General features: G+C 37.8%; 10 protein-coding genes and 1 long non-coding RNA gene across 24 annotated transcripts in view; 5 read left to right on the top strand and 6 right to left on the bottom strand.

The window, feature by feature from the left end:
* The window catches only part of LOC113060142 (protein FAM131B-like), a 35,400-nt gene extending 34,509 nt beyond the window's left edge, over positions 1-891 (top strand). For 5 of the 6 annotated variants that reach the window (XM_026229001.1, XM_026228998.1, XM_026229000.1 and 2 more), the window contains one exon: positions 1-891. This exon is cut by the window's left edge and continues 187 nt beyond it. In XM_026229001.1, the coding sequence (XP_026084786.1) occupies positions 1-35 (35 nt within the window). In that variant the 3' untranslated portion in view covers positions 36-891. The other variant, XM_026229002.1, reaches the window with a different exon arrangement.
* A 3,645-nt stretch (positions 892-4,536) lies between these two features.
* On the bottom strand, positions 4,537-33,194 carry LOC113060140 (chloride channel protein 1-like). The gene is made up of 23 exons (XM_026228996.1): positions 32,265-33,194; positions 24,590-24,809; positions 24,365-24,496; positions 21,526-21,654; positions 20,949-21,082; positions 20,643-20,720; positions 19,568-19,646; positions 18,363-18,488; positions 17,839-17,923; positions 17,434-17,535; positions 17,170-17,254; positions 16,128-16,283; positions 15,968-16,037; positions 13,114-13,224; positions 12,749-12,962; positions 12,415-12,548; positions 11,671-11,852; positions 11,382-11,463; positions 11,100-11,176; positions 9,165-9,209; positions 8,951-9,055; positions 7,738-7,824; positions 4,537-7,639 (listed from the first exon to the last, which is right to left on the bottom strand). Exons 1-23 carry the CDS (start codon positions 32,313-32,315, stop codon positions 7,286-7,288), a joined length of 2,838 nt encoding a protein of 945 aa, XP_026084781.1. The 5' UTR covers positions 32,316-33,194; the 3' UTR covers positions 4,537-7,285.
* Positions 33,195-36,242: 3,048 nt separating this feature from the next.
* Positions 36,243-43,555, bottom strand: LOC113060139 (caspase-2-like). Its single transcript, XM_026228995.1, is given in 12 exon segments — positions 36,243-38,179; positions 38,446-38,555; positions 38,664-38,852; positions 39,262-39,352; positions 39,997-40,125; positions 40,204-40,386; positions 40,505-40,536; positions 40,539-40,595; positions 41,408-41,483; positions 41,949-42,098; positions 42,302-42,463; positions 43,051-43,555. Coding segments are annotated over 11 exon segments (1,305 nt in total). The 5' UTR covers positions 42,455-42,463; positions 43,051-43,555; the 3' UTR covers positions 36,243-38,044.
* A 6,528-nt stretch (positions 43,556-50,083) lies between these two features.
* Positions 50,084-52,120, top strand: LOC113059641 (serine/threonine-protein kinase pim-1-like). The gene is made up of 7 exons (XM_026228181.1): positions 50,084-50,273; positions 50,589-50,683; positions 50,796-50,846; positions 50,976-51,354; positions 51,448-51,624; positions 51,754-51,842; positions 51,942-52,120. Exons 1-4 carry the CDS (start codon positions 50,246-50,248, stop codon positions 51,309-51,311), a joined length of 510 nt encoding a protein of 169 aa, XP_026083966.1. The 5' UTR covers positions 50,084-50,245; the 3' UTR covers positions 51,312-51,354; positions 51,448-51,624; positions 51,754-51,842; positions 51,942-52,120.
* A 5,099-nt stretch (positions 52,121-57,219) lies between these two features.
* On the bottom strand, positions 57,220-62,405 carry LOC113060138 (cation-dependent mannose-6-phosphate receptor-like). Its single transcript, XM_026228994.1, has 7 exons — positions 62,101-62,405; positions 61,218-61,378; positions 60,953-61,110; positions 60,546-60,652; positions 59,994-60,124; positions 59,350-59,476; positions 57,220-58,876 (listed from the first exon to the last, which is right to left on the bottom strand). Exons 2-7 carry the CDS (start codon positions 61,364-61,366, stop codon positions 58,751-58,753), a joined length of 798 nt encoding a protein of 265 aa, XP_026084779.1. The 5' UTR covers positions 61,367-61,378; positions 62,101-62,405; the 3' UTR covers positions 57,220-58,750.
* Positions 62,406-64,003: 1,598 nt separating this feature from the next.
* On the top strand, positions 64,004-78,958 carry LOC113060135 (rho guanine nucleotide exchange factor 5-like). Of its 4 annotated transcripts, none has more exons than XM_026228987.1 (16): positions 64,004-64,076; positions 64,489-64,579; positions 65,530-68,684; positions 69,956-70,004; positions 70,605-70,645; positions 71,668-72,002; positions 73,196-73,356; positions 73,557-73,709; positions 73,806-73,935; positions 74,176-74,250; positions 74,382-74,471; positions 74,548-74,696; positions 74,817-74,960; positions 75,322-75,392; positions 75,485-75,589; positions 78,006-78,958. In XM_026228987.1, exons 3-16 carry the CDS (start codon positions 67,877-67,879, stop codon positions 78,140-78,142), a joined length of 2,448 nt encoding a protein of 815 aa, XP_026084772.1. In that variant the 5' UTR covers positions 64,004-64,076; positions 64,489-64,579; positions 65,530-67,876; the 3' UTR covers positions 78,143-78,958. The 4 variants fall into 4 exon arrangements, with proteins under 4 accessions (XP_026084772.1, XP_026084771.1, XP_026084770.1 ...); XM_026228986.1 differs by lacking the exon at positions 64,004-64,076 and adding an exon at positions 64,083-64,345; XM_026228985.1 differs by lacking the exon at positions 64,004-64,076 and having other exon boundaries at positions 64,083-64,579.
* A 705-nt stretch (positions 78,959-79,663) lies between these two features.
* LOC113060137 (coiled-coil domain-containing protein 106-like) lies at positions 79,664-87,226 on the bottom strand. 5 transcript variants are annotated; one of them, XM_026228990.1, is made up of 9 exons: positions 87,080-87,226; positions 86,398-86,533; positions 86,208-86,309; positions 85,180-85,365; positions 84,567-84,617; positions 83,988-84,203; positions 82,656-82,865; positions 82,264-82,567; positions 79,664-80,629 (listed from the first exon to the last, which is right to left on the bottom strand). In XM_026228990.1, the coding sequence occupies exons 2-9, from the start codon at positions 86,450-86,452 to the stop codon at positions 80,605-80,607; spliced, it is 1,149 nt and encodes a 382-aa protein (XP_026084775.1). In that variant the 5' UTR covers positions 86,453-86,533; positions 87,080-87,226; the 3' UTR covers positions 79,664-80,604. The 5 variants fall into 5 exon arrangements, with proteins under 5 accessions (XP_026084775.1, XP_026084774.1, XP_026084777.1 ...); XM_026228989.1 differs by having other exon boundaries at positions 86,398-86,475; XM_026228992.1 differs by having other exon boundaries at positions 86,398-86,475; positions 87,084-87,226.
* Positions 87,227-91,716: 4,490 nt separating this feature from the next.
* LOC113059640 (tumor necrosis factor receptor superfamily member 4-like) lies at positions 91,717-93,638 on the top strand. The gene is made up of 5 exons (XM_026228180.1): positions 91,717-91,763; positions 92,021-92,132; positions 92,323-92,425; positions 92,524-92,652; positions 92,792-93,638. Exons 2-5 carry the CDS (start codon positions 92,073-92,075, stop codon positions 93,004-93,006), a joined length of 507 nt encoding a protein of 168 aa, XP_026083965.1. The 5' UTR covers positions 91,717-91,763; positions 92,021-92,072; the 3' UTR covers positions 93,007-93,638.
* An 8,311-nt stretch (positions 93,639-101,949) lies between these two features.
* LOC113060134 (uncharacterized) lies at positions 101,950-103,737 on the top strand. The gene is made up of 2 exons (XR_003278194.1): positions 101,950-102,042; positions 102,399-103,737. It is a non-coding gene; the product is annotated as an uncharacterized LOC113060134 (long non-coding RNA).
* On the bottom strand, positions 103,108-133,280 carry LOC113060133 (C-Jun-amino-terminal kinase-interacting protein 4-like). Of its 2 annotated transcripts, XM_026228984.1 has the most exons (28): positions 133,176-133,280; positions 132,400-132,457; positions 131,247-131,441; positions 128,965-129,085; positions 128,771-128,841; positions 128,613-128,680; positions 128,390-128,462; positions 128,075-128,247; positions 126,808-127,067; positions 124,611-124,668; positions 124,308-124,460; positions 123,553-123,595; positions 123,289-123,416; positions 122,965-123,018; positions 122,731-122,871; positions 120,313-120,439; positions 120,030-120,113; positions 117,460-117,507; positions 116,397-116,538; positions 114,862-114,904; positions 112,467-112,547; positions 112,310-112,377; positions 112,079-112,227; positions 111,818-111,989; positions 105,524-105,637; positions 105,325-105,423; positions 104,218-104,310; positions 103,108-104,096 (listed from the first exon to the last, which is right to left on the bottom strand). In XM_026228984.1, the coding sequence occupies exons 2-28, from the start codon at positions 132,454-132,456 to the stop codon at positions 103,987-103,989; spliced, it is 2,925 nt and encodes a 974-aa protein (XP_026084769.1). In that variant the 5' UTR covers position 132,457; positions 133,176-133,280; the 3' UTR covers positions 103,108-103,986. The 2 variants fall into 2 exon arrangements, with proteins under 2 accessions (XP_026084769.1, XP_026084768.1); XM_026228983.1 differs by lacking the exons at positions 132,400-132,457; positions 133,176-133,280 and adding an exon at positions 131,971-132,195.
* Positions 133,281-140,841: 7,561 nt separating this feature from the next.
* LOC113060132 (FK506-binding protein 3-like) lies at positions 140,842-143,399 on the bottom strand. Its single transcript, XM_026228981.1, has 4 exons — positions 142,814-143,399; positions 142,522-142,576; positions 141,936-142,050; positions 140,842-141,654 (listed from the first exon to the last, which is right to left on the bottom strand). The coding sequence occupies exons 1-4, from the start codon at positions 143,108-143,110 to the stop codon at positions 141,504-141,506; spliced, it is 618 nt and encodes a 205-aa protein (XP_026084766.1). The 5' UTR covers positions 143,111-143,399; the 3' UTR covers positions 140,842-141,503.
* Between the last annotated feature and the right edge of the window lie 780 nt (positions 143,400-144,179).

The raw sequence follows: 144,179 nt of genomic DNA, 5'->3' as shown, positions 1-144,179 counted from the left end.
AATCATCATCTGTAGACATCACGGCAACCAACTAAGTGGCCGGCATTAAACTTCAGCTGGTTATGACACACATTTCAATCAGCATTGTCAAACAATATCAACTCCTATTTCAGGAATCTAACACCATTGTGATGGAATTCAAGTGACAGCTTGAACCCAAAATGGAAAAGCAGAACTGAAAGTTACAGCACTGCTTACGTGAACACTTTGATATTTGAATTTAATTTTTAATTTCTTTTGTAAGCCTTATATTATGGATGTCTGAGAAAGGAAGGTACACAATGTGAATGGGAAATTATTCGGACTGGGAAAGGAGAGAAGGAGGAAAACTCCCCATGTTAGGAATGGAGTGATAGAGTTGGAGGTATGTAATACGAAGAACATTCGGTTAAATATGTGCATGCTTTTACAAGGAGTGTTGACTCTCGTTATTCAAAATAAAGAAACTATAGTTAATAAACCATAATGATTATAATAATACTATTCTTTTTTAAGAAAACAACAAACTATATATATATATAATAGACAGTAACACAAGCTTTTTCAACCCATGATACCACAAAGACCCTTACCATAAGAGATCACATAAACTCAATACAACACAAATTTCCTCTTATCCTCTTCGGTTTTCAGCCAGTATACTTACAAACACACTCCTTTCTATGTAAAAGACCGGATTTGGCAGTTTATGGCACTGTTGGGAGAAACACAGGTTCAATACAGAAGTTTCTGTGCTGTGAAACATAAAAATCAATTAACTGAAACCAACCACTGATCTACACAGTTCTGTCGGCTGTTTATTACGGAGCCCCTAAAGGGTCATTGTGATGGGAGAAAATTTTGGGTGGAAGGCAAAACATTTTTTTGTTGATTTATTTATTTATTTTTATTCTCTCGCAAAATTTTGCGTTCTCTCGCAAAGATATTTGCGTTCTCTGAACCACTACAAGCTAAACAGGAAGTGTTTGTCTGAACTCAGCTGGTTTTGCGAGAGAACACAAATAACTTTGCGAGAGAACGCCAAAGTTTTGCAAGAGAACGCAAATATCTTTGCGAGAGAACGCCAAAGTTTTGCAAGAGAACGCAAATATCTTTGCGAGAGAACGCCAAAGTTTTTCAAGAGAATGCAAAAAATAAATTTTCCTCCCACCCCAAATTTTTTCACTCCCTCTGCTTTTTTTCCCACCACAATGACCGTTTAGGGGCTCCATAGTTTATTAAATGTGTACAGTATTCAAACCTTCATAAACTAAAGTAAATAGTACGCATTCAAATGTTTGGGGTCAGTATGGTTTTTTTCAATATTTTTGGAAGAACCCTCTTTTCCCCAGGGATGCATTATCTGATCAAAAATGCAATATAAAAACAGTAATATTATAATATAATATAGCTGTTTCTATTTTAGTATTTTTCTATAATTTATTCCTGTGATGGCAAAGCTGAATTTTTAGCAGCCATTTCTCCAGTCTTCAGTGTCACATGCAGTGTCAATCTTGCAAACAGTTGGGCTACTTAATATTTTTGCGGAAGCCACGACAGATTTCTTTTCAGGATCATCTAATGAATAGAAAGTTCAAAACAACGGCATTTGTTGATTGAATTAAGCTAATTATACTGATTAAATCACCCAACCTATTACAAACATCTTTGAACATTTTTTGATTTTATTTGCCACATTATTAGAACCATTACCATTTGGTATTTATTTTTTGTAGTAGTAATATGAACTTTCTCATGCGCACACCACACATACTCACAGATATATTTCATACTGGACTGTAACACCCCGTGCTTCCCTCTCTCTGTGTCGTTTGACATGCATGATGTTTGTCAGTGTACTCTGGAGTCCTATACAAAATTGTATAGATATTTGCACTGGACCTCAGTACTCTGAGCTGAGCCTGAGACTGACTCTGTGAGATCTGTGTGTTTAGCCACTTGATTGGCTGCTTAAAAGAGAGAAATGTCTGAGGGGGAAAAACTTTTTTGCACTTGCATTGGTTGTCGGGAGAACATATGTATTTTAGATTAAGCATTATTTTATGAGACAAAAAGACACTTCCCATTGAAAACTCCTCCTTTTCTTTTAATCACATGAAAGTTTTAGTTTTTGCTCTGGTTTATTAGCTTGTTTTCATGATAAATGTCAACTGAGAGGAGAAAGATGGATAGGTAATGCTCCTCATAACCTCAAATTACAAAAAATAGAAAAATACTACAGTAAACATTTTTGTCAGAACAGTCCTGTTGGCGACTCATACGTATTGTTACACTTGCAGGAACGGGTCTTGATGAAAACTTTTATTTTTATAATAAAGCATGTCTCAATTTCTGTTCCAAAATATGTTTTCCATTGCCTAGTTATTTTCACTATCTATTAAAGGGAGAATAGAAAAGGACCTGGATTCACATGCTGTAAATATCCTTTACCGAGATAACAAGGAAAAAGGTTTCCGCAGAATGAGAATGGAAATGGACTTTGAAGTGACCTCATGAACAACTCAGGCCATCTGGAATTTCCAACTGCACAGGCGTCTTCCTGTTTGTCATGGTCACTGATTATACAGTAACTATGATGCTACAAATTTTGCATTTAATGTGTACGTGCTCGTACACGAACATGAAGCATATGTGTCCCAAAGCAGGAGCAGACGTCCGGTTCAGAAACAGAAGTAATTACATCGTCCTGCATTGTGATGTCATGCATGATTCACTAAGGATTTAAACGAACGAAACAAAAAAGAAAAATAGAGAAAAAAGAAAACCAAGTCTACCGGTTATTACGGTAGGACACACGGTTCAACTTTGATGCTCGTGTGTAATACAAACTTGAGAAGAAGAAATTGCATTAATAGCTATATGAAGTGTATCGACTTGAATGAATTTATTTCTTGACTGGTTATTTATGCAATGTTGGGACGATGTTTATTTTTCTACAGAATTGTGTGCAGTCCCTCCTCTATGTGTTGGGGTACATATTATTTCACTGCTGAGCTCCTCGAGAGGCTCTGACAGATTTCTGTGTACAGTATTCGTCATTGAAAAATCATAGACTCTTTCTTAAACATCTTGTTGTAGCTCATAAGGTTCATGTTTTAAAGGAACACTCCACCGTTTTTTGAAATAGGGCTTATTCACATTATTTCCTACATTTAGATAGGTGGGCAAATGCATTTTTGTGTCAGTGCATGCATTGTTTTAGTTTGACTGGGTCGGCGTTAGCTTAGCTTAGCACAATGAATGGAATCCTTTGTTGCCAGCTAGCATGGCCTGAGTAAAAGTGATCAAAAAAATAAAAAAAACGCACCTAATTACTTCTTGTGGACTGCGTATTCACAACGAGTACAAATAGCGATCCAGATTAACACTAGGCGATTTCCTAGGCAGATATTGACTTGGGACTATATTATGGGGAAGCACAGAAGAAAGCACTGCTACTTCGGCGCAGAGATATCACGCAACACATGAAAACATCAACTCTATGTGAATACAGGTATAATATGGGTCGATCTATACATGCGTCATGATTAAAATAATCACTTACTCTGTGGACAGCTGTCCATTTGGTCCATTCGGCGTGGGGCGTTTTTTCCAGTTCACTTTGTCACACCGGAAAAAAAATCGAGTACTGCAGAATGGATCAGCGCCGTGAAATCCTCTGTAGATGTGACACGACTTCGGGCACGCTCATCTTGATCTGACGTGTTGAGCCTGGTCATCAATGGCAAAAACATGTCCCACTCTCTACAGCAAAGACACTCTATTTCCGTCGGCATAGATTGGCATATTCCCCCACATTCACACCACCAGTTCATGTTGGCTCTCATCCTCACGTCCTCAGGGTGTTGAACGATCGCAACTAATACACGCGCATATAAATTTCACTCGTGGCTGGCTTGACGGTGTTTTTCTGAAGTGCGGCTGGCTTGACCGCAGTCTCCTACTGTCGTTCTATTTCCAAAGCACGCAGCTCATCTTCTGTAAACTCTGGTTCAAATAGGTATGGTTCTGGTTCTTGACTGTCTGAGAAGTCACCCTCTTCGTCTCTCCCAAAATCAGCCATGTTCATCGCCATTCGTGTACTGTAAGGAAAATAGCCAGGCAGCTACTATTCACGCCGGTATGTTGACGGAAGTCGTGGGATTTCATGTGTTGCGTGATATCTCTGCGCCGAAGTAGCAGTGCTTCGCCTAAGCAGCAGTGCTTCGCCTGTGCTTCCCCATAATATAGTCCCAAGCCAATATCTGCCTAGGAAATCGCCTAGTGTTAATCTGGATCGCTATTTGTACTCGTTGTGAATACGCAGGCCACAAGAAGTAATTAGGTGGGGTTTTATTATTTTTTTGATCACTTTTACTCAGGCCATGCTAGCTGGCAACAAAGGATTCCATTCATTGTGCTAAGCTAAGCTAACGCCGACCCAGTCAAACTAAAACAATGCATGCACTGACACAAAAATGCATTTGCCCACCTATCTAAATGTAGGAAATAATGTGAATAAGCCCTATTTAAAAAAACGGTGGAGTGTTCCTTTAATATAATGTTTTACATTAGCAATACATAACAACAGTTATCTACTACTGCATCATTGCATAAACCAACCGTTAAACCAACCAAACTGCTTTAAGTATATTCAGTGTTAAATTTCGTGAAGCATACAGAACTCACTGAAGTTGCTCACATGGAATAATATGTGCCCATTTATTTATTTAAGAATTATATAGGGGAGGGATTTAACTTTGCAGCCTGTATGATATCTATTTGTTATTTTCAGATAAATGCACCTTTGGTTGTAATGGCGACTGACACCACTGGATTGATGCTGGCAGGTCACGTGATAATGACAACTTGGTGAAAGTAGGACTAAGTTATACATCAGTGGCCATCACACACAGCCAGGTCACGCTACTGCAACCAAAGGAATGATGTCATGTTCTCTTTTATTGCTTTTTATGTAAGATAAGGATTATACGAATGAATAAATAACAAAAAGCCAAATGTATTTCCTTGGATGCAGTTGTTTATCACTTGTGTTTACAGATGAACTGGATTTTTTTTGTACGATTCTACTGCCATGTTTCACTACAAAACTGTCTGTTGGCATGATGCTGTAACTGGTCCGTCGTTCTACCTCTCTCCTTCTCCTCTTCCTCTCTCTTTCCCTTCGTATGTTATTATCGGTCTGTTACTCAAACCCTGTGTTGTCTCCTCTTGGTCTAAGAATCGTATTCAGAAGTAATGGATCACACTATTGTGATCAAATTTGTTTATGATATTGTTTAAATACATGGAGTCAATACAGGCACAAATCCAGTCGTTTGGGACTGACTGAGCTGTACGAGGTGTGATATAAGAAGTACGTATATCTATGCATGCTATACTGAAGGTTTTAAATGGTTCTTCCAATGTGCTCTTCCTCTTCCTCCACCGGACTCTCTTTCTTACCCAACTCTTTTTTGTCCTGCACGAACAAAACAACTCCCTGACCTTCAAGAATATTGCTATTCCTTTATTTTTCCCAAAATAATGACGAATAAATGAAGCAAACAAATCATTATTGCGCACTTTGTGTATTTTTAAGACGTGGCAAAAAGTCTGCATGCTCTTCAGACCATTAAAACAGATAAGAATTCAGCAGATATTCATCAATAGTTCAAATAATCAAACAAAGATTTAATGGTAATGACTTTGTATCTTAAATTATGAAGTAAACAAATCAGCTTCGTAATGAATGTCTAGTGATTAAATGAATATAGCTTACCAGATTCAGCACAAGATCATTCAACATTACTTGTGGCAACACAATCATTTCACTGCTTATATATAAAAAAGCAAAAATCTAGATTACAGTGAGGTACTTTCAGTGGAAGTGAACGGGGCCAATACTTTAATGTTAAAATACACAATGTTTCAACATTATAGCCTCAAGGCATAAAGAAAATGTTAATGTGAACATGGTTTTAGTGTGAATAAAATCACAGCTTTGTTACCATGACAATGTGATGCTACAAACACAAACCCTAAAATGAAAATAACGATTATGATTTTAAAAGCTTTTTTTTTTTTTTTTTTAAAGAATTAATGTTAGTGCTTTTATAAAATTGTAAGCTTCACATTTCTTCTTTAAATCTAAAATCTGGCCCATGTTTCACTGAACATCGATTTTTGCTTCTTTAAATAAAACAAAGGACACTTTTTTGTTGTTGTTCTAATCAATATTGTAACAAAAGTTTTATTTTTATTTTTTTTTATTTTAGTTTTAATTTACTAAGAAAATAAGGTTCATTGTTAGTCTACGTTAGCTCAGGTCCATGAAATAACATAAATAGATACAACTTTTGAATTTAACAATATATTAGCAAATGTTGCAATTAACATTAATTAAGATTAATTCATATTTTAGAGGCATTTTTCATTGTTAGTTTACGTTAACAAATGGAACCTAATTGTAAAATGTAATAAAAAATACTGAGTTCTGGAACTTTGACTTAAAGGGATAGTTCACCCAAAAAAATGTATTACCCCATGATTTACTCACCCTCAAGCCATCCTAGGTGTATATGAATTTGTTCTTTCAGATGAATAATTCGGAGCTATATTAAAAAATGTCCTGGCTCTTCCAAACTTTATAATGGCAGTAAATGGTGGACCAGATTTTAAAGCAAAACAAAGTCCATCCATCCATCATATATCCCTTTAAATTTATTTTACGTTTTTAATATTTTTTTCTGTATTATTTCAGCTTTATTTCAATTACCAAACTTATTATAGCTAGCATTAACACCGAATTAAATGTAACTTGTATACTGAACCTGAAATACTGCTTTAAATTTCATATCTATACAGTAAAAAAGTTTAATCAGGGAACCAAAAATGTCACAAAAATGAAGTGTGACTAAATTAACCTGACTACATTAGGTTACACTAAGACAAGGGTCAGATCAGATGCAAATAGCTTGTTAAGGAAACAAAATCATTTTTACATTGATATAATATCAGGTCCAGCAGACAAACACAGGGGTCGAGTAGCAAAGAGAGAGAAGACATTCAGTGAGATGTGTCAGACCGACTGTCTGTATGTACAAATGTATAGACAAAAAAAAAAAAAAAAAAACGCAAGTGAAAACACATCTAGAAAGAAAGAGTATAGAGTCCTGTTTCCGGAGAGTAGAGAATCAACCAACAAGTCTTGTGCAAGTGGCTCGTGCTGGGCTCAAAGGCACCACCGTAATATGGTTTGCCTCCCCCTGGAGGGCTGAATTTAAGAAAATTACAAACAATAGACCTATAAATGCTCCTCATCACTCTCTCTATCAGCATCCGTTTCTCCTTCGGGCACAGAATGAAGAGAGGAGAGAGGGACTGTGGAAGGGGAAGGGGAAGGCAGATGCTCCTGAGAGGTACTTCTGCTGCTGCTATCACACTCTTTGACGTCTGTCTGGATACAACTATCAGCAGACTCGTCTTGACTTTCTCTTTTCACTCCCTCACTCCACAGCTCTCTGTCCCTTGTGGGAGAGGACGGGACAGAAGGGGAATGAGAAGGCTTTTTGGCCTTGCGTCTGGCGTCTCTGAAACTGGCCAGAGGAGGACGAAGTCGCACTCCGCTACGAGTCGAACCCTCGATTGCTTTCTGGAGCTGGAAGAGAGAAGCACAATGATTTACTCTCACACACTCGCATATGACTGAAAGTGTGCAGGAATGCATGTAGACAAGAGATGCTAAATCATCTTTACCTCTTTTAGTGCGACCACCCCGACCAGTTTACCAATGCTAGTTACATACGCATGACTGAGACCCAGGAGAGAGAACAGGGTGTGAGTCTGAAACAAACAAGCAATGTTTCTTTTATGTATGTGTGTGTATATATTAGGGCTGTCAAAAAAAAAAAAAAAGGATATTTAATTAATTAGTTAAGGGGAAAAAAAATGATGCGTTAAAATTGTTAGTGCATTTAACATAAAAGCCCTGCCACAGACCCATGTAGGTTATCTTACATTTCATAGAGTTGATAAGTGATAAACGATGTATGATGTAGCGATGTTTTGAAGATATCGTGGCAATAATGACCCTCATATTTATATTATGGTGTTTCATTTCTGAGTGAATGTGCATTTTGAACTTATCGGGTGAACCGATGATTCTAGGTTCCTTCATAAAGAGAGTCATTCACCCCATTACTGAATAAATCACCTGTTTGAAGGAATCGAACAAATGAATGGCATTTACTGCCACCAACTGGCAGTTTTAGTGTCTTATTTCAAGCATCAAAATAAGATAAATAAAAAATAAATAATTTTAATAAACAGATTATAAAATGTTTTTTTTATTAAAGAATAATGTCATATTTACATATTAGTAAAATATCAATATCCATTTAAAACCCATTAATCTCTTGCCATTATTTATGCAATTGTAATTGCAGTCTAAATGCATTCATGCCACCTCTGATCTGCAAAACACAGTTTGTAAATATAAATGAAATGTGTGTGTGTGTGTGTGTGTGTGTGTGTGTGTGTGTGTGTGTGTGTGTGTGTGTGTGTGTGTGTGTGTGTGTGTGTGTGACCTTGCCTGGACCACAAAATCAGTCATAAGGGTCAGATTTACAAAAGTGAGATTTATACACTATCTAAAAGCTGAATAAATAAGCTCTCCACTGATGTATGGTTTGTAAGGATATGACAGTATTTGGCTGAGATGATTTTAACCCATTCAATGTATTTTTGGCTACTGCAAAAAATATACCCCCACGATTTAAGATTTTAAGTTTTGTGGTCAAGGGTTATATTAACATATAAACACCTGAATGCAGGATATGATGGTGCTGTTTTTATTGAAAAACACATTTCCCCGAGGGCAAAATCTAAATCATGATTCACTTGGAAAGTCATAAATCCTCAGTATAATACACAGTATCTTATATGTGATCTCAGTCGGATTGTGGATTACCTTATGCAAAGATGTTCTCTCCACCAGCTGAAAAGGTGAGGGGTCAACACGGATCTGATCAATGTCAATCGGCTTTTCCAGCTCTTCCTCTTCCCAGGCTTTGATCTGAACACCCCAATACGAGAGAATCAGCTCACAGACAGCTTTGGGTCTGACATGCTAACTGTAGCCATCTGTCTGAATGCAGTGGAAATAAATCAGTTCATCACCCTACCTCTTCAGGAGTCATGTTATCAACTACAGGAGGAGCTGCAGGGCTCTACAGAGACAGGAATGAGAGGGAGACAGAGGGTCAGAAGTAGTGCATGAATGTTTGGAGGATAACATCATATTGCGCTAAAAATAACCCTGTAACTTTTTTATCCTGTTTTGCGACTCCACCTGCCCTGCACAGCGTGTTTGACGCCACCTGCTGATGTGAGCTGATAACTGAAATTGTAATCTCATGGACTGGAAAGTGAAAAGACTAAATGTGTCACAACCAGCTTTTAAAACACTTTTCTCATTTCTCTCGATCTTAAGTTAAAATATGCCAGCTTCAACAATAAACTGTTAAATATATTAAATAGAAAAACAGAATCAAGAGTTAAAGGGTAGTTCACCCAAATAGCAAAATTATGTCATTAATAACTTACCCTCATGCTGTTCCAAATCCGTAAGACCTCTGTTTATCTTTGGAACACAGTTTAAGATATTTTAGATTTAGTCCGATAGCTCTCAGTCCCTCCATTGAAGCTGTGTGTACGGTATACTTTCCATGTCCAGAAAGGTAAGAAAAACATTATCAAATTAGTCCATGTGACATCAGAGGGTCAGTTAGAATTTTTTGAAGCATCGAAAATACATTTTGGTCCAAAAATAGAAAAAACTGCGACTTTATTCAGCATTGTCTTCTCTTCTGTGTCTGTTGTGAGAGAGTTCAAAACAAAGCAGTTTGTCATATCCGGTCCGGTTTGCGAACGAATCATTCGATGTAACCGGATCTTTTTGAAACAGTTCACCAAATCGAACTGAATCGTTTTAAACGGTTCGCGTCTCCAATACGCATTAATCCACAAATGACTTAAGCTGTTAACTTTTTTAATGTGGCTGACACTCCCTCTGAGTTAAAACAAACCAATATCCCGGAGTAATTCATTTACTCAAACAGTACACTGACTGAACTGCTGTGAAGAGAGAACTGAAGATGAACACCGAGCTGAGCCAGATAACGAACAATAGACTGACTCATTCACGAGTCAAGAACCGTTTCTGCCAGACGCGTCCGATTCATGAACCGAGGAGCTGATGATACTGCGCATGTGTAATTCAGTGTGAAGCAGACTGACACACAGAGCGTCTGAACTGAACTGATTCTTTTGGTGATTGATTCTGAACTGATTCTGTGCTAGTGTTATGAGCGCGGGTAAACCGAAGGCTTGAATGAAGGGCAATCATCGCAAATGACGCCATTATGTTGAGTGCAAAAGAACCAGTGAACCGTTTTCTTCAACCGGTTTATTGAATCGTACTGTCCGAAAAAAAACAGTTCACGTGAAAGAACCAAACTTCCCATTACTACAGGTGATCCGAAAACCGATGCAACCGGTTCTTGACTCGAGAACGAGTCAATCTTTTGTTCGTCATCTGGCTCGGCTCGGTGTTCATCTTCAGTTTTTGCTATTTTTGGACCAAAATGTTTTGATGCTTCAAAAAATTCTAACTGACCCTCTGATGTCACATGGACTACTTTGATTTTACCTTTCTGGACATGGCCAGTATACCGTACACGCAGCTTCAATGGAGGGACTGAGAGCTCTCAGACTAAATCTAAAATATCTTAAACTGTGTTCCAAAACACAGTTCAAAGTATGCTTCAGACACGGGTCACGACGAGGTGTTCCCCATAGTGTTCCCTTCAGAGGACGCAGTGTCTCGTTCCCTTTCAGGGAACCATGGTTACATTTTACTTTGTCTGGGCAAAGATATATCCAAACTCCTGCCATAACCATTTACCGTGTACCCAATAAACTTGCTGGTCCATTATGGTACACAAAAGTTCATTTGTTTTTACAAAATGAGGGATATGAGATAATTAAAAGCATGCCATAGATGATTTCCTAGTTTAAACTCATACATGTTAACTCCACTCATGGTTCAAAAAACACACCTCTGGTTCAGTCTGCCCTGATGAGGAAGACGAGGAGAAAAGACGATGAAGCTTCCTCCTCATGGACTGCAGGGCACCTGTTATGATTTGAAGAAAACCGGTTCAATTTAAACAAGCCAACTTTGATATCAGAAACTTCCACTGGTCAACATTTAGCTGGAATGAATGAGATTGAATTGGTTTTGTGAGTACATTCTAACACGAGCTCTATATGCTGAATTGGTGTAGAGGTGGATACTGATCAGCTAGAACCTTTAAGATCAACAATACATATAAACCTACCAGATGTGGTGTGATTAGTGGATATGTCTGTGGTTTTGGTGGATCCCAGTGGGCCGTTACACTCTTCAGAGACTCTGTTACCCTGTTAATCATTTTAGCAAAAGTATAAGATTAGTACACTCAAATAATTTGCTTGATTTTCAGAAAAGAACATATATTTGGCATATAGCTCTGCTTATTGATGTCAGATCAGAGAACTTAAAATCTGCCTCTGAGCAAAACAAAAAGAGAACAAAGATGTTCTCTTAGGGGGTTTTCTGTGTGATAAAACTAGCGGAGATCCTTGCACCTCGTCTCCATTCTCCTCTCCAACCTCCTCATCCACAAAGGCGAAGGACTCCCAGTTGACCTGTGACCCCGGGCTGGAAACGCCCTCACCTTGGTTATAAACCCGCCTCTCGGCTGAGAGACACCAGTCCAAGGCGGCCTGAAGTTCACATCTCTCAATGGAGCCCAACAGAATCATTGACTCTGAGCATGGGAAAATAATTGACTTTTTTGACATTTTTGCCAAAAGATTCATAACACATCTACATGTTAGACAATCCTAAAAAGCATATATTCAGTAGCTTTTAATATTTAACAAAATTTCGAACCATATTTAACCAGAAATACCATGCTGGTTGACCAGCTTAACCAGTTTTATTTTGCTTGTGAATTTATATCTCATAATTGCAATTTTGTGTCCCAAAATTGCAATTTTATTCCTCACAATGTGACTTTCTATCTAACAATTGCTTTTGATATTGTATTCTTTGATGAAAATGGGCTTCTGTATTTTCCAGTGTGACTTTATATCTCATTGTTGCATAATTGTGTCTTTATTTCTCTCAATTGTATATCTGTATAAAATGTGAGATGTATAAAATCTGTATAAAATGTGAGATGTCACTGTATATCTCACAATTTGACTTTACTAGAAACTAAGTCAAGCATCTTAAATAAGAAATTCACACCAGTTTAAACTAGTCTTTCCAACAGGAAATATAATCTGCAATATGACTACAAAGTGGTATTTTCACCTAACACAGACCTTTGGAGTCGACGAGTGGGATGGTTTTGAGAGACGTGGACTCCAGGAGATCGTTCAGCTCTCTGTAAGTGGACTGAGGTGACAGAAACCTGATTTTCTTCACCATGATGTCCTCCACAAAGATATTATATTTACTGACATGCAGAGAAAGAGAGAGACAGATATTTTTATGCTAATATAGTTTTTCCGAATTTTTTTCATTTCAAAACCATCAAATAAACCTCTAAAGAGATTATACTGTACGAAGAGGAAAAGAGGTCAAAGATACTATCAGCAATTCACATCCATATCGCATCTAAGAATACACCAGTCTCTAGAGATCTGGTAGTGGTACCTGATGTGGCCAATGCTGAGCTCTGGAAGATAGGGCAGCTTTTTGACCTGAATGATGGAGTCATAAAGAGAAGGCTGTAGACCCTGTGCCACCATGTTGGCGAGAATCACGGCCACCATCATGGGTAGGATGTGCGAGATTTGACCCGTCAGTTCAAAACAGATGACTGCTGTTGAAACTGTGTGTGTGACTGCTCCTGTCATAGCTGCTGCCCCTACACACACACACACAGAGAGAGAGAAGCAGGGGTCAGATGCAGAACATTTGAAAGGGGAAGCATACAAGAAGTATAAATCTGCTACTTTAAGAGTAAAACTGGATTTTATGGGTGTGAAGGGTTGGCTGGAAGGGGAATGTATGCAGACCTATCACTGCATAGCCTCCAGGCAGGATTTGGTACACGATCCCATCAAACAGAATTCCATTCGGAAACAGGGTGGCCATAATCTCACCCACCAAACGGCCAAATGCTGCTCCTGCTTGTTTCAGAAACATTATCATATTATCTCAATTAAAAATACAAACCCAATTCCAAAAAGGTTGGGACACTGTACAAATTGTGAGTAAAAAAAAGAATGGAATAATTTACAAACCTCATAAACTTATATTTTATTCATAACAGAATATAGATAACATATCAAATGTTGAAAGTGAGACATATTGTAATGTCATGGCAAATATTGTCTCATTTTGGATTTCATGAGATCTACACATTCCAAAAAAGTTGGGACAGGTAGCAATAAGAGGCCGGGAAAGTTAAATGTACATATAAGGAACAGCTGGAGGACCAATTTGCAACTTATCAGGTCAATTGGCAACATGATTGGGTATAAAAAGAGCCTCTCAGAGTGGCAGTGTCTCTCCGAAGTCAAGATGGGCAGAGGATCACCAATTCCCCTAATGCTGCGGCGAAAAATAGTGGAGCAATATCAGAAAGGAGTTTCTCAGAGAAAAATTGCAAAGATTTTGAAGTTATCATCATCTAAAGTGAATGATATCATCCAAAGAAACAGTGAATCTGGAACAATCTTTGTGCGTAAGGGTCAAGGCTGGAAAACCATACTGGATGCCCATGATCTTCAGGCCCTTAGACACAGGCACTGAATCACATACAGGAATGCTACTGTAATGGAAATCACAACATGGGCTCAGGAATACTTCCAGAAAACATTGTCGGTGAACACAATCCACCGTGCCATTCGCCGTTGCCGGCTAAAACTCTGTAGGTCAAAAAAGAAGCCATATCTAAACATGATCCAGAAGCGCAGGTGTTTTCTCTGGGCCAGGACTCATTTACAATGTACTGTTGCAAAGTGGAAAACTTGGTTCTGTGGTCAGACGAATCAAAATTTGAAGTTCTTTTTGTAAAACTGGGACACCATGTCATCTGGACTAAAGAGGACAAGGACAACCCAAGTTGTTATCAGCACTCAGTTCAGAAGCCTGCATCTCTGATGGTATGGGGTTTCATGAGTGTGTGTGGCACGGGCAGCTTACACATCTGGAAAGGTACCATCAATGCTGAAAGGTATATCCAGGTTCTAGAACAACATATGCTCCCATCCAGACGTCGTCTCTTTCAGAGAAGACCTTGCATTTTCCATCATGACAATGCCAGACCACATACTGCATCAATTACAACATCATAGCTGCGTAGAAGAAGGATCCGGGTACTGAAATGTCCAGCCTGCAGTCCAGATCTTTCACCCATAGAAAACATCTGGCGCATCATGAAGAAGAAGATGTGACAAAGACCTAAGACAGTTGAGCAACTAGAAGCCTGTATTAGACAAGAATGAGACAACATTCCTATTCCTAAACTTGTCTCCTCAGTCCTCAGACGTTTGCAGACTGTTATAAAGAGAAGAGAGGATGCCACACAGTGGTGAACATGGCATTGTCCCACTCTGTTTTGAGATGTGTTGATGCCATAAAAATAAAAAACTATATATATATATATACACACATATCTCATTATGCAATTTTTAGGCTTATTTGCTATGCAAATTCATAAGGCCTTTAAATGAACATGATCAAAACGTTGCTGAAAAACCTGTTGTACACAATCTTTCACATGCCTTTTGTTGTCTGATCGATCGTTTTTACTGTTTTAGCAATTGAAAGCTTTTAGTGTAGCTTTAAGTATCAATCTAAAAAGGGTCCACATCTTTTTTATGTGAAATCTTTAAATATTTTCATGAAATAAATGTAGAATATATTTTATATTGCTAGTGATATTTTAAGATAAAGACTTGTAACTTTTTTACTTGATTGAACCTTGGTTTACTTGATTATCCACACATCATTTTCTAGAAAAAAAAATCACAAAGTTACTATCAAATAACTTTTAATATAAGCTTTTATAAACATATAAGCTTTTGGGGAATCTCACTCATCATTGTATTGCTTTGAATTATGTTAAGCCCCCACAATAAAAAAATAAAAATAAAATTACATAGCTTTACTCATAAAACTAAGCATTTAAATATAATCTTACTAATTTACATATGCATGATATTTATATGCATATATGTAAGCAGTCTGCTATACTGTTATAAAGATATGATTTACATTACAAGCTATCAGAACTGCATCTTACTGTCAAGATTGGATCTGTTTTGTCATGTGTTTCAGTTCCTGTTTTGCCTTATTTGGTCTGTTTCCTGTCATTGTTTAGTCTGATTATTAGTTGATTCCATACACCTGTGTTTCCCCTATTATCCTGCCTTTATAACCCTAGTCCTTTCAGTTCAGTTTTGTCGGGTCTACCAGTAACAATTTCCATTTGTGTCTTCCTCCTGTTCTCCCTGTTGGGTTTACTCCTGTGTTGGATTAATAAAGACTGTTTAGATTCTCTTTGGCTCCGTGTTCTTCTGGCAGCATAGTGTGACACTTACCTTTGGCAAAATAAATATCAGCAACTGCACTAAATTGCAAATTTTTGCTCAGTTTTGATCTTCTGACTAAAAGATCAAGTTATGTGAGAATTGTTTTATTATTTCACATGTCAAGCTTCACAGGATTAATATTATACTAGCCATACCAACTAAATATTTGATAGCACATAAAAGCGTACAGTGATTTATTTAAGTTGCATCAGAACTTTGCATATATGGACACTGAGATATAAACAAAATTATTTGTCCAATTTAATATGCAAAATAAATAGCTAGGTCTCAGAAAGTTAAATGACATGCTAATCAAAAAGGAATGACTGACCCAATGTAAAAACCGGCATGAAAGCTCCAGAAGGGACTGGCATTGTAGTAGAGACCGCAGACATCCAGAACTGCGAACGGGAGACCAAAAGGAAATTACTCCGCATGGCGCATACATGATTCAATTTGGTTACAAAAGTCTTTCAACAACAAACCAGTACCTTCATGACGAAGAAGAGGAGAAGGATGACGAAGACGCTGACTTGTGGGTGGAGCCAGGCAGCAGAGCGACCCAATCCGGGAGGAGCCGGTGAATCCCAGATCTTTGTCCATGTGAAGTTATCAAACAGTGAATTAATGCACTCTCTTGGCATCAGCTGTGTGACAAAAGAAAAAACGATATCCCACATATTAAAAGACTTCCAAAGGACGCATTAATGACGTAGCAAAAAGTGAGAAAGTGAAAACCTATAATGTGTAAGAATTGGTGCGTAGGGATGTAATCTCACAAATTAAAGGTGCACTCAGTTTTTTTAAATGAAAAGAAATTTCAGGAAATATCAGTAATATGATAAATACTCACATGAGGTTAATAAAAATAAAAAGCTGCTTAATTTTACATCGAGCGGGTCACCCCCATTTGGGTGCCATCATGTTGAGGTCACATGACCAGACCTTTTAAAACAGGTCAAAAATTACTCATGATCACAGAGACCCACACATGACATACAGGCATAGATAATAATAATAATATTAATAATAATAATAATAATAATAAAGATAATAATAATACTATGTAGATAATAATACACAATAATAATGTTTAGTTTATAAAGCACTTATAAAGCCAGTTTATAAAGCACAACATAAAGATAAAAGCACATATAAACGAACAAGCCAAACAATATAACAAGCACAATGTACATACATAAACAGACACAACAACAACTAAATAAGTCAACTTCAAAGTGCCACCCCAAACACATCAATGGAAAAGTAAACAAAACAAAACAAACATGTTTTTTGTGAAGTTCAGCAAACACACTGTCAATGTAAAAACAGGAAAACCTGAGTGCACATTTAAAAGATTAGTTTCAAACCAAATAATTCAGTGTATGTTCAAAGGTTGTTTTTTTAAATTTGGCTCTTGCAAAAAAAAAAAAAAAAAAAAAAAAAAAACGCTTCTGAATTGGTTAAGTCTGAGTAACACTGCTCTGTGGAAGTCTACTTAAAACGCAATAATATATCCAAGCAAATACACACCTCTCCAGCCATGAACTGGCCGAAGCCCGGAGGAAATGTGAAGGAGGCTATAATTAGTGTCACAGCACCAGGGTAAATCAGCCGGCTACAACAAACAAACAAACAAACGGACAGGTGTAATGCTGTATTATCATGAAATTTTGATGTTAATAATATCACAGTCAATGTCATATGCAATACAAGTAAAACAATAGAATAATACATTAATTTAAAGCTAAAATTGTTTTATGAAAAGAGTTTATTCATATGTAAATTGTGACTTGCTGTTTTGTGAGGAAGCGTGTAAGAGCCGTCGGTCTCCTCATGATCAAAACAACTTGTCTGTTCAGATAGACAAAGAATGCCCCTAGAAACCCACATGAGATCCTACAAACACACAAACACAAATTTAGAAACATCAGCTAGATATCAAGAATTGTGAAATCTATTTGAAGATACAATATTTGATGGGGCAGTTGTGGTCTAATGGCTAGAGAGTTGGACTTGTAACCCAAATGTTGCGGGTTCGAGTCTCTGTACCTCTGTACACCATACTTGGCTACACGTCACATCACTTTCACTTTATATATACAGCTACATTTATGGTAAACAATCTTTTTTAGGTTCATATACACGTAATTAATCAATAACTGTACATGTACATACATAGACACACACTAACCCACACACCCAATTATTGCAAAAGCTGGCAGTTCCTGCAGGTCAAAGGGGAAGTCCATACGAAAGTTTGTACGAAACAGTGCTGTTATCGTAACTGTGGGAAAAAACAAACATGTTTTAGTCATATTTAAATGTTGTGTGTCAACAATGGTGTCTGTTTAGTGAAAGAAACATTATTATAAGGATTGAAGCAATGGAGTGAATGATTCAGTGACTCACTCATCTACTGCCGTAACAATTTAATCTACAAAATAAGTCACTGAAAAATACACACCACTAAACAGACTGAAAGCCTGTCTTAAACATGCAAACACACACAAGCAGACTGACAAAAAGAGTGAAAAGTCTCATTGTTGTTGAACTGAACATCAGCACTTCTGGAACATTGCTCAGCTGATTAAAACTGATGACATGAAATGTTGTATAATGTATTTCATTTATAGAGATCAGTGAGCAGTGGACAACTTAACATCTAGTATGAAATTAATTTATTATTCGTTTATCTTATCTGCTTGTGTGTGTGTGTCTCTCACCAGAATCTTTGTTCCACACTGACAGTACTCGGAATATGAAGGCACTGAACGTGGCAGCAAAATATCCTCTCCAGTAATTCCTCACTGCAAAGTATGTCGACGTGACCTCAATGCTGAACAACACACCTGAGAGATAGAGCAAGAATAGTAATAGATAAAAAAAAAAGTTAAATAAAAGCTGAGAAAGCAATTTAGAAACAGAACGTGGAATAGTACTAACAAAGACAAATTATAATAGATAAAAAAAGATTAATAATTAAAAATATATTAAAATAGATTATTAATAAATAATGTAAAAATAAAAATAAAAAATAGCAAAAATAATGACTTTTCAAACAGTCTTCCCCAAAGACTCTCCCCATCTGCTATTGGTCAGTCATACAGATAGCCCCGCCCCAAACTCACTCCATTGGTTGAGACAGCATTACTGTGTCGGGCTGGTTAAGAGGCACAAACAATCCACCACAGTCAAGGAAAGCAACACATTTGGCTTCCAGAAGTAAAAATCTCAATAATTTTCTTTCAGTTGTTTTATAATCTTAATTTATAAACCTCTAAATACAAACCTATTCTGCACTATGACCACCATCTTGAAATCAATTGATTTACCCTTTGTTTTAATAATGATATTGTCATTCACGATGCTTCATTTGATTGTAGTTAGTTAGTTTGGTTAATAACTTATAGCTTGTTAACAAAGTTTTTTTTTATACCTATGGCAAAAATACTTCTGGAACTAAGGCCACTGAAAAAGTGTACTCTAAAATAATGATAATTTAATAATAAGAGTAGCATTAATGCTAAAGTGTTTACACTTACACTCAAATCAACTGACCAATGGCTTATAGATATTTTCTGGATATTAAGCTTTTCAAAAGTATTTTATCACCAAAAAAAAAAATCATACTTCATTAAATAATTAAATTATTTTAAAAGAATTTACATTCAGACACAAAAACTTTGTGTAATAAACACGCACTCTCTTAAAGTACTTCTAATGTTCTGGCATGCTCTTTAACATGCTCTCCTCTGAGAGAACACACTGTTTAAAATACATAAAGCATGCACAGCATATGAATTTATAACACACGGGGTGCTTTTAACTATGAAGTGTTGACAAGGTTAATTATTCAGCAGGCACCAAGCTGAAAAAGAAGGATGAGGAACTGAAAACTACGGGGACAGAAAGAATGAGAGATTTTTACCTCCAAGGGGAGTCCCAAAACAGCAGCCCACCCCAACAGCACATCCTACTGTCAGTATGTCTGTGTAACCATAGGGGTTCTACTGACACCGAGACAGAAGAGAGAGAGAGAGAGAGAGAGAGGGAGTATGAGGTGAAGGCAGAAAGGAGAACAAGGGTGTTAGAGGGGAGGGAGATGAAGGGATGTATAGAGAAGAATAGATTAGGAATGTCAGCGGGTACAATGCATGGGAGGGACAGAGAAGAATAAAAAAAGAGTAAAGCCGAATGGAGGGAGAAATAAAGGGAATGATGGATAAAGAGAAGCAAAAGGAAAAACAAAAGGATTATGTGAATACACAATCGTGTGGCAAAGCAAAGATTTACACACATACCAACTAATCATAAACACACTAAAAAAGAGAAAGCAGATTTGAAGGACAACATCATGTTGTAAAGTACAGTGTAGAGTGCGTATACATGATACACTGCAATGCATGCTGGGTAAAAGTGGGCGTGACTTGCCTCCCACTGGGGCGGCGAAACAGGTGGCCACACCCACCGCACAGGCACACACCATCAGATCCTGAACATGGGCACTATTCTGGGTCATTTGGATGAGGTTAAAATAACTGCATCAGGACACACATTCAAGACACATGCCAAAAAATACCATCACTATTAATACAGACGGACGAAAATAATGAGGTGTTAGGGGAGAGACAATGAGACGGGGGTAAAAACAGTATACAGGGAATGAGAGGAGAGAAATATGCAATTAGTATGACAGGCATATATTTAAATTCATAAACATTAGACACTCACACAAATTGTAATATTAAACTGAGTATAACATTCAAAAGCTCATCATAAGTTCATCATAATCGTTAAATGCTGATCAGAGACAGGTTTTGGCATCAGTCTACTCATAAACTAACTTGTGATGGCTGTTGTGTGGAGTGGGAATTTATAAGCCAATGAGAGGAAACTTGATCCTAGATCAGCAGCTCCTGAAGAGTTATTCACACGCTCGTGCCACACACACACACACACACACACTAACACAGACGAACAAGCTCACAGGGACTGGTTTTTACCTCATACACACCGGTGAAGATGGACATGACCCTGCTCAGCACTGCTGCACATATGCTGGCAATATGCACAAAAGGACCCTGAGGATGTAATGGAGAATATTAATCAATAAACTGCAGCAGATGAATAATGTACTGTATCTATGAGGAGAGTTTATGTAAGAAAATGTATTCCTTTGAACCCAACAAAGACCCGCCACCAGTAAGCAAATACTGAACTGAACTAAATGTAAAATGATCTATATATTTCAATAAAATATTGTACATTCATACGTAAATATTTTCAATGATAAAGTAGCAGAGGTCTACCTCCTTCCCGATGGGCATACCACTGCCCAGCCCAGCCGTAAGACCGATGACTTTAGCCACAAATGCCTTGAGCGTCAGATACTCCTTTAACACCACTCCTCTGAGAATGGTCTTGAGCTCAGGGATCCCAGAGCCTGAGGGACAGAGAAAAGATTTTCAAGAGAGACGGAGCAATACGTATGAAATTAATCCATAAAAGAAGAAAGAAGACTGGTGTGTTTCCTCTAGTCTGACGTGAAGCACATGAGAAAGCTATCAAAACAACTGTGGCGTGCAGAGGTGAGAGAAAGGAAGAGAAAACAAGGCTGTGATGATCACATCTTGAAAAGAGGGCAGGAAGATTTGAAGTGTTGTGGGTGGTTAAGGTGGATTGAGGACAAAAACTAGACAAAAATTAAATATATGCAGCATAATAGTGGAGTACTGATGATAGAACAGAGGGACACAAAAATGATTTGTGACATTGTGCGCAGAGAACCAAAATAGAGGTGTAAATGCAAGGGTAAAGAACGGAAGACAAACAGAAATAATACAAGGTAATAAAAGCGGGAATTAGAGGATGATGAGATTAACAAACCAATAGCTTGTGGAGAGACCAGGTGGCAGAAGAAGGATGCAAACACGATGAGAATGATGGGATACGAGACCCAGGCCAGATACTGCAGAGTCACATTCCCCTTCAGCTCTCCATACATCCACTTATATGCTGAGAGAGAGAGAGAAAAAAGACAGGTTTAAGAGAAGTTCTGCTGTAGGACACTGTGTATTTGATCACACTAAGGCAGTTCCCATAATAATTACGAATGAGGAAGAAAAATATTGAAGTGTTAAAAATGTTTTTTTTTTTTTTTTTTACCAATATTTTGTATCTGTTAGACAAGATATTCATTACTATAAATTCTTTCATTTCATTTAAACATATTGTACGATTTGAAGCCTGTAATGGTATTCATTCATTTCAGACAGATTTATTTCAGAATACGTTAATTGATGGACTGGAGTCAAGTTGATTACTGTGGCATTTTTATCAACAGTTTTAACGCTCACTCTGGCGGCACCCATTCGCTGAAGAGGATCCATGAGCAAGTGATGGAATTCTACATTTTTAAAAATCTGATGACGAATCAAACATCCACATCTGAGATGACCTGAGGTTGGGTACATTTCCAGCAAATTTTCATTTTGGGTGAACTATTTCTTTTCATAATGCTATATAATACACATTTGCATTATAACAGTATAATGCATTAAAACATGAAAACCTATGAAACAACAAGATATTGGGTGTTGATTAAATTTAACACATTATATATAAATAATTGTTACATTTAGGGTACAAATTTACACCCTTTGTTTTATGTGTATTACAGTATAAGGGATTGTGAATGCATTAGCAATGCATTTATTATTTCATTTTGGCATGACAATTGCCAAAAGAATACTCCTTGGGAGATAACTATATCTCTGTTCCCAGTATGAGTAATTGGCTCTCTGAGGTGGTGTTCTCCCTTCAGCTTTTCTCAGAACTGGCAGACGCATTAATCAGAGACGCTCAAAGCAAGTTGGCCAGTGATGACCTTTAATTTGGGCCATCATGCCATATTACAAGTGAGGGCTTTTTTTTTTGAAAATCTAAGTAAATTTCATTAAAAGAAAACATTATTAAGGGATAATTCACCCTGAAATAAAAACTATATCATCATTTAGTCTTTTTCTTTCGTAAGTTGCACAAAAGAAATGTGTGAAGAATGTATGTAACCACCGGTAGCCACTGACTTCCATGTTAGAAAAGGTCACACTTTAGTTTGGGAACCAATTCTCACTATTACTATTTACTATGACTTTTGCCTCAATAAACTCTTAATTTGCTGCTTATTGATGGTTAGTAAAGGTAGTTTTTGTATTGAGTAGGATTAAGAATCTGGAATTGGTCACGCAGAATAATGTGTTTTATACAGTGGATATTGAAAATAATCACCCCCGTCTAAAATAATTACATTCAGTTTGTTTTTTGATCCTTTTTCCAACTTAATGAATCTGAATTATTATTATTAATATATATATATATATTTTTTTTGCTATATCTTTCACTTGAATGTTATAAGTTGCACTGAGTAAATGCAGCTGGATAAATCAAAAACTGTGTCCATCTTAATTTTAGGCTGCAAAATGTGATTATTTGAAAGGGGGTGATTCTATTCTATATACACTGTACTAATTAATAAACAACCAATATGCTCGTAATAATATGCATGCTAGTTAATAGTGAGAATTGATACCTAAACTAAAGTGTTACCATGGTACCATGGAAAAAAATACTATGGAAGACAATGGCTACCAGCAAATGTTTGGTTATACACATTCTTTAAAATATAGTTTTCAGCATTTAGCAGAAGAAAGAAACTCATACAGGTTTGAAACAACCTGAGGGTGAGTTAATTAAGCCAGAACTTTCATTTTTGGGTGAACTATACCTTTAATATTATATAGTTATATGTATGGTATATAACGACATTAATAGACAAGGTCTGTATTTGAATTCAGCTGTTTCATAAACAGAGGTAATTACTCTCCTTTTTATTTGTGATGCTATGTTTTTTGAAACATGACAAAATATCAGATTTACATTAAATTTGATAAAAAAAATTAAATACTATATTTGATAACTGTAATATTATGAAATTTTATTACAATTTGAAATAACTGTTTTACTGTATATTTTAAAATAATTTATTTTATTTTATTTATTTCTGTGTTGACAAAGCTGAAATGTAGAATCATTATTCCAGTCTCACATGATCCTTCTGAAATCCTTCTAATATTGTGATTTACTGCTGAAGAAACATTTCTAATTATTATCAGTGTTAAACATAAAATATTTTGAAACATTGTACATTTCGGTAACACTTTACAGTAAGGTTCATTTGTTGACATTAGTTCATTATTAGTACTTCTAGTAACACTTTACAGTAAGGTTTAGTAAGGTATTAGTTAACTACTAACAAAGTGTTATCATACTTCTAAAGCATTTATCTTAATGGTAATTTCAACATTAACTAACACATCATTAAAATCTAAAGTTAATATTATTGAATGGACCTGAGGTAACATGAACTAACAATGTTTTATTGAATTGTATATTGTATTAATTTATAACGTTAACAAAGGTTAATAAATACTATAACAAACAGACTGCTCAGTGTGAGTGCTACTCAATGCATTAACATTAACTAATGGGACCTTACTGTACTGTATGTTACCTATAGTTATAGTTATACCTAAATGTCACACAGTGCCCAGCAATAGACTTCAGCCACAATTACATCACAATACAGCAGAGCCTCTCAAACCTTTTTGCTTAAATATATATAGGCAATAGGTTTCCCCAAATAGGCACATACTGTACTGTTCTATACCTTGTAGGCTCTTGGCACTGGCATAATCCATGCTCCAGCTAACCAGAGCCATAGTGAGACCTAAAAGAACCAGAAAGATCCAGTCCTCGCCCAACTTTGTCACAATGTACCTCTGGATCCGGGCCAGGCAGTCTGCAATGCAAACATATTTTAATGGCTATTCACACTAGACATTGCATTTTATCCACACTTGGTAAACAAAATGGGTTTTCTTTAGTCAATCACCCTGGCATTTGGAATAGGGGCGTGGCTTCTTTATAGAGGTGGAGGGGCTTAAACCTGGAGTCATGGGCCCCACATCTAGGCTTGCATGATGTGCTCGACCGTGCCCTCTCCTGGTTGCCTCTGCATTGCCGGCATGTCTCTTCCATTGCCTTTCATTCAACACACTTGTGGCCTCCCGTCTGGCAATATTACCCAGCTGTTCCCGATATTCCCCATACAGCTGAAAAAAAAAAACAGAATGCAGGTTTCTGCATGGAACAGAAATGACCAAGACACCCACATTGATCAGCAGAGTGAAGGAAATCAATGGAAGGAAAATCTGTAGTGAACAAAGCAAATACAGTATGAGTAAAAAGCCATTCTCGATATGGATAACTGCAATTTAAAGGAGGAAAATACTTTTATTTCACAACTTTTGGAGTGCTCACTGGTTCAGTGTGATTGTGTGTACATACTTGTGGAGGTAGTAATGTGAAGTGAATCAATGTAACTGTGTGTGGTGGTGAGTTACAGTCATTTGTATATGTCAAAAAATTAAAAAAAATTAAATGTGCATGCAAAAATGTAAATGTTTTTGGTAGCTGTATACATGTTGAAAACAGAAAAAAATTACAGTACAGAACTCAATGAACCAAACCATTATCGTGTCATTCAGACATTATGTACGAGTCTTACCAATAAATTACATTTAATACATTGCATTATGAGCAGTGTTCTTCATTACTCAAAATGTAAATTTACTGTAGGTTTGTTTTCCAAATGCAGAGCCCAGAAACAATTTTTTTTTTTCTTTTGTGGAAGTCTATATTAAAGGTCGCATTCTTCGTGATCCCATGTTTCAAACTTTAGTTAGTGTGTAATGTTGTTGTTAGAGTATAAATAATATCTGTAAAATTCTAAAGCTCAAAGTTCAATGCCAAGTTAGATATTTTAACAGAATTCGCCTACAAAAAACGGACTACATCCCTCCCTAAAACAGTTTTTTGACTAACCTCCGCCCACATGAATACACAAAAAAAGGGGGCGTGGCCTTTGCGACGGAGAAGAGGAAGAGTTGTGTTTTCTTTGTCGCCTGTCGTCGAAACGCTGTTATTTTCATCTCGGAGTCCAATCACCTTTGTTTGTACTTGGAGATTAATGGTTACAATTTATGTTTAACTCGGTTCCCGAAAATTATAATCCATGTAAAACTATGTGCAGCACATTTTGCTGAGGACAGCGAGCTTACTCAATCTCAATCAGTTTAATGCTGGATTCACACAAAGATTATTCTTCTTGAAAGAAACATCTCATCAGTAAAAACGCTCCTGTGATTATAAGTACATCTCCAGCACGTGCGTTATTTTACTGTCTATGGTTCAGATTAGGATTGCCATGTTTTTAAAACAAATCCTGCCCACTTGCTTCTCAAAATTTGATTCCAGGAGGGCAGGGTGCGCGCAGCTGCTGTCGAATCACAACACAGGAACCGCTGGCACAATCAGAACTCATTACATATTTCTGAAGGAGGGATTTTATAAAACAAGGAAGTCATCAGCCCGTTTTTATGACAGTGATAACAACGGTATACAGAGAGGTTAATTGTGTGAAAAATACTGTGTTTGTTTACACACGAAACATGAACACGTTATATTGACACTGTAAACACAATTAAAGCTTTTAAAAAAGCCTGAAAAATGGGACCTTTAAATTACAGGCCAGAATTTATATCCGTTTTAATTTAACTAAGCTAAGTTATTCTCATTCACTTATAATTGACAATGTATTTATTTATTAATTCACGAACAATTAATATACAGTAGGCCAGTAGTCTGTAAAAAGGATTATTTACTAATGGTATGAAAAAAGGACAGTACATTAAATAAGCAGATACAAGTAACTGACTAAGTGAACACACACACACACATATATAATTTATACACACACATATGTATATATTTATGTATATGCTTTTGTGTACGCAAGTTATTGTCTGTAATTATGTGTAATATACATTGGCATATACAGTTACATATGATTATTAATGTTCATTACTGTTAATGACTTAATTATATTTAGAATTAATTTAGAATTTGAATGAAAGTGAACAAGAATGCTAAATTTTATGACACGCATTCAATATAGAGACGAATGCAAACCTACCTTGTGTAGCTGCAGTCTTGAACATACTGTATATTGGAGATTTTGCATTCTTCCACAGAGCATTTCACACTATGAGACATCCAGCTATACAACAACATTTATACACTACACTTTAATATTGGCTCATACACCCAAATACTCTTGATTGACCAATAATTTAACAAACACCCCGAGAGTGTCATGATACGCTACCATAAGGAACGAAGGACCCATGAATAAACAAAACTGTCATTTATTAAATCTAAAACACAGGGTAAATCCACAGAAAGGGAGGGAAGACACACATACACAACTAGAAGACCTGACAAAGGAGGAATGCACTGGAAATACATGACTTAACGAGACAATAACGAGGGACATTGGGAGGAACACAGTTAACTAATTAGACAAAACGAGACAGGAACACCATATATGGGCAGGAAACAAGGGAGAAACTGGGCACATGTGGAGGGAAAACACAACACAAAACAGTCTATAATCCTGTCTATAAGCACCCCCCTCCCTCCTGGAAAGCATGTCCCTCGCCGTGATAACTCCACTGAGAAAAGGGGCGGGTGCAGGACCGGGACATCAAAGGCCTCCAAGGTGGATCAGGGAGCTCAGGAAGCCATGGTGGAGCAGAGAGGAACAGGTGGAGGGAGACAACATGAACCAGATGGAGGAAGGAGCCAGGGAGTAGGGACTTGGAGCATATGGTGCCAGGTTGGACCCAGGCCACAGCCATGATGTTGGCCCACGGTAGAGCTGACGGATGGAGGAGCCATGGAGGTGAAAGGGCAGACGACTCCAGGGGGCCAATCCTGGCAGCGAAGAAGGTGGCGAAGAAGCCAGAGGCAGCAAGGGAGAGCCAATGAGCCAGGACGACGGGGATAATCCGGAGGACCGAAGCAGAGCAGATTATAGGGGCAAATGACACAGAGGCATGGATCTGAATGGCTGCGAAGGAGCTGGAGCCACAGAGGACTGAGGTGGAACCAAGGGGATGGAGAAGCCTGACAGAGCCAGAGGGATAAGGCAGAGCTGGAGGAGTGGAGTCCCGGGGCAACCGATGATCAATGACAGACCAATGCAGAGCCGAAGGGACAAGGGAGTCTGGTGGAACCAGTGGATTGATGGGCCACGGCGGAGAGGACGGAGCTAGGAGACATGGTGGAGCTGCTGGGTCAAATGGCCAAGGCAAAGTCTAGGTCTCAGAGGCTGGAGGCAGAGTCAATGGATCCTGCAGCCACTGTGATGATGGAGGATGGCAGACCGATGGAGCTCACATCGTGTTGATGTTGGGCTGAGGGCGAGCAGAGGGGCTGCCAGATGACAGTGGTGGAGGAGGCAGGAAAGGGTGGGTGGGCAGAGGCATTTGTGAGCCTCTGGGCTTAACTTAGGACCAGGAACCCTCCCTCTCAAGGCTGGACGTTTGAACAGGAGCCTTCTCTGGGCTAGAAATGGGAACAGGAACTTTCTCTTGGCAAGACATGGGAACAGGACATTTCTCTTGGCTAGACATGGGAACAGGCTAAACTCAGGAATGGGAGGGACAGAGTTCACCGACAGAGGAAGGAAATGGGGCAGGTCGGTAAACAAGTCAATTATGTTTTCCTCCGCTTTGCATTATCCCAAATCCATTTTCAGCTCACCCTCAGCCACGGCACAGGGGGCTGAGCTCCTCTCCACACTCTCTCTGGCCATGGTTTTCTCTCTCATGGCAAGCGCTATAGTCAGCTCTAACACCTGGTCTGATGATCCGTGAGGCTCTGGCTCCATGGTGGATCCTCAGCTCTGTCACATCCTTAGACGACAGCTCGGAGGTCGTGATGGGTTCTGGCCATGCGCCCACAATAGGGAGATGGTGGGCTGGGATCTGGGTCTGGCTGCGTTCCGGATCGGGGGCAGTCACTCTTCAGACACCGGATAATGGCTTCCCTCCAGCTCAGTCGAGTGCTATTAAAACAGCAAGCTGACTGACCTCAACCACATACTCCAAAAGGGAAAGGTCCTCTTGGGCAAGGGAGGTAAACTTCTAGGCAAGGGGATCCATAGGAACACAGGGAAAACAGAAAAAAAAACACTGTAAAATAACACGGAAAAACAAAAACAGGGGGAAACACGCAAATAACACTGTTTTGGTCAGGTCTTCTGTGAAAACATGCTGCCGGAAGGAATGAAGGAGCCATGGATAAATAAAACTGTTGTTTAATACATTCAATACACAGGGTAAATCCAAAGGAGGAGGAACGCACAGACTGGAACTAAATACATGACTTAATGAGGCAATAATGAGGAGCATTGGGGGGTACACAGGTAACCAATTAGACAAAACGAGACCAGGAACACCATATATGGGCAGGAAACAATGGAAAATCTGGGTAACGAGCACGTGGGGAACAAAAACACAACACAAAACAGTCTATAATCCTGACAGAGTAAGACAACTTTTAATTATTTTCTCATTTATTCAATTATCATAATAAGATACCAGAGCTTGTGTCAGACAGAGAACAGACTGAAGGTTGTTTCTGCTATTACCTCTTAATTTTTCTAAAGTCAGTACACTAATTCTGGTAATGTGTAAGTATACTAATTCAGTCTGACCCATTTACTGACAGACTGACCAGTAGAGCAAGAAAGACATAATATCATACATTTTTATATCATAAAAAATATAAACATACACATAAACTTAATATCAATGTAATTATATTAATATTAAACTATATTAAAATTATAAAATATTACATGAATAATTAAAATGCAATTATGTTGACATATTTATTTAGTTCGTATTAGTAGTCAACATAATGAGCAACTAAACTCACATAAGTGTTGCTCTTCTTTTTAGCAGTAACGTTAAACATAAATACTACTACAAAAATTAAAAAAAGAAAAGAAATTCTAATAATAAAATAAAAAATATTGACTGTCCTTCATCCCAAGGATCCCAAGTTATAAAATAGAACATTATCAACATCCATTAGTCCCAGTTAATAAAATTCTGTCTAGTATAGCAAGTTACCAAAATGTTTGTGTCGAGAAAAAATGCTAATATTATAATGTTATTATAAATATTATAATCTGGTCAAAATTCAGAACAGTCTCAAAAGTGTTCGATGGTTTCACTTATCATTGTGTTCTTTTTACCCTGTCAGTCTGTTTCCTATCTTCTTTTTTATCTGCTATGTACCCATGTTTCTTGTCTCATTCTCATTTTAACCTCCACAAGATATTCAGATATTAGTAACTGTATATGCCTTATGGGGGTGTCCTGTAGGTTAACACCCAAGTAAACCACATTATCCATAATGCAGTGCATTATAGACTGTGGTTGACAGTGGGCTGTCAGCAACTGTTAATTCACAGGACTGTGGCTTCCTAATCCTGTCTGGCGGTCAGCTGAAGTCCACTGCAGGTAACTGGATGTGAACTAGTTTTTTGCATCATTACATTCATCGTCGAATGTAATACAAAAAAAGAGTTGGTAAACAAACTTTTTTGACTTTTGATATTTCAGTAGTCTGTAGTCTGCAGTTTGAAAGACCTAAGGAATATGCTAATTCATCATCAAAACATTATTATTTCCATTTTTCCCCAATAATGAAGTGAAAGTTCAAATGCAACAACCCTTTTATCTCCTGCACACTTGCACCCCTCTCTCTAATTCCCTCTCAGTCTGTTCATTGCTATCTTTCAGCAGTCAGACTCCCAGAGGCCTCTGTGCTAAAGAAGAGGTCATCAGCAGCTGCCCGACCTGGAAGTGAAATCACTTAATTGTGACCATTAAAAACAACATGCAGTGCTGTTCAACATTAGTATAAGCAAACACTGCTGTAAACCAATACATCAGCCATCCAATACCATAAATGCTATCACTATCATTAGTTTTTCCATAGTGGTGGAAACTTTCCATTGACTTCTTTTGTTTCACACCAAGCACATTATAATTTCCATCACTCTAAACCTGACCCTCACGGGAACCATTCAGCATTTTTAGGGGTCGTTTGCACAAAAATGTACTCACCATTATTTATTCCACACCTATATGATGTACTTTCTTTTGTAAAACATGTATGTATTTTTTTATCCACATTATGAAAATCAAAGGTGTCCAATGTCTTGTTGACTCCACAGATGAAAGCTTTTCATTCTGGGTGTACTATGCCTTCGTTGCCTCATAAAATGGATAGTTCGCCCAAAATAAATAAACATTAATGTCATAATTTCCTGTACAACATGTATTTATTATAACAATTATAACTAGACACTAACTGAAAATCTACCACTACATCTAGAATGAATTTATCTGTCGTTACTTTATATTACCCAGAACTTTCTTAGGTAATTACACTGTAAGTACATGAACTGCAATAAAAAGTGCAACCAAAATGATAACCAAAATTGTGTGGTTAACAAAATTCTTCAAACTATCTTCTTTTGTGTCCTGCAGACACAATACTGCTTCCAATATTGTGCGGCAGGAGAGGAAAATCGATGTGGGAACTCACGAGCGAGAGATGAGAGGAAGACAGGTGGAGAAATGGACAGTTGAGGGGAGCTTGTGAGTGAGAACTTAATGACTTGTGACAGTGCAAAACTGACTGCTAAAGAAGTGACGCTCGTCTCAATTTCTCACACACCATAATTTACGACTGTTCTCTCGCGCTTTCTTTTGGCACTTGACCTTTTGTGTTCAATCCATTTCCTTTTAATTTATTACAATCCTCAGTCATTCCCATTAAGCTGTCTAAAAGAACCAAACTCAAACAAATAGCTCAATGCACCTGACCAGCTAACCATACGTTCCTCTCGGCCATCGAAGGAAGCCCGACGGAGAGAGCTAGGTGTATATTTAACCTGCATGCTCAGGTTTCTGCAAGCATATAGCAGCAGAGATGGAGTGCGTAGGTTAGCACGGATACGCACAAATCACAAGGTTTGGTCCACACATCTGCTTAGTTCAGCAAGTCTACGACATTGCAAACAATCCTCAAAGGCATTTGAGGTGTTTTACAGAACCTTCAGAAACCTGAGACACTTTCCACTCCAAATGAGGCCAGTAAACTGATTTTGGACAGAAAATTCTGCAACGGGAAGCTATAAGCATACCGAAGGTGGAAAGCAGAGCATGCAAACATGGTTTTCTCCCAATAAGCATCTGATAAGAATCACAAATCTACAGCATTGGCTCTTATGGAAGTTTACGAGACAAACTGTCTTTAATCAGCAGGGTGTTGACATAAGTTACGACAATTCTCATACCTATTCATGAGTTGTGCTAGAACAACCCAGTGAGCTCCATGTGTGTCGCCACTAAGAATAGAATGGAAAATCAATTAAAGCTTAGGCTAGTGAAGTGAAAGACTTTGAGACCCTTTATTTAAAGTCTCATAAATTGGTCAGACAAGCGTTTCTAGGTTAGAACAGACCAGACTGTCCTCGACAAACCTCAGCAAGCCAACCACCAAAAGCAAGCCAGCGAAACGCATCGGAGTAAGACAACAAAACAACGGGAGAGAGAAAGAGGCACAGAAAGACAGTGACTGACCAGGGTTTGCTGGTATCTCAGAGCTTTCCTTTGCGACGCATCGGCAGCCATCGACACGCTCGCACTGAGCCAAAAATAAACACACGCAGTCTCACTCCTGTGTTACAGCATATGAAACACATACACTCACCGACTCTTACCCGTTTATTCAGTTACACATACCACCCTGCTCAAAGCGCGACATACACACGCTGCCTCACTCTTATGTTACAGCACCCGCAACACACACTTGCGAGAAAAATGCTGAGACGAGGGATTCTTCAATTAGATACACTGGAACACGCCATCCACAAACTGTCAGTGTCGGCCTACCTGTAATACACTGCAACAACAACACTTATGAAGGCGCAGAGAATGCAAACACGTCACAAACATGCAGATATTCACTCTTACAAGACATTACCATTGTATCTTTACAATACTTGGTATTGGCTAGTTTGAAGCAAGCTGGTTACACAAAGGTCAGGGTTCTTAATCATTTTGAGATATGAGCTTCCAGAATTATTCCAATCCTAGAGTATGGGATCAATATTTTAAATTATTTTCTAAAGTTTGTACTCACAAAGAGCAATACTCTTTTTTTTATATCAATTAATCTCCAAGATATGTTAATGTTTTATTAATCTTATAAAAAATCCCAGGGCCTAAAATCACTATTTTAAAACTCTTTTTTTGTTTTGTTTTTGTTTTACATGACATGTTCAATGATCATAAAAACATTGAAAAATGTATACTGTAAACTAATTTTAATTCTATTCAGAATGACTGAAATATTCTGGAAAACTTCTAATATTCTGGGTTCCCACAATTTCTTAACAATTAATTTTTTTTATAAATTTTATTGTTTTTATTTCTTTTTAAACCTTTCCTGCTCAGAAATCACACCTTTGAAATTGCCTGATATTTCTATAAATCTCTTTGGGTAAAGTTTGAAAATTACTTGAATAACAGAAAAGTTATTAATATTAATATGTAATATTAAAAATATTGGTAACACTTCACAATTTGGTCCCTATTATGAACACTTTATCAATGAGCAACACATTTGGTACACTATTTATTAATCGTTGTTAATGTTAGTTATTAATAAAAATACAACTGCTCCCTGCTCTATTAAGTAATATTAACATATACAACTTTAAGTTTTAATAATGTATTAATAAATGTTGAAATTACCATTAACGAACATGAATAAGCTTCAGAAATATTTGACTTTTAACTCATATTTAAGCAATGTAAACTAAAGTTAAAAAGCAAAACCTTACCATAAAATGTATAAATATTTTTACATTTCAAATTCGAAGATTATTTCTACCTGATAAATGACTTTAGAGCTAAAAAAAATCTATATCTACACACACACACACACACACACACACAAACATATATATATATATATGTATATATATATATATATATATATATATATATATATATATATATATATATATATATATATATATATATATATATATATATACAGTACAGACCAAAGGTTTAGGGGTGAGCTGGAACACAGACAGAAGGCAAAATGACCAACAAGTGCTAAGCATCTCTCGGGGAACTCCTTCAAGACTGTTGGAAGACCATTTCAGGTGACTACGTCTTTAAGCTCATCAAGAGAATTACAAAAGTGTGCAAAGCAGTAATCAGAGCAAAAGCTGGCTACTTTGAAGAACCTAGAATATGACATATTTTCAGTTTTTTGTTATGTATATAATTCCATATATAATTCCACATGTGTTAATTCATAGTTTTGATGCCTTCAGTGTGACTCTACAATTTTCATAGTCATGAAAATAAAGAAAACTCTCTGAATGAGAAGGTGTGTCCAAACTTTCGGTCTGTACTGTATACATACACACACACACACACACACACACACACACACACCCACACACACACACACACATTTTTTTGCAATGTTAACAATAACCTGCATCTATGTTATTGTAGAGGAAACTATGGTTGTATGGTAAATTCTTGTTAGGGGACCACTCATTTTATCTACACACTCTTTAATACAAACATATAATCCAAACACTAGAACAAGCACTGTCAGGATATAGGAAATAAATAAGGATCAACTTTATGAATTGGGCAAGAAAACTGTTTTTAAAAAGTAACCATAAAGCGTAGTGTAGTTAGTAAAAACTCAGAATACTCAAACCGAGAGCTGGCGGAGAGAGATGAATCCAAACGAGCGTACATGTGTTTTGTGTTAAATAGATAATACAGGTCCAGATTTGCTTGTCTTTTCTTAATCGTCGCCTCACCTCACATTAAAGACATCCCCACTCTCAGCCGTTACTAGCAGCAACATGCCTCCCCATCTATCTGTGTCTGAGCCCCTCCCAGCTGGATTTCCGTTTACTTCCACCTCTTCTTGTTTTTGTTCCTTCTGGCGAGCACGGGTGTTTTTTTTTTTTGACAGGACACCACCCCCTCGGGGGCACCCGTGTAACATGATGAGTGAGCATGCGTTTTGGAAGGAGCTAGAGGGTGGGCAACATGACCCAATACAACAGTGTCAATGCAGCAGCGAGGAAACTCAGATGCCCCGCACAGTCTTAAAATACATCTCACTCATGCCGTGATTCAACCTCTTCTCTGATTAACGGGCTGATGAATATGTAAACTCTCCGCCAACTCATGGCTTCTAGAGTCCAAAATGTTTAGAGGAATTACCCTAGAGAGACGTCCTGGTGAAGCATCTGCTGATCTGACATGCTAAACCTCACAGAGCAAAACCTCATACACAATCCTTCGTGACTTCAAGTGGATCTGAAATTCATTGTGTAGGTCGTCGCCTTTTATATCACAACTTGGCCTGCCAATCGATTGGCCGGGATATACCTGGAAAAACGTCTCGGTGGACGACTAAATAAAGCTTAAAAATAAATAAAGTGATTAAAGTAATCCTCCACGCGTTTATATACATACCATCTGGGCCTTGCGGCCAAGGCTTCAGTGCTGGAGTCACGCTAATAGGTCAGATGGGTAAGTGTTACGGGATCGGTACAATGACGGCCGTTCCTGCAGCCACGGCAGGACAGAGAAACCCGAGCACACGGATAAAAATGCATCACCACGGAAGCCGAGGACAACTCTGAAAAACAGAGAGGGAGAGGGAGTGAGAGACACCGAATACTAAACAACTCAATACAGAATATAACATCCAACATGGTTATGACACTCGATTATAACCAACCACAACCAGACAATACACTCCAACACAAACACACTACAATAGATACATTTATCCTTGCAAACAACTACAGAAAGAAATCCACAGCACAAGTCAATGGTTTTTTGAACAGTATTTCTTTATTACATGGAAGCTTTTGCGTTACAAAAATACAAAATTGAAAATTTCCCTATAGTTTATTTAAAGCACCCTTCAGAGCTGGTTAGTACAGATGACAAGGGCAGTGAATTAACCATTTAATATCAAGCTTGCTAGGCACTCATCTGGCACAGTCAGGCTGGTAAGGACTAAACTGGATTCTATTATATGCATCTATGTCCATTTTGGGTTTTAATACTTTCACAGGGGAATTTTTAACCATTTGTTACCACGACTTGAACCTGTAGCGCTCAGTGTCACAACGCTTTCACCATTACAATTCTGAACACACATTCAAAACCAGGTGAACACAGCCTGAGAAACATTGATTAAAATGCATGAATACTGTTAGAGTAGTTGTTTAAAATGATCATCTTTCCTCTCATGTTAGAATGGTTCTGGAGAACATCAATGTGCTGGCATTCACTCAATGGAACGACTGCAGCATAAAAGAAATACTTACACAGTACAGTACAACTGTGAGTATGAAATTGACACAAGTGTATTTTTCATTTTGAAACAACATTTGACTAATGAAAATAACTTCTAGTATTTCATCAAAACAACCAGTCATATATATATATATATATATATATATATATATATATATATATATATATATATACATACATTTTTTTTTTCTAAATCATGGCACTGTTTACATTAGAAAAGACGTATATAAGTTTATATATTAGTTCTGCACAAGACCCTTATTTTTACACTTTTAATGTTCGGTTGAAATGAAACTACAGTATGCCCATATTATTCTACCAGTTCAAAAGAAGCTTTTTAGTAAAAATACCAAAATAAAACCAAAAAAGCAACAGTTGTTTGATTCCAATATCAGCATGAACGGTGTATATCTAGATAAACCATTCTAACCTCTTGAGTGATAACCTATGGTAAAGGTGACGAGTGTGGAATGAAGAAGAAAGTTTGAGGCATGCCATGGCAGTGTCAAAAGGTCAAAGGTTGCAACCATTAACCTAAAGGTCATGCCTAGTGGATCAAGAAGATGCATACACACATGGAAAACAGCTTAAATTTACAGTCTATATCCCCAGGAGGAATAACGTTGTGTGTGCAGAGCAGGAAGACTGTGTGTCTAAATCCTGGAAGCCCTAAATGACAAAAGGGAGCTGATAAAATGGGCAAAAGCTCTCTACCGCCACCTGCAGGCTTTTCTTTAAGACAGCATACTTTGAGTCTCCATAGTGTACATTCAATACGACACAGAATGTTTGTAGTGTAAAGAAATGTGCAAAAGTAAGAGAAACACGCATATGCACAGGAATAATTACAAAACTTGTTAGAAGGACATATAAACGAGTGGAAACACCATTTGGAATGCACCTGGAAATTCACAAATGTCTGGAGAACGATCAAGTGTTATGATATGCATCTTAGTAATGATTTAAAAAATAACTATTATATGCTAAGCAAAATGGATAAACAGTTTAACTTTTAACTTGAGTCAGGAAGCCCTATCAAAATGTAAAAAAAGCTTCCATGGTCCACACAGGCTAAACTAAAGAAAATGGACAGATGTCATGCCACAGTACTTAAAGAGAACGTTAAAAGATAAAGTAAGAGCAGATCTGCTCTGCTCCAATCTAATAAGTGAAATGGTACTATGGAGGAGTTTAGTATGGTACTGGCACAATGTTACTATGCATGTCTATGCATACAACCGTGTACTGTATGTGTGACAGATGATGAGGGGTGTATCATTAAGCTGCTCTGAACGTACCAACAAGATTTCAGGCTGGCTTTAAAAAGGCTCCACAATTGCAGAACATACAGAAAATGAATTACTGAGAAAAAAATTTACAAAAAAGAATGAAAACAAATAGATTAAAAAAAAAATCAAAAGACTGATAAAATGTTGGCTTTGGTTAAAAAAGGCTAATTCTGTGGCAAATTGTATACATCTGCTCAATAAACAAATAATAAAAAAGTAATACAAATTGCTTATTTTTAACCCCCATTTCCCGCTATAAATCAGGAAAACAAATGGATTTTTTTCACATATACTCACAAATGGCATCTTTACCCTTTCCTTAGCATATTTCAATGGTCAAAAAAATAGGAATAAATGGAGAATGCTTTTGATCATGCATTTTCTAAGTGCACCCAAGAAGATAAAAACACAGAATCTGATCCATCTTGGCAAATCCACTGTACATAACACACATCCTATGAGCCTGTCATTGTGCTGGGGAATGTGAAACAGATGACACATCTGAACGGGTGTAAGTAGATTTACATGACTCTGTGTGTTGTGTGCTGAGCTTGCAGCAGGTGATGGATGTACACACGCACACACACACACACGGGAGCGCTGAGCTACTGCTACTGCATCAATATCACTTCCTAGGGCAGTGTGTTCTGCATGTGCTTTATGCCTTGGGAATGTGTGTGTATGTGTGTGTGTCTAGTTGTTGGGGTAGTACTTAGGGAAGAGGTAGAGGTCTTTACAGAGGGAACTGGTGAACTCTGACATCTCTTTACAGCGATGATGGGCTGAACCAGGAGCGTATCCCTCTCTGCTTTTAATCTGATTGTTCACCTTTAGAGAACAACAGAAAGCAAAATACATTTTAACCCTATAAAGCATACTTTATCATATTTTACATGCAAAAAATATATGGATTTTATTTCATATGTATCAGGCATCCAAGTTGTTATTTATAAAACATTAAAATATGATTCTGAATGGCCATCAACTGAATTAAATATCAAATTGGCAGGTACAAAACATAAAATGCTAACATTGTTTGGAAACCATCAATGGCCATAAATCAGTGCATTCAAAATATGGACTAAAAAGTTTACCTGCACAAGTATGTCTGCCAGGTGTGTGTCGCTGGCTCTCTGTCTGATTGTGGTGTTCAGTTCCTGGATGAACCAGGACCCTTTCTTGGTGTTTCTCATCGCAGCAGTGCCTAAAAAACAAAACACAAAGCATCAGCAATCTGCACAGCCTGTGACATATGTCATGACGAAAGGTAATAAAATAAGATGTAGATACAACAAGGTGTACACACTGAAACCTTTGAGGGTAGCAAAGCCGCAGATCATGTCGGATCTCTGGGGCAGTTTGACTCTCAGTCTCTCTCTGTCTATCTCCTCTCTCTCTTCGTCGTCTCTCTCCCCCTCTCTGCCAGCATCCCTCTGTTCACAGCCTGGAGACTGAGTCTGTTCCTGCCCATCCAACTGGTCCACGCCGTTGTCCATTTCCTCTGAAATAGAAACAAATGTCTGTTTGCTTGTTTTTTTAGTGATTTAAAGCAATGCTAGCTTCCATGGCTATTTTATATTTCATTGCCAATTAAAAATACAATAAGTATATAAATGATAATAATAATAAAAGTTTAAAACCTATTTTTGAAAAAAAAAAATTACTTTATTAAAACCTATTTAAATGCTCTAGCTGAATAAAACCAATTCTTCAATTAATTAAAACAAGCACATTTCCATACAATATGCTTATATATATATATATATATATATATATATATATATATATATATATATATACACATACATATATACACATACATACATACATACATATATATATATATATATATATATATATATATATATATATATATATATATATATATATAAGGTAACTCATTAACTCACCTCCTCGACAAGCCTGAATGAAGAACATCTTTGGCTTATTCTGGAGTGGAGGGCAGTGGGCGTTATCAAAAATCTTGAACACCCAGTCCAACTGAGAGAAGGAGAGATATAATACGGAAAATATAAATAATACATATAATAAATATGTAATATAATGCATGTATTTAGGATAACGCTCTTGTCTACAGTTGTTTTTCTAGCCGATTATCCAGTTTATGGACATTTAATGATTTTCCTGAGATAAATGTAATGTGATATTTGTTCACAAGCTGTCAGATGTCTTTCCATGTTTAAAACACTGACTAATCAATTATGAGTATGATACATTTCAGTGAGTTGTACTGTTTCAACAGAGATTCTGATGGTTAATCAGGTTTATTTCGTGCCATGACTGACATTAAAACGCAAAAGATGATCAGTTACAGCAATCTGTTACGCCAAGTTAAAAAAGCATCATTTATTGTTTGCCTATGATGATAAAATTTAAATTTCTATAATAATGAACATTTTAAATGTGACAGTATTTCATATTAAGAGTAACAAAGTACAAAGCTTATTTGATTGCAGGTGAGCTACAAATAATGTTTAGTGAACTTCATGCATCAACAGAAAACAGCATCGACTAAAAGCTTTCTCTTACGATTTAAGAATCCGTATCAGTATTGATTAAAAAAAGAAAAACACGTGAAATGGATATCGTTCTTCAATAACTAGTGGTATTAAAATCAAGTGCACCTGCAGCAGCTGTCCATCAGTGCCGTAGACAGATCCCTCAACTCCATGTGACAGTAAACACACAACAGTGCAGTCATACTCTGCATGCTCCTTCTGCTGGGCAAACTCTTCTAGATACCTGCGCATTGCCTGAAAAACACCAATCAAAGACTTAATAATTGACTTTGCTTTGCAGGGCAGTCCGACTCCGCAGCACGTCTAGCTCACATCCGCCGTTAGGTCTTTGTGAAGGCTGACTGTGAAATCCAGCTCCATAAAGAGTCTCCTCAGCGTCTCCTCATCCACTTCTCCTCCCCTTCGGACGCCTAAATCAGTGTCAGTGTTTGAGTCAAACCTCACGTTACTCAGCACCAGAGCCAGTCCTCGCGGGCAGGAGCGCATCGAGTACGCCTGAAAGGAAAGACATTTGTTTAGAGGTTACACACCGTGCTAACATAGCATAAATATTTGCAAATAAAATGGGGTTTTGTCTGTGAGTATGCAAAGGAATAGAGTTGAGTCCTTATACCTGTGATCTATGGGACTGGTAAAATTCTGGGTGCAGGGAACAACAGCTGTGGTCACAGGAGAGTCAGCGTCCAAACACATCTCCATGGACTCTAAAACACACACACACACAGACAACCTTATTAGCTCAAAAATATTAGGCTCATATCACATAACAATTTTCCTTAATATATTACTCTTTCTTCCGTAACACATACAGTACAGACCAAAAGTTTGGACACACCGTCTCATTCAAAGAGTTTCTTTATTTTCATGACTATGAAAATTGTAGAGTCACACTGAAGGCATCAAGGGCTATTTGACCAAGAAGGAGAGTGATGGGGTGCTGCGCCAGATGACCTGGCTTGAACAGTCACCGGACCTGAACCCAATCCAGATGGTTTATAAAGAAAATAAAGAAAACTCTTTGAATGAGAAGGTGTGTCCAAACTTTTGGTCTGTACTGTATGTTTAAATATGTTTGATTGGCAATTGAGCTAAACCTGAAACAATAAATTATTAAATGAAAAACTTATACTAAACTTAGAAATGTTGCATAAAAATTACATACAAAATTCGCCTGTGTATTTTACGTAATAACTGTTCAGAGAAAAGCAGCTCCAGCTCTTGGTAGCATGAAGCTTGCTGTCACGTAGAAAAAAATGAACATGCAAACCTCCAGGGAATCGATCACTGGTCATAGATAGAATAATTTATTTGACAATCTACTTTGATAAGACGTCCTGTATTCATGTGTACAACAGTACCAAATATTTGGCATAGAGTGTGCATGACATAGATCTCATCATTAGCATAGTATGCACAGAGCCAGGTTTATCTCAGCTCAATAAATGTTCATTTTAAAACGGAAGTATACTTTGTGCTTTAAACACAAACATTAATACAAGCACACTAAAGGGTTTACCTTGAGTCCGGGCTCTTTTCACTGGTATAACATATTCCTGAGTTGGACAAGACCGTAAAGGCTCTGAAAAGCTTTTCTGTTGAAAAAAAAAAAAAAAAAAACCCACACACACACACACACACACAAAATCACTTTTATTCACTGACTAGAAACTTATAGTTAGGTCATAACCCACTATTCCAAAGGAAAGGAGAGTTTGAACTTGTCTGTTTGATTCTTTCAACAACGAAAAAATGTCAGTGTCGTTTGGGTGTGGTAAACTGATGCAAAATACTCCACTGACCCAGCTCTGACCTCTGTGCGTGGAGTGATTTCATATGGTCATAAGACTGATGACAATTTTGTAGTTTGGACAAGACAAAAACAATATCAAACTTTCAATACATCACATCTGTCAACACTGCCTCCTTGGTTCTCATCAGATGTGCTGTCATTGCTAAAGAAGGCTTTTCTGGTCCCTCACTGCAACCATTATTTTCTTATAGAAACCTGTCCAGTCAGTCTAACTGGGTGTGATTCTGAAGTGAAGGCACCAACTCACGCATTTCCCTGTGAAGTCCATGAGCAGTCTGCTGAGGTGCTGTTGCTCTGTCGCCATAAGAGCAGCACAGAAGCTGCTAAAAGCTTGAGGGCCACGTTTAGGCAAAAGAAGCAACAAATGACCACTCTTGCCCTGGGATGTCAGTTTAGCCTGAAAGGATTCAAATTATCTCATGGTTAAAAATAATCATTATTTATGAGGCTTTCCAAACCTATTAAGACTGTCAATTTTAAATAAATAATAAATAAATGCCACCACTCACTGGAAAATGGGTGACATTATCTACATAAAACATTCCATGTGGATCTATCCCACATAGCTAATAATAAGCTACTACTAATACTTGAACATGCCATAATGGCTTCTGCCATGTTTTCTGTAAGGATCCCATCTTGTTGTAGACACTGGATCAGCAGATCATCCACCACTAAGTCCTGCAGAATTGTGACGGAGTTCTTCATGAGCGCTCGTCTCTCCCATTCTTTCATGCCACATTCTCCCAGCATGATCAACCTCTGAGTTTAGAAAGGGGAAAAAAAAATGAAAAACAGTCACACAGCACATCCATTGTAAGAGTTTATAAAATACAATTTATGTATTTATTTTTGTAATCAAAAAACTGTTAATTTTAAATAACAGCTAACAATTATAAAAATTTACAATTACACACAAATAAAAGTGTTTATGCCATAACTTCAAAAAATGGAATTTGAATTCATGCATTTTTATTTCATATTATAGACTTCTCTCTCTCTCTCTCTCTCTCTCTCTCTCTCTCTCTCTATATATATATATATGTGTGTGTGTGTGTGTGTGTGTGTGTTTGTATATACACTGTATCATGATCATGATTATTGTAATGTAAAACAATATTATTTAATAATTTTATGAAGTATTAAGACATTTGTTGTGCTGACTTCATACTAACTCATAAATATAATTTATTACATTTTTCTTTTGAATTTGGGCTTAAAGTGGTCTGTTCATTGTGTCAGAACATTCAGTATAAACACACACACAGGTGAGGAGGGTAAGGTGATCTTCATGCCTCCAGTGATCTGCTACTCTCTAAAAGTCACAAAAGATACGAGGATCACTTCACCTGTTTTGGTACAGCCCTTGCCGTGTGAAGACGACAGTAAATGGCACTATAATGCCGATGTATGAAGGGTGATGTTTATTAGAGGTAAAGATGTAAATCCAAAATGATGAATGCCAGCTCGCGCTACAAACTAGCTTAGCATGCTAATCATAACAAAAATAAACACAACTGTCAGTTAAAATACTGATGACACTAACTTTATCACAATACCAGGTTAGCTGCTAAATTGCAGCTAAAATAGTTTTCTGATCCTTTCCTATGCTGTTTATCAAGTTGCCCGATAAAAAAGAAACTAAACTAACAACGAGCTACACAATACTATTAACGTTAGCTGTCAGTTGCTAGCGCTTCATGCGAGCTAGGTTGTTCTCGACGCAAAATTCACCCTTTAAAATTCGTTTTCTATTTCGTCATTCGTCTTCGTTTTCGAGGCGACATGCGGAACGATAAAAATCGTGCAGAAATTTTTTTTCTTTTTTTTTTTTTACAACAGTACCCTGTACAAACTTCCGCGGGTAATGATGGAGCTGGGCAGCCAATAGGCATTCTTTAAGAAGATGATTGACGTGATAAGACACCTATCGCAGCCCCGTCCGCACACGAAAGGGGCGGTAATCTGTTTAATCCACTCGTTTGAAATTTGAAACTTGATACATCGTTTTTAGTAATACAGTTCACTTAGTGATTCCATGATTTAAAATTATCAGCACAAGTGTCGTTTCTGTTCACATTTTATTTAAAGTTTGCATATTTCCCAGACTCGCTTGGATCATAGACTTCCTACTACTTGCATACTGGCCATCTAACTTAGAGCACCGATAGTTACCCTATTTGATGTTTTCCCGGTGGGACGCAGTACAGTATGTACAGTAGCCTACATAATTGCAGTAGTATATCCTTCCATCGGCACAGACGAATGGCCCTGCCACTTGATTCAAAAACACTTCTCAATGTCAAAATGTTTGAAACACCCAATCAAAGGCGGAATTTACTGTTCAGTGACTTGAATGCGCGCTCTATGTAAGCAGCTAAACAGCAGCGGACAACAAAAAAAATAATTCAGCAATTTTGCCATTTATTTATTTATTTGAAAGATTGAATTTATTTGATTAATAAAATACAGTAACAATAATATTATGAAATAATACACATAAAATAGTGGTTTTCTATTTAAGATATTTTAAAATGTATTTTTTTTTGCTGTGCTCTAAGCTGAATTTTCAGCATCATTACTCCAGTCTTTAGTGTCCCTTCAGAGATCATTTTAATGCTGCTTAATTTGCAGCCTTATTTTTATCACATATTATTTTTGATCAATTATTAATAATGGGTTTTATTATTGGCATAATGGTTCACAGTTAAAGAACAACATTTATTTGAAATATAAGTACTTCGTAATAAGTCTAAATATATCTACAGTCACTTAAATTTAATGCAACTTTGTTGAACTTTATTGTTTAATCTTACCCAAGACTGAATGGTATCACATTTTCAAAAAAATATGGAAGGAGCACAACAGTTTTTAACATTAATAATAATTAGAAATGTTTTTGAGCAACAAACCCATATATATCGCATGGATTGGATCTAACTGTTATAGATAAGTGATGATGTTGGTGACAATTTTCTTCTATCGTGCATGCTGCGTATCACTGATATTAACTATATGGTTCAGCGTTACCGTCTAGGCAGAACTATTGTTCCAGCCGGCAAAGACAGATTCGCAAATAACCTGCCTGATCTATCTCAACTGCTATTTGTACCCAAAAATACACATGAACTAGACGAAACATGGGCAACATGGGCACTATTTACTCTAATACATTAGAAGCTGTTGCCCCCACCAAATTGGAAAAGGTTAGAGAAAAAAACTTACTGTGCCATGGTATAACTGTAATACTCACTCTCTCAATAAAGTAACTCGTAGTCTTGAATGCAAATGGAGAAAAACTAACTTGGAAGTTTTTAGAATTGCATGGAAAAACGGTATGTCCAGCTATAGACAGGCTCTAAAAACTGCTAGGGCAGAACATATCAGAAAATAACTGAAACAATCCAAGGTTTTTATTTAGCACAGTGGCTAAATTAACAAATTACCAGACGCCACCTGATTCTAATATTCCATCAACATTTAATAGTAATGAATTTCTTCACTGATAAAATAGATACAGTAGCATTAGAAATACAATAGTGAATGTAGATTCTACAGCGTCTAACACTTCAGTTTCATCCATCGCACCCAAAGATAAACTGCAGTGCTTTACAACTATTGGACAGGAAGAACTAAATAAACTTTTCACTGTATCTAAACCAACAACATGTTTATTAGATCCTGAAAAATTACTGAAATTAAATTTCTGAAAGAGTTGTTACCTGTAGCTGAAGAACCACTTCTCAATATCATTAACTCGTCTTTACCTTAAGGTCACGTCCCAAAACCATTCAAGCTGGCGGTTATTAAGGCTCTTATTAAGAAACCACAACTAGATCCTTGTGAAATGGCAAATTATAGGCCAATTTCAAATCTTCCATTTATGTCTGAAATTTTTGAAAAAGTTGTGTCTGCTCAATTGAGCTCCTTCCTGCAAAAAAATGATCTGTATGAAGAATTTCAGTCAGGTTTCAGGCCCCACCATAGCACAGAAACTGCGTTTGCTGGAAACTGCACTTGTTAAAATGAGAAATCACTTGCTTCTTGCGTCAGATCAAGGCTGCATCTTATTGCTAGTTTTCGGGGTCTAGACACACTCTCTCTGTTTAAATCTAGATTAAAAACACATCTCTTTCTCCAAGCATTCTTATAATGCATCTCATAATTTGTGGCTGCAGTTGTATCTGATCAAATGCGAATTCTTATTCTTTAGCTTGGGTTAAACTAATTAATTTACTTTGTTGGAACAGCAGCTATGCTAATGGTGTCTCTATTTGTTTCTCTGTTTTACCACAGGATTTACACAAGCTCCAGTCTGGATCCAGAACACCTGAGAAGAGATGATGCTGACCCCTCAGAGGACCCCAGATGATGCTAACCCTGACACAAACATAACTAACAAATATTGCTACTTACTAGCAGTCACATAATAATTGCTGTTAATAGCGTCATCGTCTGGCTGACAATTTCTTGTATAAATTTTTCTGAAAATTCCTGTCATATGCACATTAACTGACAGTCACCACTTGTAAGCTACTACTAAATATTGTAGAAGCTTAATTTTCTGTAAAATGGCTTTGCAATGATTTGTATCGTAAAAAGCGATATACAAAAAAATTTGAATTTAATTGTTTTTCAAACTGCCGTTTACTGTATTTTTTATCCTAAAAATAATTTGTAGCCTAGTTCATGTTTTTAATAAATGGTGTTAATAAATAATTTAGTTGTACACAACAAAAAGTTGTCTTTTTCTTCTCAGATGGCCCTTTGAATTTTAGAAAAGGGTGAATTGTGTTTGTCTTTATAAAAAGCTTTGTAGGACACATCTGTTGTTGTTTTACAATCAGTTTTAAATAAATATTACATCGATGGTTCATATGATTACACTGTATGTCTGATGGGTTGTCTATGGTTAATACCTGAATATAACTTTATATATAAACATTTACAGGTGCTTCTCAAATTAGAATGTCGTGAAAATGTTGATTTATTTAAATAATTCAACTCAAATTGTGACACTTGTGTATTAAATAAATTCAGTGCACACAGACTGTGGTTTTAGTCTTTGGGTCTTTTAATTGTAATCATTTTGGCTCACATTTAACAAAAACCCACCAATTCATCATCTCAGCAAATTAGATTACGGTGACATCCCAATCAGCAAATCAACTCAAAACACCTGCAAAGGTTATGAGGTTCAAGAAGTTGAGTGCACTTCACAAGCAATGGACTGACACCAAGAGCCACCATACACAGACGTGTCAAGGAATTTGCTGAACCACAGACAACGTCAGAGGCATCACCTGGGCTAAGAAGAAGAAGAAGAACTGGACTGTTCCCAAGTGGTCCAAAGTCCTCTTTTCAGATGAGAGCAAGTTTTTATTTCATTTGGAAACCAAGGTCCTAGAGTCTGGAGGACGGGTGGAGAAGCTCAAAGCCCAAATTGCTTTAAGTCCAGTGTTAAGTTTCCACAGTCTGTGATGATTTGGGGTGAAATGTCATCTGCTGATGTTGGTCCATTGTGTTTTTTGAAAACCAAAGTCACTGCACCCGTTTACAAAGAAATTTTGGAGCACTTCATGCTTCCTTCTGCTGACCAGCTTTTTGAAGATGCAGGATTTGGCACCTGCCCACACTGCCAAAAGTACCAAAAGTTGGTAAATGACCATGGTGTTGGTGTGCTTGACTGGCAGCAAACTCACCAGACCTGAAACCCGCAGAGAATATATGGAGTAGGGCTGCACGATTCTGGATAAATTGAGAATCACGATTTTTTTATCTCCTATAGAGATCACGATTCTCCTACGATTCTTTATTATTATTACTATTAACATTATCATTATCACAAGTATATAAATTAATTATTTTATTTTGCAAGGATTCTTTAAATTGATCAAGTGTGACAAAGACATTTATAACAAAATATTTCTATTACACACAATTATTGTTCTTCTGAACTTTCTATCAAAGAAACCTGAAAAAAATCTACTCCTCTGTTTTCAACATAATAATAATAATAATAATAATAATGTTTTTTTTGAACGGCAAAACAGCATATTAGAATGATTTCTGAAGATCATGTGACACTGAAGACTGGAGTAATGATGCTGAAAATACAGCTGCACACCACAGAAATAAATTACATTTTAAAATACATTCAAGTGAAAGCAGTTATTTTAAATGGTAAAAATATTTCAAAACTTTACTGTTTTTGCTGTACTTTGGATCAGATAAATATAGTTTGGTGAGCAGAAGAGACTTTAAAAAAACATTACACATCTTATGGTTCAAAAACTTTTGACTGGTAGTGTATATATATAATATATTTAAAACCCCAGTTTTTTTAATATTAGAATGTTGAAAAAGTTGTTTAGATCACTGATTCAACGACTCACTCATACACTTGTTTCATTTCTGGATGAATCAGCGTCCAAGCGGAGAACACGTAAATGGAACAGGCTAGCAATGCACGTAATTGCGTCATTACGTCAGTGAAAAGGTCCGTTTGAATAACGCTGTGTGTGTGAATGGTTGGTATCATTAAATTACTTTGGACAACTTAACTAGTTATTTATAAAAGAAATGCCGATGACGCAACCAATTGTTAAATGACAGGTACGGTTCAGTTAACCATTTGTATTTGTATAATTTACAATATCAATACGGTACTAATTTGTACTGGCATTTAAACGTCAAACTTTACTTATATTTACTACAGTTATAACCGATGTTTGGTAACGTAAATAAAAACCGTTAACGCTCCGACTACGTTAACGTTCAACATTTATTTTTTATTTTTGAACTAACGTTAGATAGCAAAGCTGCGCGCATAGGACTGTGGGTGATTTGAGAGCGCGAAGGATACACATATGCATCCTTTCCTGTGTATGGGATATTCTTCGAACGAAGGACTCAGTCCTTGGTTGAAATTCCGAGGATCCTCGACATTGGAACAGTCCTTCGACGGATGTCGATGACGTAGCATCCTCGAAATACTGGCTTCCGAGGATCCTTCCTTGACTTTGAGAAACACCTCTTGAGTCTCCATTGTGGTTCATGTCACAAACCTCCTCAGCAGTGCCACAAACTGATCACCTCTATGCCATGCTGAATTCAGGAAGTAATTAAAGCAAAGGGAGCCCTTACCAAGTATTGAGTACATGTACAATAAATTAACATGGCCAGAAGGCCAAAAGATTCACTATAAATGTTTTTTATTTGTCTTAAGAAGTATTCTAATTTGTTGAGATAGTGAATTGGTGAGCCTAAATCATCACAATTAAAAGAACCAAAGACTAAAACCACTTCAGTCTGTGTGCATTGAATGTATTTAATACACGAGTTTCACATTTTGACTTAAATTACAAAAATAAATTAACTTTTTCACAACATTCTAATTTATTGAGAGGCACCTGAATATCACTCCATCTCCTGTTTATGAAAACCTACAGTGATTATAATTAGGCTGCATGTATCATTACATTATTAATTTGATCCAAATATATGTATTATACATTTAATTCACTAATTAAATTTGTAATGTTTTTCTTTTTTCGTTTCAAAAACAGTAATTCAGTTGTCTCCTGTAGCCTACTGTATTTAGACCAACAGTGAATATTTCAAGATATTTTAATCCGTGGTGCAGATCAAATATTAATGTAATGTTCATATGTAAATTCGCACAAAAAGAACAACAACCAAACACTCAATTAGTCAATGTCTATGGACGGGACAGTTATTAATGAAGTTTCGAGCGTCGGTTTAATAATTTTACGTATATCCTTCTCCCCCTACTGGACGCATCAGGAACAACAGGGGCGTAAAATTACGTAGCCTACAAATAAATATATATACATAGTTTATTTATATATTTTTTATTTATATAGTTACATATTTTTTTTACATTTGAATAATGTTATCGGTTTTTTTATTTATTTATTTTCTATAATGTTTTATGGTTCGGACTGAACGGGAATCTTTAGAAAGTTTTGAGACGCTCAAAGCCTTATGACGCCACAGAGCGCGTTCGAATAGAATTCGCGGAGTATATAAAGCGCGTGACATTCTTACATTCTTTGTGGGTTTGTTGTAGTGGTCAGCGATGGGACAGCGAGTGACAAAAGTGAGGCCGATGACGGTTGGAGAGGTGTATGATCAACATCTTAGTACACCCCCAAAACCCAGCACCAACACGAGCTTCAACATCCTCATCCCCGCGATGAGAGCCCTGTTGGTGCTGGAGGAGAGGAAGGAGTAGGAGGAAGAGAGGGAGGAGTAGGAGGAGAGGAAGGAGGAGTGGGAAGAGAGGGAGGAGGAGGAGGAGGAGAGGAAGGAGGAGGAGGAGGAAAGGAAGAAGGAGGAGGAGGAGGGGAGGAAGAGAAGAGGGAGGAGGAGAATGAGAGGAAGGAGGCAGAGAGAGTGAAGGTGAAAAGAAAGAGCAAAAAGTGGTGGCGGAGGTTGGGCTCTTTCTTCAGAGCTGCCAAAAAACACCCAGAGAGCAGCTCAGGTCAGCGAGAGCAGCAGGATGAGGGACAGAAGAGGAAGATGGCATGGGCAGGAAGAAGTAGTGATGGTACACATGACACAACCATGTTATGAAAATGAATACCAACATAATATCAAAAATACACATCAGCACATATTCCAAAATCTACCACAAGGCCATGATTAGATCTTTATTCCTTTCCATGTTAAATCATAGCCTCAAATGATTGTATGTATGTACTAAAATATGATAAATGGAGTTAATATAGTCTGTATTAGTTAAAATACAGTCTTTAAAAAAGTAATCATATGCAATAAGATTTAGGGGAAATAAGTTAAATATGTGTTAGGTTAAATACACTGCTGTGACTTTGAAAGTTCCTGTTGTTTTATCTTTTAACAGACTACATCTTCAGTCGCTACACCATTGGTGATCAGCTGGGGAAAGGTGGTTGTGGTGTTGTATATGAGGGCAGGCGTTTAAATGATGATCTTAAAGTAAGTTAATATAAATATCACATTATCAAGCTAGAAAATGTTTACCCTGTATTATCCTCATCCTTTACTCTTTTAGTGTACCTTAAGTTCATTGTTTTTGTTTGTTCTTCAGGTGGCTTTGAAATATGTGACGAAGACCCAGCACACGGAATGTATATTCATTGTGAGTACATTGCACTTTAAACAAAATAAAAGATCTCATATTAACAAATGAATTGAATTGAATTGAACAAAAATCCCTATTTGGGAAACCAACTCCATCTAACCATCATAAGGGCTGTCTGTCTTCTAGCCTGATCATCCAAAACCTCTCCCAAAAGAGATCGCCCTTACCATCCTCGCAAACAAAGGTCCCAGTGTGCCAGAGATAATCAGGCTGCTGGACTGGACGGACCACCCTGACCACTTCGTCATGGTCCTCGAATGCCCCTCTCCCTGTGAGAATCTCGTGGAGTTCATCAGGCGTCACGGTGGAAGCCTTGATGAAGAAATAACACGGCAGATCATGTGGCAGGCGGCTCAAGCAGCAAACATGTGCCACCTCCGCAGAGTTTTCCACCATGCCGTCAAACTAGAGAACATCCTAGTAAACAGGGAGACATCTGAAGTCAGGCTGATTGACTTCTGATGCGGGGATATTTTGAGGAGGACACCGTACAGGTCATACTGTGGTATGTATGATATTCATTTCTTCTAATAGATACAAAACAATCATGCTGCATTAAAGCAAACTTACACATCATACAATCTCCTCTCTCCTCCAGGCACAGCAGTGTACTCCCCTCCAGAGTACCACAGCAGGGGGAAGTACTACGGCGGGCCGGCGACAGTCTGGTCACTAGGGATTGTGATGTTCACAATGTTGTGTGGACGGTTCCCTAGTGACTATGACCTGTTCCTTCTACAGTGCAAGCACTGGTTCAAACCCGGCCTGTCAAAAGGTGAAAACTGCATCTCCAAAAATGAATAATTAAGAATCATACAAAACATCTCAGAGCTTAACATGATCAAATAGAGCAGATGTGAAGTGTGAGGTAGTAATCAGATGTCTTTCGCATCTTCCTGCACAGAATGCTGTCACCTCCTCAGGGCTCTTCTGCACGAGAAGCCAAGCCAGAGACTAGGTCTGGGGCGAATCATGTCCCACAACTGGTTTAAGGTAGTGAACCTAAGATCAGCTATAAAGAATTAATATCCTCATGAGTCATGAGAAAGAACCAAAAAGTCAAACCTCCTCTGTTTTTTTTCTGCATCCAAGACCATCTCAGTCCCAGAGATAGCCGTCTCAGCAACCCTGGTCTCCGAGCTCCATAGTGTGTCTGTCCAGACCCAGGGTTTCTTGTCAAAAGCTGCACAAGACGTTAAAAAGCCATTATAGCAGCCACAGGGAGTGCTGACATTGGTACCTGGTCTACAAGCTCCAAATAAAGGAAATAAATAAAGATCAAAAATTTTTAATTAAGGTTTTCGTTTAGTCATTCAGCAGATGCTTCAACCCAAAGCATTTCACAAATGGGGAACATCACAAACTATTAATAATAAAACAAAAACAAAATAAAAGTCTCAGTAATACTCACAGAGCCACAATGGCTAGGTAAGTAGAAGTAAGCAGAGGAAACACGGGTAAAGCTCAATAAAGCCATACTGGACGGTATGACAGCCAAAATCTCATCTGTATTGCTATGAAATAGCATTCTGTGTAGAATTCAAATGTATTGGATTCATTTTGTGTCATGTGCCAACTCGCGCATATGATCCATTCAATGCTATTGGGTCTCTGGACCAAAACAGACTGTGTGCGGTGCAGCGGTTAGACTTGCACTTGCACACTCAGAACATAGATATGTATAGATATGCCCTATTCGACCATTCCAGATACGTTGACATGTCCGCCATTTTGGAACGGTAAACTTGACTTCATTCACCATAATAATAAATTAATATTGAAAGAAATACAAGCATGTAACTTGCTGTGGTAGACGTACATTGTCAACGCGCTCAACAGTTCACAACCGTTCTAAAAAAGGCAGATGGCTTACGAATTGTGGCCGCTAAATGTAACTTGGACACTTTTCTAACTGGCATGCAGCTCACGGTGATCACTGGTGATCATCTTTGCATGGATTTTGCTCATCTCATACAAGCCTACCTAATGTCTCAGTTACCCGCACTTCCGCTAGTGATGTCACTTGTCATTTTAATTTTTAATTTTTAATTTTACAACGTTTTACAGTAGCTAGCTGAAGACAAGGAAAAAGAATCTAAATTACAATGTTACTTGCAATCACCACTTGCACTCTCCACTACCTAGAACATCACTTGCATGTCGCAACAGCGTTTGTTATTATCTGTCACAGTGTTGCCAAGTCTGCGGTTCCCTTTCGAACTTTCAATCTTATTATGTATGGGAAAACTCCTTTTTTTCTTTCTGCAGAAGCATGATTTGTTCACGTTTGCAATGTAAGCATCACTGCAGGCATCCGGAGCAAAAGAGTGAATTTCCTAGGACAAATTTCAGCACGTGTTGCTTCAAATGTCGTGATGGCTTGTGCTTTTTTTGTGAGAGCATGAGCCTCTTTGGTCTCTAAGAGGAGAAAACAGCTGGGCAGCGGATCTTTTTCAGCGGGCCCTGGCAGTGTCACGTCAGCTCAGTGCCTTCATGCCCCGGCCTCCCAACGTCCACTCACGCCAGTGTGCTTTGCAAATGAGTACCAGGGCCCCACTTCAGTATCAGCGCCCCTGTTCTTCAGATGACGTCACCACCAACAACTCTGTGTCCTTGGCGGCATCAGAAACAAAGGAATGGGGTGATTCCAGCATGGAGCCTGAAGCAGCCCCTCCCCCTCAGGTGCCAAGTCAAAAGCCAGGCGCCAAGCTAATCTACGTCCTCACAAAGGCTGTGGAGGATCTGGGCCTCGAGTGGTCAGCTCCAGACGAGCCCGCCCATAGCTTACAGGACAAATGGTTCCTGCCAGAGACCTGCCAGCGCCCAGTCCTGTTCTTGCCAGCTGTCCATGACGAGCTCACCAAGATGTGGTGAGTCCCCTCCTCGGCACAGGTGAACCCCTCTCCTGCAGAAGCTCTCACCACCATTGATGGTGCTGATGAAAGGAGATAGACCAAATATCCCCCCTGGAGGAAGTGATCACCACACTATCTGTCCACGGCTTAAAGGTCCATGCAGCACATCCATCCAAGCCCTGCAAGACCACCTCGGTCATCGCCAACAGGTCTTATGCAGCAGCAGGACAGGCCAGCTTGGCATTTCACACAATGGCTTTCCTTCAAGTGTTTCAAGCCAATCTTCTCCATAATATGGACAAGTCTGGCCAAGAACACCAGGAGGCCTTTAAGGAGCTGTGCACAGCAACAGATCTCGCTCTGTGCACTACAAAGGCCACAGCACAAGTGATCGGCAAGACTACGGCCAGCCTGGTGGTGCTGGAGTGCCACCTCTGGCTAACGCTGACAGAGATCAGGGAAGGTGAGAAAATGGCCTTCCTCGACTCGCCAGTCTCGTCAAGAAGGCTTTTCGGCTCCACTGTTCATGGGTTCACTGAATGGTTTTTGGAGGTTCAGAAGACGTTGCAGGTGCTGCATCACTTCCACCATTAATGCCCTGGCACCACGGCTGTGGGCCACCAGAAGAACCCCGCTGCTCAGCCTACAAAGCCAGCACAGCATCAGCCTCGGTAGAAGACGAAGCCTGGGCTGAAACAGCAATCCAGGCTGGCGAAATGCTTCCCCTTCCCGCCCACAAGTTGTGTTGGACTTTGAGCCATCGAAGCCAACCTGAGGTGCTAGAGTTTCGCTTTCAGTGGGTCATGTCCTGCAGGTGCAGCGTGTGCCCAACTATTTTACCACTGTGATAGGGTACCCACATACGTTAAAAAGCAAAATTCGTCATCCTCTCGCAATCACTTACACTAACGTAGACTCCCTGCTTTTTCAAGGTCAGCTCTCATTCAAGACAATAAAACTTCTTAACTCCCATTATATGGCCTGGGCAGCCATTCCGGGAATCTCGAGATGGGTTTTGGAAACAATTTGATGAGGTTACTCAATGCAGTTTGCTCGCAGACCACCCCGCTTTAGAGGCATTGTTCAAATTTCTCTCCTAGACAACAAAGCTTTTGTTCTCCGGCATGAGGTGCAAACACAGCTTGCAAAAGACAGTGTGGAAATAGTGCTCCCAGCGAACAGTGAGTCAGGCTTTTTTTTTTTTAGCTGCTATTTCCTCATCCCAAAGAGAGACGGCAGGCTCAGACCCATTCTAGATCACAGACATCTGAATAGCTCACTTATGCACTAGTTGTTCAAGATGATGATGGTCAAGAAAATTCTCGAGCATATTTGCCCTGAGAATTATTTTTTGACCATGGATTTGAAAGATGCTTACTTTCAAATCCACACAGCCCCCCGTCACAGACCGTTCTTGAGATTCGCATTCTAGGGAGTGGCCTATCAGTATGCAGTCTTTCCATTTGGACTGTCCCTGGCCCCACGCACTTTTACGAAGTGCATAGACGCGATTCTGTCCCCTCTCAGGCAGATGGGAATCCGCGTATTGAACTACCTCAACAATTGGCTGGTATTAGCCAGATCAGAATGGGAACTAAACACTCACAAAGAGCTGCTGCTCAGTCACTTAGAGCGCCTCGGGTTGGTCATCAACCCAGGCAAGAGCCAGTTGTTGCCATTGAGGAGGGACCTTCTCTCACAGGCGAAAGGCATGATTTGGCATCCCCAGCCAGAGTTATGGAGCCAATCTAGTGCCTCGACAGCAGTCTGCTAGGCTCCTAGCGAGAGTAAGAAACACCATTCTTGAGGCAAGGGCACCGTCCACGACACGGCTCTATGGCCAAAAATGTATGTCAGTAAATGTCAGTATTCCTCAGATGGTCCTCAAAAAGTGAAGAGTGATGTAATAAAAATCACTGATCCATTTTGGTGGAAGTGAGAGAATCTTTTTGAGAGATTTTGAATATTTGTTATATTCATATTTATTTTAAGATCCTGTAAATGTGAATTTTGTTATTGTTTTGGGGCACACTAGCTAATAGATAATGTTAAGGCTAACATATGCATACTAAAAGGCAAAAAAAAAAACTTAAAATTTGATTTCATGAGGACTTTACATACTTTACACTTTACACTTTACTCACGTATGTATTGGTGCACGCCTTTGATGTCTGGCTACCCTGTGTTCAGTGTAGTTGTCTATGTCTAGTTGTAACCATGAATGCTACTCTGGTTTCTTTCCCCTTCGGGGTGGTTTCAGTTGTGTTTTTGTTTATTTTTGGTGATTTTATGAATAAAGAATCCTCATCTGCCTGCACTTGAGTCTTCGCCTCTTATGATCCGTGACATTCTCTTCAAGAAAGAAAACCACCCAAGGAAATGTGCAATTATTATAAGGACTGGCATTGTAAAAAGTGACATTTTGAAATCAAATGACATTTAATACCCACTTCTAAACACTAAAAGCAAGGTAAACATTTAAACTTTCTTTTTAACCATGTGTGATATTTGCTTTTACAGTTTTCATGATTTTATATTTACAAATACCCTCCTCTTCTGGTGATCCATAAATCATCACCAGTATCCCAGAGGTTAGATTCTTTTAAAAGAAAGAAAACTATTGCCAAGCCAATGGCCAGTCATTAAGGATCTGCAATTTTTTGATGTACTGTATCTGTTAAAAAATGAATGCAATGTTAATTACTCGGCCTCACGAACAAAAAAACAAAGACACTATATTTTTAATCTGCAAAGAAAATGTAAATAAACCACATGTTCTCATACCTTGTTGTAACATTTCTATGACTATATTAAATATAAAACTATTATTGGTGTCATATGTCCCTGGGAAAATGGGCTTTCTTTAAATCTTACCCGCCTATACGGTAGAAAGCAAAAAAAGAAATTGGTGTACCTGACTACAGAAGTCAACTAGCACCTTACTTAAGTTTAAGGCCAATAGAAAAAAAATTAAATTAATTCAATCAGTTAAACAGAAAGTCAGATAAATGGGAAAAAAGTAATGGGGAGCACATTCTGCTTAACCCTGAATCTCATACCAGTAAGTTGCCAAAATTTTTCAATATTAAACATTAATGCTGTTTTAGGAGTAGACAAAGTATGGTAAAGTATTCAGCGATAAACCTACACTTACAATAATTTATGTATTCATAACTATTTGCCAGCTTAACTGTACATGGGCAGAGATACAAAAATACAATCTGTAGTAGTGGTCTCATTTAGGCACTGAAAATTATCTAACAGAGATTTTACGTGTAATAAAATAACATTTTTCACCCAACATGGCATATATGGCACTAGAATAAATTGCATAAGCTGCAACTTTATGTCGATAACAGAGGCCATGAAGAAATTATTGAGAATGTGTAATTAACCAGCTTGTGTGGAGACCTGTTAGTTCTAAAGCTTTAATGCAATCCAGAAGCCACCAGTTTTCTCTAGGACAGCAAAATATCCAGCAAATAGTTAACTCTGTGAAGAACTACACAAGTGCATACACACACCAGCAATCAAACACTTTATTCACACTCAATATCTCCTCAATAATTCCAAAGCAAACAAAATTCGTATTTTTTTTTCATACTAAAATTGTACACAATAAAGCAGTAGCAAGAACAGTGAAGTCACGTCTTTGCACGGGCTTGTATCTGATGAAGTACAGTACATCAGAATCAAGACAAATGCATCATACCTTTCTGCAATTAATATGGACTTTAGTTAATAAAGCAGAAGCTAAACCAGCTTTTTAAGGAGCCTCTAACTGACATTTATACACAGACCAAAACTTCGCTAAAACATAATAATAGAGCACCTTGTATGGCTTGGGTTTATAACCATCAGCTCTCTTCCTCCTGGTTCTTTAAATAGGTGAAAGGTTATGATCTACATACCTCAAAAAACGGGAGTGTTTAAGCTCATTCATAATCTTGGCTCCTCAAGAACATGGTTATGTTTAGGGAAAATTTATGACTCCACTAAAAAGAAAAAAGCTTCAGTGCATTCAAACAAAACACACAGTACAAAAGCGGTGAAAGAAAAACATAATGGTGCTTCTGTCATAGTCTGGAATTTGTCCTGTGGTTTCCAGTGAGGATTTACAGTAACCTATACTGTATGAAATAGATCCCACAGTCAAAGAATTAATAAACTTTTTGCGAAATCAAGTAGCCAAAGTGAAAAGAAAACCAACCAAATGAAAACACATTTCCTTTCATGTTGTTTCACTTCAACTGTTAATTATCAAGAGTAATGTGCCACAAATGGGTCTCTCCCAGAACACCTAGACAGCATCATTCTCTACAAATCTATCTTATTAATAACCTTTATGATTTATCATTAATAACATCATTCAGAAACATGACCTATAGCCTGTAACAGTGTTCGTTGTGTTCGTAATTTATACGAACACAACATTCCACAAGCAGCTCATTTGGAATGTAAAGCAGAGTATATTTGTGAGTTCGGTTTTTCAAATAATCTTTTTTAATTAATTTTTAGTTAACTCGGAAATAAAAAAAATAATTTTTAAACAATTCATCGACTGAGTTGGTGGAGCATAAGCTTATAAAATGAATTTCACTTTCATCAAACGAGGGTTCATACTGCACGTAAAACTGTATTCTAATCAAATTAAGTCCTTATAGCAAACTACATCTTTGTGGTGACCATATTACAGTCAAGCAGCGTTGATGTCTTTTACTTCCTATAAAGAGAGAAAACAGGGCCAGTGTTGCATGTTATCTTATTACTAATATCTAATCAGCAAATATAATTGAGGGTTTTTGGATTTTGGAAAACTAGCTAGCAAACTTTTACATTTAACAAACACCAAATCAGCAATTTAAAGGATTAATAAAGAATGAATGCCATTGGGAAGTAAAAAAAAATAATAGAAAAAACAAAAAACAAAAAAAAACAGCAGCACTTCTGAAATAGGAACATGCCTGCTGAACTGAATCTCTTTCTTTGGGATCCAAAACCGTATAATAACTGCTCAGCCTCTTCTCATTGGCTGATGTGATTTGGTCACATGGGAAGTAAGTGGTCATCCCTTTCCTCTGGCTCCTCCCCAAGTGGGTCAGTACCCACACCTCTGTATGTAGGTGGCTCCTCTCTGTTACCTCGAGAACGACAGACAAAATCGCATCCGTCCTGTTAGGATTAAAAAAGTTATATTAGTTTCATAAAAGAGACAGAAAAAAATACCAAAACAGATAAAGATAAACTGAGACAAATACCGTATTTTCCGGACTATAAGTCGCACTTTTTTTCATAGTTTGGCTGGTCCTGCGACTTATAGTCAGCTGCGACTTATTTATCAAAATTAATTTGACATGAACTGAGAGAAATGAACCAAGAGAAAACATTACCGTCTCCAGCCGCGAGAGGGCGCTCTATGCTGCTCAGTGCTCCTGTAGTCTACACTGAAAACACAGAGCGCCCTCTCGCGGCTGTAGATGGTAATGTTTTCTCTTGGTTCTTGGTTCTAAATAAATGCGATTTATAGTCCAGTGCGACTTATATATGTTTTTTTCCTCATCATGATGTATTTTAGGACTGATGCGACTTATACTCAGGTGCGACTTATAGTCCGAAAAATACGGTATATATGTAATTATACATACAGCAGTTAAGTTGCCGAACTCTGACCAAAAGGCATAGTTAGGGAACTGTTCGACTCCCTTGGCGCCAACTAGCAGTCGCTGATAGAGGAATCCACCAGTGATATACACAGCCAGGCAGCAGAGTACACTGTGGAGAGCAAACAGGGACATGATTACATATAAAATATGAGCAAAAGATCATCTTTCTCTTTAATAGTCTCTAATGGTTTGATGACCCATGTGAGAATTTTAAAACAGACATAACTCACAGTTTCTGCTAATCTCATGCTAATCCTGAGTAGCTACAGACTAGAGTAGAGCGCGGCTAAAGCGTCAACAAGCACTTGCAGCTTTTGCATAACGATCATCTGCAAGCTGTGACAAAAAAAATTGTATTGACTTAAATGTACTATATTGTTCATGAATTAATGAAAGAAGTGTGTTGATGGGGTGCTTTTGCACTCGTTCTGATTAATGATTGAAAAAATAAACTTTTCGGAACCTGTACAAACCCTCAAGGAGTGTATTTGGCACAGAAATATTTAATACATCCGACTAGTTTTTTGAGACTTTGGTCATGTTTAGTATGAGAATCCAACGCTGTTACAGTGTAAATAAGTCAGAAAGCATGAAACAGCATTAGAACTCTCCTTTAAAGCACTCACATAATAAGGAATATGGAGCCGGCACTGAGTTTGGATGGGATTAGAGGACAGACCGCACTGGAGTCCAGCTCAAACAGGTAATAACAGCCCTGTTGCTTCTGATTGTCCTCCAAAACCACTGTAAAATCATTCTAACAAAACACAAACACACACACAAACAGACACACACACAATTAATAATTAATAAGAGTTAAGAAATAATAGCGAGAAATGATGATGTCATTCTGGTTATTGTCAGGGTAAAAGCTACTATGCTATCTTGAATCCTGAGATAATTTAGTCCAAGCACTAATGCTACTCACTTGTTTATGGTATAGATTTAGCATTCTTTTCAGACAATTTTCATCAACAATATATCCAATGGATCACGTGTTGACAGAAATACCACTAATACTTTTGTTATGAAGATTAAATGATAACGTTAAACTTTTTCTTTTCTAGATCCAATTTTTTTAAAAGATACACACACATATACACACACACACAGATATATATAGATATATATATAGATATATATCTATATATATCTATATAGATATATATATGTCATACCTTTGTGCTTGTGCTGCATGAAATCATAATCATTGCTCTTCTTGGCTCTTTTGAACAGTGGGTGTCGTAATTCTCTCCCCCTTCATAGAAGAGCAGAACCCAGTCACCTGCAGAAAGGACAAAAGGAGAACCAAGGTCAAAAATGAGGCTTCCCATAACACCTGGAAAAAGTGAAATTTTATGTGTTTTAATGCAGGTTGCATTTACTATGTTCTCTTGCAATGCATCCCTGCCGCAAATCAGCAGTCGTTATTATAAATTAATGTTGATAACAATTAAAACTGAATTTACAGTTATTTTATTATTAATTCAAAGTGATATTTAAGAGTGCAATGGTTTCAGAAAAGTGTAGCAAAAAGAAACAAATGGTAACAGATCACTTCTAAAGGTCAAGCAATGTAACATACTTCCTCTGATAGCACGTGTTTTGGTGTAGTTCCCAATTCGGACCAGCTTTTCTCCTTTTTTTTCTTTCTGCACAAGACCTGCATCCTTTAGTCCACCAGCATCTCCACACACCTGGAAAATATATGAGTAATCCTGCTCCTTTCCTTCCGTGGTGAAGCTGTTTAGAGTGAATATGAGGACAGTTATTTACAATGACAGTACCAGCACAACCTGCAAACCGAATGAATGCTAGATTAACTTGGGGAAAAAAAAAACCTGGCTTACGTTTGATTGGTTAGAGGCTCCAGTAAATGGAGTGCATTTTTCTCAGACTCGCTATCTGAAATCAGCTTGCAGTTGTCCGTGATGAACGCAGCTTGCACTCCAGTAAGTAGTACGAAAAGAGGAGCGATTGTTCTCAGAGACAGCAACATGACTTTCAGGCACTACATTAAAAAATATATTATAATAATAATAATCAGTAAATTTATCCAATGATTGACCAGTGCATGCATGCAAAATGTGGGCAGTGTCACAACAGCCTGTCACAAGATATGCATATTATACACATTTCACTATACATTATGCACAGAGCATTATATGATTAGAGAAGATCACTTGGACACAAATTATACAAACTGTGTTCTTTTTCCACTTACTTTTGGTATCTCATAATAACTCACATTTTGTTTTGCTACTAATCAGTATATGTAGTTTTTGAATGGTGCATATATTTAACACACATGTAAGTTATATTTAGTAAGTAATTCCTGAGTCATGTAAAATATTTTTGGTCAAAATTGATAAGTCACCCCTGGTTCTTCAATATAATCATATTTGTAAAGTCTACGGACAAAACGGTTATGCAAATAGCATTCTCTAAAACTCGCTGGAAGTGCATCTGTATGTTTACAAATTGTTGGCAAAACTACAAAAGGCTGGTTGTAATGCAAATAACGATGTGATGTTTATTTATATAATTGAATACAGTATCGAAAAGACAACACACGTTTTACTGCATGGATCCAAGATGAAGCAAGCAATGAAACACACTGTAATGAAAACTTCAGTTAGAAGCAGAGATAAACATACTGTTTGGCATAAACTGTCATCTTTAAAATCCACGATATGAAAGAAATGCACAAATGCAAGATGATCTTAAACGCACCTTTCGGAATTCCTATGACCTTGTTTACTGTAGATAAATAAAAGTAAAGATCTTAATTCGCTGTCTAGTTGTGTCGAGCCAGCCTGGGATCTTCTCTTTTCCAAACTGTCGCGTTGATGATTTTAAACAACACTTAACGACATAACGTCAAAGTATCCGCTGGTATCGACGATCACACATTGAAAAACCAAACGTCTGACTATAATGGCATTAAAACTCTTGAATTATTGAAATGATTTAACGGTTTCTGTTCAAACGCGGAAGTGAAACTAAACAGGCGCCACACATGTGACTGTGCAGAAGGCGGAAGCTGACGTGCTGCACGTGAACATGGGATTTTGAGTGCTGTTTAAACAAGCGTGAGTTCTGCCTTTAGTTACAGTCTGTTGCTGTAGATCTAGTTCATCGTCAAACAAGACGTATTTTTCCTGATAAGCCTCAGTCAACTGTCCTGTTCGACGAAGAGTGTATCCTGAAAGTAAACTGCACATGTTTAGTTGCTGATCAGCAGTTTCTCACTGAGCTGTCTGAACATGCCTAGCTTAGTTGCTGACCACAGATCATTTGAAAACCACCAAGGCAATCATACTTTTTCCCACAGTTTTATTCATATTACTGTGTATATGTAAAGCATTAGATGCACTAATAATTTGTTTTTGTCATGATAACTATTAGATGTGTTAGGTCATCCATATAATTATGAAATAAAAAAAGATCCCACCTGTTTCAAATTATTGTTTGTTTATTGCTAGACACATGCAAAATTCCACAAATCAAGAGTTTTCTCTTCTGTTTGACTAAACAGTCTCTTAAGCACTTATTTTCACTGACAAATTGCTTGAAAAAGACAAAAGAAGAAACAGATTGTAAGAGTTTTAGGCCCTATTTTGTGCATATTTATTGGAAAATGACAACTGTATTTCATTCTCAAGCAGAGTTTGACTAGATTCTTATCATAGTTTACGTTATGCATTTGAATTTCAGGTTTTCACATGACGTGACAATTTAAATTCTTATATCCGATTTGTATTGATAACAAAATAATTTAAGTGCACTCGTTTTTGTAAGATGTGTTTTGGTATTGCATATACATAATTATCTTGCAATGGGGCTTTGGGAAAGACTATTAGTTAGCTAACTGATTAAAGCGATGAAGCTAGCACTTCTTTTAGGGTTTCAGAATATCCTTTGTCTTTTTAATTATATTAGAAATGTCTTATCAGTTTATTGCAGTCTTCCCAAATAAGTCCTTTCTCGCCTGTCCTACATCAGAACATGCTTGAGGGTGGTTGATCATTTCTCCTAACCTTTGTCCGGGGTATTTCATTGATTGTGTCAGTTTTGTTTAGATGATTATGTTATACTCGTTTGCATTCAGATAAAAGCACACTCTGAAGTTAAGTTTGTTCAGGTGATTCAATATGAGGACAGGAAACTATTTATAATAGCATATACAATCCAAAATGATCAATTAAACTCAAGCATTTTCGATTACAAAGAAAATGCTTCATATTTCGAAATATGCTTCCAATATTGCTTAATCATCACTTAAACTATTTTGATTTTAAATTAAAGAAAGGTTTATACCAAAAATATAAAAAACGAAACATACTTTGAAAGGCTTTGCACAAACAGAACAAAAAATATCTAAAAGGAGCATATTATTAAAGTTTAAAAACATGCATTGTTCAGGGTGTCCAATTTATCTTTCGTAATGTGCAAATGTGTCATCTGCGCTCCACTGTTTTTTTACAGCTTTTTCTGAGAACATTCTGTGTTACGTAAGCTGTTGATGACATTACTGTGTATGGACACACTCCTACTTGTTCGCCCCTCCCCCTTCGATCTCACCCTTTCTTGTGTCTTTACCTGAGAAAACAGTCACACCCAGCGTCTTCAACTCCACCAATCACAGCACAGATGTGTTCACTTCCTGTTTCTGTGAGAGAGAAGCATGCAGTGCCAGTGAGGGTGAGGTGAGTGAAAGGCTGAATTAACTGGAGCAAGCTATATCGCAATCACTGTGGGTCTATTGAGTTCCTGAGAAGTGAAGAAAAGCTGCATGTGAGCTTGAACAGACGGTAACTTTTGGACTCCTCTTAAAGAAAGTGCTGGAGGGGGAAAGTAAAAGGAAAACAGAAACAGAAGGAGGGGAGGAAGATAAGTGTCAATCTGTTCAAACTTGTTTGGGAATTTGAGAAGGGCGGGAGGAGGAGGGGACGAAAGAGAGAGAGAGAGGAACACTGTGAGAATCTTTTTTTCTTACATGAACACATTAAGTAGGACAGAGGCAAGCTGGATAATTAAGTCAGTGTTTTCAGTAGAGCATTTGTCTCACTAAACTTTGGTTCTCTTAATGGGCAAACACTGATATGTGGGATGTCTAAGAGTTGTGCAGTTCCTGCCAGCTTCACTTTGTCAATAAAGCAAAGAAAAACTTGGAAAAAGACAGAGAAGCGTCCCCCAAGACACTTTTCAGGTGAGTCCTCTGCATTATTCCCCAAACTTCTCATTCTTTCCTTTTTGATTTAACTTTAGTAAAAACCAAACAATTCTTGTAAACAAACATGTCCACGTAATAGGCAATATTGCCATTGTCATGCTTGAGAATATATTTCTGTTTAAGCTATTCACCGCAGTCGTTTTCTACTGAATTTGGTCATGTTAATTTGTTGTGCGTCATGATTCACTACATCTTGACACGAGTCAGCTACGTTGAAGACTTGCCCCTTAATAGTGCTTCCCTTAGTGCTTTGGCTATTCATTGGCATGAATTACTTGAAGTGCCTCTGAACACAAAACAAGAATAGCACAGGGCAGAGGTTGGTTGAACTGCATTCTTGAACTGAACTTTTTATTTTGCTGAACTGACAACTATCAACTGTATATGCATATCAACTGTATGCATGTATATATAAGTATGTTATAGTATGCCAGTTCTGTCATGAATTTTAAGAGTAGTAGATAAATAAAAAAAAAAATAATAATAATGGCAATGTGTATTATGCATACCAGAAAATTTGACTGAATATAAAGTGACATGTTTGACGAACAGTATATTTGTCTTGTGTTGCTATAATTTATCTGGTGGAGTATAGTGCAAGAAACACCAAGGTCATGACTTCAATTGTCTGAGAATAAAAATCTGATAAAATGTATACTTTGAATCCATCCAAGTCACTTCAGATAAGCTATTCTGCCAAATTAATTAATGGTAGACATTTGACTTTGACACATTGAGAGAGAGAGAGAGAGAGAGAGAGAGAGAGAGAACGTTAGTCACAATTGTCTAGGCTGCGAAGACATATACCTGACATGTTTCAACAAGATACTCCACAGTTTTAAAGATTTTCCAGAATATGTTTGACAGCTTTCCTCTTTGGAATATGAATTTTATATTGTTGCTTTATTTGTTGATTTCCTTTATAGGTTATCTATGTTGCCATGGAAACCAGTCAAATTAATCAGGCCATCCAATACACTGTGCAGGTACAGTCCTCTTAAGGCGCACCAGGTTGTCAATCAAGTGCAAACTGTTATCTTGAGGTAATTGGTCAAGGGGACCTAGGTGAAGAAGAGACTGGAAACACTAAAAGATGGACAGAACAAGAGAAAAAGAAGTGGAACCAGACTCATGTGATGGGATTAGGGAGAGGGTGAGATTTCTTGCAACCAGAAAAAGAGATGGAGAGATGGACTGGAAAGAAAGACAGAGGCGGAGAAATGGAGATCGACATGTAAATGGAAGCTCATCGATGTCAGAGCAGGCTGAATATGGAGGTCAAGACAATGAAAGGAGAAAAGGGGACACTTTTCCTAGGATGACAAAACCAACCAGAGTGAGAGACAGAAGGATACCTAATCCAGATTATGAAAGAGAATGTGACATGGGAAAACCGAAGGACAGGGTGTATAAAAATGAAAGAGATAAGGAAAGGAGGTGTTACGGAGACATGGACATGCAGGGGAAAGAGAAATTGCGAGATACAGGGAGGAGTTGAGGAAAAATGAAATGAAAAGGCTTATAAAGGAGGAGCCAGATAGACCAAGGGAACGAGTGAAGGAGTTTGATTCAGGAATGAGAGGAAGAAGGAGAGAAAGTTATCCAGGGGTCAGTGACCTTCCAGGCATGAGGGAAAGAGAGACAGACAGAGACAGACATCAACAAAGAGACAGAGAGGGCAGATATTATCCTCGACTCATGGAAAGAGGGACAGACAACTTTTCAGATAAGGAAAAGAGGACTGAAAGACAGAGAGAAGGAGAGAGAACTGAGAGACAGAGAGAGGGAGAAAGATCTAGGAAAAGAGATACAAAAAGCGAAGGAGACAGTGATGGAGACAGGGGTAAGGAAAGGAAGAGAGAAGAAGATGCTAAACATAGACACAAACACTACAAGAGTGAAGGAGACAGTGACGCAGAGCAAAGGCTAGACAGAGTTAGAGAGAGAGACAGATGTAGAGAGAGAGAGTCCGAGGGATGGCGAGACATGGCAATGCCCAGAGAAAGAGATTATCGGGAGAAAGGTTATCATGATCCAAAATGGGTCAATTTGGATCGACTCAGAGAGACAGATAAACCAAGAGACAGAACAAGAGACTCCAAAGAGAAAAGAACAGACAGAGATGCTTACTTATTCGCAACTGAAAGAGAAAGGTATAGAGATAGAGAAAGGATAAGAGAGAGGTATAGGTATACTGAAAGAGAGATTGACGAGAGGGAGAGGTGGAGGAAAGACAGAGTGACAAAGTGTGGACACAGTAGTGGAGAGCTGATTTCAGGAACTGATATTGAGACTGAAAAAAGGGGGCAATGAGAGATAAACGTGAGGACAGAGACAGAGAAAACACATATGAGACTGATATAGAAAGATTGAAGGGAAGAACTAAGGAAGAGCAGGAAGTAATGAATAAACTGACGGAAGGAGAGAAGAGTGAAATCTTTGCTGCCGAGGAAGCAGTTACAAAGAAACCTAAAAACTGGATAAGGCAAATGTGGCTGGAACCTCGTAGTGAGAAAAAAGAATCAGGGAACTCAGAGAGAGAGATAGCAAGAGAGAGATACATTCAAAGATACACAGAGAGCATGATAACTAGAAATGAAGAAGAGCCTAAGTTAAGCAAAGCAAGCAAGAGCAAAATTATTGAGGATAAGTATAGAGAACTTGAGAGGGCTGGGGAGTTTTTGTTGGAAGAGGACATGACTTCTGATAAAGAGGACATGGATCCAGAGTGGCAGGTGAACAGAGAGAATGTGGCCAATAACATGGAAGATAATGACAGAGATGAACCGATAAGCAACAATAGATATGACTACTTGGAGGATGTTAAAGGAAGTGAGGGAGAGTCAAAGGCAGAGAAGAAAAGAAAGATGGCAGTAGATGATGGATTTGTAACGGTCTCCAGAGGAGGGGATGGAGAGGAAGAGGATTCTGAAGACTGCAAAGAATTCTGGGAAGGTGGAGTTCCCGAAACGGTCTCTGGACACTCAGTAAATGTTCATGACAGAGAAATTGGGGCAGATGAAGAAATGGAAAACCAAACAGTGAATGAAAGCGCAGATTGTATGGCTCCAAAAGGACCCGTAAGAGTCTTTTGTGTGATTGGTCAGACCCTTCCCAATTCACAAACCAAAGAGAATTTATACATACATCCCACTGTTGAAGAGGCAGCCGATCAGCATTCAGGTCATAACATGGACAACCAAGGAGAAATATGCACTGTAAAATGAAGCATTTAAAAGGGTTGAACATTGTGAGCAGGACATTGAAAGAGTGATGGATGACCTCAGTCTTTCTTCTAATGAGGAAAAAGGGGAGGGTGCAGGAAGTAATGACCAGGCAACAGAGGGTGTAACATCACTGGAAGGCCAAATGATTCCTCCTAGTGAGCGATCAGAACAAGAAAACCAAATTTTTCTACCAGAGCCTTTTGAAACTTCAGGTCCATGCAAGGATAATGGTCATGGGGCTACAGAGACTCATAGTGAAGCCACGATGCAAAGAGGAGAAGAAGAACCTACCGGAGACACGGTGGAGTATTTAGGTTTAGATGACTCATGGGGCACACCTGGGGAACGAAAGCGATGCTCTACTGCCCCTCACCTTCAATGGGCCAAGAACGTGGTGAGTGAGATCCTGGGTCAAAAGTCAGCGGACACAGAAAATACAAAAGGTAGTGTGACACACATAGACATTCAAACCAACACACAAACAGGGGGTGCAAGAGAAATGGACAAATCAAGGAAAGAGGAAGAAATAATTGAGGGAGGAGAAGAACAGCAGAGAGGGATAGAGAGAGAGTTGAATGAGAAATGTGACTGGCTGGATCCTAGTTCTAACCAGCACAACCAGGCTTCCTCAGAAGGAGAGGCAGAGGAGATGGTAGTAGAAGTATCTAAGAATAAAGATAGTATTGAGAAGGTTGTTCTAAGCTCTAGTAGTTTTCATGATTTGGGGAATGAAGCTCGCATGAGGAGGCGAGGGTTCCGAAAGTCAGCGGAAAAAAACAAAGAAGAGGAAGAGGATGAGGAAGAGGGAGAAGGAGCTGGAAGGGATCGAAGGACAAGAATATTCAACAACTCAGGTGAGAGGAGGACTAATATAGGAAGGTTAAATCGGACTTTTTTTTTTTTTGCTCCCCTAAGTTCCACTCTCGTGATAAGAGAACTAAATGTGTCTTGAGAGATCTATTGAACCTGTCCAATCAAAGTTAAAATGCCAGTGGTGTAATGTCATGTAGAGAGTCTGAATGTGCTTATGCAAGAATGTAACACAGAATTCCATGAGTCATCTTCTCCTATATAAGTGTCAATATGGGTGTTAAAATGGTTTATTTTCTTGTTATGCAATTGAGATGCATCATTATCTCTAGGGTATCCAGGACTGTAATACATGTTTTTGAATAGTACATGGATGAAAAGTCCTACCCTACAATTTTTTCCTTGTTGAATATGCTTTATGTTCAAGTTGATTATGTTTAAATTCTCCATAGACACTAAAGAATGAAGAGAGCATGAAACATCCCAGCAATTTTTATTGTTTTGCTTAACAGTTGTCATTCATATCGACGGAGTTTAACATAATTAGTCAATGATAGATTTAACAACAAGAGATAAACATACTGTAAATGATATTATGGACAATCTTAAAATTATTTAATCAGTTTATTTACCCTTCTACAGTAATATATGATAGTAAATATTTTCATCCAAAAAATAATCATTTTTAAGAGACCATTCTCAGGACTTTAAAGAAATGTGAAACCACACACACACAAAAAAAAAAGAAAGAAAAAAAACAGAAGACTTTTAGGTTCTCATACCACAGTAGTAACTAAAAATGTATTCCCCCAGCTTTTTGGTAGTCTTATTTTAATAGCTCGGAAGCTCCAGAGGGCTCCTGAGGATTCTTGTGGGGGTTGGAGTCATGACCCGCCGAAGACTCCTTAAACAGCACAATTTCTTGGAAGAGAGAGAATTTTGAGCTGCCAGATTTCCTTTGTTTCACCACCCATTCTTACTCATTCATAACCAGTCCTCCCCCAGCACATTTCCAAGTTGTTTTTTCATCATATTTTTAATTGCGTTAGGGTTATTATTTATTGCCACATTTTCTTCAGAGCTATTGCTAATTGCTCCACTCCCAGATATCTTACAGTCTAGTCTATCTTCTTATTTATCCACTGGAAAGCTTAAGGCACTTCTCTTGTGTACGGCTTGTGTATGGCGGTGTAGAATCATCCCCAAATGGTTTGCTTGAGATGATGTGCTACTTATCTTGGTTAAAGGAAGCTTAAGTTGTAAAAACAAAAAACATTGTGATGTGTGCTGATTTTGCTGTGTTTTGTTTGTATAGATGATAAAGAGGATACATTGTGTTTAACCAGGAGTGAAACGGATATAAGGTATGAAAACCAATATTCCAAAAAACGGTTTATAAACTTTTACTACAATAAAACCATGGTTAATTTTTGCAAGGGGTTCCATATTCAAAAACACAACCAAACCTTGTCTCCTCATTATAAATGTTTTCCATGTAAAGACATACATTTTACTTTTGAAATTTTAAAATCATGTATACACATCACATGACGACTCCAGATGTATTAACCTTAAAAAGAGCTGTTATTATTTTACATAATATATGTATATAATATATTGCTTTATACTGCAGGCACACTGCAAGGTTTAAAGTGACTGACATTTTAGACAGCTCAATTTATGCGCTATGATTCCAGTTTATAACTGCTAATATCTGAATTAATGGGTTTTTAGGACATTAATATAATTCAATTTGAAAATTAAATTTGTTTTTAAGTTATATCTCCGATAAGGAGGTATATCTCAAAGAACAAAAAATGGGAAAGATAGCATGACGATAGCAAGCTTTTCAGTTTGACTTCATAATGTTTATATATTATATGCATTCAGTGACCACTGGCAGACTTACAAATGGCCATTATATCACAGATCTCATTCGCTCTCTCTCTCCTTATTTCTTTTAGGAACTGTGGGAGGACAAAAAAGAGGAATTCTAAATTCTTTAGTAAGTCTTTGTATTATCTTTATCTGGAACACATTGCTGATCTTTGTACATGGCTATAACAGACAAAAAAGTTCTGTTTTAAAATGTTTAAAATTCATGAAAACATTACTAAGACAAATAAAATTCCCAGTTATAAAAATCCCCATTACACACACATACTTCTGTACACATGGTAGTGTACACAATATGCCTGTAAATATATGAAATACATGGTTCTTAATACATGGGTAGTTACAGCCCTGATGTGAGCAGGTAAAGTTTTGTCATTCCTGACTGTGCTTCTTCTAGTCCTTCAGGCACAGAACAGGTTTGTGCTTGCACATCACTCCGAACTGCAGATAAACAGCTGCAAATGCTCACTTGAAAATGCTTTTGTGGATGTTCATGCTTGCACATCTGATTTTTGCCCTGTTGATTCACTGACCTGTACTTGTTTTTATTCCTTCTGACTTGATCTCTGTCTGACCTCTAGTAATTATCTCTAATTTAAAGATTTTCAACTGGCAGTAAGACTGGCTTAGCCTTTTTTCTGCCTTTTTCTGTTGTATGTAATGAGATATGATTTGATAGTTTAATTTTATTATTAACTATGGATTTTATGGTTAGTTTAATGTTATTTTAAAGTCATGCATAGTTAAAGGAAAACCATTTTTTATTGTCTTATTAAAGTTTTAAAGGAAAGTGATACACTATTTGTTGATCTTAATGCAAGGTCTACTTTTTTTTTTTTTTAATCTTGCCAAATTATCCAGATGCCAGCATAGACAAATTGCACTTATCCTTAAAAACCATGAACAAAACTACCCTAGGTTAAAATTAAATACGGAATCACTTGCAGTGAGAGTAAACATGGTTGTTTTCTGTTTTTTGATTTTTTTGTGTGTGTGTGCAAATGATTGGTTGCTTATGTAGTTTATGCTAATATTAATTAATGCCATTGCTTGATATCAAATACATTTGTTTACTTTTGAGTTTTTTTATCCATGGTAAAATCTGGATCTAACTGTCTCTTTCTCTTGTAGACTCTCAGTTGTATCAGGAATACAGCGAGGTGGTCCAGAACAGAGAGATCCAGCTGTCTCATTCCGATTCTCTATCAATGAGTGCATCTTCCTCTCCAAATCATTCCCCTAAACTATCACGCAGACCTCTCCCACCTCTCCCTCAGGTCTTTCTACACCCCACTCTGTCCAACTCCTTTAAAAGTCTTGATGTGCCTCCGCAATCCGTAAACAGACCCCCATCCCCTCGCCTGTCCATCTCTGCTTCCTCAACCTCACTATGGCAGGATCTCCTCGGAGTGAGGAACAGCCCAGACTTGGAGGAACTTACTGAGGATGAGAGGCGTCTGCAGGAGGTAGAATTATTATTCAGTTGTCCCCCACTTAACATTGCATACAACACCTACCTACCGCTTTTCTACTGGGGCTGGTGCCGGAGCTGGAGCTAGAGCTGGAGCCGATGAGCCGAGCTTGGCCAGGAGTGGTACTCATTCAGAACCAGCTCGTGTTTCCAGTGCCAGGTGGCCGGATTTTTTGAGTGGAAATGCGCAGACTGGTTCCCATTTGGGCTCTGGCTCTGGCACCAGCCCCGGTGGAAAAGGGGTAACAGTGAATGTCATTGTACTAAATAATAACATTTCAAACCAAGTGCCATTTATTTGAAATAAACCCGCTCAAGCTCACTTTTCAACCAAACATTTCACAATAATAAAACTTGAGAGGAACTATCATCTCCTACATCCACTAAAAAGTATGTTGATGGAAAAAAAAATGAAGAAAAAAAAATCAGTAACGGTAGGATGCTTTGTGAAGTATAAAGATAATGCCAATTGTGAGAAAAGTCACTGTAAAGTCAAAATTAAACAAATTAATTAATGCAAGATTTAAAGTGAGATTTTGAGATAATTGGAAGATGTAAACAACGTGAGAGATAAAACTGCAGCTGAGAAAATATATGATATAGTCTCAGTTGCAGGTAACAGTCTCCACTGCAGGATTTGAAGTCTCATTTTTAGCTCGAAAGGAACACTGCAACATATATACTGTATTTTCCGGACTATAAGTGAGACTTTTTTTCATAGTTTGGCTGGTCCTGCAACTTAAAGTCAGGTGCGACTTATTTATCAAAATTAATTTGACATGAACCAAGAGAAATAAACTAAGACAACTGAACCAATAGAAAACATTACCGTCTAGAGGGCGCTCTATGCTGCTCAGTGCTCCTGTAGTCTACATTGAAAACACAGAGCGCCCTCTTGCGGTTGTACACGGTAATGTTTTCTCTTGGTTCTTGGTACTAAATGAATGCGACTTACAGTCCAGTGCGACTTGTATATGTTTTTTTCCTCGTGATGACGTATATTTGGACTGATGCGACTTATACTCAGATGCGACTTATAGTCCGAAAAATACGGTAATTGCAATTTAGGTTGAGAACAGAAACCGGATTTGATGGTATGATTTGTCTTGCAATAAACAGATGTTGTGCTTCAAAAGATTTGCTTTTAGTAATAAGAACAGCTTCATGAAGAGTCTCTGTCTTTTTCAGGTGAGGTTTGAGGTCGTGACCTCTGAGGCATCATACTGCCGCAGTTTGGACATCGTAGTTGAGAACTTCGTCATGTCCAAACAGCTCAACTTTATCCTGTCTTCACAAGACAAAAACTGGCTGTTCTCCAGGCTAAATGACGTTAGAGCCATCAGTCACAGGTTAGAATCATCAAACATACAGAATTACGAAAGAAAAATGCTGCTAACGCCATAAGAAATAACTTTAAGTTAGATATATGTATGAAATCTTCACATCCAATCATGTTCTGGTTTAGATTTGACAACATCATGGAGTCTTTCCTAAAACGACTTCTCTTACATCTGAATTATGTCAATAACATATGCTTCTTTTCATTCAGTTTTCTGTCTAAGCTGGAGGAAGCAGTGGAGAAGGACATAATGCGCTTTACTGTCTGTGACATCATTATCAAACACTGTCCACGATTCCGAAATGTGTATGTGCCATACCTTACCAACCAATCATATCAGGACAAGACGTATCAAAGACTAATGTGAGTATTTGTCTGCACTCATCGGAAGCGGAAAAGTGCTTTTCCTATTTTATTTTTGTCCATATGATTTATTTTCCATTCTCCCATCTCTCATAGGGAGGAGAGTCAAGAATTCCGCAGAGTTGTGGAAAATTTAGAGCGCAACCCGGTTTGTCAACGACTGCCTCTACGGTCTTTCCTCATTCTGCCATTTCAAAGAATCACACGCCTGAAATTGCTTGTGCAGGTACCGTTGTCTTCTGTCATTTTCTGCCATGCATATTTGTTTAATGTCACATTCTCTAACTTTCCTTGAAGTTCTTCCCCTTGACTTCGACATCTGAAATTTGTGCCCTGCCTTCTTCAGCTATGCTGGAGTGTTGGCCAATAGTATATTAACATGATATTAGATGTCACTCTCTCCTATCACAATGAATATAGCATGCTGCATTTTAAATGCTCTCTGTTCTCTTGTCTTTGTTGGTAGAATATTGTAAAGAGAACTGCTCCAAAAACCAAGGATGAAGCACAGGCCATTAAGGCCATGAAACTACTTGAGAAGGTGAGACTTCTCTTTATGTATTTGGAGCAATGTAGTTATATCACCCAAATCTTGGAATGTCACCCACGCATTGGAATTTCTTATCAGTTTTCACTCTCACCGCTGTCCAATGTTTCCTTGCTTCTTAACAGATGATCCAGGACAGTAATGAAAGTATCTCTCAAATGAAGAACATTGAGTCACTTGTGACCCTCAATGCCAAAGTTGACTTTGAGTGCAGGGTGAGCATGACTAATTATACTGTATGCCATCTAAATAATAATCAAAATGTATAATGACTTATTTTGTGTCTCTTAGACTCTTCCATTGATCAGCCAGTCCCGCAGACTGGTACGAGAGGGACCTGTGACTGAACTGAGAGACTTTTCTATAAAAGACAGGGAAGAAGAGAGGAATGTTTATATGCACCTTTTCAATGACTATCTCCTGGTCTCTTTGCGGAAAGAGTATGTTTGGCTCTCTTTACGTCCATCGTTGAGAAAAACCTGATTGTATTTATTATTTATTTTAATGTAAATGATCCTATGTTTTATGGTGCGATTAAAGCATAACTTCCTGTTTTGCAGAGGGGGCAGGTTTACAGTTATCGACCATGCACCTGTGTCCGAGCTGCGGGTTGAGAACTGCAAGTTCAAACTGCATTCCTTAAAAAGAAACCTGTTCCATCTGCACATGCCACAAAAAGCCCTGCTCTTGCGGACAGATACACAGTAAGTATGTCATTGTGTATGTGTAAATATGAGTCAAAAGCTGTTCATCTTGTAAACATGCAATGGCTGTAGGGTGAGCCACCTTCCAACAGAGTTTAACTCTAGTCTTAATTAAACACACTTGGACTAGCTTTTGAGTATCATTGGACACTTCCAGGCAGGTGTGTTGGAGCTAAACTCTGCAGGACATTGGCTCTCCAGGAGCCGGATTGGACACCCCTGATGTAGTGTTTTCCCATTTACAAGATTTTAACAGCACAGATTGATTTCAGCCACTCAGTCTTATGTTTTGCAGTCTGGTTGTGCAGAATAGTGTGTTAAATGAATCTATACCCATCTCTCATTTTGCATCATCTCTCAGAGCCAATAAACTGCGCTGGATCTCAGCACTCTCTCGACCTTATCCTGAGATCGACTTCAGTGAAGTTCAGGGTAAGAGCACTTCCTGCTTTAAAAGGATCTGTAGAGTCAAAGTAAATATTCTAATGCTCATCATTTAAAATGTTCTCTTGTTCCATCTGCAGACTTTCCACAAATGCAGTGCATCAGAGCCTTTGTTGCACAGCAGCCAGATGAGCTAAGTTTAGAGAAAGCTGATGTTCTATTAGTTCACCAGCAGAGCACTGATGGTGAGTTAAGCCCAATCACATGAACACAAGGAAAGACACAATTTATTGATTTATATCGCAATACATGAGATCTCTTCAGTTTTGTTAATCTATTACTTTTCCTATTTAATTTTTAACAAAAAACATTGGTAAATTATCAATTTAGGAGTCTTAGACCTTTCCAACGATATATATAGTTTGTCAAGATTAGATTAGGATTGAATTGTAATATAGTGAAGTACACGTAGATGTCCCTTCAAGGGGACGGGTGATGGTTAACAGGTTTTAATCACTTACCCCCATGTCGTTCCAAACCCATAAAAGCTTTGTTCGTCTTCAGAAAACAATTTCAGAAATTTTGGATGAAAACTGGGAGGCTTATGGCTGTCCCATAGACTGCCAAGTAAATTACACTGTCGAAGTCCAGAAAAGTATGAAAAGTATGAAAAGCATAATCAGAATAGTCCATCTGCTATCAGTGGATCAACCGTAATGTTATGAAGCGACGAGAATACTTTTTATATGCAAAAAAAAACAAAAAGAACAACTTTATTCAACAATTCCTTTGTCAACAGTCTCCTCCGTGTCTCTCTCACATCACTCAAACAGCCTAAGCTCTTCTGTGTCAGCCGCGCCACAAGGATGCGCTGTTTTCTTTCAAATCAGAGCATAAATGCATATAGAAACAGCGCATCCTTGTGGCGCAGCTCACAGTTTGAGTGATGTGGAGAGACACAGAAGAGACTGCTGACAAAGGAATTGTTTAGTAAAGTCAATAAATCTTCTGTTTATTCAGCTGCAGCGATTAAGCATTTCCTGGATTTCTTCTTCGGGCATATTTGGATTTTCAGCGCGAGAGCATCCTCTGGTCTTTGAAAGGATATTTACTGCTGTTCACAAAACCGTGCTTCACTGGAAGATATGCATGACTATCTCTGCTTCTGTCGAATCACGATTTATTGCCTTTGCAATTAATTGTGCAGTCCTAGTGGTCGTTTTTCTTGATAAAGCGACATCAACTACTGGCCTAGCAGGCATTATACAGCGTTTTTAGTCCTGATTACAGATTCGTGTAAACGGGCAATAGTTTTGACAACATTCATGCCCTTATGTGAAACTTTTCCAGAATGCAAAGGAAAAACTTCTTTTTCGTTTTTAATACAGTCATTGTGTAAATGTACAATGTGTAAAAAGTCTGTGTTTATCAACCTTGGTCCTCAGTAACCCAAGAAGAACATAATATCAGGTGTTTGAGTATCTACTAGTGCACTAAAGAGTTGAATCAAGCATGTTTGATTAGGGAGACCTAAAAAATGTTCAGCGTTGGGAGTTTTCCAGGACCAGGATTGGGAATCCCTGTTCTAGGTCTGTAGAAAAGGGGTGGTCCAAACCTGCAACTGGAGGGCCACATTCTTGTTCCAACACACTTCCCTGGAAGTTGCTTGTGACCCTGAATGCCTAGATTAGCTAGTTGTGGTATTTGTAATTAGGGCTGGAGCTAAATTCTGGTGGAAGGTGACCCTCCAGTAGCAGGATTGGACAATACCAATTTAGGATGTATGCCAATAGTCTGAATCGGTTGGATTTGGCTCTGAATCAAGACTTTTTGTCACTTGCCTTGAGGGTTCTTCTGTCATCAGATGTCAAATTCATGTGACTCTTTCAAGGTTAAGAACAATTCGGTTATTAAGTGATGACGTAAGAAGCGCTGTTTCCGGGTCCAAGCCTCAACTCGCTTCACTTGAGAATACGACCTCAGCAGCCGTTTATGAGCTCTGTTTATTCATATTAATAATTTAAGCTAAACGCTTTCAAACGTACGTTATACACTACAGTTTCCGTGCTCACAGCATCCCAAACACGAATTATTTTTATATGTTTTTATTTATATTTATATCTGGGACTTCGGTATGGAGTTAAAGGTTAAGATTATAACTCTTTTCGCTAGTATTCTATCACATTGTGATTTTTATATTAGCACCTTTTGTTGTTTTCTCGTGGTAACTGATAGAGCGTTTGGACACGGAAGCGCTGCTATGTGACGTCAGACTTAACAAGCGAATATTCCGGCTGGATGTTCCAGCTACACCTGAATAGACTCTGTATTCATTATTTGAACCAGTATTATTAACGATGCACACATAGAGGTTTTTTAAGATTGATAACCATGCTACCATGACTAGGGCATTTCACTCCTAGTTGGCAAAGTTTATGTAAACAGACATATTTTCCCACATACTGTATAGAGTTGTATTACTAATTAAGTTTCCTTATAGTACTGATAAATGAACTCTACTAGTTAGCAAATGTCTCTAAGCAACAAGTTCCTAGTAGATACTAATGCTGTTATGTCACAAGCTGAATTCAAGAATTGCTAATGGATGTTTTGACAACTTTAGGGCAAAAACTCATTCAAGATTCTCTTCTTTTTATTCAGGTTGGGTGGAAGGGACTCGTCTGTCAGACAGACAACGTGGTTGGGCCCCAGTATCTCACCTGGAGACAATAGTCAGTGACAAAGCAAGAAAGCGCAACCTGCTGGACACCGTGAAAATTGCTACAGCGGCAATGTGAAGCGATCAATGTTCTCAAGTGGACTTTTTCAACCACTATTTTTTAGTATTACTTTAAAGTCTTATGCAAAAAGGTCTTCAAGAACTTCAAGGGTTTATGTCTTAACTTCATGGGAAGTTTCTATTTATTTTGTGTGTACACCTAAGCTGATAAGGGTGATGTGGGTGTTATGGCCTCGCCCATGTCAGGGTACTACTCCACACCCTGCGAAAGAGTCTGGTAAGATGCTGTATTAAGGCAACTGAACTCTTTAGATATCCCATGGACGAAAATGGACCTTGCAATTTGTGCAAATACAGCCTGCTCCAACTGAGCTTCCATGCACCTTCCATAGTTTTTATATAAGACTCTTTTATGAATTGGAAGTGGGGAGTCACTCCTGGGCAGAAGTATGGACTACAGTTTGTTGTCCTTATAATGAGCTAGCTGTCTAGCTGAGGAACCAAGAAATCTGGATATAGGACACCTGCAGCAAAACTACTTGTTCTGTGTTATATATAAACATCAGGTCCCCTTCAGTGTGGCGTATAAATGCTGTCAGACTGCAGCCTCGTGGGAATTCCGTTTGAAGAGGAGATATTGTTGTGCACCAGGACACACGATGCAAAGGACAAAACTATTACCAATTCGCAAAAACTTGGACTTTAACACAGTGCAAATTTTATTTAGGATCATGAATTAAGGATGGCGACTTTATAAGACCAAAAGGTTTACAATACCCAAGGTTGTCTACAATGTACATAATGTAGGTTTTTAACATAAAAGCTAAAAGTATTGTTTTCATGGAATAATTCCATCTCTGCTTATAACTGTAATTTGCCTTCAAAATAAACAGATAGTTAGTTTACTGAAAGAACATTTAATGGTTTAGCAGATAGGGTTTTTAGTTTTATCAAGAGCACTTTTACTGTAGGAATTATGGGAAGGCCATTAGGTAGCAAGACCTTAAAAAAGAAGAATCAGAATGAAAGCGTAAAGTGGCACAGGATTCAGTAGGAAATAAATACTTAGTGTGATTTACAACACGAAGAATTAATGAACATTTCATAAGTGTTTCTTTCAGTATGACAAAAAAGACTAGACTATAAACCGCTTCTTGGCTATATGGAAATAAACAACTGACAGTGGAAAATGGTTTTGTGATCAACTAAACTATCCACAAATGATTGGTTCCTGAGGTGAAACCGAAACCTACTTGAGCCCTGACCCGTAATCAGTAGTAGCAGACAGGAAACTTACATTAAAAAGATACTGCAAATACGGTAACACAACACAATTAGATTCAATTTGTTAGCATTAGTTCATGTATTGGGTATCATGAACTAACAATGGAAAATAATTTCAGAATCTGTGTGAATTTCTACATAGACATTTTTTGATTTATAAATAATGCATCATGATGGGAGTAAATCTTTTAGTTTATGACATTTAATGTATTAACTAATGTTAATACAAAACGAAAACTATTTGTAGTGTTCCCGCAAACGTTATCGGATAGTAAGGAAGAAAAAGATTGTGATGTAAAGAGAAGCTTGCTGTTTGTTTATTAGCCACTTGAATAGTCTAATCTCAAGCACACTGCATCCTAACAAACACACAACATGCATTCAGACATACACGGTGAATTTAGACAAACAAACACACACTCATGAGAGCTTCAGCGCCAGGAAGAACAGGAACATGTCTGCACTCACACCCTCACGTTACATCATCTGCACTATGCGGTACTAGACTAGACTAGTAACACTACCAACTGTTTTAACACGTTTCATCACTGATTTACACTATAAAAACTTTTCACATGCTGAACAGTCAGTGTCATCTAATAGGAGACGGGCCGTGATTAAGGGAGACGCATGCACAAACACTCCACTGAGAACATACAGGTGCCGCTTGCAAAGAGTAGCACGGTGTTTAAACGGGAGGAGTGCATGTGTAGATGCGTGCACCACTTTTTAAAAGGACCTACATTTCAAAAGTCTTTCAGTGTGTCAAGTAAGTGCTATGAGATAAGGAGAACCGGGACACACACTCGGGACAACTGAAAGGATCAAATGACTCAACAAAGAACTTCTGAGCAGCACACATTGCAAAGAGCTACACATCACAAAGGGCTGATGCTGCTGCTGCACATTTTGGACTGGTTTCAAAAGTGTCAACTGAGATTTAACCGGAGCAACCGTTACTACGATGTCTGATGTGAAATAATGAGTTTGAGAACAGAGTTCTTTTTTAAAATGGCAAACCTGAAAGCATAAGTGTGCAGCCCACCCGCAGCTTTGAGCGTCCAGCTCTATGAGTGAGTGAACAGAGGTAATCGTAGAGTTGCTTCAGAGTACAGCGGATCTGAACTGCATTATGTGGAGGTTCAAATGGGAGACGTGTGTTCTATGGTACATTAAAATACAGTGAAGGGGTTTCACTGTACAGCAGGATAAGAATCACCCCACTTATTCCTCCAATTACCGATTATCCGTTCCTTTCAACCTGGAGAAGCATGAAAAAAAAAAAAAAACAATGAATCAAACGGTCAGGGTTTTTTTTTTTTTGTTGGAAGAGTTTGTCAATACAAGATTTTGTGCTTTATGCAAGACTGTATAGTTCTGAATCATTCATAAATTAGTTTTTATCGAAATTGCCACATTGAATAAAATGCGACAGATTACGTAAGAATGGTTTCATGAATGATTTACACACATCGTTTATAACTCGCTGATAAAAATAAAGCTCTTTCTTAAAGCTACATAAAAACCAGAGGCTTTTAATAAGAGTAGGAAAAACAGTAAGCTAATATTGTGTGTGTGTGTGTATGTATATATATATATATATATATATATATATATATATGTATATTGATACTGTATAGGTGATCAACCAATATTAGTGTTTTTTTTTTTTTTACCTTTTAATCAGTTTAAGTTCACAATGGATATCGATATGATTTTGCATATTCAATTGTGTATGCCCATTTTAACTATGTTTAACTATTTATGACCCTGGACCACAAAACCAGTCATAAGTGTAAATTTTTCAAAATTGAGATTTATACACAATCTGAAAAGTGAATAAAAAAAGTGAATAAATAAATGGATTTTTAGGAATGGACAATATTTGGTCAAGATATAACTACCGTATTTTCCGGACTATAAGTAGCGTTTTTTTTCCCCCATAGTTTGGTTGGTCCTGCGACTTATAGTCAGGTGCGACTTATTTATCAAAATTAATTTGACATGAACCAAGAGAAATTAACTAAGAGAAATGAACCAAGAGAAACATTACCGTCTACAGCCACGAGAGGGCGCTCTATGCTGCTCAGTGCTCCTGTAGTCTACACTGAAGACAGAGCGCACTCTGGCGGCTGTAGACGGTAATGTTTTCTCTTGGTTCTTGGTTCTAAATAAATGCGACTTATAGTCCAGTGTGACTTATAGTCAGAAAAATACGGTAAGAAGATATTAAAATCTGGAATCTGATGGTGCAAAAAAATCTAATTAATGAGGAAATCACTTTTAAAGTTGTCCAAATGAAGTTCTTAGCAATGCATATTAATAATCAGAAATTAAGTTTTGATATATTTACAGTAGGAAATTTACAAAATCTCTTCATGGAACACGATCTTTACTTAATATCCTAATGATTTTTGGCATATAAGAAAAATCTATAGTTTTGATCAATACAGTGTTTTTGCTATTGCTAAAAATATACCCCATCAATGTTATTGTCAGGAATTTTAATAATTTGCTCTCATCTAACAAATACCGGTACTTAATCTTTAAAATCACACTTTCACAATCGCAAACAGTTATTTGACAACACCGATAAATGTAATGTTTAGCCAATTTCAATTGTAAATTTTAAGTTTCCATTTAAAACAACCCATTTTTGTCAGCTTATCACTATCGGCAAGAATGTTAAAACCGTGCATCCTTATTTAATATTGATTTAGAGAGTATATTTATTAATAATATATTGATTTAAACTATATATCCAATATAATCCTTAAGTACATACAAACAAAAAGTTCATTTTAACTCCTTAGTTTCTCAATTATGTAAATTGTCTAACTCCTGGAAGAGTGACAAACTTTGAAAAGGAAGTGTTTGAATGATTGCTGCGTGTACCTGTATGAGATGGGCAGGAGGAGATTGTTCTTCTTCAGAGCTTGCACTTTGCTGAGTGTCTGGGGGTCGAGGGCGATGTAACAGCGTCGGGCGTAGTCCAGAAGCTTCTCTTTAGACGGGTCAAACTCGCCCACCTCCGCCACCTTCTCTGGAGCCACCAGCAGAAGCTCAGCGATGGGTGTGGTAGAGGCCACCGTATTACGATCAACACCGTGGATCTGGAAGGCCTTGGACATGTTCTTTAACCTCTGGTATGTTAGCAGGATCTTTTTATAGCGGAACAACACACCTGCCGCATCTTTCACTAGAACAACAGCAGAAAGGAGAGCGGGATGAAGAAAGAGAAAGCCACTTGCTTGTCACGTTTGCCGACTCTGAGCTGTCACACTCACCTCTCTGTCGTTCTCTCCCTCTGGCGATCCTGAAAACCCTCCTTCTCTTCAGAGCCGGATGACCGCTGCTGGATCTTCCAGCTGTGCCAATGTTCCGAAGTGACATGCTGTCCGTCATCACATCCTCTCTTGACATCATTTCCTCTTCCTCAAGGTAGCTATCCTCAAGATAGTCATCCTCTTCTTCATCTCCCACAAGAGAGAGGGATTCTATGGCAGCACAAGATACTTTACTCAAGCACTAATGTGATGAGAAATGTTTCTTAAGCACTCAATTAGACAGATTTTTGGAGAAAAATCAACTTTGACATCACAGGAATTAAGAATTTGAATTTGAAAGGAATTGAATTTTTACTGTAATTTTCATCAAATAAAGGCAGCCTTGATGCACATGAGAAAAGATTATAAAACTGTACCAACCCCAAACTTCTGAACAGTAGTTTATTGTGTCCTGCATTGTGTCCGGTAGTGTAATCTTAATTTAGCAGGTGATATAACACCATTTTCATAATTACATCAAAGCCTAATAACCATGCCCACTTGACACGGAATATTAATTTTGAGTTAATATTGTGTCCAATGTTTTAGCAATTTTAGTTTACATCTCATTTGCATTATATGATATACGGTATGTACACTACCCGCAGAAAGTTTGGACACAACAATTCATTTTTAACTATGATTTTTTTATTAATAATGTTTTAGAAAAATAAATAAAAAAAAACACTGAAAGAACATACATGGAAGTATGGGAATTATGTAGTGAACAACAACAAAAAAACAACACCTTTAAATGTTCATTCCCTACCAATTTCAAAGCTTTTTATGGAATATAAAATGAAAATTTGAAAAAGTTGTGCAATCGATTTCTTGCGATACAAATCATTGCAAAACAGTGCAAAAATATTATATTCTCCAATATTTAGTAATAGCTTATCAATGGTGACTGTCAGTTTATGTGCATATGGCAATTAAACATGTAATCAAACAGACGATGAACACTATTAATAGCAATTATTACATGATGCAATCAAACTTATTTCAGCATTTGCTAGTTCTGTATTTTATTTCAGTTCTGCTGAATGTTTATGTACTATTTTCATTTTAGAATTTTAGTCCTTTAAGCTTGAGCCTTTACATCAAAAGATTTGATCACCATCATCAATGATCATCAGACACGTTCGTGGACCACTACAAAGCTCAAATTATGAAGAATGATGAAAAACTGATGACAAACTATATATATGTTTATTGTAGACATACAGTAAATCATTTAAACCAAAATTACAATGTACTGCAAATACAGGTTGAAAAGTCCACTTTGAGACCCACCTTGCAGTTCATTGAGGGACCTGTTGTTTGTACTGCAGCTGCTGCCGGTGCCCTGCAAAAGAGGCTGAGGATGTGGAGATCCATACATGGGATTTATCTGAGCACCGACTGGACCAGGGACAGAGCTCAGGGCCTTGGGATTGGCTGAAGTCTGTGGGGCGGGCCTCTGCTGGAATGACTGGCGGCTGGCCAGACGCTGACTCTCCACTTGTTGATCTGAAATGTTAATGATTCAAGTTATTTCTGTGGCATAAGGCTTAGACTAGTTTTGCAAGACTTTCATCATAACTGAAACAGGTGTGAGTTAAAACACTCAAATAAATGAGCTTATGTGATCTAAAACTGAAATAAAGCTAAATTAAACCTAAATAGTGAGACAAACAAACAAAAGACTATAATAAAATTACGAAAGAACATACAATTTCTAAAAAAAATTAACTAAAATGAAAGTTGAAAATATAAAAATAAAAGCTAAATCAAGATATGAATAAAAACTATAACAGTATAAGTAATATTAAAATAGCACTGGTTATACATCAGATGAGTCTAATGTAGAAAGTTAAATAAGTATCAATTTACCTCGATCATTTTCTCTTCTCCTTCTCCAAGAAAAACTCCTGCAATCATTACCTGCAGGAAAAAATAAAAATATCTGTTTTTGTCTTTCCATCAGTTTATATTGTGGGCAATCTGTATTAATACCAAGCCTGACGTCTGCATCATATGATGATTTACTGCAGCAACGATCAAAAGAAAATGAACAAGAACATATTTAAAAATAAAACGTATCACCTTTCTTTCTGTGGACGGTAACAGCATATTCCATAACACACTTAATATGTATAGAAATAGGACATGATTTACAGTAAGCAGCTGAATAGTAGATTGGAATCAGATTGTTAGATAGTTTTCTGAATATGCCCTTATAAGCTTTCAGTACTGATTTTATTTGATAAATTTAGATATTCAACTTCCTGTCTTTCACAAGTATGCATGACTGATGAAACTATGTAAATGAAATAGTGTTGACGGGAAAAGGCAGAAACTACAATGAAACTACAATGAAACATGACAGAGCTCTCCCAAACATTCCACTGTTTCTCAAATGAACGCACTGACTAACTTTTCTCGTGTCACTAAATATCCTCTGATAGCTCAGTGTTCGCTCACTCTCTGTCTCCTCTCCTCTCACCGTTGCTTTCCTGACTCTTGGTCGAGAAGATGAACCGATCGAGCTGGCAGCGCAGGAAATCCCTCTCCTCTTCCAGGTCCTCGATGCGTTTCTGCAGCCATGAATTTTTCTCCAGTGAGATCTGCAGTTGTGTGCGCAAGTTAGTGATCAACAGGTACGAGCTGCTCGGTGCCGGCGGATCACTACCTGTATCACAACACAAGCAAATATCAAGTTTTCGTCAAGTTTTGACAAATACAGCACTTAAAGGGATACTTCACCCAAAAATGATATTGTATATTTCACCGCCCTCATGTCGTCCCAAACCCATAAAACTTCTGTTGATCTTTAAAACCAAAATTGAGATATTTTAAATATTTTCTCATAATTTCTGCCCATATCTCAAACTTAGCTACTATAAGGTAACACTTTATAATAACTTTCATTAATAAATCATTAACAAACATTATATAATGCTTATCAGATTATTAGTTAATGTGTGTGTGTGTGTGTGTGTATATATATATATATATATATGTATAAATGTGAGAAAATGTGCTTATTAATATTTGTAATAAATGTTTTAAAAATCACATAATGTAATCAATAACATCAATTTCATTATTATAATGGAATGTTTATGATTCAAGGAATATTCCATTTAATGATAGCAATTAATGATAGGAGATGAATTAATAATTGCACCAATTTACAATCTGTTGTGTTTAGCAAGCATTTAGCTAAACTTTACCAGCCACCCTTTACACAAACCTTGTTACATAAGTCCAAAACCCCAAAAGATATTAAATGATTAGTAATCATTTATAAACATTATAAATGATGAATAGTTTTCAACTTTAAATTGGCTACTGCAAAAACATGAACAACTGATTAATAAATGAGTAGTGAAGATGTGTGAATAGGGTCAGTTCAGGTCTTCTGGGACTAGTCTGCTATTGAGATGACTGCACATAAAGGAATGAAGATCATACGAATTTCAATTTACATTAAATAATCATACGTTAATCATTAAGGTAAACTCAACTGACCATCAAAGTTCTGGTCATTCTGGTTGTAAAAGCCTCCCTGCTGATCAAAGTGGTTGTCTTCAAAAGGAATGGAGATTTCAAAGGCATCCTCATTCTTGGGAGCTGGAGAAAGATGATAAATTCATACTGATTAATACTTCAGGATGGATTCTGATTGTGCTGTGATTAGAGCGTGTGCGCGCGCACTCACTCTGAAGCTCTCGGGAGCTCGCATGCTTCCTCGAGGCTGAATCCGCATCGTTCATTTCTCCGCCTGTTCAGATCTGATCTGGATCGAGACAGAGAGCGGCCGTCACCCCAAAAATACTCACATCTGCTTCGTTTCTCTGCAGAGCATCGGATGCAGATGCGGCAACACGTTACAAAATAAACAGAGGGATCGTCAGATTTTCTACCTCCCATTAAAACAGATGGTAGCATAATTCGATAGCTAAAAGCGCTAACGTTACCAAAGAAATCTTGCTTCCAGCGTAATATTAATAAGGCTTTATTAACATGTACACCAATTCCAACCCTAACGGGATTAAAATACAGCATAATCTGATAGCTAGCGTTATTTATCAGATCAAATCTCCCTCTCTTCCTTGAGAACTGACTGTCACTATCTTTCTATCACCCAAACACCAGCCATCCACAACCAAAACATTGATAACAACTAACGTACATAAACACGTTATGACATGAGCTGTGCTCTTCTTAAAATGAAAAGTATTCATGGTCGATATAGTGCTGGAAGGATAATGCACCGTTTGTTTATTTGCATTAAGATGACTAGCAAACTGGCTAATCTTTAGACCTTTCCATACAGAATGTACCTAAATAAAGACAAATAAACGCAGTATTGCTGTGACGTGGTAGCATGAAACACGTACAAACCGTCGCTCACTTGTGAGCGTGCTCCCTTGTCACGTATTTGAAGCGTGTGTCAATGCACTCTCATCTGTCTGTGTTTGTCTGCTAACAATAACATTGAAATCCCTCTCAGCAGCAGAGCTAAAAACAACGTGAAGGAAGACAACATTACTGTACGCTCAGCACGTTCAAAATAAAAGCCTTGAGAATTTATTTATTATTATTATTATTATTATTATTACTATTTTTTGGAAGTCACACACAAGTCTGCACACACTGAATGCACAATAGTAATTTAGCATTTGCATTAGGCTATATAGAACAATTATAAAACATCTATCTTAAAATACTTTGGTCAGTTCAAGAATAATTTATGAACTGGTATAGTAGAGTAGCTAGTAATTAATTAATTAATTAATTATTATTTTTATTATTATTATTATTATAGTATCTTACCCAACACTGTGTATAGCAATAGCAAATAACCGATGAAACGTCTGGCCAAATAACCATTGTTGCAAAACACAAGATATTTGTAATATGTAATCAGGACAATTTTGGTTTAATCACAGAAACCCAACAGTATGATGTTCTTTCAATTTAGTACTAGCCTAATCTAGTTTGTAAGATGGGGAATGACACAGCCATGAGGTTTTGTGTAGATTACTTTGCTGCTGATACGGTAAATGGTGTTGCTGTACCCTTGAACCAGTCTGTAGTTTCGCCCTGTCATTCTAACACACACACACACACACACACACACACACACACACACACACACACACACACACACACACACACACACACACACACACACACACACACACACACACACATATATATATATATATATATATATATATATATACATATATACACACACACACACACACACACACACACACACACACACACACACACATGTTTAGTTTTGTGAAAAGTGGGGACATGCGTAATGGTTTTTATACTGTACAAACTGTATATTATATCGCCCTACTCCTACCCCAACCCTACACCTAACCCTAACCCTCACAGGAAACTTTTGCATTTTTACTTTCTCAAAAAACTCATTCTGTATGGTTTATAAGCGTTTTGAAAAATGGGGACATGGGTTATGTCCTCATAAGTCGCCCTCTCCTTGAAATACCTGTGTCATACCCATGTCATTATACAGAGTTGTGTCCTGATATTTCACAAAAACACGCCCACACACACACACACACACACACACACAATAATTCAATAGTTTATTATACTTAGTTATCCATTTCGGAAGAAGGTGCAGTTCTACAGAAATGAATAGAATAACAGAATGATTCACTGGTTAACCATTAAGATCTGTCAGAAAAATGATTAAACTGAATGAGAAGAGAGCCGAATGAAAGATTGATAGTGATAGCAGTTGCTGTGAATGAAATGTAGATAAGACACTTACTTTGTATTGTGATAGGGATACTTTGTGATTTAGAACCATCGCTAATGTTGAATAAAAAAGTGCATTTTTGATCTGTTGAGAGAGTAGATGAGTGCTAAGAGTTTTGACATGTACAACTCTTTTTTTTTTTTAATTGTACCAAAAAAAATAAAAATAAAAAAAAATAATAATAATAAAAAAAAATTGGTAAAATACATTTTATGCATCAGATTTGTAACTTTTTAATCCCCTCTCCATGGTCAGGTTTTTACATTAAAGTAAATTATGAAAAGGGGGAACAGCATCCAGTTGTGTAATAAAAGGTGCTATCATCCTGAATGGACAATTACTACACGTCTGCTAAAACATTCTTTGTCAGATCTTTATGAACAATTACTAGGTATTCTCACAAAGAAATAAATGTGCTTTTTTTAGGATGTCTGGAAACTAAAGACAATAATCCCAATGACGGATTCTGGTTTAGTAATTATATTGTATTTTGGCATTGTCATGGCATTGTCATGGTAAATAAACTTATAAACAGAGGTTACTAAGTCAAGCCCAAATTGCTGTAGACTGATGATGTCATAAATCCACCTCTATATGCGGTTTCTTTCCATTTGTCATCTTAGTTTGAAGATGACGAAGATGAAGGTAATCCAAATAACATTTAAATTATCCAAAATGATGAAGATTCTTTCAAAACGCAGGGTAGGAACGGAGGAGGGAACTTAAAGGGGTCATGTGATGTTGCTAAAAAGAACATTATTTGGTGTAATGAAATTTGTTAATGTGATTTAAGGTTCAAAAAACACATTATTTTCCACATACTGTACATTATTGTTTCTCGTTTATGCCCTGCCTTCTGAAACACATGATTTTCACAAACGCTTATTGGTCTGAAAATAGAGGTGTGCTCTGAATGGCCAGCTATCTGGTGCATTGTGATTGGCCGAATACCTCAAGCGTGTGACGGAAAAGTTACACCCCTTAACATATTTACTTTTATAAAGAATATCTCTTTAGGTTTAAATCTTTAGTCTTTGCCACTTTACATATCTTCTTTATTCACCAAGAGCTTGTAACACTCCAAAGAGAAAGGAAAAATTGAAATCGCATCATATGATCCCTTTAAATGCACAGACAAGAGAGGGACAAAATGACTTAAGTAACAGGACACAGGTGAACAGAATAAACTAATCAAGGGAAATGAGTGCACAAAACTGTCCAGGATCTTAAAGACGCCAAAGCACAGTGCCCTTAACGCACACTAAATCCACACTATTCATGTTCCTAACTTTTAATTTTTATTAGATTTATATATATATATATATATATATATATATATATATACAGAAAATTATTGTATGTTTCCCTGAAGAAAAATAAAGTACAATTTACCTTGATCTTCAAAGTGCTCTCTTGAGCACTCAATGCATTGTGTTTCCTGCTGGAGCATCAGTGAATGAGTCCCTTAATTGTCTTCAGTGTGAAAAGATGGATCACAACATTATACAGCCCCTGCTAGAAAGGGTTCAAATATGCCCTGCAGGCATACAGTATACCGTAAAACAGTCAACAGAACCGTTTTTGTCATCATTTACTCACTCATGTCATTCCAAAACTGTATGACTTTCTCTTTTCTGTGGAACTTTAAAGAGGTTCTGGGACTTTTTTGTGTGTGTGTGTGTTTTTAAAAACTCAACCCTGTTTATTTGGACCTTGGGGTGGCCAGAATTATTACTGTTTGGATTTCATTGATGAGAACTTCTGGTGAAATTGGACTACATTTTTGTTGAGTTGTGTAATTTTAATTTTAATTATTTTATTTTTATTTATTTATTGCTTGTTGTTGTTTTTTTTTCTATTCTTAAGTTCCAAATTAATGAATGTTGTTGATGGTTCTGTCTATTTGTGATTTGTAATGTGTGGAAAATCAATAAATATAGAGTAAAAAAAAAAAAAATCAACACTATTAAATAAAACAATGGAAAATTAGTAAACAATAAAATGATGTAGTGAATTAACAGCAGACTCCAGGGCCCAGTTTATGCCGGGACCCCTCTCTGACCACACTAGTGGACCTCCCCAGGTTGGCAAAAGCAAAATTCCTACAATTATATTTTATTTCAGAAACAATTTATTAATTCTGTATCATCACTCAATCATGATGTTTTATTGTGATGTCCATTTTATTTGTTTAGCACCTTTCACAATACACTTTGTTTCGCTTTACAGAAATGCATACTGTAATGTTTATAATACCTTAATGCTTTATAGCCCACATTTAGCACATTAGATAGAAAAAAGATTAATGTCAGTTAATAAGCTATGTTAGAAAAATAAAGGTTAATGTGACTTTGAGGTATATCCACAAATGAATGAAAAAATGCAGGTTCTTGTCATTTGAAATGATTTTTTTATTTTTTATTTTCATGAATATGATGAGACCAATGACCCACAATGTCTCAAGATCTGCCTTAAGTTTAAAACAAATTAGTATTTACTGTTAACAAAAAGATATTGACGAAAAGTGATCCTTTCTGAGCAGGAACTTTTGTGGTATTGCTGGCTGGAGAGATTGACTTCCTTCAAACCTCATTTTACTGGAAGAAGTCACATTTGGTATATGGTATATTCAGTACATTCCCTTTGGCCAAAACTTGTAAAAAAAATAATAAATTTTTTTTTTTTTTAAATGCTTTTACTGAAAATGTATGGCATTTTTGGGAATGAAATGTCTGAGGCCAGTTACAATACAAAACCATCATTGGGGTCAAAATAAATACAAATCTTAGAGTTTCTATGCATCTTTTTATTAATTTAATAACTGGTAGGCCCTATTTAATTAGTTGATAATTAATTAGCCATTTATAATATTAGAGATGTTAGTGGAAGAGAAGTTTAAGTGTATTATCCTTTATTCTGCAATAGTGTACAATAATGAATCTCACAAGGTTTACAATGAACTGTTTTGATGGCTCATGATTCCCTTATACACAATTTAAGTCACATAAAAAGTAGACGTGATTCACTGAAGGTTTATATTACTGGTGCTAAATTCCTCTTTTTCTAAGGGAAGGTTTTTTCCCCGTTCAATTTCTAAGCAGTGATGTCTAAATCAGAAGTGGTTTACTGTTTTGTTATTGCGAAATTTTTCGAAACGGCATGGTCATAGTAAAACGATGACTAATGCTGTCGTCTAATATAAAAACCTGAAAGGACTTCCATTCCATTCAGGCATTTGAGGCATTTAGGAGCGACTCTACATTAGATCCTGGTGGACAGAGGTAAAGTCATGGGCTCTTCTTTACGTCATTTCTATAGTTCTACAAATATATTCATATTATATTGAGATACAGTTATATACTAACTATATCTCACACAAAATGTAACATCTAACTGGATAAATTACATATATATATACGTGTTGCCGCATATATAATTACAGATTTTAAACATTTGTATGTCCTGAAAAACCTATGTATCTTGTATGTTTTGTTTATGACAATTTAATGAAATATATACTTCACTGGTTTTCTTTCAGAATTTCAGTTATCCTTTTCCCAGAAGGGTTGATTACACACATTATAAGAGCCATGTTTCACAGCCAAGGACAACATTTGAGGAAACTCCTGCCTTGTGTTTTGTTATCATTGGTGAGCAGTTTTCAGAGTTCCCATGTATGTCCATAGTGATTCTGTTATCAGTCACAGAACAGATATTTGGCTTTTGTTTTGAGGCTAAACCACAGTTTCAAGGGGTTAGCTCAGTGATGACATCATCCAGTTAAGCAATAACAAGCCAAAAGTTCAATTGCAGTTGTAAACTATTAATCTTTTACCACAGATCGTAGGCGTTATGACGGAGCAGCGCAGCGTCAGCAGCAAAAGGGAGTGTTCTAAAGACGAATACTGGAACAACGGGCTCTGCTGTGACAAATGTGCTCCAGGTACGATGTCTGAAATCTTGAATCAATAGCATCAGAGCAACGGCTTTTCAGAGGAATATACTGTTTAATCTCTTCATCTATCATGTATTATTCTTCAGGGTATAAATTGATAAGGAAATGCGATAGCATCATGGCATCACAATGTGAGAAATGTTCGGAAGGGACATACCTAGAAAAGATGAACTATTTCCCAAACTGCTTCAGATGCGAGAAATGCACCAAGCGGCGTAAGCATATTACAATTTAATTTTCATTTGACAGCTACAGTGATGAACTTAAAATGTCATTTAGGTATATGCATATCTTGCTGTGTTGATTTTGTTTAGATGTTCACTCTTTTTTTATCTTTGGGTGTTTCTCTGACAGATGCTGAGGTGATTTCACCATGTACACCCCAAAAAAACACAGTTTGTGGATGTCAGCCTGGATACTACAAAAGGGTCTTTGATCAAATTTCATGGGATTGTGTGCCCATTAAAAGGACTGTTACTGTAGCTATTAGAGCTCTGCTACCCAAACCGAGCCCGAGCCCCATGTTGGGTTCAGGTTCAGGTCGGGTCGGGTCGGGCTCGAGTTTGTAGCTAGAGTAAAATATGAAGTATGCTGCTATCACGGACACAAGTCAGGAGCGTAGGGGACAGGGGGGCATGCATTGGTGGGGTAAGGTGGTCAAGTCCCCCTAGGCTGCTCTTTGTGTGAGCCTCCACCTTAATCATTATGTTTTACTGGAGAAATGTATTTAGTGCAATTCATGGTCCACACACATATAGAAAGGTGAACTGTCATGCAAACACACACACACACAAACACACACACACACACACACACACACACACTGAGACAGCCAGGGAAACCTTAGTTTTCCTTATGAGAATGCTACCCTGAAGTATTGCTAGAGATCACAGATCTACCTCCAGCATGAACAAATACCTCTGACAGAAGTGGGATTCTTTTTGAGGCAAGATGAGTCCGGATCCTATGGGAACTAGGCTATACTTTCCCAGTATTTTCAGCTGAATGTTTGAAGTTGCCTTATAAAACACAATGTAATATATTTAATAGGCCTAAATGAGTTTTTAAATTATCATCGTGGTCAAAAGTTGACTGAAAATGTATCGAATATGATAAAAAAAAAAAAGAATTGTGAAGAACGTTTGTACATATGTCAATCATCTTTGTAATACATTGCATTGTACATATATATATTTTTTAAATAAAGAGTGCAAACTGATATTTACATGGATTTTTGTGTATATTTCTTCTGCAGATTTGGCATCTAGCTACATAAAACAGCAATGTTTTTTCCTCCTCAGGTGTGAGCTCCAAATAGTCTATACTAGAGACATATAGTCTAAATATTTAGGTTCAATATTCAATTTAATGAAAGAAAAATTATTTTCTGACTAATACGTTTTTTCTTATTTTAGTGTTCATTTAGCCTGCATGTAAGCTTGTTAAAAAGCTTTTTTTTTTTTTTAAGAACTAGGCCTACATTTCTTAATTTCCTGAAAAAGACTATTTCCTCAAACAAGAGCTTAACTGAAACTTGACTAAGATTCACACATTTTTGAATGAGTCAATGAGTGTTTTGTCATTTAATCCTCGTACAATTTTACGTGAATGGTTTTGGTTTTAGTTTTGAGAAACGTTATCTGGTTTTCAGGAAATCTCTTGAATCGGAGTGAATGGTGTGGAATGAAACCGCAAAAAAACCCAGCGTCACATCCGCTAATGTTTAAGGCTTGCTGTGATTTTGGGGAAAGTTTATAATGTTATACCCATACCTTTATCTCCGTCAACCTTAGCCTACATGTTTGTTAGATAATTAGCAATTGCATTCAGGCTTTAACATATTGTTTTCAAATGCTTTATTTCTTGATCGTTAAATAGGTCCCTTTAAAATTACTATATTGTGCTTGGCATGTCGTTTACCATTTTTATAACCACAGGAATCCTACCATAGTTTAACTATGGTTAATTTTATGGTTACCATGGAATAATCACATGGAATAATACCATGGAATAATCATAGTAAAACCAAGTTTTTTTTATTTATTATTATATATATATATATATATATGTCACGGTTTTACGCTGCCTGAAGGAATACGGAGTCGAGGATAAACGGAATAAGGTTTTTAATATATCCAACACAGGGGATATCCAACATGGAGCACAGAGGTAGACACACGTAAGTAGCAAGTGATCACAAGTGAGCACAAGTGAGCACAAGTGAGAAGACCCGACAAAACAGAACTGAAGGGACACGGCTTATGAACAACAGATAATTGGGGAAACACAGGTGGATGGAATCATGAAATTAACAGGGACATGGAACACATGAGGAAGATAATGGACACACCTGGGAACTAATCAAACACGGAAAGACAGAAACTGGGTCACGGGCAAAAACACATTAAATGAGTCCAGGTGTGTGACAGTACTCCCCCCTCCCGGTAGGTGCGTCCTCGCACCGTAGAAACAACAGGGGGAGGCGTAGGTGGGAACTTGGGAGGAGGTTCCGGTGGAGGACGGACTTCCAGGAGGGGGCCAGCAGACAGGGACCACAGAAGGAGGAGCCAGGGAGGAGACGACGGAGGAAGGAGCCAGGGAGGAGACAGGAGCAGGAGGAGCCAGATGGTCCACCAGAGACCAGCCAGGACGGAGATCCAAGGTGGGGTCGACGGCGGGAGGAGCCATGGTGAAGGAAGGGTCGACGACACCAGGGGGCTGACAGGCGGAGACTGCACCGGTGGGTGAGGAGCCCAAGATGGAGCAGCACAGCCGCAGAGCCAGGGTGACGTCGAGGATCCGGAGGGCCTAGGTGGAGCTGAAGGCTCAGGCGACCAAGGCAGAGGCGGGGTCCTGGCAGACCGCTGTGGAGCCGGAGTGACCGAGGATGGAGGTGGAACTGGAGGGAAGGAGGAGCCTGACAGAGCCGGAGGGATGGAGTGACGAGGTGGAACCAGAGGAGTGGAGTCCCGAGGCGGCGGATGGTCGACGACTGACCAAGGTGGAGCCGGAGGGACGAGGGAGCCCGGTGGAGCAGGTGGGATGACAGGCCACGGTGGAGACGAGGGAGCTAAGAGCCAAGGCGGAGCCGCTGGGTCGAAGGACCGAGGAGGAGTCCAGGGCTCGGAGGCTGGAGGCGGAGACAGGGCCTTAACACGCCAAGGCGGAGCTGGAGACTGGCAGTCCAGCGGCGAACCACCGCGCCCCGATGGCGCGGACTGAGGGTGAGCTGCGGGACTGGCTGGCACCAGCAGGGATGACGAGGAACTGGCTGGTCTAGGAGGAGGAGAGAGGAGAAGGATGGGAGGAAGGACAGGAGGATCAGGACTGGACGGAACCAGCGAAAGAGGAGTAGAGGGACCAGCAGGTTTGGGAGGAGGCGGGAGAGGGAGGCTGGGAGGGAATACAGGAAACACAGAAGATTCAGGGCTGGGCGGAACCAGCGGTGAAACAGAAAAATCATGGCTGGGCGGAACCAGCGGAGACACAGAAAATTCAGAGCTGGGCGGAACCAGCGGAGACACAGAAGATTCAGAGCTGGGCGGAACCAGCGGAGACACAGAAGATTCAGAGCTGGGTGGAACCAGCGGAGACACAGAAGATTCAGAGCTGGGCGGAACCAGCGGAGACACAGAAGATTCAGAGCTGGGCGGAACCAGCGGAGACACAGAAGATTCAGAGCTGGGCGGAACCAGCGGAGACACAGAAAATTCAGAGCTGGGCGGAACCAGCGGAGACACAGAAGATTCAGAGCTGAGCGGAACCAGCGGAGAAACAGAAAACTCAGGGCTGGGCGGAACCAGCGGAGAAACAGAAGATTCAGAGCTGGGCGGAGCCAGCGGAGATACAGGAAACTCAGGGCTGGGCGGAACCAGCGGAGAAACAGAAAACTCAAGGCTGGGCGTAACCAGCGGAGAAACAGAAAACTCAGGGCTGGGCGTAACCAGCGGAGAAACAGAAAACTCAGGGCTGGGCGTAACCAGCGGAGAAACAGAAAACTCAGGGCTGGGCGTAACCAGCGGAGAAACAGAAAACTCAGGGCTGGGCGGAACCAGCGGAAATGGAGCAGAGGAAATGACTGGAGGAGGTAGGAGTGGGAGACTGAGAGGGTATACAGGGGAATCAGGGCTGGACGGAACCAGCGGGGAAACAGGAAAATTAGGGATTACCTCCATAGACCAGTCCATCAGATCCAGAACTTGCTCCATATGATCTTCAGAGACTGCATACAGCTCACCCTCGGTCGCAGGAGTGTGGGCAGGGCTTTCCTCCATGCCCTCGATCTCCACGAGGACTCCCACGATGCACGGTGTGGCCGGCTCACACACCTGGTCAGTCGCGCTCTCGAGATCCTGTTCCCTGTCAGTGGATGGCTCGGGCTCTGCGGCTGCGGTGGGCTCTGGCTCCGTGCGGCGTGATGGTGGCTGGCTGGTCTCTGGGTCGGGAGTGGGGCTGGCGAGGTCCTCTATGGGGCAGATGGTGAAAGATGACCCATTTCTCGCCAGAGTCCACTCCACGTATGCGGCGAAATCCTCTCGAGGACCATCTTCGGACGACAACGCTCTGCATTTGGAGTTCAGGCTGGTGTTGTAGAAGGTGCAGAGCGCGCCGTCCGGGTAGCTGGTGGCATTAGCTAATAGGGAAAACTGTCTGGTATGGTCCTCGAGAGAACGTCCTTCCTGCTTCAGCAGGAGGATGAGGAATTCGGGACGATAGAGGGGATCCATAGACACTAAGAAAAGAAAAGACTGTGAAAAAACAAAAGCAAAACGGAGGGAAGAACACGCAGTTTTCTATTTTCTCTTTTGAGGTCGGGTCTTCTGTCACGGTTTTACGCTGCCTGAAGGAATACGGAGTCGAGGATAAACGGAATAAGGTTTTTAATATATCCAACACAGGGGATATCCAACATGGAGCACAGAGGTAGACACACGTAAGTAGCAAGTGATCACAAGTGAGAAGACCCGACAAAACAGAACTGAAGGGACACGGCTTATGAACAACAGATAATTGGGGAAACACAGGTGGATGGAATCATGAAATTAACAGGGACATGGAACACATGAGGAAGATAATGGACACACCTGGGAACTAATCAAACACGGAAAGACAGAAACTGGGTCACGGGCAAAAACACATTAAATGAGTCCAGGTGTGTGACAATATATATATGTATATATATATATATATATATATATTATAAGTGAACAGTACAGTAGCCATCTATTCACACACAAAACTTTGTATTGATTTGATTGCTCGAAAAAAAATCCATCACTCATATTTCTTTTAATTAATTAATCAATTATAAATCTGAAAATTTCCACACAGAAATTAAGGCCTGGTAGCCTACCATAAATGGTATTGCATAAAGACAATGTAAGACACACACATACACACGCACAAGCTCAGACAAGTGTGACTGCTACAGATGGCATTTTTAGAGAATTTGGCTAATAACCAGGGGCGGATTTAGTGAATTGTGGCCCCAGGCAAAATATAGGAATGGGGCTCTACATTTAAACACATTTACCTGGAACAACTTTGAGGAACATTTTTATGTTGTTGTGATGCTTGCTGCGGCACGATAGTGCCCCAATTGTGTCCAGTATATAATGGGTTTCTTTCATGTATGGTACGGCGACATAGCAATTGATTTACAGCTGAGATACAGGTTTTTCACAAAAACAAAACAAGTTATAAAATAATAAACCTCAAATTTGAGCCTTGGATTTTTTAGAGACTACCTAGGTCCATCTCATGAACGCGTAAATGGCATATATGTACAATAAACATCTCGGTTATGTATGTAACCACGGTTCCCTGAATAGGGAACGAGATGCTGTGGTGACGTCACCATATGGGAATACCTCTCTGTGTGACGAATGTCTGAAGCCCTATACCATCCCGCCAATCCTATTGGCCTAATAGCACTTGGCACCGCCCTACGCATGCGTACGCATCGTATACCTGAGTGCGCGCGCTATTTCGCTCAGATTTCATGAACTGAAGAAATGCTATCAAGGTATGGAACCGCAGCATCTCGTTCCCTATTCAGGGAACCGTGGTTACATACGTAACCGAGATGTTCCCTTTCATAGGTCACTTCGATGCTGCCGTGACATCACCGTATGGGAACCATATACCACAACGCCTGACGTACCTGATAGTTAGAATCCAAGGAAAGCATCTGCTCAAGCGGACAGAACCCGGGAGCCAGGAGCCATCCTCACATCCAGACTGTAAAACTTGATAAAAGTGCTCGATGAGGAACATCTTGCCGCAGCACAGACATCATATATAGAAGAACCACTAAGAAAGCTTATGATGAAGCCACTGCTCTCGTGGAATGAGCTCTAACTCCTAAGGGCGAAGCCAATGGGACATGCGCTGCTTTGTGACAGCATGGCCTCTATTTTGTGTCCTAACAGACAAAGCTGGTCGGACTCACGCCATGGAGCTGTTCAATCAACATAAGTCTTCAGCGTTCTGACAGGTCAAAGACTCAGATCTCCTGACCCCGCCTCTGAAGGGGGTAAAGCCTCCAAGACCACTTGTTGAAAGTGAAAAGGGTTCGAAGCGACCTTAGGGACATAATTTGGCCTTGGTCGCAGCAATACTTTCACAGAGCCTGGTGCAAAATCCATGCACGAGGGCGAAACAGAAAAAGCCTGTAAATCCCCAACTCTCTTGAGGGAGGATAAAGCCACAAGAAGAACTTTCTTTAAAGTCAGGATTTTATCCGGTATAGTTTCAAAGGGCTCAAACGGATGCCCTGGAACTCGCACAGGGCGGAAAGGCCTCAGCCTGTATAAAACGAGAGACCAGCGGATGACGGCCCACTGAAGCACCATCTATATATACGTGGTTAGCAGAAATGGTTGCCACCTAAACTTTCAGAGTGGCTGGCGTTACTCCATCAGAGAAACGGTCTTGAAGCGTCTCATAGAAGCTGCCCTAGAATTCATTATAGTCTCTGTGGTTTCAACAGAAAGACCGGGGGACATATTAACTCACTCCGCTCAGAGGCCACGCCCACAGCTTCCATAGATCTGGCCTTGGGTGCCAAATCATTCCCTGTGCTTGCGATAGTAAGTCCTGTTTGAGGGGAATCTCCCATGGAGAGCCCGCTAACAGACTGACCAGGTCCGCAAACCACGGCTGTTTGGGCCACCACGGAGCCACGAGCAGCAGCTGCTCCACTCTGTCCAGCCGTATCCTGAATAACACCGCTGGAATTAGACGAATCGGGGGAAAAGCATACAAGCTGGATAGCAAATCCCCTCCGAAGTTCAAACGTCTGGGGACATGAACCGCTCGGATCGACAGAAATCTGTTCTGAGACCAAAGAAGAATATTTCTCGCCAGCCTGCACAGGGGGAGAGAGCGTAAACCTCCTTGATGATTCAGATACTACACAACCGCTATGTTGTCTGACCTGAGTAGTACATGACGGCCGATCAGCAGATTCGAGAAATACTGGAGAGCTACAAAAAAACGCCAGTAATTCCAACCTGTTTATGTTAGAGCGTGGGTTTTTGTAATGTCGGCGAGATTAGCCAAGGTGGCGCTCGACCGTTAACATCCCCGTCAAAGAACGGTTGACTGCTTGGGCAGTATGTTTGGTAGCACTTAGTGCCAAATCTGATGCCCCCACAGCTTTTTCACAGCCTCCGGTTGTAATATCTTTCTCGTTAAGAACGGCCATAAAGTGAAGTAAATTTGGCAAGATTAGACACGACTCGACACACCTTCGATGAGACTTTAGCCTTTAGACTTGAGACGAACTGCGGTCGAGTTCGGCGCGATCCGTTCGGCTAGAGAGTTTGTCCACAGCGGCATCGCTGTATAACAGCATTCCGCCATGTCAGCAATGGTGGTGAAACCCACGCCGTTCGTGATGTGTGCTGATTAAGGCTGCTTCCAGGACCTCGAAACCTCTTGGTGGAGGTCCGTGAAGAAGGGTAGTGGCTCACGGGGAGGGGGGGGGGGGGCTGGGTAGTTTATCCACCACACGGGTAACCACATTCAACAGCTCACTGAGGAAGGGGAGGCGTGTTTCTCCTGTTCGCTCGGAGGGAGAGAACCGCATGTGCCGGCCAGAGCCTACTCTGAGTCCGAAGCCGCGGTGGACAAACATAGTTTGTAAAAGCAAATCTGCTGATTAACACACTCAAGTGGGGGAGAGCGAGCAAAGTGGAAAAAACTCCAGCGCATCACTGTAGTCATAGTCCAAGCCACACACATCGCCCCAAACCACCACCTCATGTGGCGCCTCGGCGACCGCAGAAGCGTAACGGTGAGGGTTAGACGCGAGGAGACCTATAGAAAATACACTCCAGAGCACAGAACTGTAGCCACAGGCTATCATGGAGAGAACATGTAGAGAGGCTGCTAAATGAACCTCTCATGAGTGCCTCCCAGTGAGTGAAATAGCGCACGGCACTCAGGTATACGATGCGTACGCATGCGTAGGGCAGTGCCAAGCGCTATTCGGCCAATAGGATTGGCGGGATGGTATAGGGCTTCAGACATTCGTCACACCGAGAGGTGTTCCCATACGGTGACGTCACTGCAGCATCGAAGTGACCAATGAAAGGGAACATTTAATATGCAACGTTTTTAATAAATATATAATATGCAGCGTTTTAATTCTTTCCCGAATTGTGTAGATAACAACTATTTTTCTTTCATCTCTTCTGACAAATGTTCAGTCTAATCATAATGTGTGCTAGATCAGAGCCAGTTTCTTATTCTCCTCATAACGGAGAAATGTATTTCTGATGTAGCCGAACTAGAGCCCCTCGGGCCAGGATTCTGGACGATTCGCGACAAGTTAAGAATCATGAAGACGGGTCGCAGCTCGCGAGGATGGAGTTAACTTTCATTGAAATGAATTTAGCCTAAATATTTACGCTATTATATCTACTAAGACAAATAAAATGAAGAAATATAAACTATTACATTTTTATATTTTATTAATGGCCCAGACAAAATCATGATTGGCTCTCGCCTGAAGTTCGCACATCAATATTGCGTCACGCTGAACAAGAAATAATAGGCTTTTTTAGATTTTTTTTTAAATATGTTTCATGCGATTAAGTATTTAAATTCAGCATTAATATTCCCAGACACTATGACAGTGCTTTCTGTATGTGATATGTGATTTTTGTCATCTTTCTATAAAAAGGCTACATGTTAAATAATAAAATAATTAAATAATAAATACATAAAAAATGGATGATAAATACACCTTTCGTGCAGAATTAAATAGCAAGCACTTGTGCCTTGTTCATCATATTTATTTGCATATTAAAGCAACAGAACTGAAATTTTAGCATGTTTATTAGAAACCCAGCATGCGAGTGAGAATAACGCAATATACTCCTATCTGTTCCTCTTCGAGAGCTCAGAACTCCGTCTTGTAGGCGTTTATTTCCCTCCTCCCCTCACTGCTACTGTCACGTGACACCACCTGTGTGACGTCGCAGCCAGTTTGCAGCGCAGGTAATAAATCCCGGAAAACACAAACGACCAACATGTTATCTAAATAAAAGAGTATTTCTCGACAGTTTTGCAAGAAAATCTAATTTCTGTGATAAAAGGTAAGTAAAATTATAATCTCTCAGCGTATACTTAGTTTTCTCTATTTGGGAAGCAGTGCTCGATTATGTAGGCAATTGGTAAAGCAAAACCCGTGCAAGTTGCAACAGGTTTTTTTTTCCCAAGCATTTTTCTTCTCACCTAAAAGATATCTTGTTTTATTAACCGTAATAATAAACTTTGCTGTGTTTTATTTTACATCAAGATAGACTATATATTGCTGTAAAATAAAATCCATTGGGTAAGGAGTGGGCTATATTTGTATAGTTGAACACATTAGTAAAATCTAATTTCTTCATACTAGAATTGTGATTATTCTTTAATAATCTTCAATGCTTCTCCCTCCTCGTGTCATAAGGCTGTTCACCATGTCTTCTGGACCTGAGGGTGTTGGGCTGACCCACTGTAAGTGTGTCTTGGTGTTTGCAGTCTTTATGGATCTTCTCGGGTTGTCTGCTATTCTGATCGGTGTCTTCGTCCCGCTTGAAGTCGGGGGCCGTGACTTTGGGGATCTGTTGGTGTATTCGGGAGCTCTACTGGTGTTGATGTCTATGGGGGGTTGGGTCATGTGGTACAGTGGGAATATTGAGGGTTTGATATCGGGGAATGAGCTGACACACAAGCGCAACGCCGTGGACAGGTTTGCTCGCACCCTTAGTCGTCGCATACGGAAACCCCACCGCAGCCACAACACATCCTGACCTCTGACCTCAAGACATGGCTGAGAGCACATACACAGGGCTTAGGAAACCACAAACAAGGCCAAAACCTCAGCTGGAATCTAAGGAAAATGGAATGATAAAGAACGTTTTGCAAGGATGAAGGCTGACACGGATACAGTACATTGTTACAATGTGGTGTTTGTTACTACTACTATAAAAAAAATGTATAAAATTGAAGTTATGTTATAGTGTTAATAGCTGTACTGTAGTGCTTCATATATTTTGACAGTTGTACGTATGAGCTGATATTTTTTTACACACAATTCTGTATTTCTTTTTGCAGCAAAACATTTTGTTGTACAAAACATGGGTGATTAAATTTCAAGCACTGACACATTTTATTTTAAAATTTAACGCAACTTTAGTGCTTTATTTTAATAATACTGAATCACTTTTCAGATCAAAACTCAATTTATAATTATAGTGTGAATGCATTTTACAAAGTTGCATATTTTCATGACACATCTTCCAGTTGACAAAACATTAACGCAACATTAAAGTCACTCTCTCTCTCACTCATTAAATAGGAAGAGCCACACATTCCCCCATTCAAAAAAATACTGCAAAAATGTCATACAGAAGACTACATTCACTTTACAACAAAACATTTGCAATAAAACCTCACAATAAACAATGCAGATTGAAGTATATGCACTATAAATGTAAATTTCACAACATGTAGGTAGTTTGTCAAACATGGTCAGTTTCTTGTCATTTTGAAATTATTTATCTTTGTGCAAGCTTCCAGTTGATCTAATGCACGACAAGCAACCAACTGATTGTGTTCAAAAATACTTAATGTAATGACCAGCAGCATATCAGTTTACATGCATCACTCCTCATGATTTGAAAACAAGAAAAAAACTATATTAATAATTTCTGGCCTAGCATTACAATCAAAACCTGTCTTTGTTATGGCATTTAGGATAATTGTGTACAAAAAAAAAAAAAAAAAAACCATTAACTGGTCAAATACAGAATAAGAGAATTTGAAAACATACATTAAGACTAACACTGGAGAGATCCTGTTGAGCAGTTCTTTAAAAATGAAAGTGCAGAATGAAGATCCAAGTTGTTAATGCTTCACTTTGGCTTTAGCCCTATGATTCCCCTTCAGAGTATCTACAGAAGGGGGGCAGAAGAAAAGTAATGCATTGTACTATGCAGGACAATCTTATCCTGATAAAGCTCAAGGACTGTTTGATTGAACAGCTTTTAGTGCTTTCAGAGGGCGGGGCTTGGGACGGAGGGGGTGGGGCTCTGCCAAATAATCATGTGACTTCGTTCTGATCTCTGTAGGACAGACTCACTGGCCCCATCACTTCCATCATCTCCTAAAGAGGAAAAAAGTATTGAATTATCTGCTTATCTTTAAAAAAAACTAACATTCTCAATGGGAGAATAAAAAATATATAAAGTCACAGTATAATAACCGTGCCAAAAGGAAAGTCACACCAATTCGGAAGTTGATGTATCCTTCTCCGCCACTGAGAATGAGCTGAGAGATAGTAACAGCGCCATCTGGTGAACTGGAGGAACTACGGCAGCCTGCATTGATTACGAAAAACAGCAAAAAGAAACAAAGTAATTAAAAACACATTTCTTCTCAATACTGTTGCCAATACTGGGGGGTATTCCAGAAAGCAGGTTATGTGACATACCCGGGTATGTTTAAGAGTAAGTAAGCAGATAACCTCAACTTTGGGTTCCAAAAACAGAGGTAACTTTCAGGGTATGTTAGTAGTCATAGCAACTCACTCTCTAAACTTAGGTTATGTTCCAGGGTTAGTTCACTACAGCGAGCCTTCAATGGGGTGACATATTATTATATAATATTACAATATGTAATATAGCCATTTATAATATATATATATATATATATATATATATATATATATATATATATGATATGTTAATGAGGAAGCGCTAATATAAGTAATAAATAAGGTAATATATTATTCTAATATGATTATTTATTTTATTGGCATATATAAGAGTTATCTATAAATTATGTATTAAGAGGTATGCATAAATTATAAAACAATATGACAAGGTAATGTTTAACATATATATTTATATATTTTATTTATTACATGTTATATCTCACACATGGAGTGGTATTTTCTATAATGTCTGAATTCTAAATCAAAATACATATCTGATATGACTTAATGTATAATTAGCATAAAACAAATAATACAATTTACATTCTCAAGGATTGGAAAAAAAATTAAATGATTGCACAGCCATCAGTAAGATGGCGATATGCACTAAGCAGGTAAACAACTAATGAACAAAAGAAGAAGAAAGAAACAGCTTGGCGCGCTTTTTCTTAGCGTCCGTTTCTATAGTGACTCGCCGATTCATTGCTCTGTTGAGAATGTCTTGAGTCTTAACCAGGAACATACTGTTTGTGGAACCACATACCTCGAGTAAGCAAGGTTTGGGGTTAATCAACCGAGAGTTCAGGGTTTAGTTCACGGTAAGTTAACCCTGCTTTCTGGAATACACCCCTGGTCTTCCATCTACTCTTACTGAAAGTAAACAATATTTGTTTTGAACCTGAAGCAGAAATGATGAATTTAACTGCTTGTCGATGGCCATGGTAACAGAGCTGAGCTGAAGCAAGAGAGCAGTATGGTATTGAGCGGGACTCTGAACCTGCCAAAAAACAAGACAATGTAGAGCCAAAAAATGTAGAAGTGTCACGATTCAAAACCACTCAAGGATAGTTACTCTTAGCGGGGATTACAGCACTCACTGAGGGACAGGGGAACTGAGAAGATTGCACCACTTCCTGTTCCCACCCACAACCGCTCACTGGCCACAGACAAGGCTGTGATCTGAAGAGGAGAGAGAGACAGGAACGCAGAGCCTGCCAAATGAGACCGATAAATAAACATTAAATACACAATACATCGGTTTCTGCAGGATTTTTAAGACCTTTTAAAAGACCTGCAAAAATAAAATTAATTCCATATGAGAGGGGTACAGGGCAATGTCTATCGTAACATATTAAACCGTGAAGTGACAGTGAAAAGCATGATTTACAGTTCAGATACAAGTTTTCACAAAAGGTTTTATAAAATGATAGATACACTTCACATTTCAACCTTTAAATCATTTTTAAAAGAATGGATGAGTCAAAAAGTAGTATTATATTAATTTAAACAATTATTATTGATAAATTATTATATTAATTAACATACATTTTACTGTTTAGATTTTTATAATGCATTTTCTTATTGATCCACTAGCTCACATTTAATTGAAATAATTAAAACTAAAGGACATATGAAAGCATGTTTTTCTGTACATTTCAAAAAAAGGTGCATTAAAAGTCAAGAAATCCTTGATTAATATGAGTATTTTAATAAAAAATACGTCTCCAAGAACTATTCAATAAAATCCTAGTGCATTTATTCTATTAAATAACAGCGAATTTTAGTGAATAAAATACCACATTTCAGCTTTGCTGGGGTGGGTAAGTTACACAAAATGTTTTTTTTTATCCTTGTTTCTCAAAAATCCTCAATCTTTATGCTCCATAAACGCATGTGACCGTAAAGATTAAAATTTAACGTGGCATTAAGCACTTTGCCTCGTTTAAGCTATTAATTGGTTATTCTACAATAAATTGTATTACAAATTATACTACAAGTAGAAAATACTGTAAATTGATAAACTAATCGGCGTGACGACATTTAATGTCTCCATCCCATTTAGCAACTTGTTAGCAACTGTCTTTTTTAAGAAATGTAACAGCTTAAAAAAAATCATGAGGGATGTGTTTTATGTTGTAGAATAAAAAGTGAAAGTATCTTGAGCCTGTGTGAACCACAGACCTTATTTAAGGGATTTAACCAAAAACCCATTCAAAATACCCATTGTCTCTGGGATAATGGAGCCGGAAGTGAAAAAACACTAACTCGCTTGTGAGGCTTTACCTACAAAGTGACATCTTAGTTCCATCACTCTATACCAGAGGCTGCAGTTTCAGTCTTTTCTTCTTATTTTTAATGTAAGAGCTGGCATGAACTTGAATGTGTGAGGCGATGTCAGCAATCTCCATTTAACCATATTTAGCTGTTCAAAAGAGTTCACTGTGCTGCTGGATGTTGTAAACTAGTATTTATATTATTTTACATTTATCAATGTACTAATAAACACTCATTTGTGTATATGTATATATATATATATATATATATATATATATATATATATAGAGAGAGAGAGAGAGAGAGAGAGAGAGAGAGAGAGAGAGAGAGAGAGAGAGAGAGAGCGCCTATATATGTGTGTGTGCCCTTGTTTTTGTGAAATATCAGGTCACAACTCGGTATAATGACATGGGTATGACACAGGTATTACAAGAAGACTTTTTTTCAAAACGCTTATAAATCATGCAGAATGAGTTTTTTTGAGAAAGTAAAAATGCATAAAGTTTCCAGTTAGGGTTAGGGTTCGGTGTAGGGCCATATAATATACAGTTTGTACAGTATAAAAACCATTACTCCTATGGGATGTCCCCACTTTTCACAAAAACAAACGTGTGTGTGTGTTCTGAACACAGGGCGTGTGACGCGTCAGTGCAGCAGTATTGGAGTAGTAGTGCTTGAAGGTCTTGTAGTTCTGCTGGCCACTTTCTGCTTTCAGTTGCTGCCACCGGATAGCCCCTTGTTTTTTCAGGGGCGAAAAGAGGAGCCAAGTGTGTAAGCCTCCTCAGCCGGTACATAGCCTCTCCACTGCCAAGATCTCATTCACGCCTCCTCGTGGCACACATGGTAACTGGTCCCTTGCGGTTCCAGGCTAAGCTGTACGGGATCTCGGAGCAGCAGTGGGCCCCAGAGACGTGGCATGCAGGCCCATCAGTGAATGGAAATGCCCTGCTGCCCGTCAACCACTGTCCCAGCTATGGGTAAATAGTCCCAACTATGGGCAAATAGCAAAGACCCCAACAGCGGCGCAGGCGGAAGATGGTGGTGTGAGAACCACCACAACGGCTGGGAAGGCGGAAGAAGGCAAACCCCCTGCCACGTGGGTTAACTCGGGAGGGTACAGTGGCCAGGAGAGTAAACCCCGAAGACAAATCTGTACTTGGGGACAGGCATAGGCGGAGTCCAACTGACCGGACCACCGGCAGCCCCCTGCAACTTCCTGCCAGACGAAGGTCGTCATGGGTTCCCTCATGCCACTGGAGGTCCATCTGGCAGGAGTGAAGATGGTGGGAGTTAGGTCTGCGCACCCTCACCCTAACCTTAATCCTCACCTATGCGCAAGCTTCTTGCTCCCCCCCCCCCCCCATAAAAGTCCTGTGGCGATGTGGAATGGTGGTGGGCACAGGCCAAGGATGTGGCTGGGAGTGTCTAGCCAAACTATGCACACAGGCGGCAATGGAGTGATGGTCGCTAGGACTGCGGGATGGAGCAGCGAGTCTTTTCGGCAGCTTCCACTGCGACTGAGCAGCCCCACACTGCTCACCCCTGTGATGGGGAAGGACCTGGAAAAGGTGGTCCAAAAATTGTCTGCTCCCCACACTCCGGACGGTAAACCGCAACCGTCGGAGCATCCCCCCCTCGCGGTCGAAAAATTAAAGTGAAAAAAAATAAGCTAAGCATTGCTTCGTGGAACGTTCGTACACTGCTGGACCTGGTCGAAACCCCGGACAGGCCCCACCGCAGGACAGCACTGGTGGCCCTGGAGCTTGCAAGATATAATATCGACATTGCAGCTCTCAGCGAGACCAGACTACATGGGGAGGACTCCTTGACAGAGGTTGGTGCTGGGTACACCTTCTTCTGGAAGGGGGTCCCTGAAGGCATTCGTCGTAATCATGGAGTTGGCTTTGCTGTGAAGTCTAAACTGCTGCAGCACATTCCGGAAACCCCTATCGGCATCAATGAAAGATTGATGACATGGCGCATTCCCTTGGCAAAGGAACGCTTCGCCACTCTCATCAGTGCATATGCTCCAACTCTTGATGCCGAGTACAACATCAAAGAGGATTTCTATAGAGCTCTTGATGCCATCCTACAGAAAACCCCAGCTACAGACAGAATCATACTCATGGGAGACTTCAATGCTAGAGTGGGTACGGAGCATATGGTATGGAGTAAAGTCATCGGCCAGCATGGTGTGGGGAAAATGAACCGCAACAGGCTCAGACTCCTCTCTCTCTGTGCAGAGCACCAGCTGGTCATCACTAACACCATCTTCCAGATGAAGAACAGGCTCAAGACCACCTGGCAGCACCCCCGCTCAAAACACTGGCATCTCCTGGATTACGTGATTTTCCGTCAAAAGGATAGACGAGATGTCCTTACCACTCATGTTATGCGCGGAGCTGAGTGCTGGACTGACCACCTCATGGTCAGATCCAAATTACTCATGAGTATTCAACCTCGTGTTCCGAGGCGAGCCCCAAACAAGAAACTAAACTGCACAGCGTTGAACAACCTCACCATCAAAGACAACCTCCGATGGCTCCTTGCTGAAAACCTCAACATGATCCCGGAGGAATCAGCTGATTGGCCAGTTCTACGCCAGGCTATTCATAACGCTGCTTCAGAGGCGCTTGGCCAATCAAGGAAACATCACCAGGACTGGTTTGACTGCAACTCAGCTGAGATACAGTCACTTCTTAAAACCAAGCATGAAGCCCATAAAGTTCTCCTGTCCTCCCCTGGATCTCCTACCCATAAAGCCACCTTCACTGCTGTAAGAGCAGAAACCCAGCGAGCCCTTCGGACTATGGAGAACATCTGGTGGGTGAAAAAGGCGCACGAAATCCAAAACCTGGCAGACTGCAATAACACTCAAGGCTTTTACGATGCCATAAAAGCATTGTACGGCCCCAGGAAGCGGGTGATTGCTCCAGTCCGATCAGCTGAGGGGTCTACGCTCTTCAAGGACCGCCACGAGATTCTTGCCCGTTGGGTAAATCATTTTGAGAATCTCTTCAACCACACCAACCCTGTTGACCAACACATCCTGGATAATCTGCCAGATTTGCCACCAACCATGCCCCTGGACACTCCACCACTTTTCTCAGAACTCCGGCAAGCAATTTCAGGGCTGAAAAACAACAAAAGCGCTGGACCTGATGGAATCCCTGCAGAGGTTTTCAAACATGGACCTTTTCCACCGTATCCTGGGACATGAAGAAGGTGTCCATGTGGAAAACCGACTTGACGGAAGCCTTTTCAACATTCGTCGGCTTCAAGCTCCCACAAAGACAAAAACCCGCTAGATCTGTGAGCTTCAGTATGCTGATGAGTGTGCAGTCTTAGCCCACAGCCCAGACTCTATGCAGTACGCCCTTAACACAATATCCAGTCTGTACCAATCTTTCGGCCTACAGGTTAACACTCAAAAAACCGAGGTCATGTTCCATCTCACCACCCCCGTTCCCACACCCCCCAGTTTTCATATAAATGGTGTTCCACTTAAATCAGTGGACCACTTCACCTACTTCGGCTCCACTCTGTCTTCAAGCAGCTCCCTTGACACAGAAATACACACTCGGATAAATAAAGCCTCATCATCTTTTGGACGCCTACGCAGCAGGGTTTTTGAAAATCGTAACCTGAAGGTCAGTACCAAGGTTGCTGTTTACAATGCGGTATGTCTCTCCACTCTTCTTTATGGGGCAGAGTCATGGACCTCATACCGCCAGCACATCATCCACCTAGAGGCCTTCCATATTCGCTGCTTACAAAAAATCCTCAGCTTGTCCTGGAAAGATTGAATCCCCCATACAGTCATCCTCAGCAACACCGACTCAATCTGTATGGAAACTGCTGTGGCCAAAAAACATCTGCGTTGGATAGGGCACACCATACGCATGCCTGAACATCGCCTGCCCCGCCAAGTCCTTTACAGTCAACTAGTGGGTGCTAAACGTTCCGCTGGAGGGCAAAAGCATCGTTTTAAGGACTATACCAGGGACCTCCTAAAGTGGGCAAACATCCCCCTCACGAAGCTAGAATCTCTGGCACTCGACCAATCAGCCTGGCAGGCCACCTGTGCCGCTGCGGTCTCTCAAATACACCAAACCAACCAAGACCAACGATCCATGAGGCGAATCAAGAGACACCAACGGGCGGCTGGTACCCCCCTGGTATTTGGTTTCCCCTGCTCCATCTGCGGTCGAGTGTGCGGCTCAAGGATCGGACTTTACTCCCATGAGAAGTGGCACCAGCGGCAAGGTTCCTGAACCCCCACCCCCCATCCCTATCCCTGGAGCAAGCGTTATCATCGAACACGATGGACAGCTAAGAGACCCTGCCTACTCCAATAAAACAGGCTTATTGAAAATGCACATTCATTCTCTGCCAGCAGGAGGTGCTTTCAGAATGGCAGAAATAGAACTGTTTCCCGGTAACAGCAGAACACAAAGCCATGCAACACGGACTCTGAAACATGCAGCGCTGGTGTTTATTTAATGAAATCATAACCTTTTTAAATTTAATCGTCGCATTAAGCCATATCGCAATTCTGGTCTTTCTGTCCCCAAATTTAAGACCTCCTGAAATCATAATTAAGACTTTATTGTACAATTTAAGACTTTTTACGGCCTTAAATTTGATACAACTAAGTTTAAGAATTTTTAAGACCCTTTGGAAACCCTGATACAATAAAATCCTCTAGGAAAGCACAATATATCAGCCACAATATCAGTATTGGCCCGATAAATTATCATTTTTACTGTTATTGTTATCAACCTAACAAGAAGATTTGGCCAATATTTTAAATATTTTAAAGACTTTTGTAATCAGGAACTCAAAAATTATATGCAAATTTGGATTTAGATTTGTCGGCCAACATATCAGTTATCAACTAACAAATATAAAGAATTATCGGTTATCATTTTTGGCCAAAATTCATATTGGTGCATCCCTATAATCATCTGTCACTTTGATTAACTTTTAATGCATACTTGCTTAATACATTTATTCATTTATTTTCAAGAAGAAAAAAACTATTTTTAATGATAGACACCCATGGATGTAAAATTCCATAAATTACCCATATTAATGAATAAATACAATTCAAATACCTAAAGCTTTAGTCGCTATGGATGATAAATCTACTTCCTGTAGAGGGCGGCCAGTTGTCCAATCAAAAAGCCTAAGAATGGGATCCAAACGGCAAGCAGCCCAAACGCCACTTCCTGCTGCGCACAGAAAACGCACCTGCTGCTCAGTTCGCTCAGACACTGTGAACAATTTCTAAATAGACAGAAAGAGAAATGTGAATGAGTGAGGGTTCTGAGGCACGAGATGAACAATCATTGACACCTTTTCAATCCGAGACCAACCTCTACTTTCCGAATTTTCACACTGATGATGTAAACTTTATTCCAGTATCCCACCCAAAGACAGCCATCCTTGACAAGGCAACAGCGAATGGGCTGCAAAGGTGGTGTGCCAAGCGAAAGCATCTCTTGAGACTGGAGATTCCAGATGCCTAGAATAATGATCATTACAAGCCATAAGTACAACTCATTTCTAAAAAAAACACACCCAAGCAGACTAAGCCACAAACACACCTGAATTATGGGTGAAGAATGCAAAGGTCCCATTGGCCAAGCCAGCGATCACCTCACCCTGACAATACCTTTACATACAGGAGGAATCCAACAGAAACCTCAGGAATTTCATTCACATCAAAGATGAAAAACTGGCAGTGAATCAAAATACTCTTACGTCAGAGAGTGAACCCCCTCAGAAAGACTGACAGACTGCAAACAGCGGCGCCTGGAGCTGGAGGATGAATGAATCAGCACACTGCAAGAGGACAACACGAGTAGATGATATGCCCGTGAAGAAAAATAAATAAATAAATAAAGAGATTTCTATCTTTTGATGTAATGTGTCCGTTTACATTTCCAAACATTCTTTTTTGCCATTAACTGATTATTACTGTGGAAACGTCTCCAAGATTTTTGAAGAAACCTACCTAAAAAAACATTTGCAAGTGTACCAAGGACAAAATTGGTTTTAAATGAAAAGGGTGGTTGCTCCAATTGTTGACTTCATTCAGTGATCCTAATTTTACAGCAGTTTTACACAAGTGGCTTAAACTTTTCACAGTACTGTGGCTTAGTAAGAAGGTTTCTTGAAGCATCCAGTTCTTCTGGATTTAGTCTCTCAGTTTGTTCTGTTTCTTCATGTTACTCCAGACAGAGTGGATGATGGTGAGATCAGAAAATCTCACTATTATTATTACAATTAATGGCAAAAAGGAACGTTTGGAAATGTAAAATTATACTTCCTACTGATGCACTACAGCAAAACATAGAAATAACTTTTTTTTTTTTTTACTGAAAATAATAATGACCTAAAGATTTTTGCAAAGTAAGGTGTTTTGTGTGTTTAAAGGCATTTATTTCTATAAATTTAACTATGCATGAAAGTTTAATAATTCACGTTAGGGATAAAAACCTAAAACCATTCTAAAGAATTGGTCCAAACTGCTGTCCCACAAAAAAATAAAAAATAAATAAATAAATAAACTTTTCAAAAGCATTTAAGTATTCAAATCTTAGATGTTTATGAAGATCCTTCTATTCTCCATTGAAACCCACATAATATTTAAAATATATGTAAGCTTAATGTATATAAAATCATAATTTATTAGGTAATTTCAATTGGGAGGTGGCTGTCCTGAACCCTAACTCCTAAAGTTCAACTTATGACAATGACAGAAATATTATTTTTTTTTTTTTTCATTGTTGTTCTTAAAAATATATTTTTGACTTTTAAATAGTGAAGTACTATATATATATATATATATATATATATATATATATATATATATATATATATATATATATATATATATGTGTGTGTGTGTGTGTGTGTGTGTGTGTGTGTGTGTGTGTGTGTGTGTGTGTGTGTGTACTTTTTTTAAACTTAATCTAAAAAAAATGTCCTGCTTTTTCACATCACTACAGAAACAGTGTATGTTTTAGTCCATTGGCTAAGACAGAAATTACTACACCCATACATTTATGATCAGGAAATATTTATTTGTCTCTCTCTCATAGCTACAGGGTGAGCAGATATAGACCCCATCATTTTCAGGTTAATGTGCTCAAAATTTTGAAAAATCTTTGTGTAACTCAAAAGAATGTCATAACCGACCACCCTTTTTCAGCAATTAAGCACACTTTGTTTGGGGTGTTATTCCATATCATTTTTTTTTTTTTTTTATGTGTGTACAATTGTTCAGAACTGTGCTATCTAACCATGTGCTGATTAGCATCTTTGAGATTGCTAAAATCGTCAGTACCAAAACATTTGGTGGAGTTCTTTGTGGGTTTTTTGGGGAGTGTTATCTCATAAAATTGTCACTACTGAAACAGTCACGACCAAAACATGTCATCAGTTTCAGTAGTGTCATAAGGGAACACATATTCCTCATATTTGGGGAAATAAGAAATTATTTCATGACCGAAACATGTCATCAATTTCAGTAAGGACTAAAGGGAACACATATTCCTCATATTTGGGGGAAATAGAACATTATTTTTGCACCATTATGCAATTTTGTAGTATTTTAGTATGTTTTAGCAAGTGTTTTTGTATGCAACGTGATATGGTCGTTACCAAAGAATTACTGTCACTGCCGAAAATGTGCAGTCACTACCAAAATATGGGAGATATATATATATATATATATATATATATATATATATATATATATATATATATATATATATATATATATATATATACACACACACACACACACACACACACACACACACAATGTATATGTGAGCAAAATCTTAACTCAATATAAATAACTTCTTCTAAATACTTAACTTCTAATTAAATTATTATTACTGTATTTCGGTAGTGACAAATTCAGGGAGAGAAAAATATTCCAAAACCTTCTGAAAATACAATATTAGAATTAACTGCACAATTAATAGAAATGTGAACTTTGGATTATTATACAATTTGCATGCATACAAATATTTAGAAAAAACAAAAACAAATTTAAAGATGTTTTAAACTCTGACTTTGGACCAGTTCTGTAGAATAGCCCATATACTAAAGTAAGATGAAATGAATAAGAATGACATGCCCTCACCCTCCATCCTGGGTCCCAATCCACACAGTTCCCGGAGTCTCTCCTAACACAGTTGGAGATATAGTTAAAACACAACTGAGTGAAACACATTAACACTCAGTAACTCTTAGAAAATCCCACTGCTAGATTAGTTAATATTACTAGAATTGAAGAAAAATGCCATGAAAACTAATGCAGCTAAATGTAATAAAGAAAACATTAAACTATTAACTATTTTAAGTTATGGGTAAAGGGTCTTGCTAAGATACTTAAAATACATTCTAAAGTGCAATTTTATTTTGACAGGAGATTTTGACATTTATTTAACTGTAAAACTCAAAAAAAAAAATTGTTTGATCAGTTTTCTCAGTTGTCCAGATTTTCTATGTCTTTAAGATGAAAATAAATTCATTGACAAAATTATATAAATTATATATGCATTAAAGTTATTAATTCATCGTCAAATACTATGTTGCAGTAATTGATGAGAGGTTTCTTCACGAGGTCCACTGACCCATGCTGTGGTCAAGTGCATTTTACACAAAAATGGATTTTGCTGGCTTTATATAAAATAATTTGATTGGTTTAACACCGTAAGACCAAGTATGTTTTCGATTTAAGTTACAATGATCTGGAAAATATGATCAAATTGAGTTTTGTATTCATTATTATCATATTTAGCAGCAAAAACAGTTTTCCATATTGACAATTGTAAAAAAAATAAAAATAATAATAATTGTTTCTTGAGACATCTGACACTGGAGACTGGAGTATTGACTGCTGAAAATACAGTTTTGCATCACATGAATAAATTACATCTTAAAATATAAAGTAGTTATTAAAAATGGAAATAATATGTCACAATATTACTGTTTTACTGTGTTTTTTTTATCATGTAACTGCAGCCTTGGCGAGCATAAGACACTTCTTTCAAATACATTACCACCCCCAAACTTTTGAATGGTATTGCACTCAGAAACCACAAGAAGTAAAAAGCAGCATTTCCTCACCTTGTAAACAGGTGGGAAATACCTTGTAAACCAGTATTTTAAAAGGTATTCAGTTTGAGAAATACTCAAGAAAATATAAAATTATACTTAAAGGGATAGTTCACCCAAAAATGAATATTACCCCATGATCTCTCATGAACACGCATAAGACAGTTAGTGAAAGCTAGAAATTACAGTTTATAGAGTTTTAATTATGGATATTTTTCTTACACAAATGCATTGCTTCATTTAAAAATGCTTTTATTAATCCCCCAGAGCCGTGTGAAGTGCTTTATATGATGGACAGATTCACTTCATTTTGCTTCAAAATCCCAACCACCATTCACTGCCATTATAAAGCTTGGAAGAGCCAGGACATTTTTTTTGTTTGTTTTACAACTTCAGTCATATACACATAGGATGGCTCGAGGCGGAGTAAATCATGGGGAAATTTAAATTTTTGGGTGACCTATTCCATTAAAATAATACTTAATTACTATAACTCATATCACCTCTGACATCAGAACACCAGTGTAAACTCTACAAAGCGGCAGTGCTCAGACTGACCAGTAGGGGGCACAGCACAGATGCATAATGCAGGGGATGTGGGTGGAAGGTTGAACTGATCCAGAATGGTATTGGAGCGAGCTGGGTCAATCACTATGACTTCACTGCTGGAAGCAGGTCCAGTGATGGCCCACACAAAACACTGAGGATGGGAGGCGGGGTGTGAAATGTTTACAGTAATGAATGACATGATGCAACATGGTAATTAGATTAAGGTGGTGGTTAAATACATTTTAGTACAAGAAAACAACCTGTTTTGTAATACAAGTTTCCCACATTCAAGGAAAACCTGAAAATATGAGGAAATTTCTATAGTGAGTACCATTTAATTCTAGTTATTAGTGGTCCACCAATATTGTTTTTTTGACAGCCGATGCCGTTATCTTGGAAAACAGGGTGGCCCATAGCCGATATAAAGCCGATATAATTTGTATTTTATATTTTAATGAATATTTAAGAAACATACTTATACTTTAGATGACAAAAAAGCACACTTCACAGTATCTCACAGCTGGATTAGACTAAGTTTGCCAAGTTTGTGAAAATAAATGTTCATTAGTTATTCAAAGATTTAATTTAAGTTTAAATGATATAAATGAGTATTTGCTTAATGCTAACGGCAAACGGGAAAGTATGTTTGCCTTTATATTCCCAATTCATTAATTATATTCCTACATTCCTTTTTTTTTATCGTTTTATCTGATTATTAGACAGACTTCTAATCTTAGACAGAACTCTTAACAAGGACAGTAAACAAGAGGGAGAGTGTGAGCAATGTGTGCTCAGCGCTGTCAAAATAATGGTCCCACCTCGAATGATGCCGATATTTGAAAAATGCCAAATATCGGCCGATATATCGGTCGACCACTACTAGTTATGCTTTGCTCTAAAATATTTAATTGGCTAAAAATTGCTTGTTATGAGTGTAAAATGTATGAAATTATTTGTAATAACCAGTAGTCACAAATGACTTAAAAAATCATGGAAATGCATTGGTCAGATGGTGTGGGAACCATACATGTTAATTAGCTGTAAAAGATTGTGAAGGTTTGTTTGAACGTACCGTCTGCTCTCCTGATATCTCTGGAGGAACTGCAGTAGCACAAATGAGCTGTGAAAGATTAAACATTTATTAATCAACATCTTTTAGATCCCTGACCTTAATCTCCACTGGCTAAAATCAGTGGAAATGCATAGCAGAGGAACGAAAATCACTTCCTCTTCGGGTTACTTAGACTCTTGGGAAATAAACAAAGTAAAATGGAAATTATGGCAACGTAAGACATTAAGCACCTATTATAATACGTTTAACTTGAAACACAAGTAGAATTACTGACCATATCCTAACCTGAATTAACCTTCTAATCTTTTCTAATTGGGACAAAGAGTAACTTTATGAAGTGAAATGTTTTTATTGTTAACTAAACCTAAAACAATCAAAAAACATTGGTGATTGAAATAAAGCTAAACTAAAATTAAAAGTGTATAGTAGATGAACTAATAAATAATAATAAAAATCTAGGATATTTAGGACATTTTAATGAATTAACTGAAATAAGTAATGAAAATTCTGTCATCAAAATTTACTCACCCTGAAGTTGTTCCAAACCTGTATGAGTTTCTTTTCGAAGGTTGGTAACCAAACAGTTGATGGTATCAATCACAATTTAGGTTACCAACATTCTTCAAAGGAAACTCATGCAGGTTTAGAACAAATTCAAGTTGAGTAAGATATGACAGAATTAAATTTTTGATGTTTATCTGCTTACCCCCAGGGCATCAAAGATGTAGTTGACTTTGTTTTTGAACTCAAACCGCTGCAGTCTGTCAGTCATATAATGTAAGTGGATGGGAATCAATGAGTACTACAACTGTTTTTTTTTTTAATTCCTGGTAATTTCCCTTCCTGGCAAATTTTATTATAGAAATGTAAAATAACCTATATCTGTTTATATGGTCCAACATGGTAGTTAAGCAGTTAAGTCCTGATTTACTAATGGACCTTTTCATCTGCCCTAACGTGAAGGGAGAGTTAATAACATCATCCGTCTCTTCTTCTCTTTCCAACAATTCTTAACTTGCGTCACTTGTTTTTTGTCTTCCCCTTTCCCCCTCTTCTGATATATTTTCAGAACTGTGAACCTCAGACAATGCTTTAGCTAACATGTCTGCTATATCTGTATCATTGCTAGACACCACCCCTCCATTTTCCAATACTGGGTGTCCCCAATCTCGTCTTATTCCACTCGGCCATTTTCTTTAACATTTCCCAAACTTGATTAATTGTTGTGCTTCTTCCTATTGTAAAACACAAAATGTTTTCCAATATTTTCTTTTCTTTTCTTTAATAGTCTTTCCACTGCTTGCATTCTTTTACATCCTATGAAATTCTGGAAATTATTAGTGTTTTTTAATACCTTCAAAGCCTTATTGCATTTCCTTATTACTTCACTGCACTTATCGTTCCACCACGGAACTAACTTCTGTCTTTTAATACCACCCTTTCTTATAATTGTCTGATTGGCAGCCCTAATTATTGCCTCTCTCACATTTTCATTAAAATGTCTATATCCTGCTCTTTTTTTTATATATTTTTTAATTTTCTTACCATATCTCTGTGAATGTATCCCACTGTGCCTTTCCAAATACCCACCTTTCTGATATATCTTCTAATTCCACACTGCTTTCACTACTTACTTTACAAACATAAGGTAATGATCACATCCAACAGTTGTTTGTTTCATGACTCACCAAAAACAAATTCCTGTCAATGACTGTGACACTAATGTTAAGTTTAAACTTGACTCACTACCTGTATAATGATTTATCCTCGTAAAACTCCCATCACTTAAACACACAACTCTTCTTCTTGCTTAATTGTGGATCGCAGACTTATATATGCATTACCGCCATCTATCTCTCAAATGGACCAGTGACACTCTTAACGGAGATTGTAGATAGTGTCAATGGTCCATTTGAGAGATAGGTGGTAATGCACTTAAGTTTTAACTTAAGCTGCTGAGACCGCGCTCAAGAGCATGTGCTCAGCAGAGTTTCCTAACAGTTCGGACATTGCGTGAATCAGAGGTAAAAAATTATATAAATGCTGTTCAGTTTCTTGCACAGACTGATGTTTTTTGTCTTTACTCATCAATGTATCGTAACGAGCCACAGGGTTTAATTTAGTTTTGTTTGTGTGCGTTTTTTTTTTTTTTTTTTTGTTTTATGTTTTAGCCGTGATTCCCATTCACCTCCATTATAAGACTGACAGACTGAAACATTTTGATTTAAACATCTCTGTTTGTGTTCAGCTGAAGAAACAAAGTCACCTACATCTTGGATGTCCTGGGGCTAAGCAGATAAATATAACATTTTCATTGTTGGGTGAACTATCCCTTTAAATGTTTAAATATTAAAATTAATAAGAATAAATTGAAATTAAAATAAATAATAGCTTGATATAAGTATTAACAAAAACAAACAAAAACTACTGAAAATGAAAAAAAAAACAATATACATATAATAATAATAAAAAATGAAAATATAAAAATTACAAATAATAATAATATATACTACAATAGTATATAAAAAAAATACTAAAACAACATGGAATGACTGGCCAGGAACTCTCACCTTCGCTGTAGCATCTCTCTGGTCCAGCAGTCTCAGCTGGATGAGGACGGGCACATCTTTGGGCTCAGGAGGGAGTCCTGAGTCCTGCTCCACACAAATACTCACACAGATTTATAATTACACTCAGCGGACTTCAGTTAAGCAATATTAAAGGTGAAAATGTCATAGATATTTGTAAATATTGTTTATAAGAACTCTAGGACGGTATATGTTTCAGATGCACTTTGAGGTGTGGATGGCTCTCTACCTGTTACTAAAGATAACAAAATATAGATGTGTTTACCTTCATGTCTGTAACAGCGAGGGGCATGCTCCAGCCACTAAACTGTTTTTTACCCAGAGCAGCCCACACATGAGTACGGATCTCCCTGTACAACTCTCTTTTTCTTAAGCTGAGAGATGGAGAACTTCTGTAAGAATAAAATTATTCATTTGAGCAAAGAGTAATAACGAAAAGCAAAAGTAACCAATGCTATACATACAGTAGTCCTTTTAATACGCACTATCGTTGAAAAACTACCATGTGGAAAAAAATGCATAAGACAGGAAATGACATTATAGTGCATCAAAGTCAACAATTTTTTAAGCAACTTACAAATTTATAAACTATATTTACAAACTATAAAATTTATTGTACTTCAAATTAAAGTTTCAAATAACAAATAAATAAAAATAAATAAAACCATATATAAAACCAACATGAAAAAGGAAGAGTACAAACTAGACTTTTTCTTATAGTAGACGCAAAAAATGTCAAGGACCCACAAAACATTTGTTGATGAATCTGACTGTGCGTTCATACCACCGACGTCAAGAGCGTCAAAGCGATTTTTCAATGTAAGCTGGCGTCGAGGAGCGGCGCGTCATGACTTGCCCGTTGAGAGCATCGGGGAGAGTTGAAATCAAGGCAACTTTATGGTAATGAGCTATGATGTGGTTGGGCAGCAACCAATCGGAATGGAGAAGTCCACCGCTTGAGAGGATTCCAGAGAATGCAGCTCCGACCATTAGTTCCCAAGCACAATGGAGGACAGGTTGATTATTGCTGTTTCGCATTTGCAATAATCTATGATGTGTCCCTGTTTGCGTACAGGGACATAAAAAATAAATTAAAAGTGATACATGGACCAAAGTGTCTGAAATTTAATCATTTTAAGTAAAGGATCTTAATATTTCGTCCACAACAATATTTAATGAGGTTAACTTATAACGTTACCCTCCTTGGGGTTAGTCTGCACGAGATCAACAAGCTTGTTTGCTTTGCGGCCACTTTAAATACAAGAGCGATTTTTGATGCTCTCGACGCCGGCGGTGTGAACGCACAGTTAGGGCCGTTACATAAGCCCCTTTCACACTGCACGTTGGACTCGGCACATTGGCATAACATTGCCGGGTCGCTTTCTGTGTGAAAGCAAACCCGTCACGGGATTGATTCCGGGATTGGTTCAATCCTAGGACGAGCGCTGTGTGAACAAAAGCCAGATCTAATGCCGTGTCGTAGTGATGATGCTCGTTATCGCGCGACTCTTTTACTAGCTGTTTTGAAGGAAGATCAGCGTTCGTGACAAAAACATATGTGCAAACTGTAATGAAGCAGAGATCAGTTAGTTCCTCACTTTCTGCGCTGATGCCGAGATCGTTCGCTAGCTTCAGTGAAAGTATAACGTGCCTGACGTTTTCGACTCGTACATTACACGTCACACCCTGATATCACGTGTAGTTACGGGATCTTTACTGGTTGTGTGTGAAAGCATGCATATATACCGGGTAACCACTGGCAGTGTGAAAGTGCAAAATCTAGCGACCTGGGAACAATTGCCGGGACACTTTACCGTGTATCTGCCCGAATCGTAGTGTGAAAGGGGGTATATAGTCAACGCGAGCGACTTGCTCCCTTTCATAGATCAAACAGTGGATGCAAGGATATTAGAGTCGGGTCACATGATATTCAGATCAAAATGGCAACTGAAGAGGAATGCATTCTGTTGCTGATTTTACATCGGCGGCAACAAATGCAGCGCAAAGATAGGCAGTGGTATGATCAGCCATTATATCGAAGAAGAGATTAGAATGGGGAGTTTGTGTCTCTGCTACTTCACATTCGAAGCCTGGACGAGGAGAGACATTTCCAGTACTTTAGGATGTCGAAACTTAGCTTCCCCTCACCACTTCTGCACGCCACCTTCCACTTTTTGTGCGCCCTAGTGAATTTGTCACTGTCACTTTTCCAGTCTGTTTTCACTTTATCTAAAGGATTACCCATCGCGGTTGCAACCTCTCTCCAGGCATTTTCCAACACTATTTTATTGGGTTGTAATTGCGATGATATATCATATAAATGTGGATGTATATGTATAAGCTTGCATAATTTTTCCCCTTCATCCGCCATTGTATTCAAACCTCCTTCTTCTGTAAACATAATATACTTGAATTAATGTACAATACTTGCAATGTCGCACCCACCGACAACTCATAGTATTGCGTGCATCGGTGCGTCGCGTATCAAAAACTAGTGGCTGCGCACTGATGCATAATGGCGGCCGAAGCGTAGCAATGTGTAGCCTTGCATACACGTACCAATGCATTGACTATGTAATGGCCCTTAGAGACCAGTAATCCCCCACACTATAATACAAAGGAAAATTAGCAGACAGACTATCAATTAGCAGATATTTGAAACTGCTAAAGCAAGAGGACTCACTCTGTCAGGGGTGATTTTGTAGAGAATTGCTGTGGAGACACCACTGGTGTTTGTACAGAAGCTGGTGTTGGAGAGAGGGTTACTGCTGGAGCTGTGGCTGGAGCTAACTGACCTTTTGTCAGACTTAGAAAATTATTAAACCTGCAGGGAAAAAAATTGGTTAATAGAAGAAAATACCACAAACTGACTTTTAGAGACTGGTACTTTTAGAGACTGGTTGCACAGTAACCTCACCTGCTCCAGACACTACCCTTCTCTTCCACAGGCGGTTGCTCTTCTTTTATAACTCTAGAGGACGACAGAATACATTGATCAGTGTGTATACTAGATTTTTTTTTTTTTTTTTGTTCTGTATAAAAAAAAATTTGGTCTGTGCACAAGTCACAATCCTATGGTGTGAGTATGTGTCACAATGTGGTCAAAAATGTGTTTGTGCTCATTTTTAGCGCAATGCTATGAGATTTTGTTGCGAAGTTATTTACTGGCATAATATCATAATAGCAAATAAACAGACAAGAAACATGAACATAAAGACTTGGGAGAGGGAGTTTAACACACTTCTGAAGCTGAGAATGCCGCAGAGATTCCTGCAGTTCGAACAGCCGCTCTTTGTACTGATTCTTCTCCATGACCACCCGGGCCATTTCAGAACGAGAGAAGCGACGGAGGGAAGTAGGTAGCACAGCCTGGAGAGAACCAGAGAGAATGAGGCAGGGATTTCAGTGTTTCTAGGAAACAGGATAGTAGAATTTCCAGAATAGTACTTTTCATAAACATCTCTGAAAATATGCTTTACAACTGAAATCTTTCATAAAGACTTACATCAGGGTCCTCTGACTGGACTTTCTCAAGCTGTTTTTGTAATCTGTTAAAATATAAAAACTATTTAATAAGAAAACACACACACATATACATATATAACCAAACAAACAAAACACAAACTGTTGTCTATTAATTTGATCTGTTAAAATTACTATTCAAGAGCTTTAGTTCATTTAGTTTTTTTTTTTTTGTTGATAAATCAATAATTTTACTCAGCAAGGAAACAAAGACATTTATCATGGTACAGAGTGTTTTTGTTTAAAAATAAATGCGGTTTCTGTTGAACTTTTTATTCACCAAAGAATTAAAAAAATGTACCATTGTTTCCACAAAAATATTAATCATCATGAATGTTTTCAACATGATAATATGAAATGCTTCTTGAATGATTTGTGAAGAATCACATGACATTGAAGACTAGATTAATGGCTGCTGAGAATTCAGCTTTTCAGCTTCAACTCCGATTGTAATATTTCATAATTTTACTGTAATTTTTGACTAAATACCAACTCCAATCCAAGGCTTTTGAATGCTAATGTGAATATTTTTCTTTATCTCAATCCTTTGAAATGTTCATCATTCTTTTTTCCAGAAACATACTAAGCAGTGTAATTTTATGTAAACAAGTTCGACTTTAAACTATTATTTCAAATGCTATATAAAAACGATTTCGTAAATTATTCAGTAAACTGCTGTAACTGAAATAAGTTGGAGTAAATTCCAGGTTTTACATGAAAACCTGTCATTCACATTACCGCTTGATTTCATCCTCCATCTCCTTGGTTTTTCCTTCCAGTCGGCTGATGGTTTCACGGCAAGAATCAAGTTCCATATTCAGGGCAGATCTTTCACTGGTCAGCTCCTCAACACGGGATATAAGGGCCTTACGAGCAGTATCCACCATTTCACTGAGACAGAGGCAAAGACAGGCACAGAGAGAGGGATACACCATGGATAGAGATTAAATTAAATGGTGTGTCATGTCATGATCAGAGGTTCATTCAAGACTCAACAATGACAATAAACAGATTTATATATAAAATTGTGTTCTATCTTACTGAGTTTGTTTTAGTTCTTCATATTGAGAAAGAGTCTGCTCAAACTGGCCTGTGCTATCTGCAAACAAAACAAAAATACAAAAAGATTCAAGCACACATGCCAGCCATTATTTAGACTATATTTAGTAACAACTTAATTATAAACAACTTAACTATATTGAGTATTTCTTCTGCAGTTGTACCTGCACTCACTAACATCATAAACACATCCCTTAACACTGGTGTTTTCCCCTCAGCTATTAGACAGGCTCATATAACCCACCCTTAACCCATCACTTTTAGAGAACTAAAGACTGATTTCCCTTCTCCCTTTCATTGCAAACACACTTGAAAGAGCTGTGTTCAACCAAGTCTCTGCCTTTCTGACACAGAACAACCTCCTCAACAGCAACCAATCTGGTTTTAGAAGTGGACGTTCAACCGATAATGCCTTGCTGTCAGTTGCTGAAGCCCTAAGACTGCTTCAATACTTATCTTGTTGGATCTGTTCACCGTTTTTGACACGTTTAACCACATGATCCTCCTGTCAACCCTACTGACAAAGGGCATCTCAGGAAACGCACTCCAGTGGTTTGAGTGTTAACTCTCAGATAGGTCCTTTAAGAAATCTTTCAGAGGTGAGGTGTCCAAGTCACAACATCTAACTACCAGGGTGCCTCAAGGCTCAGTTCTTGGACCACTTCTCTTCTCTGTCTACATGGCATCACTAGGTTCTGTCATTCAGAAACATGGCTTTTCATATCACTGCTATGCTGATGACACTCAACTCTACCTCTCACTCCATCTTGATGATCCAACAATAGCTGCTTGCATCTCAGCATGTCTAACAGACATTTCTTGCTGGATGACGGACCATCACCTTCAACTCAACCTTGCCAAAAAAGACCTGCTTGTGGTTCCAGCAAACTTATTGTTTCATCACAACTTCACCATCCAGTGGCACATCAACCATAACTCATTTAAAAACAGCCAGAAACCTTGGAGTTATGATTGATGATCAGCTGTATTTCTTAACCACATTGCTAAAACTGCCCAGTCCTGCAGATTTGCTTTATTCAACATCAAGAAGATCAGGCCCTTTCTTTTGGAAAATGCTTCACAACTCCTTGTTCAGGCTCTTGTTCTGTCCAGGCTGGACTATTGCAATGCTTTCTTTAAGACACTTCTCTTCCATCTTAATTTGACTAACACTCTCTATTCCAATTCTATATATATATATATAAACATATTTTTTCCTTTTAGACTGTTTGTTTTCTTTAAAGGGGTCATATGATGCGATTTCAAGTTTTCCTTTCTCTTTTGAGTGTTAAAAGTTGTTAATGCATAGATAAGATCCCTAAAGTTGCAAAGACTAAAGTCTCAAGCCCAAAGAGATATTGTGATTTGCACAGCCTGTCAGTTAACAACAGCACTGTGTAGTAAACGCTGCTCTATGTGAAATCATGCACGTGATGGAATTTACAGCTGATTAGAGAACCGGCTTTACTGGTGAGATGCACATTAATTATTGGCCGATATTTATTGTGCACCCCTAGTTTTTATATTTAAAGAATTTGCCACTGACTAATCAAACGCAATTTTTGAGCAGTGTAGAGTAGCGCATGTCGTTTGTCATTTCTCCGATCACAAGGCAAACATGTTTTTATGTTTACATGGCGCAATATGCAACACAACATAAAAAGACAGTATAAGTCATTATAATGAGTAATTATGTCCCCACTGGATGCATTTTCATCACACACTTGAGGTATTCGGCCAATCACAATGCACTGGATAGCTGGCCAATCAGAGCACACCTCGTTTATCAGAATTTTGAGCTTTGTAAGAATCAATACGTATCAGAAAGGCTGGGCATAGAGGAGCAACAATAATGTACATTACGAGGAAAATAATGTGTTTTTTTATCCTTATACCACATATACACATTGCATTACTCCAAATACACAAAATAATGTTAGCAACGTCATATGACCCTTTAAAAAAAACAACAACAACAACACTGGCTTCTATAATCTTTTTCTATTCTATCTGTTTTCTATTTATTATACAAGTTAGAAAAAAAACATGCTACGTGTACTGCATTAAACTAACTGAGAGTTGTTATAGCACCTGCATATTATTGCTCTTTTGTTGATTTTGATTGGTTCCATTGTCCTCATTTGTAAGTCAAACATTCAAATTAAATACATGATCATACCTCTGACACTGGCCCCCTGATCAACATTTTCCACATATTCCCTGCTGAGTTCAGATAACTCTGAAAACACAGAGTCTGTATTCCTCAACTCCCACTCCAAGCATTCAGAGTCATTGTATATCTCTTCCTCCTCCTCTGTTTTCTCTCCATCTTCCACCTTCTGGTCTTCAACCACCTCGCTCTCATCCTCCTGGGCTTGTTTCGCTTCATCAAACAAACTGGAGTTTAATTCAGAAGCTGTCTTAGAACAAACAGGGGAGCTGGAGATAAACAAAGAGACAGATCAACAGAAAATACAACAGAAAGATAAACTGTTTATGGGAAATACATTAATTACCTGTTTAAAAGGAAATACAATCAAATATCATTAAAAAATTAATTACTTGGATTGTATTTCTTCCCTTTTTTCAATAAAGAAGAAAAAAATCACAATGAATCATTTAACATGAATTAAAATAATCAAATATAAGAACATTAACAGGATGTTACACACATTACCAGAGATACAAACTCCCACTCACTGCCTGAACTCAGTAGGAGAAAACGTGGAAGATAAGAAAAATAAAGAGAAGAAAATCATAAAGCTTTTGAAATGAAGTTACTTAAGTTTTAACCCTCTGGTGCTGTTCCGTCATTTTAGACCAGAAAAAAAAAAAATTAAATGTAAAAAAAATCACGACTTCATTGGATTGGTATGAAACTCGATGACTTTTATGGCAGTCACCATGTGAACACAACACAAAAAAACAAAAAAAAAATACTAAAATTGATTGTGGACTCGAAAAAGCTAAATTGTTGATAAAAAAAAAAAAAAAAAAGTCACACTTGTGTTGTTCACGGTCAAAAATGGAAATGAATGGAAAATATGCAAAAATATGAAAATGCTAAGAATATTTTGTGTACAATTTACAAATAATTCATGATGCAGAAAAAAGTGCACAGCAATGAAGAGGTGACACTCTAAAATAGACACACTGTTTATTTATTTTTTTCATTTTTACTGAATTTTGATGTTGTAACAAAATTAATTTTCTTTGTTTAGGTTTGACTGTAGTACAAAAACTGACATTTCAAACCAACAACAACTAAAAATTTGATTTTAAAGGCATTGTCAACATTTTAACATGAACGTTTTATATAAATTTTAAAATAAATTTTTTCCTGCAATTGCAAGGCTGAAAATTCACATCCAACATTGTCAAACTGCTACTGTTGGTCTCGGACAAATCAATGGGATATTACAGTCCCTCCTGATAAATTTCTGTACCTTGTTTCAACAAAGCCCTTCAAATGAGCCAGCTCAGGGGTGGAGCTTATGATGTCAGTGATAAAGGACTGATCGTTATTATGGTTAACTTCAGCATCAGTCACTTTGCTGTTGCTGGTAACGGTAATTTCTGATGCAGTGGAATCAGGGGCACTGCAAGGTTTTGGATCATGCTGTGGAAAGAAGGGGGAGGAAAAGAGATGCTGTTGTGAAAACACATATTTATTGTTATATACTAGACATTAATGCAAAAATATGCAAAGTAATCTTTGGAAAGAGCATTGTTTGTGTCCGCTGAATTAATAATAAATCCACCTCTTCAGTGATGGAGGTCTCTGTTTGGCCATGTGTAGAAACAGCTTCTGAATGTTTGCTATGCACATGATTCCTGCAAACAAAGAGTAATACTGTAAAATGTAACTTCTCAAATCCAGAAGAAATTATAGGCTTTATTACAAGCTGTTAAGCAAGAAATGTACCACAATACAGGCTTCAATGTCCTCTCAGCTTAACTAAAAAAATGGGAAGTGTGTGTTACCTCAAAGTGAAGGCTTCGCTCTCCATCTCCTTTTTCTTTTCCAGCAGAACTCGATGTGTCAGTGCTGACTGGATATTAAAAGAGAAGATTTTAAAAAAGGGAAATTTAAAGTAACCAACAAGCTAAAGCTAAACTAAAACACTTGAGAGGCGACAGACCTTGTTATGCGTCTGTTTAATTGAGTTTAGCTCTCGTGTCAGATTTGCTTTCTGCTCCTCCAACGTCATTACTACATAGAAAAGACCATTGTCATATATTAAAAAAAATACATTTATATATATTGTGCCAATGTGTTTCCAGACTAGACAGGCAGAGAGAGGGCAGAAGGGTGAAAGGCTTTATTCAGACTCACATTGATCAGCTTGTTCCCTGGCTTTTCTCTCCAGTTCTCTTTCTCTCTGTTCTCTCTCCATTTCTCTTGCACGCTTTGCCCTTCTTTCTTGCTCAAACTGGTCATCCAACTCCAAATAGCGCTGGTATGTAGACAAGTTTAATTTTAAAAAAGGTTTTGACATTTAAAAGGTGCAACATAGCAACTTTTTTCCTCATTACAAAGGTTGTACACAAAGAAATACATAAGAAATATGTATAAAATCATGCACACACACACACACACACACACACAAAAGATGACGTTACTCATGGCTGACTGCAATTTTACAACTGATCATAATGCAGAATCTGCCATTTTTGTCCCACAAACAAACCTGACATTTATCAGTATTTATTGTTTGAATTTCAAAAAAAAAAAAAAAAAAAAAATTATTTTTTGGAAAATTTGAAAGCCAAGACTTTGTTTCATGCCAGAAGTATCCTGGCATGAGATCATGATGTGTGGCGTGAGAGCACCATGTCTTGTCGGACACAGCGACAGTAACGAAGTGGGTTGGGTGTTTGCGAAGGATCAACTGAATAGGCAACTGAAAATTTTTGCTTTAGAATATATCTGTTTGCATATTGACAGTAGGGGTGGAAGGATACATGTACACTGTACGGACATCTCAATTTTTGGTGCATGAGGAATACAACAGATACAGGCAATTCACCCCCAATCCAGAAGGGGGCTCCCGCATTAATGCAACACTGTTTTATAATCAGCTGCCAGCAGAAGAACAGTGAATGCCGTAAGTTGCAGACTTGAAAACAAAGCCCACTAGACAGTGACCATGTACTGACTCTAGATGCGTCTCTCACAGACTGACGATAGAGTATACTTTAAGGGCTTGTGCACTCAACTGTTTGTGAAATGGAGCTTTGTGTTCATGTCTCCTACCTTTCTCATTCAGCACAAATCCAAATATTCCATAATATTTCCATATTTGCGATGTACCAGAGCAAAATGCTAAACTATTATTTATTATGTAAATTATAGGCTTTGCACTTCAGTTCCAACAGTGACACAGAGGCGGGCACGCTGATGTTTGGTTCACTGTATTTAGTTTGATAAACTAAAAACTGCACTGTTAAGTTAGCAATGTTGGAACTGATGTGTTTTGTGTGTGTGTGTGTGTGTGTGTGTGTGTGTGTGCCAGCGTGATCACTTCAACTGTTTCCTTATACCCACAGAATCAACTTTAAACACTAATTGTCTTATCAATAATGCATCACTGTAAAAAGTTCTGCTTTTATTTCTGTACACTCACATTGAAAATAAAACATTGAGCTTTTGTAAATTAAAGAAAACAAATAGGATATCGCTTTTCCTTTCTGTGAACAAATTAAGCATGTCACAAAAAATTGAAATTAAGCGTATATAGGGCACTGTTTTTTCCCCTTGTTTATCTGTAAACTAAATCAAATATATTTCAAGAATTTATTCCTTGTATGTATACATGTAGTGCATATTATATATATTTAACAATGTAATCATATTTATTATTTTCATATCTAGGTGGATTTTTTTTAATTATTATTTGTACTACTGTCTGTTCAAAATAAATGAGAAAAAAAATTGTAGTATAGTAGTCTAGCATAGTAGTTTTTTATTTTTCCCCTGTTGTACCTAAATCGTATCGAACTGTGTGCCCCGAACCAAGGTAAGTATCGAACCATGACATCTGTGGACCATTCCACCCCTAATCGACGGGTGTCAGCTGTGGCAATTCAAAGAAGAGCCAAAATATCAAAATGTTGCAGAAAAGGTAATACTAATAGTTTAAATAATAAAAAAAACAATAACACTTATAATTATTATTGTTAAACCCAAATTAGTTTAATTAATAGTGTTTTAATAATTACGAATTATAAAATAATAATTGAACTAAATAATTAAAGGATGGAAATGGATATTTAAAAACACAAAAATCCAAGTGGGAATGTGACCAATTTGAACAACTGATCCAGCTCACTGAGCTGCACAATAGCTTGTCTGTTTTGCAGCATTCATTTGGAGAGCATAGTTTAATTCTGTATTAATTCTGTATTAAGTATTAAGCTTCCAATAAACCGATAACTCTACAGCACAGGGGCACTAAGTGTGTCAATATAAAATCCACGCACCTGAGTTCACATTTAAAGTTGAAATATTTTTGTAGGAAAAAGATGAAAAAAATGTATTTGTTTATTATTTTTTAAATACCCACATTTAAAAGGTTTGAAATTCAATAGCTTCAATTCATCACAGTTGTTTCTCACCTCTTGGCTCTCTCTCCTCAGTATTTTCTCATTCTGATACCTCTCCAGCAGTTCTTCTCTGTCTTTTTTGTCTTTCTCGGCCTTCTCCTCTCTCTCTCTCAGCTGAGCCCTGCAGTTCGCCAGCCTTTCCAGAACCCAGACGAGGATGGGCAGAAGGGACTCCACCACACCGGCTCCATGGGTCTCCACCACCAACTACAAAGAAAAACTCTGAATTGTATTTGTTTCCATTGGTGTTCTCTCATCACATTTCATGCTCTTATCTTCATGGGCAGCTGCACTCACAGGAAGCGTGATTCTTATGACTTGCACTTGTGACAGGGTATAGATACTACGGTTGACTTCCCTTATGAAAAGTCAGCAAAACATCTGCTCTCTGAACTACGTATGCTGTGCTTGAGCAAGTGCCAAATGATACAAATGCCTCTAAAGGCCCATTCCCAACAAGAACAATAACTATAAAGGTAACTATAATGATATTAGTGTTCACACCGACAGCCAAATTAAATGCTCTAGCTCCTTAAAGCCAAGTGCATTCTGATTGGCTGTTATTGCTTACCAGCTGGAACATAATTCTAAAAGTGATTCCAACAATATAGTTCCTTCATGTCATTATCTTTATTCATTACCATGAGAGTTGTCATGCTTGGTGTGAACAGGCCTTAAAGCTTTAAGGTTGTTTTGATTGGTGGTTGAATAAACATGGATACTCTTGATTGGTTACCTGCAGTTCTGAGTACAGTTTCCCCGCCTCCTCGCTCACAATATCTGGATCCAGCTCCAGTTCTCCACTTCCACAAAGAGCACTTTCACCATAATCCATGTTTCACAGTTCTCTTTCTCTGGCTGGCTTAAAATGTATCCCCAGTCTTGCCGCTGAACTTTGATATTAAACACAAAACTCTTCCTTTTTATCACACTGTTTTCACTCCTTTAAAAATGGTTTCAGTGTGTACCAAAACAAGCATGAAAATAGTGTGGTAGTGTGTTAGTGACAGCTTGTGTGTATACTAAAACATCTCTTCTTGCTCTTATAAATGACTACCTGACAAACAGATCTATTTTCTTAAGCAATTTGGTATTTCCAGTTAATTCCCCCTCTTCCATGCTTCTTGTTTTCTGTTTCACGTTCATTCTCAAAAACTAAACTGACCAAAGTCATTGGGGTTAGTCGGCGCTGTTCATGTCTGGAGGTGTTTTTGGTGTCCATTCTGGTGGGGAAAAAATGGTAGAAACATGCATTAGTAGTAAATCTAAACATTTTGAACAGACTGACATGCGTGCATGTTATTTTATTACTCCGTAATGACAGCAAGACTACATGGACTATTTAAGCAAACCATTAAATGGAGAAACCAGTTAAAATATATACATAAATCTTGTCCATCTTCTTACTCAACTACTTCAAATTATGTTAAGGTCAAATATGTTTGATTGCAGTTTTAGATGGAATGTTTTAAAAAATAATATTTAATTTTATCATACAGTTTAACCTTTTTTGTTGTTAAATTCTTTAATTCGCCCAATGTAATGCTTGTCCTTTGTACAATTTTTTTATACAGCTTTTTTATTGTCACTCTAAGTCTAGTTCACCCTGAATAAGCTAGTGAATGAGACCTTTTATCGGCCAATATATAACAACGTCATGTTAATTTGTACACATAGCCTACTGTACACACATGCATATACAAACACAAACATATTTAAAGCCCCATGAACACAACACGTCTCTCAGACAAACCCAAACATTACCACGTAAACAGGAAACACAAAAATAAACATTTATATTCAACAGAAAATAAATAAACTTGACGTCGGCAACACCTTTAACGCTGTCTGCCTTTGCCTGCACTGACACTTGTCCTTTTAGCTATACATTTCACAAGCAAACGACTATTTATTGTGGTTTTAGCAGTTTTATCAACTCACCTTTACGCATTACTGTGGCTCGGACAGCATCTCTATGAGTTCACGCGAATGAAATCCAAGCCCTTCGCGTTAGAAACGATATTAATTACTCTAAACCAGTACAAGTTTAAAAAGAGAAGGCGTGGCTAGAGCGCCAGCAATTTGAGTGACGACAGTCAGGACCTATCAAAAAGAAGAGCGCTGAGTAGGAGCCAATAATGATGCAGAGGGGGCGGTAACGAAAACTTTATTAAAAGCTGAACGTTGGCACGTGATGGCTCACTGGCATTTCTCCTTTACTGTCTATGGTTTTTTTCACCACATGCTTGCTTCACGAAAGGAGATGAAACTGAAAGAGATCTGCTGCTGGCACCGACTCAAGACGAGAAAACGGTACAATGTAATACCGTTGGCACAAATTAAACAATTCTACCACAGCTTTCAAGAGTTTGAAAAGATTTATTCTCAAAATTCATTGCATTAAAACTTCGGTTTTAAACTAATTCATGAAAAAATGCGGCGTTTTCTGCCTGAAATTGTATATAATATAATATAAAGACAAATACAGGTTTTAAACTCTATTTAAACATTTTCCAAATTTGGTAACCATTAAAAAAAAAAGGAAATGAATACCAGCCAAAAGAAAACAATACAAACGTGACACTTGAAATTCATCAATCGTTTAATTTTTCAAATATTCAAGCATCAACAGTTATAGAATCATACACTAAAGGTCCATCCTAATTACTGTATGTTTGCTGTGTTCCCAATTTTAATATTGAGAACATAAAGATATGTTTATGACAATGATAATTGTTATTATATGCAGTTTTATAAAGTGGTATGTTCCATTAATAAGCAAACCTTCTCGGCTGAGAATTATATCACGGAGTAAATGACGTCCATAGCACATTTAGTGTGTTTGAACCCACAGTTATGTTGACACAGGAACCAATTATTCTCCAAAGCCGAATGGTAACAATACCAGATCCTTTTTAATTCCTCAAAAAAGAAAAGAAAAGACCATTTACTGCAAAGCTGAATTAGTGATATTTAAAATTTAATTTGAACATTAAATCGTTATCCGATTTCCATCTCAGGTGGCATCCTGCCCTGCTTCCCATAAAGACAAAGGAGTCTGTAATTGGCTCTCAACACAGTCACACTGGTGCAGGAGTAGGGCTTTCTGATGACCTCACACCACTCAGGTTATTCTACTGGTGGGGAGTTACTCTCTGAGTGAGAAAACACACATCAATACGTGCAGGTTAGCAGGATTATGCTCCAGCACATTGAAAAAGCTTGGAAAGATTCCATAAAAACTTTCTTAGGTATAAATGTAAAAAATAACTTCCTGTAGGCGCAGAAGTGCAGACTTACTGAACACAGCAACCCACCCCGAATGGCTCCATACACAACACACACACACACACTGGTAGCTGTCTTTAGTAATACAACTTTCTCGAATGCAGAAGACCTGTCCTTGATATAATCAGGTGCTTAAAAGTACCACAAAGACTTACAGTTTATGTATTTACACATTAGTGCCACATATAAGGCCATTTATTTTAAGTGCAGTGTTGAATGTGCACCCTTCACCTCTGTTCACTGATTTACTTATAGCAGCTGCAATCAGCAGTATATGACCAGTGGGGACATTTGGACCCATCGTTAAAAACCCACCTCATGAATTATTATTTTGTCAAATATATGTTAGTATGCATCACTTTGTTTCAAAGCTTTGTTTAAATCTTGTGGATATCTGTTTTTTCTATCAATGAATTGCAATGTTTTGAACACCACAGTATTTAGAAAGAATTAATGCATGATGTTAATCAGAAAGATTATATTATACATCATAACCAACTGTTTCTTTAATCTCTCTTGAAATATAGTAATGGTAAATTTTTCACTTAGTAACTATTTTTGTTACATTTTAATGTGAATTAATATGAATATAATTACCTCAAAGCAAATATACAATGTACAGTGTTCTACCTTTGAATCTTGTTTTTGGTATTAGTTTTATTATTATTGTACAGTAAATCTTATAACTTAAATTAAAACATATTTAGGTAACATATTTAAGACTTGAAATGAAATAAAGAAGGCTTTTTTAATTAGTTAAACAAGTATCAATAGTTGCTTTCAAGATAAATTGCCCACATGAACACATGAAAAATCAAGCTTGTTAAATATGGTATGGCAATTCTTACTTGGGGTCAAGATTGATACATTGATATTGTATCAATGAAAATAAAAATGTTACTAGCAGTACATATTATTTACTTTTTATTTACTTATTACTTTTTTTCAGCTTTGTGTGTATCAATAACAAATACTTGCACAGATCCTTTTCTAACCGCCTCGTCACTTCTGCTGTGTTCAGGGTTAAAACATAATATTATTTAACAGTTTCAAAAATAGTAAAAATGCAGTGAGGACATTTAAGGAACATACTATAATAAACAGGAAGTAACCAATGAGGCAGCAGAGGGAGCATGACAGTAAATACTCGGGTGAGGGCTCCCTCTTCTGCCTCATTGGTGACTTCCTGTTTGGCAGCCTTAAAGCATGGCTTGCCCAAACACTATTGGATTTTCCCTCTGTTTTGGCTGCCAATTGAAATGATTGACTGTTTAGACAACTTCTTGTTTTCTGACACTGATTCTATGTCATGTGTTTACACTATTTAGATTGAAATAGTACGAAATCATACTCCGTTTCCTTATAAAAGCATATAGCTGAAGTAATTTGAGCGAATGAATGCTGGCTATCGGTTTTACCTTATACAAACCAAATCTGATCGTGATACAAATGATTTGAGAACCAACGAAAGATTGCCTGAAAGAGAGTCACTTCCCTTGATCTGAGTCAGACTACTGTATGTATTGTGAAATTTGATGAGTGTTGGTATAATATAATGTTCCTTTTAAATTGTGTATGCCAATCCTGTTGGGTAAAAATCTGTCTGTCTGCCCACCCGTCCATTATCATTTTATTTTTATTTTGCTAGAGTGGAAATCAAGTTGAATAGCCCTGATTTTTTTATTTTTTTAAATGTAATATTATTGTATTAAACAATTATTTAATGTGTTTGTTTTTTTACACTTTTTGTTAATGAGTAGACCAACAAGTTGTCAGATATTTTTGTCTCATGTATTTGAGTTTCTCCATTTAAAGCCTTTTGTAATGCCTAACTATTGACTAAATGCAAGTTTATACAACGCCATTAGCCATTTAGTTGCAGTTAGAAAACATTAAGTATTAAGAACACCTAATTCAAAACTTGATCTTGAGGACTTACTGTAAAATACGATCTTAATAACAAAGGTTCTTTATTGGTTTCACTTTTTTTTTCAACTTTCCATTCCACAAAATGTTATTTAAAGGTTCTTTAGATTATTAAATTGCTTTCACAAAGAAAAAAAAGGCTCTGTAAAGAAATCTTCACTGAAGGGTTATTTAGGGAACCTAAAATATTTTTTTACCATACCACTGCTGAAAAATAAAAAACCAACAACCTTCTTTCACACTATATGATACATGAGCAGTTAAACCTGCACAGCAGCAAATGACACAAAGTTATGATAATTAATTACTTGATTAGACTAAACTTTACATAAACTGTACAAGATTTGTATTTTATTCAGAATGAAAGTAACTTTGAAAAGATATCATAAAGAATTGTTAAAACATAAATGATCAAGAAAGATTTACCTTCAGCAATGCAAAGATATGATAGCAAATACATGAAAAACAAATTAATCTGTTAGTGGACATCTTACTATGTATAATGTTTATATGTTGCTCAAATGCAATAAACGTATTCAAGAAACAATCAAGAAAATAGTAAATCAAATCTTTGATGAAAACCCAGATGGTGAATGAAGAGAGGCCACGGATGTGAAGATTTGTGCCAGATTCTGTAGGAATATGTCTGATATTTAGTTGACATGATATAAGGAAAGCAACCGAATATCAAACATATCACACAGTCCCTGACCTGTCAGAACCTCACCATCCTCTCATACAGCATCTGTAAGAGAACACAGATATGTTTTGAAATTGCAATTAAGTTAGAAAACAATGAGACAATATAGAAGGAAAAAGCGTGGAATGGCAAAACTAATGATAGTTTCTGCAAACCCTTTCCCTAAACCTAGCTCTCTTTACATTTTGATCATTTAGTATGTTCATTTTAGTAATATTGAGATATTTTACCTGGCCAACATACACATAGGCAAAATTAAGAAGTTCCAAAGAATAAATGAAACTAAAATGCAGTCATTCAGGTTGTTCATGTAACAGGATGAACATGTTTTATGCATAAACATACAACATTTAGCATTAGTACACACAGACTCACACAAAATACTCACTGTTTTGAGACTCCAGACTGAAATCAGCTTGAAATTTTTAGCTGGAGAGTGTGTTCTGTTGTAAGCATGTAATATAGTGTGTATGAATGTCACAAGTTTCAGTTGGGATGGGTGTATTTATACACCCCCGACCAAAGTTTGCACCCTTCCTAAACCCCAGTATACAGACACACACACACACACACACACACACACACACACACACTCTCTCTCTCTCACAAGGGTTAATTAGGAGCGCATTGATCATCATGCCTCCGGCTCTTCCTCCTGCATTAGGCTGATCAATAGATGTGATTTCACACATACACTCACACAGAGGGCAACAGGGAGGTCAGTCAGACAACCAAGCAAACAAGCTACTTCCCTATAGTTCTGTTTCAGATATCTATCAAAATCATATTTCTACGTGATTGCAATAAAAAAAAAAGTTGTAAACCCACAAAGCTCAGCTTGAATGTTTATTAGAGTGATGGGGAGTTTTAAATATAGTGAAGAATTGTTTCAATTAAATTAAAATTAAATTTAATTGTTTCAGTCAATTAGTGACTTGTGTTACTTGACTGTGTGCCTCGCATTTCAAATGTAAGATTTTACCATTACCGTTCAAAAGTCTGAGTTCAGTAAGAAGTCAGTCCTTTTATTCATCAAGGAGGCATTCAATTTATCAAAAGTGACAGAATAGGCTTCTCTTTAAAAATGAATGCTGTTCTTTTTATTCATCAAAGAGTCCGGGAAAAAATGCTTTAATGCTTTGAAATTAAGCCCCACATGTTTTCAGCATTGATAATAATTTAAAAAATATGAGACTAAATCAGAATGATTTTTGAAGGATCATGTGACTCTGAGAGCAATGACTTTTATTTTTAAATTGTAATAATATTTAACAGAATGAAATGCAACCTTGGTGAGCATGTCTATTTTTTAACAGTGTATGGAATAAAAATGTATATAATTAAAAATATGTAATATAAATGTGATCAAAATTATCAGTGTAATTTTTTTTTTTTTTCAAATCACATGAAACCGTACTGTAAATGCAAATATCGAACTCCAGACCAATCTGAAATACTTTCAGATGTGTCCATATGAAGCATGGAGAACATTGTTGTAAAATAAAAAGTTACTGCAAAGAAGCCTTTTACACTAATGCAAATAATATTCCAAATACCTTGTAACACATGGTCTAGCATTATCTAGCATTAGAATAAGCATTAAAATAAATAAAAAGGGGATTAGTTATATTAATAATGTTGATGTGAATCATACCTGCCTTTCAGCATACAATAGTGCCGGTGAAATCTTGCTTATGATTTTAATAGAGCTGCAAGCTTTAAAGGCTGTAAATGGATAAGAACTTCTTTTATGACTGGATGGGATGACATTTTTTTCTAAAGTGAGACATTCTGTAGGGGTTTACATCAAAAACCCTGTTTGTGCTTTTGCTTCCCTCATAATTAAATGTCCCCAAAATAAATATAAAGGCTAATTTCAGTGGTCACCCAAGCTGTTTTTGCTGACCTGACCCTGAACACTGAGTGTTAAACGTCCTTTCCACTCTAATTTGACATTCATTTGCATTGTCGCTGACATACTGTAACTTCTCAAGGTGACCCAATACAGTACACAGCTCTCTACAAACCATCTGTTCAGTTCTCATGATCACATCCCGTTTATTTGTGCATTTGACACCTGAGATCATATAAGATATTTGTATTTTGATTTGTAAACCCATGTTCCCTTTCTTTCTTTTACTGGACATATGCTTAATATTTCTCGAGACATATTTCTCTTTTACATCAATCCATCTATTTCCAATCTCTTGAAAATTAAGAAAAAATCATTTAAAATATAATCTTTTACGTTTTCATTTTAATGCCACATGTTTGCCATTGAAAAGGGTCATTGCATAAATTTCACATCAAACACATTAAATAGGTTACATAAAACAAGCTTAAAATAATCTAATGGGTCATCGGAGATTCAGGAGTGAAGCAGATGATCAGTTTTCTGCCCCCTCCCTCCGAGTCCTGCTGTATGCGGTGACCTTCTGAACCAGATGGGGCGGAAGAGAGGCACAAATTGTTTTCCCTAATTGTGAGCCTGAGGGGCAACACAACGAGAAATCACAGAGAGGCAAAGAGAAACAAACAAGACAGGGGAGGGGTGGTACTAAGCAAGTTAAGTTCACATATGGTCAGTTCTGACGAAAAGTAAAAAGTAGAGGCTTTCTCGTTATCTTTACCATTTCAAAAATATCAACTTATAATAAAGTTCATAAAGCCAGCAATGTTACAAGAATATCCCATATACACTTACTTTCCACTTTTCTCTCCTTTTAATTTTTTTTTTTCTAAAAAACACTAATCCAGCCAATTCGTAAACATTATAACACTCACTGTTTCAATGGTGTAGCCACAAGAAATATACAATATGATTTTAAAATGAAAAATAGCTTACTAACCATTTTTGTATTAGGTTTGTGTATATTCAATTTTATATGAGTGCAGATTTCTGGCATAATAATGTAAACCTTAAAACAACCATAAAAGAAATGTTTTAAATGGATATTTGTTAACACTTAGTTAGGTCCCATTAGTTAAAGTTAATGCATTAACCCATATTATCTAACAATAAGTAGTAAATTTGTTACAGTATTTTTAAATCACTTTACATATAGTCCATGTCAGTTCAGGTCAGCTCAGCTCTGGTCCATTCATAATCATATATAATGCATTAGCAAATTTTGGAATTAATGAACTATAATAATAAAAGATTTAGAAGTATTTGTCTTTGTTTGTTCATGTTAACTAATGTTCCAAACCTGTATGCATTTTTTTCAGCAAAACAGATTTTGAAGACTTCTTAGTTTCATTGTTAGGGTTAGGGTCTTAACACTAGACACATCTCAATATTTGTGTTCCACAGGAGAAAATATAAGTACAATTTTGGTGAACTGTTTTTAATAACTTTCCAGTTCAAATTAACAGACAAACCTAACCCAGTGGTTTTATAAAATTATAAGATTCATATAAAATGTAATGTTTTCTAAAATATACTGTGATGTATCTGTCAGAAGGTGGTGCTGTACAGAATATTAAAACTGCTGTTGCGTTTTGTCTCAAAAAGCATTGCACCTGAAACACCCAACATTATTTCTACATATCCATCAAACTGGTTAAACAGCCTAGAATGACAAATTACACAGTCAAGCTACTGTGTTTGTGAAAGATTAAGTGCAGATTAGATGGACTAGGCTTTACACTGCAAAGTGGTAAATGTCCATTTAATGAAATAATACATAAGTGTCCAACCGTACTCTGACTTTATTTTTATTTTCCATCATAAATCACAATATTTCAGCATAAAACAAAACTTATAACAAAGAAGCACAAGAGGTTCTTTGAACTTCATGACTGCATAACAATAGTAACCGGGGTAACAGAGTGACGATGATTAGGAGTGACAGTGAGAGGGTCAGAGTTTTCCCATTGGTCGATACAAACGGGACGTATGCATGAGCCTGAGGGAGGGTCAGAATGACACTATCACAGGGAACATAAATTACAGGGAGGAAAAAATAAAGAACTATAAAAAAAAAGTCAAACACTCCCAGAAGGCAAATAAACCTAACACTCTTTTTTTCCTGAAAAAAAAAAAAATGTTTCCCATAAATTTCATCATTTTATTGTGGGTAAAGTTGACATCAAATTGTAACTGATTGATACATGCATTATCCCATATTCCTTAAACACAATTATTTGCATTATGACAGACCACACATATGACATTGTCAGTCAAACCTTGAGCCCAAAGTGTCTCATTCAAGTGATGCCTGTGGAATGCTGGAGATCAACCCAAGCAAGAGTTTCAGGTTAGTTAATCATCAAATACAGTTCTCCAGCTGACGCTGATGTGGTATTGTTCTCCATTTTCCTAACACACACACACTCATCCACTCAGTTTTTCTTCACTGTACATCTGCTTTTGGCTGTTCAGCTTTTGGTTCCTCAGGTTTCGGCTGTTCTGCATTGGGTTCCTCTGCCTTGGGTTTTTCTGCTTGTGATTCCTTAGGCTTTGCCTCTGGCTGTTGTGGCTCTTGGGTAATGTTACACATTTTCCTTGGAAGAAGAAAGGAGTATTGTTAAGAAATTGTAATGCTCAGCATAAATACTCTTTATTTCCCATTTAAATTAAATAATAAAAAAAGTGTTTTAATTTTACATTTTAAAAGTTTAAATCCATAAATTAACCCATAACCTAATTTAAAAGCTTCAGGTTATGTAGCATCCAGAGCTTTAACAACAGATTCTGTACCTATTTAATCACAACTAACATTATCTGACAGATCCATGAGTTTGGAGATCCATACCAAATAGTTCTATTATACAAATGTACTCACCTTCCCTCCTCAGAGGTCTTGTCGATGTACTTGCAAAGTGTGCTCAGCTGCACCAGTTGATTTTGTAGAGAATCAACCTCTGTTGCCCAATGAGACTTTTCCTTGACAAACTCACCTGCAAACAGTAAAAAAAATAAAAAAAATAAATAATATATATATATATATATATATATATATATATATATATATATATATATATATATATATATATATACATATATATATATATATAGTATTATACTATTATTATAGTATAGATTTGAAAATTTCTTGTACAGCGATATAAGGAGGTCAAAGCAAATAATGAATGCAAACGATGATAGTAACAAGTGCAATTTTATATGTAACATCTTGCACCCCAGTTTGTGCAATTCGAATACTTAATGACTTACGATATGCATCATTAGCTGTTTTTATCCAGGCTTTGCATTTATTGCCGCAGAGGGGCAGTATATTTTCATGGGCTTTATTATAAATCTTGCTAATATGAGCTACAGTCAGTAGCTCTGCTTCTACCTACATATTACTTCTAATAGTCAATACGGTTTTTAAAAATGGTCTTGAAGACAAAGAGATGGAAACTCACTCTCGATATGTTTCTTCTCTGACTCTCCAGCAGCAATTTCATCTGTTAATCGTTTCTGAAGAAGTGAAATGGAAGACAAGTTATGATTATCACAGGTGTCATATAGACCTACATTTGAGGCACTGGATTTGAAGGCATTCAGTCAGTTACAATCACTGGACCATAAAGTACAGTGGTAATACAATGAAGCAATTAGGCTATGTAAGGTCTCAGACGGATATTAAAAGTGATGATGGACGTAAATAGTTGAGAGTACATAAAAAAATCAAACATCTCACCTTCTACAACTCACCTTGTCACCTTTACATGTATCAACGTCACCTTTTTTCTTCTCTGCAAATGTCTTGGCTACGGACACATCTTTGGTTAGAATGTCCACCTCTGTTTTAGTCTTATTTAGCAGTATATTTCCCTGGATCAGCTGATCCTTGTATTCTTCCAGAACATCTCTGGTCACCCTGAACTTAATATCTTGAAATGAAGCCTGTTTACTCATTTGCACCTCCTGTTTCCGTTTGGAATGGATGTAGCCAGCGATACCCAGACTACACACAAAGAAAAAAGCCAACAGCAGTGCAGGAAACTTCATGATGAAGGACTGGACCGGACACTCACAAACTGTCTTTCGCGTGCAGGTGTACAGATGATCAGAGTTACCTGTCGCTGAAACTAACACCTACAAGTCTTTAGCATTATGTTGAAGAGCAGGCGCTGTGTTCTCCGTGATATTAACACAGATTTGTAAAAATATTTTAATTAAAACAAGTTAATTCCTATCTGGGGTTTTTTTTCTGCCCAGCTTAGCGGTGCTTGAAAGAGTGAAGAGAAACGTCGCTACAGGTAACACAGCCCAACTATAGAAAACCACGCCCATTCAGGTGTTTCTCTCTCTCTCTCTTGCGCTCATTCAGGTGTATCATTGGTGTACACTTGCAGTGACGTCAAACTACGAAGACGTATTGACGTGTGTCCGACTCACTCCCCTGAATCGGTTCTTTCGAACGGTTCATTTCAAAGAACCGGTTAAATGTTTCCGCAATTATTTTGCATCATTAGCCTACTACAGTATCCATATGTAGGCGGCCATGTCACCGTTTATAACGTTTTCCTTAATTATATTTGTATTAATGTTGTAGTAATTTCATGTGGCTCAGTTCTGCTATGATTCAGCTCATTTAAATGGACTCGAGACGTGAGTGCCGACTGGTTCTGTGAACCCGGTACCATTACGACGCACGTCCACGTCGCCAATGATGCAAGTATTCAAAGACACCGAATAAATTCTATTTAGCTACGTTTGAAACTTTCGGCTTGAATTTAAATCCAAGTACGATGATGGACAAAATAATTTTCACATCTGTCGAGCCAAGCCTCCACATTAGGGCAATGAAACCTCAACGTACTAAGTGAGTAGGCTACCTGTTTACTATGGGGTGAAAAGTTTTTTTTTTCAATGTTAAGATGCCATGCACTTTCACGGCATGTTGGCTGTGTCATGCAAATAAGAATATCCTTGTCTACCCTGTTTAACCACCTTTTAATGACTGACGAATTTTGAGTTTTATAATGCCACACCTTCAGTCCCCTATTTGAGTTTGTGAAATAGATAAAGAACTGCCTCTTAAATTCAGAGCTGATGTGTATTCTGCTATTTGATT

The sequence above is a fragment of the Carassius auratus genome, chromosome 41, assembly GCF_003368295.1.
Source record: "Carassius auratus strain Wakin chromosome 41, ASM336829v1, whole genome shotgun sequence".
In the NCBI taxonomy this organism is placed as follows: Eukaryota; Metazoa; Chordata; class Actinopteri; order Cypriniformes; family Cyprinidae; genus Carassius; species Carassius auratus.
The sequence above is the reverse complement of the archived record's forward strand: the minus strand, read 5'-3'. Positions and strand labels throughout refer to the sequence as shown.

Coding starts and splice junctions, on each gene's coding strand:
- LOC113060140 (XM_026228996.1), bottom strand. CDS start 32,315: ATGGCTGCCGATGCGTCGCAAAGGAAAGCTCTGAGATACCAGCAAACC. Junction 12,963..13,113: donor TGGAGGCTATGCAGTGATAG/GTCTGCATACAT, acceptor GTGTGTGTGTAG/GGGCAGCAGCTATGACAGGA. Junction 9,056..9,164: donor ATAACATGACTCCTGAAGAG/GTAGGGTGATGA, acceptor TGGGGTGTTCAG/ATCAAAGCCTGGGAAGAGGA.
- LOC113059641 (XM_026228181.1), top strand. CDS start 50,246: ATGGCATGGGCAGGAAGAAGTAGTGATG. Junction 50,274..50,588: donor GGCAGGAAGAAGTAGTGATG/GTACACATGACA, acceptor ATCTTTTAACAG/ACTACATCTTCAGTCGCTAC. Junction 50,684..50,795: donor GTTTAAATGATGATCTTAAA/GTAAGTTAATAT, acceptor TTTGTTCTTCAG/GTGGCTTTGAAATATGTGAC.
- LOC113060138 (XM_026228994.1), bottom strand. CDS start 61,366: ATGTTGCTGTCTCTGAGAACAATCGCTCCTCTTTTCGTACTACTTACT. Junction 61,111..61,217: donor GAGCCTCTAACCAATCAAAC/GTAAGCCAGGTT, acceptor CACTCTAAACAG/CTTCACCACGGAAGGAAAGG. Junction 60,653..60,952: donor AACACGTGCTATCAGAGGAA/GTATGTTACATT, acceptor TCCTTTCTGCAG/GTGACTGGGTTCTGCTCTTC.
- LOC113060135 (XM_026228987.1), top strand. CDS start 67,877: ATGGATGACCTCAGTCTTTCTTCTAATGAGGAAAAAGGGGAGGGTGCA. Junction 68,685..69,955: donor AAGAATATTCAACAACTCAG/GTGAGAGGAGGA, acceptor TTGTTTGTATAG/ATGATAAAGAGGATACATTG. Junction 75,590..78,005: donor TCACCAGCAGAGCACTGATG/GTGAGTTAAGCC, acceptor CTTTTTATTCAG/GTTGGGTGGAAGGGACTCGT.
- LOC113060137 (XM_026228990.1), bottom strand. CDS start 86,452: ATGAACGATGCGGATTCAGCCTCGAGGAAGCATGCGAGCTCCCGAGAG. Junction 84,618..85,179: donor CAAGAGTCAGGAAAGCAACG/GTGAGAGGAGAG, acceptor TTTTTCCTGCAG/GTAATGATTGCAGGAGTTTT. Junction 84,204..84,566: donor GAGAAGAGAAAATGATCGAG/GTAAATTGATAC, acceptor TTAACATTTCAG/ATCAACAAGTGGAGAGTCAG.
- LOC113059640 (XM_026228180.1), top strand. CDS start 92,073: ATGTTTCACAGCCAAGGACAACATTTGAGGAAACTCCTGCCTTGTGTT. Junction 92,426..92,523: donor CTGTGACAAATGTGCTCCAG/GTACGATGTCTG, acceptor ATTATTCTTCAG/GGTATAAATTGATAAGGAAA. Junction 92,653..92,791: donor CGAGAAATGCACCAAGCGGC/GTAAGCATATTA, acceptor TTTCTCTGACAG/ATGCTGAGGTGATTTCACCA.
- LOC113060133 (XM_026228983.1), bottom strand. CDS start 132,069: ATGGATTATGGTGAAAGTGCTCTTTGTGGAAGTGGAGAACTGGAGCTG. Junction 127,068..128,074: donor AAGGGCTTTGTTGAAACAAG/GTACAGAAATTT, acceptor GTTTATCTCCAG/CTCCCCTGTTTGTTCTAAGA. Junction 104,097..104,217: donor ATACATCAACTTCCGAATTG/GTGTGACTTTCC, acceptor TTTCCTCTTTAG/GAGATGATGGAAGTGATGGG.
- LOC113060132 (XM_026228981.1), bottom strand. CDS start 143,110: ATGAAGTTTCCTGCACTGCTGTTGGCTTTTTTCTTTGTGTGTAGTCTG. Junction 142,051..142,521: donor AGAGAAGAAACATATCGAGA/GTGAGTTTCCAT, acceptor TACTGTTTGCAG/GTGAGTTTGTCAAGGAAAAG. Junction 141,655..141,935: donor AAGACCTCTGAGGAGGGAAG/GTGAGTACATTT, acceptor TCTTCTTCCAAG/GAAAATGTGTAACATTACCC.